Source organism: Atractosteus spatula, chromosome 9 (genome assembly GCF_055471065.1).
Source record: "Atractosteus spatula isolate fAtrSpa1 chromosome 9, fAtrSpa1.hap1, whole genome shotgun sequence".
Taxonomy (NCBI): domain Eukaryota; kingdom Metazoa; phylum Chordata; class Actinopteri; order Semionotiformes; family Lepisosteidae; genus Atractosteus; species Atractosteus spatula.
Window position 1 is genome coordinate 1,421,029 of NC_142714.1, and position 144,179 is coordinate 1,565,207.

A 144,179-nucleotide genomic window follows, 5' to 3' on the forward strand; every position below is an offset into this window, starting at 1 on the left:
TGGCCTGTGCTGGGACCTTCACCTCAAGCTATCTGCTGTATATACTCTATCAAACACTGCTGGATGTTTATGGTCTTGTCTATAGGCCTTGAAAGAAAGAACTAATTTTTAAAATGACTTGCTCAGTGACAGGTTTGAAAAATAATACAAAAATATGTGTGTTAGAAAGACCCATTTGTATTCTTTGCTTATAACATTGAAGCAAAAACAGACCTCTTACGCACAAGTAAATGCACACTCAAAAACCTCCTTTGATGTCTAAATACTGTTGCATAATGTATCAAAATTGACTGCATAAAAGCATGCTTTGTGAGAAAATATTGTGTGGAGTTTTTAAAGGAATTCATTACCTCACATAAAGGAATTCCATTGGATAAATGATTTCTGAAATGACATATCACACTCAGTATTTCACAGAGTTACTTCCATCAATGTGGTATGAATTAAAAGTCAGATACAAGAAGGATTCCAGGTTACCACAACCACAGTTACCCAGGTTTTATACAAGTATAGCTGTGAAATAGAAAGATTCTGTAGTGCAGTTCTAAGTAATACTTTAACAAACTGCAGCATAAGGCAATAATCTAAAGGTGTACTGTAAGTTACAAATACAAGAAAAGAACAATGCAAGCTTCAGTAACATTAAATAATGTATAGAAAATAACGTTAATGATGGTTGTGTTGATGATGATGACCTTGGTGATATTGATGCATGCATGCAGCACAACAAATTGCTGAATAAAAAAAAGGTAATTTTGAACTGATCCAAGTAGTACAGTGCAGGTAATAGCAGTTTATAGGTTGTAAGGCACACAGTGTAGGTGAGATGCCATACAGTATATGTTAAAGCCTGCAATTCCAAATCACCTTTTCAGCAGCACCGAACACTTTAGCAATTCAAAATTGTGAATCTGAATGGTCTATTCAGATCCTTAGGGCTCCTAAACAATCCTTCTCAATGCTGTAGAAGACAAGACATCAGAAAGAGCACAACACTGCACATCATAGTTCCTCACCCCTTCCTCAGCTTTTTTTTCCTGTTTTAACAGCTGTGATTTACAATTACGGCTCCAACCACAAGCTGTTAAAAACATTTTGCTTGACTCTCAAAAGCAGTCACAGGTTTGTTTTCAGTCTCACTGCTAAACATTTCTATTTCATATTTTATTTATAGTGCCACAGCTATCACAGGCATTTCCTATTAGTATGAGGGCACAAACCCTGAAACACTCACTTTCAAAGACATGCTCCCTCTCTACCAGGACTGTGCCAACATCTGTAAATAATGTTTGGTCAGACCAGGGGCACATGATGATAAGAAATAAAAATACAGACATTCAATATGAGTCCCATATTGTATTTGTTTTTCCAATGTATTACAACAGAATAATTTACTATTATTTTTCAGTTTATATCCATTAAATTCTCATCTTGTTTTTGGCAGGGAAGAAGATGCTTCAAATATGCAACTATTCTAATCAGCATCATGCAACAGAGATAAATGTTCCAAATTAAGTTCATTTCAGGGGTCTTCCTGCTTTTTCATGGCAGCATTATTTAATTAATGGCTGCATATTACTTGACACTATCATGAGGGGATAGTCAGGAGAGCCACTAAATTAGGTTATAATGATCTCTCAGTGAGAATATGATTTTATTGTTGACGAATACTGAAAATAGTTTCTTATCACAAAATGACTTTTAGATTCTGTGTAGGATTCCTCCTGTAACAAAATGATGATTTATCAAATATAAAATTGGTGACTATTTTCAAGGCTTGGCTTGAGTGGCTATGGTAATAATATTTGCTAACTCCATTCTGTGAAATTCACAATAGCCCCAGTATTTGACCACAGTACTGGGAGCTTTGCTGTGTATCACAGATGGTGTCAGCTGCAATCTGTCAATGCTGCCTGTATTTACAGTACTGCCATCAGTAGTGGTCCAGCATTTCTTCACCAGCTCAGACCTGTGATGGATCGTTTATGTTACACCTGCCAGGTGTTTTCATTTAATGCATACGAAAAACACTGTAAAAAGAGCAGCTTTACTAATCCGCATCAGATGTCACCCTCAAACTTTTAACTTTTTTGAACTTCTAAATCGATTGAATAAATCATCTGTATGTACGTCTTATATGTAATACAAGACATTAGATTTATCTTTAAGAGTACCATTTCTAATTATGCTGTTGTGGTAAATCAAATATAACAGTAATGGAGTACAGCATATACAGTAAAGCGTGCAAAAAGGTCATAACAGCACTAGTCGTTACATTACCCATGAGCAGGCAGACATATAACATGTAACACTATGGGCACACTGACTATTCTATATTGTCTATCCTGATCAGATGGACAATTTGTCCAGTTGGCCCAGTTGGAAAATAAGTTATTACAATTGTTGTACAACACATTTGCTTTAAATGAATATAAAAACATTAAACTACAAAGATTGCAATTGAGAAGAGGACATTTAGCGCACTTTTCCAGTACAGATGCAAGTAACTTACTGACATAAGAGCCTCTTAATGCTGTTAGCTGGTGGATTGTGGAGAATCCACCACATGGGCTGGCACAGTGTTCACTCTCTACCAGTGTTAGAGAAATACAAGCCTCCCACTCTTATTCTTCAAACTCTTGGCATTTAGGTGTGTCCTTGGGTCCAGGTTGCTCTTTTAAGATGAAGGCACATTTATACTTTATTCTGGTTTTCAATTCATCTTCATTCTGGACTTGAAATTCTATTTTTTTTTACTATTTCTCGTTTTGATACGCTGTATCTTTAAATTCAGGGATTGAACTCCAATTTTTAGATCCATTCTCGATGCATTTGGTTTTCCCTTGCTCTTACAAGGTATTTTATTTGTTGAAAATTGAGATATATTGATTGCAAATAGAAGCTGTTCATCTTGATCCAAACCGCTTCTGAGAATAACAGGCCATACTGATATGTCAACATACTGAGATTCAGGTTTATAGATCTTTTATCAGGACTGTGACAGTAAGAAATTAATTGTGCTGGAACAACACTGACATCTAGTGGCATTTGGATGTTGTTCTCAGGACTTAACTGAGAGATTTCGGAGATCATGCCGGAAATCAAATCACAATATTTATTTAGAGTACAGATCATTGTAGTTTTCTACAATTCAGTTACCCTTTTTTTTAAATGTAGTTACACAGAATTTTTGTTACTTCCTTATTGTAATAATAACTTTTTATGATGTTGTTAAATGCTCTTAATGAGTATTTAAATATGTGCTTCCATTATGGTCACATTTCTTAAGTTATGTTCTCTGCGCACCATAGGGGGACGCTGCTGTACACACAGGAGAGATGCTGTATGATACGTGAAACTACAAAACGCCGTAATTACAAACATATATTTATTTTCATATTGTCTTTTCTTATTCTTATTCCGCATCTTAAAAAATGATGTTTCCATAAAAAAACAACTATTCAGTTTCGGCGAGACGATAGTGAGTGGAGAGAATAATTTCAAGTATAGTCTTTCTCGGTTTACTTAGTCCGTTTTAGATTGAAAGCAAGGCCGAGGTTTGATATTCCCTTTTCTTATTTTCACTCGTTATTACGCAGAGACATCTGTGCAGTTTCTTGCTCATTATCTTTAATATAAGTTTGCTATGGGCCAAATTACAAGTCACCGGATGAAAAGCTTTCACTGAAAGAAACATGCCTTCGTAACAATCCATCTATTTATACTCATTATTCCTTTTGTGATTCAGCTAAATCACTGAGGAGATGCAGCAATTTTAACATATACAGTATTGAATTTTTGTCTATTATAACCAAAAGAGCTTTACAAGTTCTAAAAGCTTCTGAGGCTTCGTACTGGCACTGTTTCAATAAGCTAACCTTCCCTTTGAAGGAAGGTCTTATCGGGGCTCAAAGCGTGGTAGGTAATGCTGTAAGCAAACAGGAATGCTATGAGACTGGGAATTATTAAAAGCAAAACCTTTAAAATGATTTTTAGTTTGTGATCTTGGCATTTAAAAAAATGTTTTTCATTTCCTTTATTTTTTCATCAATACAATTCCCCCTTGAACATTCTGTAAATTTTATAGTGCTGGTGATTTTGTTCTTTAGGTCCACTAGTTGTCACATTGACATGTTTGAATGTGAGAATTTTTCACATTGCTTAAAAAAAATCAAATTATAGCTTCTGTTCTTTTTGAGTTGATTCCTCGTGGTTAATATAGAATGCTCTTTCTTCACAGGTTTACTCATGTAGACTATTTGATTTGCTGGTGTACAAAAGATAAGTTTACTGTGCCTTTCTGTAAAGGATGGGCTGAAAGCCAGAGAGAAGAAACCTGTCCTGGTGTGTGAGTTGGCTGACCAGGCACATTTCCTTATTCACATCATCTTCTTACCTCCATGTGTGACACCTGAGCAGCATCAAAGTCTCTCTGTAGCTGAGGCACGTTCTTTAATATTTAATCAATGCAGTCCCTTTCTCCCTTTTATGTTTTTGTCAACTACTAAAATTAATTAATTATGGCACCTAATACATAAAACAGAATAATCAAGGGGATAACTGGAGAAACCGCAAACAGCCATAAGCTCCATGAGTGACATGTGCCACAAATAAGACAAACACGAATCCTTGTCAATAAAGCAGCTGACACGTGGGACAGGTCTGGCTGAATCATGTTTCCAGCAGACACCTCTCAGTACAGTGTCTCCGTCTTTCCCTGTGCTCATGTTTTTTTTTCAACACTCCCAGCGATGACGCAGTGCCTTCTTCTCTGGGTTCTGACTCAGTTTAAGCTCCGTAGATAAATTCATTGAACCTTCAGCTTTATGAGTTGCATGTTTTCCACTGCTTTCTGTACTCTGTATGAGAAATAATCTCTTTCATGTGTAACGCTCCAAAGAAGTTTCAGATCTGTTTCAACTTGGTTAAAAAGTTGTTCTAACAGTAACCATCCCCCAATTTATCAATGATGTACAGTAACAACTGGGAATTGTCAAACACTCTGTGCTTTAGACGCACTCTAATGATGTACAGAATCAGCGATTAAATTCTACCTTCTCATTAAAATAATAACCCTAAATGTGAGGAGCTCTGAAACCCAGCATCAGCATAGCGTTTATGCTCATTTCTAACCCTGTCCTGCCATCTAAGTGTTGAAACTATTGGGGGAAAAATAGGTCAATTAAAGTTCAACAACATTAATCAAGAAGGAGTTCATCTTGAATGAAAACCAGATGCCCAGGGTGAAGGTCTGCTGCAGGCCAAGGAATGGGACACACTGCAGCAATAAAAACACACTGTTAGGAAGCTGACACGACTGTCTAGGCAGTCCTTCAGCCTGATGCACCTAACAGGTCTACAGAACAGAGGCCAGCTGTATAAAACGCCTTCATTTTATTTCTTCTAGGTGTTGTTTGAATTTAAGGCTGTTACACGGGGAAGCTAAGGGCACTGATGTCAAGGAAAAAAAGAATATTGTAATACTTTAAAGTTAGCACTCTGCGCTTGAGCTATTTTATGCAACCGACCAAAGCCGACTACTACCCACATGAAAGTAACATTTGGCTGTACTGTAACTTTACAGCTCAGAGGCGCTGCTCTGCCGCTGGCCGGTGACGTCACACTCCCTTCCGGGTTGAAACCTCTCCTCATCACATGATCAGGGGTGCGGGTCATATGACTTCGGTGCTCGGGGACTGCTGGCCAGGGAGCTGGGGAGCTCGCCGTTGTTGTCGTCGTCGTCGCCGCTGCAGGATGATCGTTAAGCTCCTATCGATTTTGGCTGTATGGGCTTGTTCGTGCCGGTGCCGGTGCCGGTGCGGGGCCGAGAGCTATATTGTGGATGATGAGATCGGTCTGGGGCGGACGTTTGATGGCATTGGCGGTCTGAGTGGCGGAGGGGTGAGAAGTGTGTTATACCGCTCGGCTTGTGATCAGAACTATAAAAACTAAAGGCCTGAGTGCAGCAATTTTCCCTTGGTCATTCAGGCAATCGTTTCGCTTTCTAGCCTACGAATATGTGGTTAAGTGTGTGTGTGTGTGTCTCTGTGTGTGTGTCTGTGTGTGGAGGCAGTGGTTTGTTTCAATCAGTTCGTGTTGCTGTTTCACGACCTTCCTCCAAGCTTGCGAAACTCTTGATATTAAATGAATATATAATACATTACAGAGAATAGCAAAAGGGTTTTTGTCTTCACATTTTAGGCATATATTATTTTAAAAAGAGCAACATGCCCCTAGCACACCTCGTCAAACCTGTTCCCTTGTTTGCTTCTTTTCTCGGAAGGTGACGTTTTAAATTATTATTACTTTAGTTTTTCGTGAATCCATTTTTTTATCTCGTTTTCTGTTTGTTTTTAGGCAACATCGCGTCTTCTTGTCAACTATCCCGAGCCTTATCGTGGACAGATATTGGACTACTTATTTAAGGTATTCGCTTGCCTACAAATACCATAATAATATTATATATGTTATTTTTCTAATGCTAAATACAGTACACAAAATAAATAGAGAAGTGGGTAAAAACCTGTAACCTGCATTTTTTCTTTGTCTTGTATGTAGTGTTATTGAAGATCCTCAACATCGATTATGGGGAATCAATGTGCTGGTATTCAAATTGATTCAAGTGTTAAGTGATAGCTTGACACTGGAGTTCACGGCTGATCATTATGGTCTCCAATTTACAAGTTCTCTTTTTGACGCTTGTCGGTTAGGAAAGTGTCCAAGAGGGAAGCATAATTTCCATCTGACATACACAACTGTTACTATGTGGTTATCATATGAGGTGACCTGTGGTGTGGTTGATGTTATTTGAAAACAGTTGCTGTTTGTTTAAACTGAATCGGTTAGGACCAAGGTTTCAAATGTTTTTAGCTTATAACTCTCTTTGAAAATGTCACACACTTCACAATTCTTGTATTTGTAGTGGGAGTCAAAACATCTGAAATTGCCTACCACACAGTTTCCTTATCTTTTTTCTGTGGTTATCTAGTTCTGAATGTCAGGCTTCTTGGAATTTCTAGAGTTTAACAGCTTCTGTGTAGTGAGCATATCGGAAAGGCATGTTTCTCTGCTGTTCAGAGCTTGGCTCCTCACCCTAGTAAAGTGCTCAAACACTGACAGAGATGTGTGAAAAGATTGTGTTTTTCTGATTTCTGAATTTTATAACAATGTAAAGTTATGGATACTTTCTTTTTTTTACTTTGTTATATTCAGGAACAAGGTCTGCTGCGATCTGATTACTTTTCTCCTTGTAGCTCGTTTTGCCAGTAGCCTGGTTGGTTATATAGGAGGGATTTCATAATCATAAGTAATTTTCATAATCAAGTTTGCACATTTTTATCATTTAACATTGACAGAGCATGATGTGAAGTTTTTTTTTTATTTTGTCTTGCATAGTCGAGTATTCATACTTTCCCGAAGTCTAATAAAACACCCTTTTTTCTAGCCAAACTTCGGAGCCTCCTTACACATTTTGAAAGTTGAAATTGGAGGTGATGCACAAACTACAGGTACTATTTTGTACATTAATATGAGTTGTTAGGAAAAAGTATAAAAATCAAGCTAATTAGACATTATTGCAACTTTGATTAGTTTCTTTCACTTCTATGCGCCTGTTTGCAAATGTGTAAGGAAATTGATAGTTCTTGAAGTGCGCCATGTTTAAGGAATGCCCCCCTGTGGGCCTGTCTGTTTGCGTTTCTAAATCTCATCCAGCCGTTTCTTGAAAGAAGCCAGAGATCCGGCTTTAACAACATGGCTGGGCAGCTTGTGCCAATCCTCTGTGTAAACAAAGTGTTCTCCGTTTTAACTGCACTCTCCTCTCGTTGGCGTTTCACGTTGGGTTCTGCAGATATGCATGGGGATGGTTTTGTCAGTACTTCGGTCAGTACTCTGACTGCATGAATCCGGTCCCGTTATAGAGTGCATTGAGATTGCAATGCTGCTGCGGAATGCCAGTTTTTATTCTTAATAGCATATTTTTAGGCACAAATATCTATAACCATCTGTAAATGAAAGCTTGAAGCTGGACTGTGACCTACTGGATGCACATGTGGGTGTTTGTGGCAGATGGCACGGAGCCCTCTCACATGCACTACGAGGATGATGAGAACTACTTCCGTGGATACGAGTGGTGGCTAATGAGGGAGGCGAAAAAAAGGAACCCAAATATTACACTTATCGGTGAGAAATCTACTGTTTGCACTTTACGTGGGCATTGGACATCTCTTTTAACCCTGTATAAAATCAGCACTAATGTATCTCATCCAGGATTTGCTTTTGTTTATAGTGCATGATATTAATCTGTTTCCTGAGGCAGGTAAGGCTCTAAAGTTCCCTTTTCATGTAATTCCTGTAGGTCCAGGTGGCGTTTTGTCTGTGGAGATGATAGAAACCGGTATATGTTCAGTGAAGCGTACTGGGAGGTTTGTGAGGGGTAAAGTGAAGGGAGCTGATCGCAGGCCAGGGCAGGGCTCACTTGTGTGCTGGGCTGCAGGATGCAGTGATGCTGCTTCTCTCTGAAGGGCTGCCTTGGGCTTTCCCTGGATGGGTGGGCAGAGGAAAGAACTGGCCCTATGACTTCCCTGATGTCACTGCCTATTATGTCGTGTCCTGGATTATTGGAGCCAAACAGTACCATGACCTGGACATCGATTATATTGGGGTGTGTACACTTTTGTTTTGCATGTTATCTACTATATTTAGTTTTAGTCTTTACATTAGCATATACAATGCAGTATTGTAGGGATTTTCTTGATGTGACATATGAGTCATTTCAGTCTTTCCAGCCTGATGGCTTGCGGAAGTGAATCCATCCCAAAATCCTGTCTATTCCCTAAGGCGTGAGTAATACATTGTCAAAAGTTGGGGAAAATATTGTATCTCTTCCTTAAAGGGAAAAAATGAAAACTTTTCAAAGTTTGCTTTAAAGAAAAGTCATTATCGTTTTTTGTTTCATACAGATATGGAATGAAAAGAGCTTTGACAGCAAGTATATTAAGGTATGTAAAAAGAATGGACAATGTTTTTTATTATTTTTAATTTTAAAAATATTTTTTTTAAATATCTCAAGCATTCCTTTAAGGATTTTGTTATGGTTTTAAATTGCAAACCCCTTTGGACTATTACAAAAAGTAAATCAGCCACCAACATTTGATTCCATTGTAAGATAATATAAATGGTTTGGAAAGTGCAGTTAATTTGTGAGGCAGGTTTCTGTTTTATCAGCACTGCATTGAATGACCCACATGCAGTTGTTTAAGTACACTTGCCATGTTACAAGAAGGCTGAGTGCTCCAATGTAGTAGACATGGAATCTTGTTTTTTATCTTGGCATGTTTGCTTGAACCTGGTGAGGAAATGGAGTTTCATGTTCCAATAATGAAAACATTAGAGTTGTCTTGACTCACTGAGTCGTGACTCTGAAACTTTACCTTTCCAGTGTTTCAAGTGTACAGTAATAATCGGTAGTTTGTCTGAAATTCCTGTTTTGTGTCTGTATATTTAATTGCTGTGTTAATTACAGACCACAGCAGCAAATGAGAACTTGATACAGTTTTTATTGACTTAAGACCTTGCCACTCCCCCTGCCTCTGTGAAAGTGCTAGCAGCGTAAATGTGGTCAGTATGCGTCTTTCAACAAAAACAATGATTCCATCAAAGTTTGATGTTTGCTTTTCACATGTCATGAAATCGACAGGCTTATGAGCATTTCCAGTGCTAGAATTGTAGTAAAACACTCAGTTGCTTTACTGTGACTTTTCTAGGATGCTCTGTGTCCTTTTTATGAGCTGTAATTTGCTTGTATGGTGTCTATTGCTAAGGTTCTTCGTGAGTCTCTGGATAGAGTTGGCTTAACCAATGTGGGCATCATCGCAGCAGATGGAGACTGGGAAATTTCCAGTAAAATGGTAGTAGACCCATACCTCAATGATGCCATTGAGATTATAGGGTAAGTAAAGAGAATGTAGGGTTCTCTAAGAAAACATTTGAAAGATCTTGCTTCTGCTTAGCTTCTTTCCACTGTTTCCTGTTTGTAGTTGTCTCTCTTTGATGACTGATGAGGACTTCCTGGTGTAGACCATCATAGGGAGTGCATGGTGGAGTCATCATACCTAGTAATCAACACACACGGGAGACAGCTGCTGTGGGTTTTTAGTAAAACATTTGTAATTACTAAAAAGGAGTTTTTAAGTTGAAGTATCATGAAAAATTTTAGAATGCCTTGGGCTAGTGGAAATCCTGAGTTGTGAAGTAATTTTTGGAAAGTTAGGAAGAGGACTTTTTTCTTGGGTTGTCGAGTTGCTATTTTGTGTCATTCAGGCTGATCTTTCTGAAAATCTGGTAAACTGAGGTCTTTTAAGTGCGTCTCTTCAGTTTGCCTGTATCTGAATGTTGGTGGCTGATTTATACTCCCCTGTTTAATTCTTTATTTAAGTTGCTGAAGATCTGCAGTACTGCCCCGAAAGGGCTTTTGACTTACAGTCCTTAAGCACAGGACACAGTGTTCTGTTCACATACTTTCTACCAAAGACTTTTTTGTGTTTATTTCTGTGAAGAAATGTGAAGTAGCTGTTTTACCTGTGTAACTGGTTAGCGTTATGGCATGTGGAAAGCTGAGATAGTTGTCAGTTCAGTTGAATTCAGTTGACTCTTTTGGATCCTGAGTCACTTTCTTGCATTTTTCTCTTTCCCTCCCTCTCCCGGTACAAGCTCCTGCGCTATACGCTGGATAAGAGTGGTTTGGAACGGGTTAAAATAATTGCCAGTGATAACCTGTGGGAACCCATCTCACTTTACATGCTTCTTGATGCAGAGCTCCTGAATGTGGTTGATGTCATAGGGTATGATCTCTAGATTGTTTTCCCATGATTTCCTGCTCTTCTGGAAGACGTGTTGTTTAAAACTTGTATTTAAAAATTGTTTAAGTCCGTCAGTAGAGTACGGGACAGAGGACAGTTGTGCAGAATACTCACAAAACACTTATAAACATTTTACAAGTCCTGTTCTAGGGTTGAATTAGTACTGAAACATGTCAAGATGTGTATTGGAGAATTCTAAGTGCAAACATTCGTAACAGTGCATAAATACAAATGTAAAATCCTGTAAAATTCACAACAGAAGCTTTCCGTTTTCTTTCTAGGGCCCATTATCCAGGAACTACAACAGTGATGGAAGCACTTTTAACACAGAAGAAGCTGTGGTCCTCTGAAGATTACAGCACTTTTAATGATGATGTTGGAGGAGGGTGTTGGGCTCGGATCTTAAATCAGAACTATGTTAATGGACGAATGACTGCGTAAGTTTTTGTTTACAACTACAGACTGTTGAAGTGAATCAGTAGTGTGAAAATATATAAACACTGAGGAGAACTACAACTTTACTTAATGGCAGTAATTGTTAACTTATTTAGTCCGGGTGAATATGGTTAGGCACTTTAAAAAGAGTTCGGGTGGGTCTTTTTCAACTTTAAAAAGAGGATACATTAACTTGATAACTTTGCACACTGCATGTAGCTGAAGTTTTGTATGTTTTAAGTTGTGATCTATTGCGTGTGCTATAGATACAGGGTCCTGTAAAGAAATCTTTGATTTTTTTAGCACTATATCCTGGAACCTGGTTGCTAGTTATTATGAGGACCTGCCTTTTGGCCGTGATGGGCTGATGACCGCTCAGGAGCCGTGGAGTGGACACTACGTGGTGGAATCTCCCATATGGATAACAGGTTTCCGTTTGTCTTTCAGCTGATAAGCCAGGCTTGAAGACCATTTTTTTTTTCTCCAGGGGCTCAAAAATTTAATTATAAAAAAGTAGATTTTGTTTTAACAGTAGTAGCTAAGGCTCTGGACCTGTAACTGGAAGGTTAAGGGTTCATGGCCTTAATGGAGCCCTGCTATTGTGCCCTGCAAAACGCTTCCCTTGGATTGCTCCAGTAAGATGGCCGCCTGTATAAACACAAATTTTTACCCGTGTCTTACACAAAAAATATTGTGGGACATTTATGTGATTATTTATGTGGTTGCTGTACAGTAGCCGAATCACCACAGATTGGAGGATGTGTTCCAAACTTTGTGGGGGGCTTTGCTGAAGGCTTCTTGTGTTTCAGCCCACACCACGCAGTTCGCCCAGCCAGGATGGACGTATCTCCAGACCATTGGGCACCTGGCCAGCGGCGGCAGCTATGTGGCACTAACAGATGGGTTAGGAAATTTTACAATGGTCATTGAAACCATGGTACGTTAGAAGATCTCTCTGTATCTTGCGTTTCCTAGAGGCTTTTTTTCTTAGGGAAACATAATTTAAAAGCTGATTTTTTAGCAATGTTATTGTTAATACTTTTTCAGTTTTCTTAGTTTTATAAATCAATTTGTCTCTATCATCAGCATCCAACCTCCAAAGATGTATTATTGAAATGAACCTAATTTACAAGACTATAAAAATCTACCACTTCTCTTTCATTGGCAGTGAGGCTGTTTTTTTATTTTGCAGACACATCATCACTCAGTTTGTATCAGACCTCCACTCCCCGTCTTCAATGTTTCTGCCCAAACTGCAATTTTCAACCTGAAGGGATCTTTTGTAAGTATCGGAAGACTTTTTTGTTTTACATATGCCAATGCGCAAATCTGCTTGCAAGCTAAAAACTGCATATCGGTTTTATTTTAGGCTGGACTAACAATGCTTCACGTATGGTACTCCAGGTTTGATTTCAAAACGAATAAATCTACTTTCTTCAAACAGCTCGACCCACTTAAGGTAAAGACTTATTAAAAGCAATTGCTTGTTCTGTCATTTTCTAAGAAGAACTTGAGGGTCACGCCTGGCGTTTCACAAGCGTGGCCTGTAATGGTCGTGGAAATGAAACAAGCAGTCAGATGTTCGGAATCTTCTGCCCTGTTGTCATCAGGTCACAATGCAAGGAAACACGAGTTGCCGCATTCATTAGACTTTCTGTGTTCTCTCCAGCCTGCGTTTGGAGATTTTTCTCTTTTACTCTGCTGCATAATTTGTTGGTACTTTTTATGATCTTAATAGTAACGGCAATCATAAATTGCAGGATTGTTTTTTAGGTTTCCAACGGGTCCTTTGCTTTGAAGCTGGATGTGGACGAGGTTTACACTTTAACTACACTAAACACGGGCAAGAAGGGCAGCTACCCTGAGCCCCCTGGCTCGACTCCTTTCCCAAAACACTACAAGGATGATTTCAAAGTCCGTGAGTATTAAGGGAGAGAACAAGTTGGGAGAAACTTTTTCCTTTAAATTGTACTTCAAAAGTATTTGCAGTGAAACTCTGCCACATACTTAAATCTTTAAAAAAAGGTTTTCCTGCATTACCAGCCTGTGCCAGCTGACGAGTGCATTACTAGCCTGGCTCTTTGCTCTTTGCTCCTGCTCTGGTTGGTGCTCTGCCTCACATGACTGCTGTTATGTATTAACTGTGTTAACTGCATGTTGTTTTGCTTTAAGTCCTTTACCTCATCAAAATCCCTTGTTTAACAGTAGGGGTGGAAAATGTTTGCTGCTGAAATGGGCAATTCCATTTTTTGCACAGCACGAAGAAAAATGTTTAAAAAGACAATGGTTTTAAATGCAGATGAAAAGGGCTGAGATGAATTAAAAACAATGTTTTAATTAAAAAGGCAATTTTTGTTTGACAGGCTCGGTACTTTGGTTGGCTGGTTAATACAAACACAAAGGGTTTAGTGCACAGTGGTTTACTAAAATCTAAATGTGCTTTGATGAGAAATTTCTGAACATCTGTTGGAACTGGTTCTTAAGTGCTAATACACCTACATATAAACTTTCAAAGAACTGTAAGTAGAACAGAAAGTGGAACAAGAAGCTGTTATCTGCAAAAGTGAAAACAGATATTCTTCTAAGCACGTCTTCCTCTTTCTGACTAAAGTCATTAATGTGGTTACATTTTTTTTAATCTGTCAATTTACAGTTCACTGTACAGGACTTTTGATTAAGGTCTGTAATTAAAGAATGCACAACATATCAGAGTGTGACTATGTCTCAGTCTGTTATTTTTAATTGTCACTTTTCATTTTTGTTATTGTTTTGGGTCTAATCTCTAAGTCTAATTTCTCTAGGTCTAGGATTTCTGAAAAGGGATATGTTGAAATATTGCACAGTAGTTTACCTGCTTTAAAACAATGAGTGAAATGATTAGCCTTTGTATTGCACATTGATTTAGGCAATCCTTATTGCATGAGACATATGTAGGACTTTTAATTTTGTAACTGGTTTGTCCCCCGTCTACTGTCCTTGCGGCTGAAATGCTTCATGAAGTTGAAGTCTGCCTGTCCATGTAGGTAACCCCTCCTTCACTGAGGCTCCAAACTTTGCTGACCAGACAGGGGTGTTTGAATATTTCATCAACATGAGTGATCCCGGAGACCATGTGTTCACCCTGCGACAGGTGGTTACTCAGCGCCCTGTCACCTGGGCAGCAGATGCTGACCAGACCATCAGTGTAATTGGAGATCACACATGGCAAGTACTGTGATATTAAACCTGAAACAGCTCTAGAAATTAGTGCATATGGTTTGTATTTTCGTCTGTTTTTGTTTTGGAGGGTGTCGGGGGCTGTTGAAGTTAAATATGTTCTTTATTTAAAAACTTGTGCCTCCCTCCCCCAAGTTTCTTAAAGCCATGTTTTTATCAAAAAGGGCACCAAAGGTGCATTTGTGCACATTGCTTAGGTTCTGCCCATCACTGTGGAGTACATGCAGTGTTTTTTAGTCGTATGGTAACTTGGTTTGTCTCCTGTCTTCTAGGCAGAACATGTCTGTGACTTGTGACATCTACATTGAAAAGCCTAACACAGGAGGCGTGTTCATTGCTGGCAGGGTGGATAAAGGAGGACAATCTGTTAGAAATGCAGAAGGCATTTTCTTCTGGGCCTTCGCAAATGGCACTTACAGAGTCACTAATGATCTCCGTAAGTTGTTCTGTCATTTCAAGTCGTCCCTTTCTGAAAATCCAGGAGAGAAAAAAAGAATATCCTGCAGAAGCTCTGTCATCACTGGCAGTCTCATGGCCATGTTAATGGCCAAATTAATAAGCAGATATCACTGTTGCAAAAGACATTGCTTTGAAGGATGTGTTATTGAAGTATTAAGCAATTTCTTGTTCTAAATAACAAATTCCCATCAGGAGATGTGTTGCATTTAAGTTTCCCAAGTGATTAAAAAATCATTCTGAATCATTTCTCAGGTGCTTGTGAAGACGAGTAACTGACCCAAAGCGTTTCTGTGTCTCCCAGGTGGACAGGTGGTACTTGCGTCGGGGATGTCTGGAACAAGAGCAGGGGTTTGGCACACCCTAACGCTTAATATCGAGGTTCGTTCTGCGAAGCCTTCGTGCTTCATGTTTGGATAAGCAAACCGCAGCCTGTAATTGTTTCTCCATACTGTCGGGCAGTAGAATTCCTGGACCTGAAAGAGGGAGAGGAAGCCGCAGACGGGCGAGATGGATGCTCACGCTTGTGACCCCCCGTGTTCACTTGTGTTTCTGTGCGCAGGGGGAGCACGCCTGGGGAATGCTGAACGGATACCCGCTGTGGAAGAACGTGACCATCCTGGGACCTGAGGAGGGCTGGGCGGCTATAGGCACGCTCGGGTTCGAGCTCGCACAGTTTGACAACTTCAGCGTAGACGCCAGCTGATTTCATCTACCTCTCCTTTTAATGAGGCCGATGACATGCATAATGAAGCTCATTGTAATTAGATCTACTAATGAAAAAGACAGTTTCTAATGAAATGGTTGGATATTTTTGCATTGAACTTTGAATCATGATCTTTGAAATGTGATTTTGATCATTTTTTTTCTTCAGAACAATTTATATAAAAGTACTACTGGTTTAAATGGTTTTTCTGATACTTTTTCTGTAGGAAATTTGCACTTAACAGTTTTCTTGCTCTGTCTGCCTTAAAAGCACATTTTATTTTTAGAACAAAACTTTTAAATGTGAAGAAAATGAATGTGGAAAAAAATAGCCTATGGCCTTATTTCACAATGTCTTCAAGCTAAGTTCCTTTTTCTTAAAGGGAATGTACATCTTTTAGAATAGTTTCAAATATACTTTTATATGTCCCCATCTTGTAGTTTATGTAGCAAACGGTTTATCTGATGTATATTGTCTGAGACCTTGACTGTAAAGACGGCACTCTCAGAATTCCAGAATAATTTTGACATAGAGAAACATACGGGAATGTCAAAGCAATATACATTAGAAACCTGTACAGCACAGTTTAGTTTTGTTTGCATTAGTTTTATAGACAATTCCTTAAATGACTTGAACAGGTTCAGGAAACCATCGTAAGTAAAAAAAATATGAGGATTGAATGATCTATTTCCTAAGAAAAACACTGCTCGTAATGTTGAAATTGCACACGTACTGGAGTTGGGGAATGCATTGAATGTTATACGTGAGGCTTCAGTTTGAACTGACCCAGCTGCCACTCATTCCAAACCAGCTCTGCTGGGGCTGCTTCTCTCCAGGCAGATGGGATGGAAGTCTTTGTTAAATTATTCAGCCTCCAGGTGTTGGGTTCCACGTGTGGGATTGGAGCACAGGCAAAGTTTTGATTTTATGAAGTTATAGCAGAGAAGAGATGTACAGTACTGTGTGTAGTTTGCTAGCAATCCATTGACTCAAACTCTAATGTTTAATATATGGTACTGTATGTGTATATAAAGGGATATTTTTTACTGTAACTAAATTATAATCCTGTATATATATTGCCTTTTGTCCTTTTCTGCAATTAATAAAATTGTGGTGTTTTGGGGTCACTCAATTCTGTGTTGTCTCACCTTAACTTTAAAAGTGTTTAGTTTGGGTTTTGTGTTTTATTTCAATATAAGAATATAAGAGAGTAGTGTCCTACTCTCAGGCACCAGTAACGCCTGTGCTCACTTCAACATAACCAGGAAGCGCAAGATTAGATCTGTCAGTTGAATTAAAATTAATTTTTAATTTAAAATAAAACGGTTCTGGGTGCAATGAGAGAGTTTTTTTTTTGCAGGCGATCTGCTCAGAAGCATCCAAAAATTTAACAAAACGGGAACAAAGCGATTCTAGACAATCCCCAGCCTCTGGCACGGAGTAGGTCATACGGTAGGAGCACAGTTCTGCTCCTAGTTGCTCTTTCTAGTGCCACCTCCTGGCGTTCAAGCGCATTGCAGGTGACCGGGTGGCAACCAGCCGGTCCCCGCGGGCTCTCGCACCCCTAGCAACAGGAAGTCCGCGTCTGTTTACTTGGTAACGGGGGTCCTCGCTCAGAGCAGCATGGCGAACGAGGAGAAGGAAAACATTGTTCGCAGTAAACGAGTGTTTATCAACCACATCGACACCTACACCTCTAAGCATATTGGAAAGGTAGGAGATAAGAGTTTGCTCCGGAGACACGGGTTTGCGGACGAGGAAAAAAAAAACCTTGCGAAATAAGTTAATGCATCCTTTCTTTTTATAATCGTGTGAGATCAGCTAAACTAAGAATTAGCTTCTTTAGCTCGTAACCGTATTTCTTAGGTGATGTCTGTGTCCAAAAACGTGTTACGACAGTAACATTCCGCAGACAAAGCTGTTTGGCATGGAGTTGCACCAGAGGAGGGATATTACAGGCGGTGGGAGCAGTTCAAAGAGCACCTGTTCTCTCTTCCTTGACCTGCAGTATCTTTCCAACTGTGCTGTCGGAGCGTCCTTGGAGGAAATCGAGGGAGAGGAGGAGGAGGAGGAGGAAAAAGCAGCTCAGAATGAGCTGCCCAAACCTAAAGAGGGAACTTTTCAGATTGTTGGAACCGTCTCTAAACCAGAAGAGAAAAAACTAGGTTTTGCACAAGAAGAATATTCAGTAAGTCAAAACACATCTATAAATCTAAAAAAAAATAAGGCATTCATCATGGTGCATCTCCTTGTGTGTTAGGAGCATACATGTGCACTGTGCTTCTCTGTATGACAAGTGACAAATTACCACTGTAATGATTACAGCAATACCTCAGGTGGAAACAATGTTTAATAGATATAGTGTCATCTCCATTTTCACTTTCCATTCCACAACAAGTCTGAAGTATGTACTGCCATGATGATGCTAGTGGCTGGAGAAACACTTGCAGAGTGCAGGGTATTACATGCAGGTAGTAAAACTATACGGTACATACAAAATGGGAAACGCTGAGCGAGGCAAGGCTGCTTATGAGTTAGACATGCTGATGTTGAGTCATTATTTATAGTACATCTTTGTGGGGAAACAAAAAGACCAACAGAATGTTAGCATATGTACTTAAAAGAGTAGAATTTCAATCAAGGAGTCACTATTTTACAAAGGGTTTTGGGAGTATGGAACAAGCTATCTAGCCATGTCATTGGAGCCTATTCTCTTTTTACAATAAATAGTTGGATGAGATCCTTTGATCAGTGAGCTACTAACTAATTAGCTCCAGTGGCTTGACAGGCAGAATGGTCTCCTCTTGTTTGTGTTTCATCTTCTGTTCTTGTTTCAAGATTTCAACAAATCATGATTAAGTTGATGCTTTTTGGTATCATTACAGATATCAACTCGAGAAGAGCTGCTGGACCGTCTCATGGAATGTGATGTTGTAATTTACAACATCAGTGAAAATGCTGACCAGGTGGATGAAGCATCCTGGGCAATTTCAGGTGTGAACTAACATAGATTTGGAAGCGGTGAAGTTATTGCCTTTTTCTATCACAGACGTATTCTCTGCCCTTTTGATCTTCTGCTCTATATGCGTTGTTAGAGCAGAAATGGTGAATTGCGAGATTATTTATGCATAATTGTCATGGTAGGGAATTGAAGCTATAACCTGTAAGATGAATAAAACAGATATACATCTCTATTATTGCAGAAAATTAAAGTTAAAGATAAGTAATAAGAGTACAAGTATTATTGAAAAATCCATAATAAATCTTTATTTTTCACCTTGCTTGGTCCTATTTCATTTTCTGTATACATCAGATATCTGTTCACACGGTGTAACCTGCAGCTATGCTGGTGATGCACAATAGTACATCTCTCTAAATCTGAAGATATTTTTTACTTATTTAACATTATGGCTTTTGACGTCAAACTTAAATGTCTCAAAATCCTTTGCGATTAACAACCTTGTTGAGACAGTTGTTTTATCACTATGTGGTGTTGAGAAAGAAGATTATACTTTTATTTAATACAGATTTGGCTGTAATGCTCTGTTTACTTGTGTCACCAATCAAGCAATATCAAAGTTACAGCTGGAACAGAACGCAGATGTTAGTGATCTCACCAAAACATAAAGCAACATATTAGTTCACTACTGCACACTCTGAACCGGCTTTCAGTGAAACATTGAATTTAATTTAGAATCACTTTCCTTGCATACAAATTACTCAGAGTTTTGGCTTACTTTGCAATCATGTTGTCTCCCTATGAGCCTAAGGAGGCGCTGAGGTCAGTTAATTGGCGAATTCCTAATGCAAGAAATTGTATATGGCTAATAAAGTGATCTTATCTTCTCTTAATTGTGACCTTCTCTGCTAATGCAAGTGTCCAGAGTAGATTAAAGAGAACAGTAGAAGTTGCTGTCTAATTTGGGCCTCCAATAGTCTTAAAAAGCTTGCCTCCTGTGACTAGAAAAGTATGCTTAAATCATACTTTTAAAAATTAGTTTTTGATCTTAAGCTGATTCATAATAGTGTGCTTTTAATTCCATTATAATATTTTTAACTTTGACTTTTTTCATTTTTAATTAGACCCATTTTATTTCTTCTGTTACTGTGTTTTTACTTTCTGTGCTTTGAACCTTGTGCATAAAAGTAAATGTCATACCACACTGTGCACCGTTACACTGTTTGAAATTCACAGAAACATTGCTTTTGCATGATTAAATTCTGTTTCAGCTCTGCATTCAGAACTGGAGAATTTCAGCAGCCCAAAGATGTTCATCTTAATATCTACTGTGATGACATGGGCACTTAGCAAACCTGTTGATCCTGTAAGTAAACTACAGCTCTGATTTTATTCTTTTAATTGCTTAGTCTTTTTCATATCTTAAAAAATATCTGATCTTTTAGACAAATGCACTAAAATGTGCAATTGCTGCAACAGGTTCAAACCTGAGGAAAAGCAAGAAATTAGTTTAGGACATGAGACCACTTACAAACATGATACAGTATGTTATGATACATGATATGTGTCAGCACTCTGTGGTGGTTGCTGTTGTTTTCTAGGATGATCCAGAAATCCCTTTTACTGAGGATGACTACAGAAGGAGGAGACCTCATCCCAATTTTAAAGATCACATCAGCACTGAGAAGTTGGTCATTAAACTGGGCAAAACAGTAAGCAGCTTCCGTTACAGCACATGGAATCAGAATAGATCCACTCCCAGGTCATCTCGGGAAACTCTGTTCACAACTCTCCTTTTGTATATATTGTTTTTTTTTCTGAAATCTGTTTGTGTGCCCTTTGACAATAAATAATTGTTTTGTATTACAGAAAAAGTCCAGGTTGTCTACCTATGTTGTTGCTTCTGGCCTTCGGTATGGAATGGGGGAGCAGATCTTTCACTTCTTTTTCAAGGTCAACATTATAAACAGCTTCATAATAGCAGTACTAATAATATGATGAAGCTTGATAACTAACATTCACATTCATGTGGTCTCTTTTTTAGGCCTCATGGCTGGGAGAGCTTCCATCGATTCCAGTCTTTGGACAGGGCACCAACATCATCCCCACCATTCATATCAACGACCTAGCAGGGTATGTTGCTTGAACTCCTCTTTTCCACTTTGCATTCCAAACTTTTGCACATAGTACACAAATGTGTATTTACACATCTGGATGCAGAATACCTGTGAGCTTTCAGTTCGTTGATGACTGAGGCTGTGCCTTTTCTGTTTTTTTTCAGAGTGATCCAGAATGTTATAGATCACAAGCCAAAGACTCACTACTTATTAGCTGTGGATGATTCTAAAAATTCGTTAGAAGACATTGTGAAGGTGTGGATTCACGTGCATTCATATATTAATTTATCTACCAAATATACTAATAATTAGTATTTTAAGATAAAAGAGACACTTTGTTTCTCTGATATTTTACTGTTTTTATGTTGTATTGTAAAAAATGTTTAGCACTGAATTAAGCACAGTTTGTCTGTGTCCCGGGAAATGCATTCTGGGTCTTTACTTTGTTCTTTCCACAGACTGTAAGCTCTGTGCTTGGACCTGGTAAAACACAGCGGGTGCCTAAAGAAGACGCTTTCCTCAACAGGGAGTTAATGGTGTGTGTGTTACTCCTCTTAATACTACTGAAGACTCATCTCATATGTATGGCGACAATTAGAGTCACGTGGCAGTGCTCTTCATGTTGTTTTGAATTTGAACTAGTTACTTAAGTTGAAAGATAAAATGTATATTTTTATTTTTTCTGTTTTATTGTATGTTAACAGCTGATTCTGACAGATTTGCATTTTGTAGTACGTAAATTGCCTTTCAGTTTAATAGATGTGTAGAGTGGAACAAATGATGTTAATGATGACATTAGATGTTAAATCTGTTAAATGTATAGTTTGTGTGTGGTTTTGAAGATTAGGATCAGTGTGAGTTAAAGATTAATTAATGGCAAGCTTGATTTCTTCTCACCCAGATTTAATCACCCAGACTAAACCATATTAATAACAGTCAAGGTTGTTATAACAATATAATAATACCATTGCTTTTACTTTATTTATGAACTAAAAAGGGCTTAAAAATAGTAGTGGGAGCTGTAAGTCGATTTCTGATGTTTATTGACAGTATATAGTAACTCCTGGTTGTGTCTAAGATTTCTAAGACTTTTGCACAACAGTGTAGACAAATATAACAAAATGTTAAGACTAAACTGAAGTGCTCTGCTCTACAGTACATAACACACTTCTCGTTCTTTCTCTCCCCATCTCAGCAAGCAGACATTGACTCCCTTGCAGTGAGCCTACGTATGGAGACTGTCTTCCTGAAAGAAAATTTTAATATCCGCTGGGTGACAGAGACTGGGCTGATTGAAAACATAGAACACATAGTTAAGGAATATAAACAAACAAGAGGGCTTTTGGTAAGTGACTTGCTTCACGGGGTAGTTAAGATAGAGTCCCCGTCATTAAGAATGGAATAAATGTGTACCAGCTGGCCTTCAAAACATTTATTCTTACAGGCACAAGTGTGTCAAAAAACAAAAAAGTCATGAACAAAAAAAATCTCATTTTCTCTATACAGATCTGTTTGTTATGTGTGGTGCATTTCTATCCGTTTGGGTATTTTTGGCTTGAGAGAATTGTGCATTGGATTCAGCCTCAGGCTTTAACTGAACATTTGTACCTCAGCCCACAAGTAAAAATGATGTTTAATTTTGTATGACATTTGTTGTATTTCTTGCAGCCAATAAAAATCTGTATCCTTGGCCCTCCTGCTGTTGGTAAAAGCACAGTGGCAGAAAAGATCTGTGAATTTTACAAGCTGCATCACGTTAAAATTAAAGGCGTTATCACGGAGGCAATTGCAAAGCTTGTAAGTTCTGACAGTGCAATATCTCGTCTTTCTAATATTGTTAGTCTTACTGCTTTACAAAAACACACACATTACACACATAGCAGCATTTTATAAACTGCAATTTATCATAGTGAAACCAAGAGTCAAACTAAATTATACAATCAAAGTTATAATGAAAAGATAGGTCATTATGAGAGTTCTAAAAATGTTGACAGTCACAGAATCTTTAATAGATTTGGTAGATTGCACAGAGCGGTGCACAAGAGGCTCTGCTGTCCATTGTTTTGAGCCTGGTCTTCAGCAGAGCTAGAAACCCTGAAAGAGTAGATCTCAGTTTCAGAACGTGATTACACTCCTGCAATAGGCCCTTAAAATTACCTTTAGACAGGCGCAGGAGAACTTCAAAGTCCAATCTAAAGTTCACAGCGAGTCTGTGCAATTTATAGAGAATGGGAGTTAATGCAGGGTACTTTTAGTTAGTGCATGAGCAGCAGAATTCTGGAATTTGGAGGCCTATTTAGGAAATAAGTAAGAAATCAAAGTAGTCTAATCTTAATGAAATAAAGGCATGTAGCAGAGCATTTCTTGACTCTTGTGACATTCATAACTTGTGCTTCATCTGACAACACAGAATCAAAATTAACACCAGGGTTTCTAACTTCCATGAAAGATCCAATTTCAGCATCTTGAACCAAACACTGAAGTCATCACTTTTTGAACCTGATTTTGGAAGCCTATGAACATAACCTTAGTTGTCACAGTGAAGCTTAAAAAAGCATTTTGATATTGAAGCCATGAAAAAATAAGTCATGATTACATTCTGAAAATGAAAAAAGCAAAGGATGCTTCAGCTGTATTCACAAGAAAATATTTATTTTCAATGCAAAAAGTGTTTATTGAACTTGTTATGTCGATGTAATAAAGATGCGTTTCACTGGTGTGGTTTTATCTCAGGAGGTGCAGTCCCGAATGGAGGAGGGAGAGAATGAGGGTGAAGAATCTGGGGGAGGAGCACAGGAGCTCCTGGAGGCTCTGAAGGAAAACATGGAGCAGAACTCAGGTAACCTGGGCAGCTCTTCATCAATCAGTCACCCATGTGTCTGAGATTATCATAGGCCTGCAACATTGGTTATGTACACCTGGAACTGTGAAGATCTAGGGAATAAACAAGGAAAAATGGATCTTATTAAAGTTCACAGCACAAATGTTTCAGAATAAAAGTAGACATTATTCTTTAGCCATTTTTGCTAAAGAAGATTTAGTACAGTTACATTTAGAAATCGAAATGTTCCTGAATTGAAACTAAATGACAAGTCTGAGATGTGTTTTTTTTTCATTCTTTTCAGTCGGTGTTTTTCCTTCCTTATGCAGAGACTCAATTCAATTAATTCAGATTTACTACTGCTTTGTAACCTGATCTTGTTAGATCTCAGAGCCTCATGAGGTTGGGCCTAGTCAGCACAGGTGGCACTTCTACTGGCAAGCATCTATGATCCAGCAGGATTTTAATTAGCTGGATATCTGCTGCTCATGAGTGGGTCCAAGCTTGTTTACAGCTACCAGTCCTGGCTCCATGTTTTCCATGCTGTTATTTAGCTCTAATGTAACCCCACATATATCTTGCAAGTAGTGAAATTGTAGGTACGGTTGCTCAGTGTTAGTATCATTATCAGTCCTGCAACCCTGCAATCATTTTCAATTGGCTACGTGGAAGCTTAAGCAGGTATATCGGTACGCTCATATATAATAATTAAGGAGCATTTAATCTGCAAAATTAAAATTAAAAAAGAATCTCCTTCTGCCCTCCTTTAAATTGCCCTCCTTTAACTTGGTTTGGCACTGGTCAGATCCTGAGAGTGCTGGTCTGGAAACATTAGATGAGATACCTCTGAGGAAACACAGGTTGCTGTTGCAAGTGGTTTTGGTGGCACTGTTCTCACTAGAAAAGAATAGCCAACAAGCAAATGCCCTAGGAAGGCCGACCATAGGATAGTCCATGTTAAAATGAGGTCCTATTACCTCATCATGAAAGATCCCACAGCTTTGTTAAAAAGAATTGTGGTGTACTGAGTAAATTACACTCTGGAACTGTGCAATCTGCTTACTTTAATATCCCCCTTAATTCAGTGGATGAAACAATTTGGTATACAATATATTTTTTGTATAGAATAACTCTTGATTGTGTTAAGTCTTTTGCATATCCAGTCCAGCCTTTTTTTGTTGTTATTTGTACAACTATATATGTTTTAAGTCAGGACTGTGTTGTAGTCTGATAAAAACTTGTCATGTAGTCACAGTCATGTTTTTTCTTTTGCTGTTCCATTTCTCAGGTCGATTAGATGATCAGTATGTCATCCGGCTGATGAAGGACAAGCTGAAGTCAAAACCATGTCAGAACCAGGGATTTGTTTTAGATGGTTTCCCAAAGACGTATGAGCAAGCTAAAGAGCTATTCTATGGTAATCCCTGCTTTTTTTAATTCATACCCACCAAACATTTATAATAGTGCATTTCCTTCAAGTAATATGCATTTATTGCCTCTTTAGGAGATGAAGATGAACCAGAGGATGCCAAATCCAAAATACCTCCATTTGACAAGAAAATCATACCAGGTTAGTCTGTGACTTACAAACATGCACTTGAACAGTTCTAGCTCAGCCTTGTTGCTCATTACGATTTTCCCCTTGTTGCTTTCAGAGTATGTCTTCTCCCTGGATGCCACTGATGAGTTCTTAAAGAATCGTGTGCTGAACCTGCCAGAGAGTGTGGTTGCTGGGACTCATTACACCCAGGATCAGTTTTTGCGCCGCCTGGCAGCCTTCAGAGAAGCTAACGTTGAAGATGAAACTGTGCTCAACTACTTTGATGAGCTGGAAATTCACCCTGAGCACATCAGTAAGACTAGGAGCACACATGGAGCACATATTTAGTTTCAGAGATGCCTAAATGACCAGTGTAGTGAATACCCCAGTGTGGGGAATTGTGGTTGAAGGTGAATTAGTCGTTAACCTTAAATTGTATCTATCTTGGCTATATTTAGATATTTCCAGCAGAGATGATGCTGAATACACAGCTGTGATTGAACAGATTGAAAAAGTTGTTGGGAAACCCAGAAACTACGGGCCCACCGTGGAGGAACTGGAAGAGGTGGAGCGCAGGAATGCTGACGAGAGGCTGAGGCAGGAGGCAGCCGAGCAGGCAGAGAGGGAGAGGAGGGAGGCGGAGGAGGCCGCAGACAGAATGGCACGCTGGGAAGAGTGGGTATGTTCCAGTTCCCAGAAAGGAAAGAGTGTCTTGAGTGTCCCTGCCACTGTGAGTGCTCTTCTTGTCACGGTGAAAAAGCCCCCCTTCACTATTTCCAGATTGATCCTTGCAATATTTTGTCTTTGAGCTGTTCTACTTTGAGAAAAATAAAATTAGCAAACATTTCCTTACAAAAATGTACTTACTGCTGATCTCAATTTGCTTCTGCCTTTTTTCAGATTCTAAAAGTGATTAGATTCCCCGGTGTACACAGGTGCCCTTACTCCGGTTTGTTTCTCCAGTTCACGAGGTGTTTTCTCTCAGCCAATGGCTGTTGTGCTCGGAAGTCACCGGTTGTGCTTGATAAAAAAGGGGAAAGTATTTCCAGTGCCGTGTGCTGCGTGTCTCCAGAACAGGCGTCTTGAGGAGGTGAAGCGGCAGGAGCAGGAGCTGCTGGAGGCGCAGGCAGTGCCCCTGAGGAATTACCTGATGAGGAACGTCATGCCCACTCTCACGCAGGGGCTGCTCCAGTGCTGCCGGGTGAAGCCCGACGACCCCGTGGACTTCCTGGTACCGTTCCCCCCTCGGCACTGCATCTCTCTGCCACTCTCTGGACAGTGAACGTCACACTGTGCTCATTACTGCTCTGCGCAGAAAATGACTCTTCCCCCTGCCCACGCACCAGCTTCTGCTTTTAGAAAAACGAAAAAAAGAACATGTAGATGGTGTGTTTTCCTGGGGTTCCCCTTGACACCAGAATAAAAGTCTTACTGTAATTCAACAGAAAAGGCCCCCCACCCTCTATAGGGTGATATTGTTTTACTGGCCAGTATATTTGAAACCAAGCAGGAATAAATACAAAAGAAACAAGCAAGGGTTGATTTCCTGCTGAAAAGAGAAAAAAAGAAAAATAACTTTTCGGCTGAAGAGCCTTCTTCTTCACAACCGAAGACGGCTCCACAGCCAAAACGTTGTGTTCCTTTTCTTCTCTTTTCAGCAGGGAATAAACCTTCACTTGTTCCTTTCAAGCCTACGCACGCAGCTCCCTATTTGAACATATGAATACCAAAGAACTGTCTTTGTGGAGCATGGGGTTTGAATGGGAGGATGCTAAATATTAATAAATGTGGCTTTATGTTGTATCACATTACATTCAAACTTTGGGTACTTTAATAAAAAAGGAAATGTGGATAGTGAAATTGTTACAGAGCATTATTTTTCAAGAATATATTTTTAATTTTAACTTGTACTTTATCGTTTTATTTCAGGCAGAATATCTGTTCAAGAACAACCCTCAAATTGATTGAACAACTGAGCTGTTTTTAAGCCGAAGAAGCACCTCTTTAAGACAACTGAATTTTGTCTTACTGGATCAAACATCAGAGACACATGGTGCCTTAAAATGTGTTCTGTTCTATTTGTGAGAATTTCATTCACTGCAATATAATTGTATTAATTATGTTTTGTGTGGTGATTATCCCTTTCTTATGTAACAACATGTAAAGATTAAGACAGGCTCCTGAAAAACTGAAACACTGTAGATCCTAAAGACTGAATACGTTTAGTTTTGTTGCTAGATTTAAAATAAAAAAGTAATAAAACACGATATTTTTAGTTTCATTTTAAAAAGATATTAGTTTTTTTTAAAAAAAAGACATACTACGTATTCACAAGAGAAAACACTAACATTAAGTTGAAAATATTGAACTACAATACCCATAAGGCAGTGGGGGGTACGTGTGACCCCTGCAATACGTCATTCTCGAAGGTTGCTGTGGCAGCAGTGGCGCCATGTTGAGACGAATAAGAAGAAACGATAACAGTGGGGTAAAGCAGACGATAAAAACCAACGTACTGTAAAGGACTAATAAAATATAATGCGAAGGGCATTCTGGAGTGTTTGAGACTACACGTTGGAGTTACGATGCCTTTGTAAGTACATTCTGTCTTTAACCATTGTGTTTGTTTGAATCGGGGACCGAGCGGGCCTATTCCGGTCCTGCAAAGGAACAGAAACTGAACAGGAACATCGGTAGTTTTGGTTGTATGTGCTTATAGTTTACGCACATTTACTGCAAAAGAGACTACCTTGGCGTGCCTAAAGGGCGTCCTTGTACTCTTTGTAATGAAGTGTGGCCGTTTGTGTGTCGGCCGGTGCGGCGGAGCTCCGAGCCCTGCTGACATGAGGGAGCTTTGTTTACTGGACGCGGTCAGACTCCAGCCCTGCGCGGGTATAGGCACCGCTGGGGCTCGTTTGCTCAGGCTACACCGGGATCTTACGAAACATATTGCACGCAAATGGCGTTTGTGCTCTATGAGGCTTTACATCTTTGAAAACCTGACGCTGTGTAACATGAAGTGAGGTGAAGGACCTCATTACATATACGTAAAGACAAGACACCTAGCACAGGTATGTATTATTGCACTTCAGTGTAACATCGTGTAGCAGAGAGCTCTGGACTGTCCTTTATCTGTACTTCCTAGAAGCTGCTGCGTCGTCAGTTCAGTCCACCGGTGTACCGTGAACACAAAACTACTCTTATCCCCGCTCTCCGCTGGAAATAAGATTTACTTCTGTTCCTGCGCCAGCTTCTGCTTTAAGAAAAAGAAAGGAGTAAACGTTTTTCCCCGGGGTCTCTGCCATCTCTTTACTCTGGGCTGTTAGACTTGTTCGACGAATTGTTGCTCATTAAATAAAAATCCCAGTCCAGGACTGTGACCGTCGAGTAAACTGTCTTTCAGCTGAGGTGGTAGACAGCTGTAGTTCGTGTTTTATGTTGTATGCACTCAATATATTCCAATACCCGAATGCATAAAACAGTTCAGTCTTTTTTTAAAAATGCAAAGTTATACCAACAGTTAAAATGTAATGAACGGAATTATAGCAGTGCACTCGTCTGAACAAAACGTAGTGCATCAGTGAGGTAGTGGAATACATCTCTGGTAGGGGGTGGGTTAACTACTTGTGATCAGTTTAAATGCGACTCTAAAGTTCCCAGTTAAAAGTTCACGGTTGGAGGTCAGCTTTGGAATACATGCTCAAGAACGTCTGCATCACTTTGGAGAGCTAGAAAAATAAGGAATGTGAAAGGTCAACTTAAACTCTTTGGAATCTCTTTAGAGATTGGGTCTCTTAACGTCCTTTTGTGGTTATTATCCCATTGAAGAGCATTTTAGAAGTTGTTAGGCTATCATCAATCCGAGTTGACCAGCCTCACTATTTAAATTTTACCCCTTCTTTAGAAAGAAAGTGTTTGATAATGCCACATACTTACTGACTGTATTGTATTGTTGTATTATTGTACCATTTTGTTACACTGTGCTGTGTTGACTGTGCTAAGCTGTTGTTGCACTGCAATTTCCCTCATGGTATCAATAAAGTATCTCTCTATACTGCTGTGGACATTTTTCATTAGGAACTTTTGTTTTGCAGAACTGATTTTAAATCAGTTTAAATCAATCAGAAACCTGAGAACAGAAACACAATAAAGTAAAACCCCATGGCTGAGAAATTAAAGGCAACTATGAGACAAAGAGAATACCCCAGCATTCACACATGTGAATATTCTCTCTGTGTTAACATGGCTTTCTTTCCACCTCCCAAAGACATGCAGATTCAGTCTCTTTGACCTTTAAATTGTCCCAATCAGAAGTGTGTGGAGGGGTTTTCATACAAGGGGGAGGGGTTCCCAGTTCAACAAGTAGGAGAAATTGAAGCGGATGACAGTGATGTGCCGAATGGCCGCCTTTCGGATGGTCTGGTCATTGGAATGCTGTTACATTGGAATGGAAAGTAAACTCGGTACCAGATTACCTAGATTTTTGGTCATTTGACAAACAAGACCTAATGTGTGTTCTGTGCAGAAGTGGAATATGAAATGAAGCTTTTTTTATTGTGGCAATTTTGATGGCAACAATTTCAGCAAAAACTATCGTATAAAAGAGTCGTGTTAGCCGCACTACAAACACAAACCTGAAAGGATAATTTAAAATGACTTTTTTTCGATTATTTTGTGTTTTGCAGTCCTGTCGCCAATCAGGCTGTGCAAGCATTGCAGCAGCCCACCAAGCACTATGGCATCACTTCTCCGATCAGCCTTGCCCTCCCAAAGGAGGCCGACCTTGTTCTCACTCAAAAGCTGACCGAGGCTCTCAAGCCCTACGGTGTGTTTGAAGAAGAGCTGGAGCTGCAGCGCAGGTGAGATAATGCATGGAGTAGCTATGGAGCATGATTAGTCCCGGGGTTATGTTAAAATCTCCTCATTAGTAACTGTCAGTTAGGTTGTTGAGTGTGAAACTGAATATATATGGCCTACAGTGTGCAGCGATGTAGACCTACATCCAGCCAGCAGCCATATCACCCTGCAACTCACAACTGGCAACCCACTGAAGCTAAGCAGGTGTGAACCTCGTCAGTACCTTGATGGGAGACCTCCTGGGAAAAACTACGGTTGCTGCTGGAAGAGGTGTTAATAGGGCCAGCAGGGGGCGCTCTCTCTATGCTCTATGTGGGTCCTAATGCACCAGTATGGTGACGGGGACATACACTGTAAAAAGGCGCTGTCCTTCAGATGAGACATAAAACCGAGGTCCTGTGGTCATTAAAAACTCCAGGGCATTCTTGCCAAAATTCCCTTATGAGTCATGACCTCCTAATAATCCCCCATCTATGAATTGGCTTCATTACTCTGCTCTCCTCCCCACTGATAGCTGATGTGTGGGGAGCGTTCTGGTGCACTATTGCTGCCGTCGCATCATCAAGGTGGGGCTGCACATTGGTGGTGGTGGAGGATATCCCCATTACCTGTATAGTGCTTTGAGTGGGGTGTCCAGAAAAGCGCTATATAAGTGTAAGCAGTTATTATTATTACATCCTGTAGACTGAAGGAGCTCTCTGGTGCTTTGCAAGATTCTGTCTTTAATATTGTAATGAGTCAAACTAAGTTTGTTTTAATGTGAGAAGAGAAGGAGAATTATTGAATTAATAATAATAATAATAACTGCTTATACTTATATAGAGCTTTTCTGGACACTCCACTCAAAGCGCTTTACAGGTAATGGGGACTCCCCCCCACCACCACCAGTGTGCAGCCCCACCTGGATGATGTGACGGCAGCCATAGTGCACTAGAATTCCCATTGATTGCAGAGTTCTGCAAGTTATTTTTCTCAGAGGTTAAAGTGTAACAATGGATGTTAATTGTTATTCAATACTGATTTTTTTTTTCCTGTTCAGAATTTTAGTCTTGGGTAAATTAAATACCCTGGTTAAAGAATGGATCAGAGACATCAGTGAAACAAAGGTATGTTTATTTTTTTCACTGCTCATGTGGATATCAAGAATCAGTTTTAGTGTTTTGATCAGTGTTAATATACTTGTTGCTGTCAGTTGATATTGTAAAAAAAAAAGTACATACTCTTAGAATATGTATTTAATTATGCAGTGAAATATGCTTTCTTTTTATTTTATCCAGAATTTGCCAGCCTCTATAATCGACAATGTTGGAGGAAAAATTTTCACTTTTGGTTCCTATAGATTAGGTGTTCACACAAAAGGTAACATTCATTTTAAATGAAATTGTTTTTGTTTAACTGGACTTGTGAAAGTGGTTTCTAATGAGCTATATTTAGGAAAATATTTCAGAGTTTAATATGCAAGATGTGCCGGTGTTACTCCTCATGGGCTTCTTATAGAATCAGTATGATAAATAATGCAGGACGTGGCGTGAGATATGAAAGGGTACACTTTGAACACTTTTGAATTTTAATTTTTGGCAGCAGTAGTCTTATTTTTAATGTTTGTAAGATTTTGAGGGGTTATCATTTTAATGTTCCCTGACATTAGTCATACAGTCAAGTTTGATATTTGACTTTCTATTTGACAAATAGATATACTCTATTTGATATTTGACTTTCTAATGTTTGCACTTTGCTGTTTGGGTACAGGTGCTGACATTGATGCACTCTGTGTTGCCCCACGACATGTGGAGAGGTCTGACTTTTTTACTTCGTTTTATGAAAAGCTTAAAGAACAAGAAGAAGTCAAAGACCTGAGGGTAAGTGGAAGTCCTAACTGGCAAGAAAGATGACAGCAGGAATACCATCCTTGACGTTTAGTGCTGTTCAAAAACAACTAACAGCTTTTAAATTGAGTGTTAGTGTTCGTCAGTAATACCTCAGATCTATAAAATGTCAGGTGTACTCAATTTAAGTGCCAGTAGTTAATGCATTTATTTATTTTTACTTGAGCAATTCATTATGTAATTTAAAAAGAGCGTTTTGCAAATTATGTTGATTATGTTTCCAGCAGTATATAAATGTAGGAAATTTATTTTCTTAATAACATTGTAATCTCTTGTTGTAATCTGTTGTAATTGCTTTAGTTTCTTCATCCCAGCTTCTAATTAGTAATTGCAGTTGCATGTGAAGTACCGGTAGTGGACAAAAAAGATGGTCTTGATACACCATGGCACAGAGTCTACCACTGTGTGGAATTCTGTAGACATCTGGAGCGATTCAACATCATTCGTCCACAAAGCAATCAGTCAGGTCATGCCTGGTTGATTGAGGTGGAAAACACTCTTGGGTGTTGCTTCAGAATATACCATAATGGCTAAATTGGGTTCAGATCTGGTAACCGAACATCAAGGTTGTGTTCAATCAACCATTAGGTGACATCATCTTGGGAGACACTATACATATACTTGTTTGCTGTGAACATGGTGAAGGATGATTCATCTGGACATAACAGTGTTTGTTCACTTATCTGTAGTCAGTTGCCTGCACTCTTTGCATCACTAGATTTGTAAATGACTGTTTTTGATTAAACTGGCTGGTTGCTTTTTCAGGTCAGTTTTGTAATCAGTTGATCTGCAGTTCCTTGCCAGTTAGGCCTTGCAAGTTGAGCTGCTGTGCTGTCAAGGTGTCTTGGTCACAGAAGCTCCTGCCATATGCCCCTGACAATCATGCATCTTTCAGAGTCACTGAGGGCTCCTCTTACCGGCCTGCTGGCCGTAATTTAAACAACCAAGCTTGTCTGGTATTTTTTTTTTAAACGACTCTAAGTATTTTCATTGTATAAGCTTAGATATTTGTTTAATGCATGAGCCATACCTTTCTGGTTGCCCCTTCAGTATAGTCGGTGGCCTTCATTTACCAAGGTTTCCTTTTTTTTGTCCACTTCCTACAGGAGTATGGTTTGTAATTCAGCTTTTTTTTGTGCTTTTTTTATAGGCTGTTGAGGAAGCATTTGTCCCAGTTATTAAATTATCGTTTGATGGCATAGAGGTAGGATTGATGCGTTTCTGTTCTTGTTTTATTTTAACTCTTTTGATTCCATTTTTTCCAAGAACATATGCAAAGTCAAAAATGAGGAGACCATCAACCCATAGAGCTTGTTTGCGTGCTAGCAGTTCATTTATCCAAGGGTTTTATACAGCTGTTTTGTGAAAGAATGAATAGTCTTGGATTCTCCAACATATCTAGCAATTTGTTTCAGATTCCCATAATCTTTTGTGTGGAGAAGTGTCTGTTCACCTGTTTTGGAAGTGCTTCCCCTTAGTTTTCATGTGTCCCTCTGTTTTGTTTCATTGTTGACACTGTTAACATAGATTATCTTTCACATTGTCTTTAAGGATTTTGAACTTGATAAATAAGCCCCTTATTGTTTGAATACCAGTTTTTTCCTTGGGTAAATGTAAAGTAACCTTAATTTCCATTATTTAAACATTTGATGACCAGTCAACTAATAGTTCAGTGTAGCTACTTGTCTTACAAGTGTGGTGTAGCTAGTGATTGACTATTCTGTTGTGATTGAATTAAGTAATTAGAAAAGATTTTCCGCTTGAAACACTACTTGTTTCTCTCTTGTTTTTAGATTGACATTTTATTTGCTCGATTAGCTTTGCAAACAATTCCTGAAGACCTGGATCTTCGAGATGATGGTTTACTCAAGAATTTAGATATTAGGTGCATACGAAGTCTTAATGGTAAGTTTTCCAATAGTAACAGACATACATTGTCATACAGTCAAAGCAAAAGGCTAGTCTCATTAAGTGTAAATATGACCTGAAGTAAATCAAAAATCAGACCTGCATGCCAATTTCAGATAACAAACCCTAAGTTTGACAGCTGTTTTAGTGGCATATTTTTACCCAGACTGGCCAAGAGGGTGAAGAAAGATATAAGATGTGAAAAAGGGGTTAACTGTTTTCTTTCTGCACAAAGACTTTTTGTAACACATTCCATGCTTAGGCACCTTTGATTTATGGCAGGGATGGGAGTTAATTTATATGAAATTCCAAGTGTAAGATAGACCCCCCTAACTAAGGAAAAATAAAACTAACCATTAAAGGTGTTCAAGGTCTAGGGAATGTCCAAACACAGGTGGCCCCCCATTACTATGGTAACAAATTGCATCAGAAGCGGCTGAAATTTGCTATATAAACTAGAACTTTTGTACCTATATTTCGTACAATACTTTGGTCTTACTGTTCCTTGCATGCAATAAACTCTGTTGTTTAAACTTCATCTTGGGTTCTAGAAATTATTTATCTGTTACTACAAGGAGTTAGATTTGTAATTTGTAATGGATAGTTGGGTTAAGCATTATTTAGTCCTGGCCTGCTTGTCCGATCTCTACAAAACTGTATATGTTTCTTCTAACAGGGAGTAGTTCCTTTTAGATATGGACTACTATGTTAAAACCAGTAAAGTCAATTGTAGACCTCAGGGCTTTTTTTGTCCAGAACTGTAATGCACTCTTTTGTCATGTTGGCATTTTTGTTTTTGTTGCATTTACAGGCTGTAGAGTCACTGATGAAATTTTGCATCTGGTACCAAGCATTGAGAACTTCAGACTTACCCTTAGGGCGATCAAGCTGTGGGCAAAACGTGAGTTTTTTAATTGCATTTCTTCTTTAACCAGTTCATATGTCATCAGTCAGGTAGTGGAAGACATTTCTACATGCTGTATTTGATTAAATCTGTGATCTCTGTAATCAGGTTATAGTGTTCTATAATTTATCAACTTCGAACTTGAAGTTTCAAGCTGTCTAACAAAGTGGATCATTTGCATCTTTCTTGCGAAGAGCATGCAAGCTGAGCTCTTAGCTTTTCCCATGTTTAACATTTTGTTCGTGCTGTGAAGCACAATTTTGAATGTAATGATGTCTCACATTGTGAACATAGCTAATTGAGAAGGAAGTCTGAGTTATCAGCTTCTACCTGACAGTTTTTTCAATAAAGATTGTGTACAGTAACGCACGATAACTCCCTGTGTTGCAAAGCACGTTTTCGAGGACTTTTGAAATATTTTTAAGGCATGAAGAAAATTGCTGCAAACAGGCATTAAAAATGAGAATTACATGATTTTTGTATTGGATATGGTAGCAATAAGACCTTTAAGGAAATGATTATAGTTATTGAACTTAATTTAACTTGGACAGAAAAGCTGTAACTTGAGTGTATTCCAGGTCACAACATCTATTCTAACATACTTGGCTTCCTCGGTGGTGTGTCGTGGGCTATGCTCGTTGCTAGAACATGCCAGTTATATCCAAATGCTGTAGCATCTACACTTGTTCACAAGTTCTTCCTGGTGTTCTCAAAGTGGTGAGAAATTAAGCATTCTTATTTTTGTGCATTTTTCATTTTATTTAATGAAATAGATGTTTTTTGTAAGTAATGTAAGTGATGTGTTAATCATATTTTGCTGTTTTGGTAAATCTGTAGGTTATATTATGATTAAATTAATAATTAAGCTGTCTTTGACATTTGTGAGTGTTTCTATTTAAATTAATATATTTAGCTCTTGACCTTGAAGATAAATCACAGTTAAGTCATTCAGTCCTCTTGTGATAGCTTTGCTTCTAAATTAAAAAAAAAAACATAAGTTCTACCCATAGTCCAAGAAAACACACAGATATAGGGTGTATGTATGCAGAAACACAAACAGGTTTTGGTTACAGTAACTTACATTAATGTGATCTGAATTTTGTTTCTTTATCTTAGGGAATGGCCAAATCCAGTCCTTCTGAAACAGCCAGAGGACTGCAATCTCAACCTTCCAGTTTGGGATCCCAGGGTAATTTAAACATTCCTGTTACATTTCTTGAGCATGTCTATGTTCATTGATTGAGCTGTCAGTGAGGATGAAGAATCTTTTTGTCCTTTTTTTAATAGTTTTTCCTGTGAGCATTAAAAAATGGGTTGTTGTAACTTATTGAATAATACAACACTGCTTGCCTCCGCTTTATAAGGTTTCAGATTTGACACGATTTTTTTCTGGCTTCTGGGCACAGCAGGAATATGTCAGCGCTTTGTATTTTTTGTCCTTGACAAGTTCACTGATAGTCAAAATTCTTAGGATGTTCAAACAGCCAGAGAAACGCATTAAGGTTGAAATAAAGTCAGTAAAGACTAATGTATTCTAGTTTACAGTGTATTTTCTTTTCTTTTTCCCTACCTGAACAGGTGACTCCAAGTGACAGATACCACTTGATGCCCATTATTACACCAGCCTATCCACAACAGAACTCTACCTATAATGTGTCAATATCAACTCGAGCTGTCATGATTGAGGAGTTTAAACAGGGTCAGTAAAATATGTCCATAATACAAGTACACAACAGCATAGACCTTGTATTCCAGTGATTTGGAGTGCATGGTTAAGCTTTTGATGTTTGTAGAATCAATCTGTTTGTCTTTTTAACTCCATAACATTTACATGGCTATACATTGTCATTAGATTGACAAGTATTTAATTTGAAAAGTTGCTGCTCTATTGAATTGTCTGTTTTAGGTTTTCTTGCAGACTTTAAGGTGATAGCATTTTTGTACTAAGGTGGTTATTAAATCAAGCAGTATCATTTTAATTAAAAAATGATATTTTAGAGGTAATATCTCAAAATGATGAAAGTGTCCCATACTCGCATGTAGTGCAACTATGTTTTACACATACACATTCTAAGAAGGTATTCTGTCATGTCAGAATGAGTCTTGATTGTAAGTGAGATATTTTTTTTTTTTTGCTATAGGTCTTGCCATCACAGATGAAATTTTGCAGAATAAAGCAGAGTGGTCCAAACTTTTTGAAGCACCAAACTTCTTTCAGAAATACAAGTATGTATTAAACTGCCTATCTTGCTGGACACACATGGTGAGAGTTTACTATTTCAATAAAGATTTTTTTTTCAAAATATATCCACCCTTCTTAGAAAATGTGATGTGATTTTTGTGTGATTTGTCATTTAGATTTGGAATTATTTCCAGTGTGAGTTTGAAATAAAGGCATATGTAGACCAGACTGTTAGTACATTTTTTTAGTTAATTAACATCAGTTTCTTTCAGCAAATAAACATTTCTCTGAGGTATAATGTACTGAATGAGTTTATTTACATACAGTAGTTTAGAATTTCTTAGTTCTGATCCCGCTTCTTTTAATATTCAGCATGAAGTGATACACAAGTGTCAATAATACTTGTAAATGTTGAGCTTAAAAGTGAAAAGGTAGGTACAATAGTTGTACAGTATTTTATTAAAATATTTGTCTCCTGGTTTTTCTTGTGCTTTATTAAACTGTATGCTTTTCCAAATAAAATACTTTAGTTCACAATTTGCACTATGTATTTCTTGTTAGTGTGGTTTCAGCAGCTTTTTTGTTTTTACATATTCAGTTAACTAAACAGCTTTTGACCCTCTTTAAAATACAGTAAGGTACTGGGTGATTAAGACATTAACACCTGTAATGTACCACAAAATGCGAGCTGTCATATTCTAAATTTGAATTGCCAATGTTAAGCTTGTTGTTCCTTAAATGCACACATAATTTTTTCTTACTAAATAGAAGAGTTAAACAGATAATTCAACTGCAGAGTTGACATTTTAAGAAACTTGAAAAACCATTTGAATATATCAGTTAGTAGAAAAGTTATTTTTCGCGCAAAAATAATGTTATACAACATTTGAGCTGGGAGCAGGCCAATTCTTAACCGTATTGTATAAGTTTCGGTTGAGTTAAAAGTGTGAATATCTTTCATACAAAAGCTTCTGTAGTTGTGAAGACCAGGTTCTGGATTCTGTACCTCCAGCATTTTGTCAATATAGTGTTGAGTATTTTTTTGTATAAAACTCCTCTTGTTCAGTGCACAGAGAAGTAACTCACCTTAATTCTGCATGAGAGACTAATAATTTTCATATAGGCTCATGTATAACTCCACTTTTCAACTGGTTTTGATAGAGCGAAGTAAAATAGGAATAATGTGTTTGAAGCCTGCAAGACAGAACGAGGGTTTCAGTGTGGAAAGTGGTGTCTTTGGAAGTTTTTTCTTGTTCTGTGAAATGGGGTCATTCAAAATAAGCACACAACTGTGGCCTGAGACTGCCTCTGTCAAGACCTGATAACTTAGTTGTTTCCAAAACTCCATAATAATGAGTGCATTAGTTAGTGCAGCAATGGAGGACAATATAGGTATTAAGCCTGGCCATACAGTTACTGTAGAAATTATGTTGCTTTCCTCCTTAACTTTCATGATTTTGTTTTTGTCTACGCTGACAAGATAGTGTTAATCTAATGGACAACAGAAGATCACATGGATTTAAAGTAGTATCACTGACTCTTAAATGACCAGATTTATGGCAGAACATGTCAGACATTGTATATTCTGTGAAAATTACTCCTCTTGGTAATATATTTGTGATCAGAAAGCGTGTTGTCTGATAATATTGATGCTGTGCAAGCTGAAGACGTAACTTAAGCTTTTTTAAAGCAGCAAGTTTTTATATCCTTTTCAAAACAATAAAATGAGAAGTGGTTTGCATTATTTTTCTAAATATATTTTTAAAAGACTAATTACAATTAGAAATTACTTAGTTACTAGTGAAAGATCTTTTTCGAACAATGCCAATGAGTCAAAGAATCTATACCAAGTACCCAGTATGCCACTGCTTTTGAAGCAGCCATTGTATAGTGTGTAGCATGTAGTTGACTTGCCTGAGCAGTAAACGTGATAGCATGTGTACAAGCAGTCTGGATCCAGGCACAAATCTCCCCAATTGATATCCATTCTTCTTAATTTCTTAGTGTCTACTAATAAGCAGAATGATGATCTGATCAGATAATGAATCATTTACTAAACCTGAGTTCTGTTACTCTTAAAATGGATTTCTGCCCGATTGCATATGAACCCAGAGTACAGTGTTCTTACTGTGTATTTTTAATGGAGTTGAGTTGAGGTCATGAGCTCCTTATCTTCCCTTTGTGATTTTGCTCAGGATTACTGTATCTCAAACAGTTGTGAAAATGTTGCACTATTAGAAGCAGAAAGTATAGTAAATATTCTACATTTGGTAGAGCATGGACTTTTTTATATGTAGTTAATGGAAATGTAACAGAAAATATATCATTTGGATGAAGAATTTAAACAATTTCCTTGCCAAACCTTAGAAATCCAATCCTACTGGCACAGAAGCTGAAGTAATTATTTAAACTGACAGAGATTTTTGTTTCTCACTTAACCTAATTCATAAAAAGAAATCTGCTTTCACGTCTAAAGCATGAATATGCTACTAATCACTGCCTCTGAATCCAGGCTAGCGACCATTACGAATTGTCACTACAGCTGTTTGCCACCAGAGGGATTGCTACTTTACAATTTCCCTATTGAGGAACAGCAATCTGAGGTTTTCATACTTGTGCGAATTAGACTATAACATTTTATGACACATTGAGAGTTTGCTTGTTTTGTTAGAGTTTCAGAACTAGAATAGAGCTCAGTGCTATTAGGAGTGAGACTCCTCAAATATGTCTGACAAACAGGATCCATTTTTTCCCAGAAAAATTTCAGACTACTTTGCCAAGTTGAAATTTCTCTAAAAATGTTTTGTTTTGGACAAGTAAGACTTCATAAATGTAGCAGGCACCAAGTTTTTTTAAATAGCTTGTAATTTACTGCTCTTTTCCTCTCATATATGGACCGAGTCTGAATCTAAAGCTATATCTTTTGATCCAGAACAAAGTCAGTACCTTCAGTGTTGAGTGTACTTTTTTTTACTATAACCTTAGCAAGACTCACTGTAAAAGGCATACAGATAAGGTTTATTTTTTTGGTCTTAATGTGCTTAGCTTCATACAATAAACAATTTATACTGTGTGCTATTATTTACGATGCAGTATTTATCCTGTGTTTCATAAGCTTCAGGTTTGCCAATATCCCCACTGCTTTGTGAATTTTATGTACCATATATTTCTAAATAAATGAATGATTTCTTCCTGTGTCAGACCTTTTATTTTACACGTAAGGCCTGATGAGCAGAATTTTTCCCTGTGACTTCTGTGGAATAAGTGTCATGCCCCACCAATGGAAAGGAACTTTCGAGCCTCATACCTGTGCTGTTTTCCAACAGAAGTGAGGCAGAGGAGTAAAGTGCCTCTTGGTTTAATGCAGTTCAGTTGTGTCCCAGCTCCTTGTAATGGACGAAAGGATTCAAGTTTTTGAGAGGAATATGAAGCCATTAACTTTAAGATTATATTCTCCGCTATTTTGAACTGTCATTTTACATAATTTTTTATTTCAATTAGAACATGTCTTACACATTTTTTTTCCATGAAAAATGTGCATATATTCTCATATTTAAGTTAATTTGATATAATGAGCTGTATACTTCCATGCTGTTTTTTTTTACTTCCATTTAAAATTCTGTTTTGTTTTTGTTGTCCATGAGGGTAAACAATTCACAAATGAAGTAAAATAGTGTGAACAGGAAGATTAGTCTTAATTTGTAGCATTTATAAAATATTTACATTTAAAGTATCTTTTAAGTTCTTCATATTTGAGTTTCTAGGTTGTTTGCTTTGGCATGCATAATTTCATGTTTTTGCAGCTAACTTCCATCAGTTCTCATAACTGTCCCAGTTGCACATTGTACCCCATGTGCTTTCATGTCCTTTTGAGGGCATAGAATGTGATGTTAGGGGTGTGAACTGCTCTTGATATACAAAGGAAGCTAAATTTCCTTTGAAATTTAGCTGAGAGCAAATAAATCAAACCCATCCTAATGAAACCTGAAGTGATGTCATTAACCTGCAAAGGATGAATAAGTTAGCACACAGAATGTGCTTTAATATGTCTTGAGGATTCCCCCCCCTCCCCCCCCAAAAAAAGTCAAATGAGTAACAGGTCAGTGCCGCTTCTGTGTTGATGTTAAGAAACCTCACGTTAAGAAGAAAGTGACATTTTAGCTTTAAGATTTTATTCTTCAAATTGGAAAGTAAGTTCCTCTTCCAGATCCACACTGACATGTACAAGTAACAACTATAGGTGAAAATGAAGATATTATGTGCTTCATTTACCTTTTTTGTAATTGTAAATTTTACATTCCTCAAGTGGAAATAAGTTGGCCAGTGAATTTGCAAACAAAAAATATATTTTAAATATAATGATATTTTTAAAATAATACCATTTAGTATATGCAGATTCTGTGTCTTATTGTGTATATAAAGCACTTGTCAGTACCTCTTAGATGTTTAAATATAATAGTTTGGGGGGAAAAAGTAAAATTAGAAATGTAAATCATGTGTCATTTTTCTTATTTGAAATAGCACATAGGTTAACAGTGGTGACAGAGGTACCCTGTTAAAATGTTCAGTGGATCTTTAAAGTTTATTCCAAGCAGTGACAGAGACCTGAATTTTTTCCCTTCCCTGAAATACATTTTGGACATGCTTTTAGTGCACACAAAAACACCAAACTGAGAAACAGGATTATTCCTTAGCTGAGGAAATATAAAAAAAGCTCAATTTTAAAGCAACAAAGTACCTCTAGGTGCCAGGTGCTACCTGTGATACGTACCTTCTGTGTGGCCATGTAGTTACATCTAAACCCTGCCGTCTCTGCTCATGAAATGTTGTCCACCTTGGTGCTTTTCATATCATGTCTGAAGGTAAACAGTACGTTTGCTTTGTTAAAGGATGTAATGGAATTGTTCTGTTTTTATATTCCAAGGCATTATATTGTGTTGCTAGCAAGTGCACCGACAGAAAAACAGCACCTTGAATGGTAAGTACAAGCAATTATTGTAATGACATATTGTAGTGACATTTATTTTTTAGCTAACTTATGTTGTATAACTCACAAAATCAGTTCTTCAGTATGTCAGCATTATAGATCAGGTATTTTTATTTACTGTTCAAATATAATATTTAAAAAAATAATGCAATGAAAATATAGTACATCAAAAGGCATTTCTTCAGTTTGTCAGTTCAGGGTTTTCATTTAAGGTACTGTGCCTTTTATATGAAGCAATCCTGCAGTGGTCAACAGTAAATTTTATTTATATCTAACTGCCTCTTACAGGGTTGGTCTGGTTGAGTCAAAAATCCGCATCTTGGTTGGGAATCTGGAGAAGAACGAATTTATCACGCTCGCTCACGTGAATCCCCAGTCTTTTCCAGGCCCCAAGGAAGGCAGTGAGAAGTACGTTTCATGATCATGTAATAACTCCTCAACGCACTGAAATTCTGTTCTTAGATATCAGAATGGTTTTGAATACAATGCCAAGCAACAGCATAGAAAGGTTCTCATCTGCATTGTAGATATTTCCTTCCTTTTTGAAAAGCAGCCGTGTATTGTGAGACTGGAAATGTCTGGTATGTTTGGCATGTGTTGAGCATCTGATGGGCTTTGACCACTGTGTGTTCTTGTTTGCATTAGGGAAGAGTTCAGCACAATGTGGGTCATAGGGATTGCGTTCAAGAAAATGGAAGGTGCTGAAAACCTCAATGTTGACCTGACATATGACATTCAATCATTCACTGACACAGGTAAGAGGAGTTGTTAATATAATTCTTAATATAGTTTTATTTGAAGCCAGACTATTGAAAGTGCTGCTTACAATCACTAACAGCATCATGAAAACAGTGCCAGAGCCTGTATGTGTGCAGTTGTAGCCTGCACATCAGTGTCTTACCAGGGTACCCACACAGCCAGTAAGACGCAGTAATTGTACCCGATTCTTTAGTCCGTGTGCATGCGGATGTCACTGTTCATATACATGTAAGTGTTCTGACTGGCAACAAGTAGTTGTTTTCATTTTCTTTCCAATTCTAGTTTACAGGCAAGCAATAAGTAGTAAAATGTTTGAGCCCGATATGAAAATCACAGCAATGCATGTAAAGAGGAAACAGCTGCACCAGCTTTTGCCGAACTTAGTAATACAAAAAAGAAGAAAGGTAAGAGATTTAATTAACTTTAAATTAATTCATAACCTAACAAACATCATGCATTTTTTATATTTTTGAAAGCAGTCACTAAATATGTAGTATTGGATTGCGTGAGCTAATTGGCCCGAAGCAAATTTATGTTTAAAACATCAAGAGTTTATGTACAGTATAGTTGCTCTACATAAAAATGATTATTGACTTTGTGTAGGGAGGGGGTCCTCCACCTATTCATTTGAACGTGTAAAACAGAAATCAATTATGTCGGTTACTAAGATGAATGTTCAAAATGATGCATTTATTGTTTTGGGTGAGTTAGTATTGCACTGAATATGAACTTCATAGCATTATTTAAAGAACATTTGTAAACCTTCTTGGACAGTGTTTTCTGATTCATAGGTAACACTGACATTAGGGTATTGTAGCACTACTAAAACACATGAAGACAGCCAGTTGGCTAATTTGGCCTTATTGTTGAATTAGAACTTGCTGATGTGGTTTGTACGGAGGAGGAGAATAAAAGTGCTAATCAGACGAAGAGTGATTTGATTCATTTTTGTTCCTGCCAGGAAGTGCAACAGAATCACTGTACATTTTCTTTGTAATTGTCCCTCCTGGACGCCCTGTCTTGCAGCACTCCATTGAGGGTGTAAAGCCAGTAAACGAGAGCAGCCTGGACCTGTCTCTGGACAGCGACAACAGCATGTCTGTGCCTTCGCCCACCACTGCGGTCAGGGGCTCCCAGCCCCGCTCTGCCAGCCCCCAGGGGTAACGCCCTCCTTCAGCTGCACCCGGGGTTGCTTGTTCAAACACTTCAGCATTTTGGGGGATCACACGTTCACAGATTCATTCCCCCTGAAGCAATTCTGAGTTCATCTAAATAAAACTAGACCCAGGAAATGGCTATGTACTGTATTGCAAATAAGAACAGAAGAAAACTGCACACGGGGAGAGTTTTTACAAAAGTATTTTACAAAGTGTGAACGTTGCGTCATGCTAAAAGTATTTTAGCTTTGTGTGATACTAAACTGACAACATTTTCACCATGTTATCATGATATTTTACTAATATATGTTCACACTTGCTTCTCACTGGTACATTTTTAACATTTTTGACCAATAGCAGGTCTGTCTCTGTTGTTTTCTGATGAGTTTTCTGCAATTTTCCTCCTCCTTGCGAAGGCTCAGTCCTGCAGCCCCCGTGGCCAACAGCCAGGCTTCAGAAGGCCCATGCAGAGGCGAGGGGGCAGGGAGCTCGGTCAGCCCAGGTCTGTACCGCCCGTGCGTCTGCTCGGTCGTTGGGAGAGCCGGGAAGGCTTCGCTAGGCTGACGAGTGCCATGTCCCCCTCAGGAGCCCCAAGCGACGGCACGCCGCCGAAGCCTGTGGTTGTGGCCCCACCGCCGAAGCCAGCCGCAGCTCGCGGGGCGTCCTCCACGCCCGTGATCAAGCGCCCCCTTCTGGCTGCAGCAAAGCCTGCCGCTAAGAGAACAGGGTCCCCCATCCAGGAGGAGACCCCGAAAAAACTGAGAGCAGAGGAGGTAGGACCCAGCAGGGCAGATATAAGATTCAGCACTCTACTGCTGCACCTTCAGGCAAAAACTGAATCAAAATGTGTTCTTTCAAAAAAATAATCTCAAGGGAATATGTGATCAATTAAAGCTGTTTGTAAAAATATTTTTTTGTAAATAATTTTTATATTTGTAACATGAAAGGTGAAATTTTACCAAAGCTGTTCAGAAAAATGTTATCAGTCCTTTATTTTTTTTAAATCTTGCATTTAATTGTAATTATAATTTTTTTAAACAGGACCCATCAGAAAGTCGCGTGTCAGGAGATAGCAATACAGCTCAGCCTGATGTCAAGCCATCTGTAGAGATGGAGGTAAATAATACCTGCTGATGTCTATTCAGAAGCACTAACCTCAGGTTAACTTAGTTAACTTAATTCAAGTCTGTGAATATCCTTATTTTAAAGAGCATGACAGGTTTTTCATTTGACAGTCATTTGCCAAAACACAACCAGTATCACATTTTTTTGCGATTTGATGGAATTACTGTTGTAATTTTCCATGCCAATACTCTGTACCCACAGGTTGGTGAAGAGGTGAGCTCTGTCAACGCATCTCCAGGAGAAGCCAAGAGCGAGGAGGCCGTGAAGGTCTGAGCTTACCTTCCTCCATCCCTGATCTCAGCAGTTGACCATATTTTATACTGCAGTGGGAAAGCTAAGCTCATTAAGGCTGTGTTTGAGTATTACAAGGAAAATACTTTAGGATCCTTTGGAATGAAATGCACTACATAATTATGAAGAAAGTGTAGTGTTCTATATAATATTTATAGGGATATGAAAGGTTTTCTGAAGCAGTTTTGGCACTGGGCCCTTTGACATTGCCACTGCGGTGTGCAGAGGGAGGAGTGGAAGCCAGGTGTTCTGGCCAGGTGTATAAGATGCTGAAAGCTCCAGCTCCAGGTTGTGTTAGGAACTTGCTACACGAGTGCAATCTGGGCTCGTGATGTTACAGGCATCCCTGCCCTGCCTAGGCTCTACCAGGCCACAGTAGGGCCTTCTCGAGTACAGCGCCATGTCCGCATGAGAACATAAGGCTACAGACGAGGGGGCACCCTTCCTGCCTTCTAGCTTGTTTGGTTGTAGTTAAGCGACCCAAGGATCATACAGCTGCAGCTCATTCCACACTCCCCTCAGAGAAGTGCCTACTGTTGTCACAGGATAGTTTCCACAGATACCCTCTGGTGTATCTTTCACTGCTTATTCTGAATTCCACTGGGTGGACAGCGACAATAGATTTGGACGGTCTGTAAAGCAAACATAAGGGGGTCAGCTTAGCAAATAATAATAATATGCTTTTTCTTTTTTTTTGTTAAATAAGAAATGAAGAAGTTCTGATGAGAGAGCTCCCATTATAAAGTTGCGGCCTCAGCTAGAAGCCTGAATGTGCAGTGTGTTTTCTGTTACAGCGAGAATGATGTGATATCTTAAGTTGACAACTGTTCTATAATACGTAAAACCTCTTTTAATGTATATGTTTCAAATAATGTACAATTTCTCGTTCATGTTTTCTCTCATTGTTTAGGAGCTGGATTCAGAACAGACGTTCACTCCACCTGTTCCTGTCACACAGGTATGCATTTTATCAAAAAGATGTCAAAGAAGTAAAATAGGAAAGTGTATCATTTAATTTCGAACACCTGTAAAGTTTTCCTTTCTAAAATTTTGTCCTGATGTCCTTTCTAACCATTTGTCCTGATGGTCATACATCACTTTGTGCTAGAAGAAAAATAAGATTTGTAGATTAATTTTGTTTATGTGTACATAAACATACAAGCAAAATCAAACTACATTTAAGATATGTAGTTGTATGTATAGTTGTTATTCATTTTTTTACCCATTTCAAGTATGTTAGTAATAAGCAGATCATTTGTTTAAATATGCATGATATTAAAATATATGTGCAAATATGTTTCCCATGAAACGTTTATAGAGTTTCTCTACATTTGCAGAAAACACTCCAATTCCATCTTTTATAAATTCTGATGGCATCAATCATTTTGCTTGACCTTTATCTTGAATATTAACCTTAAAACTGCCTTTAATTGGAAATTCGGAACTGACAGTTTATATTGCTCAGCTCGACTGTGGCATCCCTCTGACTCGCATGGGGAAAGCGGAGATGGGAGTCCTGTGTTCGGAACATGCACCTGGCCAGAGATTTACTGACGTAAACAGAGCTCAAGGGCGAGAGGTCGCTGTTGTGTGACAAGCCGAGGCTGCCCTGGCTGACTCTAGCCACCCAACCACAGCAGCACCCCGTCTTGTGAATCCCACTCCGAACGCCAGTGACAGCCCAGGCTCAGAGAAGTGATGTCTGGGCTGCAGAGCTCACCCTGCACTTTGGACAAGTGCCTTACTCACTGAGGCCTTTTAGAGCCCCTGTTTCTGGTGACATGTTTGACTCTGGAAGGGATTTATAAACATAGATTTATTTAGAATCTTAACTATAGTATAACCCTTCACAGCCAGAATGGATAATAGTAGCTGCCCATTGACTGTGGTGTTGGTCACAATTGTCTGAAAAGAACAGGTGTTACCAAAATACAACAAGCACTAAATGCATATACAGCTAAGAGAACATTTCTGGAGATGGTCCTTGCTACAGGGGACCCATTTCGTTTGTACTTGTATTTTATTTTTTCAGAGAATTCCCAGTACAGACCTGTCCGATGTTCCGCTTCTTCCTGCCAATCCCATTCCAGTTGTGAAGAACTCGATAAAATTGAGGCTAAGTAGGTAGGAGAAGCCCTGAATTCCTGGAGAGCCGTGGAGCTAAGACTCACACAGAAGGACTGAAAGGTTGCAAAACGTATCAGAGGCCAGAGCAGTAGCTGCACCTGTAAGGGACCCCTGGTGCTGATTCTGGCCTGTCTCCCTGGGGGAGTCAGCTATTGTTTTCTGGGAGCACGTCATGGCATTATTCCCCAGAGTAGTAAATGACAGGAATTAATGGTGAGCAAATGAAATGTCATATCTTCACACTGTTCACGTGACTGCTAAGATGTATGTGTGCGTGTGTGCATTTTTCGTTTTGTTTTCCATTGTTTATATAAAAACAGGAAAAGTCCATCAGAGGCACAGAGTTAGGTATTTTTTTAAGTACTGAGCTTTATTTTAACTAAGAACAAGGCTGGGCCTGTTTTATGCTGTCAGCAGTCACCACCAGAATCCAACACTGCCCAGTGACTTCACTTAGTAGTAAAGACCACTAAATAAAAAAATAAAATTTACAAGGTACCCTCTTGTCAATGATTCTGTGCCTTTATGTAGATTTTGGATGGATTTGATAAAAAATACAAATATACCAAGTTACAATAATGAATACAGTCTTCAAAATTAAGTATGGCTAATTGAAGTAGCTCAGGTTGGAGAAAATAACTACCAAAAACTCATTCTCAATGATATGTTGCATTTTATTAATATATTGTGTTTTCTTAGCTTAAACTTTGCCATTTTTTTTTCCTGATGGTGGCTAGAGAAGAATTATTCAGGCACATTTCAGTCATTTTTGAGGAATTCCCGGCAGTTTTCTTTTTTCGTATTTGTTCAGTGACTGACATGAACAAGGATTTTGAACAAATACGTGCAGGTAATCTGTGCAAGACTGTTCATTTGCATTGTACCTCGTGTGTCTGTATTGTACAAAAAAATAAAATTTCTTTTGGAGAGTTATTGCTTTGTATTTTGAATTTGATACAAAATGCCATTTGGATGTAAAACCATATTAACCATATTTTAGTGCACAGCTGTAACAGTAATAATCTCCGTTGACAGTTTTCTGTTGTAACATCCATTTTCATTTATTAAATTTGAGTTGAGATTTGTTAATTTAACAAAAAGCATTGCTCTCCTTGTCATATTTGTTAGTGTTAAAATTTTGAAAAGCTAGACAGTACTAGCGCTGTAATTAGGACCACTGTCACATGCAGAAAGATGGTTTTCACTATCTTACCTCGATCTACATCATTTCCCGTCACGTTTCTCAAGCTTATTTGTAAGAATTGTACTTTCAACTTAAATAAAGTTCTTGCAAAGCCTACAAAGACCCACTCTTATTCTTAGTGACACTACTTAAGCCAGCATATAAATACTGCACATGGGAATACTTCATCCATGCAGTTTTGGAAAAAAAACATTTATTCTGCTATATATTACTTAAAATGTAACATTGAAATATGATTCTCACCTTTATTAGATTGCCTATTGCTTATTTTTCCTATTTCCTCTTCCAACATAAGCTAAAAAAATATTTGATTAACATGTTTGCTGTTTTGTACCAAGAAGTATTAAGCACTGTTTTTTTGTTATATTTACAGACAATAAATAAAGCATTTAATGCTGAATACATCCACCCAGTGGTGAATATCAAGTACACACTCTGCGAAATTCATGACATCCCTTTACGTCGTAAGTGATGACTGAAAATTTTAAAACATTTGTATGCATCGGAAATTGTATTCTAGGAGACAAAAGTAGCATTATCTGTACTCGCAAATGACAAACAGTAATAACAATAATAATACATGAACTGAGCACAATAACTGAACATGAGTTACTATGAACTTTTATTTCTTGTGATGTTTTTTACGGATTCTAACAGTTCTTTCTTTGACGTACAATAATAAGTGTGTACAAGAGTCCCTTCCATCAGGATGAAACGGCGAGACCTTCAAGAATAGATTCTGATCCAGATGTTAAACTAGAATGGGGCTGGCACCCTGCAACACACCTGCCATTGTCGACACTCGGGTTTAAAGCGGCGTTCAATGAAAGCAGCAAATAAGCCAGGAAGAAATGAAATTTAAAAAAACTATTAAAAACTATGCTTGACTGTTCTGTAATTCTCTACAGGGTCAGCAGTCTTTCAGAAGGGGTTTGCCAAGACTAGGCTCATGCAAAACATGCAGTTTTTTTATTGACCTGATTTAGAATTATACCTTAAGGTAATATATCTTCTAATCATAATAGACATGCTAATGAATGAATCATATTCTAATGATTCAATCAACAAATTAAGGAATGCACAGAGGAGCTTGTATATACCATTATTTTTATGGTGAAATGATTTCTAGGTCCTAAAATGTATACCTGCTGCTTTTATTTGTATTTCTGATGGCACAAAGACAAAGGATGACTTTATATACACCCATTTAGATTGGAATCTTCTGCTCAAATAATGTCACCTGCTGTTCTATTGCATTTGAATAAATTTGAAGGAAATTTAAAGAATGGAAGGTAATGTATTAAATCACACTGAACCTCATCTTGGATAGATCAACGATCTGTGATACAAAATAGTCCTAAACATGCTTATTGACCATTAAGGGAAGCCAGTCGGTTGTTTTTTCTTCATGAATCGCTTAAGGTTGTCTCCATCCTAGGTGCCACTAGGTGGCAGACTTGTATCATCTTTGACTGCAGGATTTATGATGAGATTAGAAACGTTCAATAGGATTAGGTTTTACCTACTAGCAGATTCTAATCACACTTTCAAAAGATATTACATCTGTACTACGATAATCTTAAATTCTGAACTAATTCTAAAACATGTAAGGGCTATCCTTACCAAAGAGTAACAGTCATGAATAATACAGCACCTTCAATCCAATGTACAGAATGTGGTCTGGTCTGGTTAAAACCAGTTAAACCACAGTTATACCTGATACATATTCCTCATCCGCATCATAATCTAGGTGCTTATAATGACGGGGATTTTGACAAGCTCACTCATATTAAAGAAAGAAAATGTGTTTTGTTGCTTAGGAACAGTTTGCCTTCCTTCTCTGCAGGGAGTATCCAAGTGAGTGTCATTATGCCCCATCATTCAGGGAAGGCACAACATATTTCTGCCTTTCCTGACAATATTTATTGCTTGTTGAATTTATCCATTGGAGCTATATAAAGAAAATGTTTTCCATGATTAAAGAACATTCAAGTCTGAACCTTAGAATAGTCAGGAAGAAAAGATTAAACAATTTTTGGAGACCATCAAGGGTAGGTGTAAGGATACAAGGCAAAAATGCTTTACAAACTGTTTTTTTTTATTTTTTTAAAAGGAGGCTGTTAAAATCTTTAAACCAATGCTGAATTTATATTCTGTTTAAACGCAAAGGTCATATTTTGTCAAATCAAGTTTCATATCTGTGAACTTAAAATTTTTAACGTAATACAGTGCAAGTCTCTGTGTATTGAGGTACAGCGATGGATTATATGCATATTTATATCTTATATGAGTTTTTTTTCCTAAGTAGTTTCATTTTGCTGTTATGAGGAATCATTCGAAAACCCAAAGCGAGATCTTAGTATGGAAGGGCCCCAGATCATGAATCATGTTAAGTGTGTTGTTCCAAAGGAGAAAGCAGACTGAGCACTGTGACTAACAGAATGGTCCCCACAGAGTCGGCACCTCAGGACTGATCATCTATCGGATCATTCTGACAAGGGGAAAGAGAGACACCAGCCATACGTACAGCAGGGATTTTGGACAGCTGCAGGAAAATCACAAAAAGCGGGAGAATCTTCATGATTGTCCTTCGGGGTAGTAGTGCCCCTGCAGTCTTATTTATCCTCTCGCTGAGAGAAAGATGAGAGTCCTTGGACACTCCGTGTTCTTTGTAGTGTGTTTTCAGTGCAAATTTATAATAGACAAATTAAGGGTGTTTTTTTAACATCTCAAGAACGTTCTCATCATACAAAACTTTCACTTGTATGTATATTCAAGTATATTCAACTAAATGTATACGTTGCACATACAGTAAAACATATGCTATTCTGCTATTATAACCAAAGAGCCTACTTACTGTACAGATTTTTTTTCCCAGAAATGTATCAACATAAATTGTATTTATTCCATGTTCCCTTTTCCCTTGAGACTCCTGCTTTACTGAGCACATGGCTTTTACAAGCGAAAGCAGTGATAATGCTGGAGATGGAGCCCTTTGCTGAAACATCAGGTACAGGACAAGTTAGCACAGTGACTGGTGCCCCATGCTGCTTTCTCAATCTGCCTCAGCTCTGCTGCTGATGATGAGAGAAGATGCTGCCTCTGTAGGATTTTCCTGTTTAAACCAAATTCAAATTGCAGCGTTGAAGGACTGTCCTTGTTAAATATGGACAGGTTCTCTTATGTGTATCCTGACACACAGTGCTGATACTTTTACCAATATTTAAGAGGCCATCAGAAAATGTGATAAGATTGTTTTACAGGCACTGGTTGATAAAAAAAAAAAATCTTACCGCCTTGTAGCCTAGATTTGCAGTAAAAATGAAAGCTCAGTTGAATTAAAGAATACTTAGGCAGGGGATTCCTAGTGTCTTCTCTGGTGCTAATTGTGATGGGGTTGTTCTAAGACTGTGGCCACACTGGCAGTGTCCAGGGAATCACACCATCCTGCAGGAACAGTGACTCACTGGGCCTCCTCACCGCCTCCTTCAAGGACCACACAAGTAGTGAATATTAAAACACACTTTCATGAAACAACAAGAAAAACTTTTTGCAGTTACTATTTTTAGTAACTGTTAAACTATTTATTTATTTAGCTGCTATTAAGATGAGAAGAAGTTAATATCTTCCTGAACCACAAATGTATTGCACACCCTTAACAAAGTTTGCTTAAACAGTATATTAAGGCCTTCTCGCATATTAAAATATTCTGCTAGTGGAGAATTGTCCTGATGTTTCAGGATTTACCATCTAGAATCAGTCGTTCGAAATGAGTTATTTATAGAAATGATGTCCCTGAATACCAATACAGCATAGAAGAAGATTAAGAGCCCTGAATATCCTGAGAACCTCTGGAGCCAAGTGTTAATTTACTGCATTCCCCTTTCAGCTCTGCACACACTCCTAACGCAGCCTAACAGAGTAAGTGATAATCACTGTGGGGTCTCTGTTGTGGCTAATTAATACAATAACGGTAACACTTAAAGGCCAGTGCATGGCTAGGAAACTCAAGAGTGTTCACTACGTTGTGAATTTAATCAACGGTTGAGGCTGCCTGTTTAGAACAACGGAAACCTACTAGCTATGCTTTTCCCATGTTTTAATCACAGTATACATTTACAGCCATGCAAATGCACTGCATCTCAGTTCACTACTCAGATGGTATTTTTATACTGTGCTGCTGCTTTTGTTAACCTAAAGTTTAACCCACTAACAATTACGAATAAGAATCTTTCAAATGAATTCAGGTCCAATGCCAGTGCAATGCACCAGCCTTGCACAAAGTACAAGCAAAGTTTATCAAGGGGTAACAGACCCCCTTGAACAGTGCAGAAAACACATCTCACAAAACTCTTTCTGGCTTTCTCCTCAAGGGCACCAATGAGAATCAAACTTCCAATTGGTAATATATTGTCTTTAGATCAGAGCAGTGTGCTGGACTGTCGTGTCTTGTGAAAAAAAAGAAAGATATGTAAGCATAAAAGTAACCACTTTAGAACTAATGAAAAAAAAACAGGCTACACCGTAGACTCAGTCATCAATAGAGATGTGGTAAGCATTGCCTTTCCAGACAGCACTGAGTGAAATAGGGAACAATGCTCTTCACTGTAATTCATGTTTCTAAAGGCTTCAATATTGCTTTACAGAAATGCTAAAAGTCTAGTTGAAAATACTGACTATTTTCTGACTAGGATATATTGCAGAAAACAGGCGGATACATTCAATTATTTTGTTCTTTTTACAGGGAAAATAATGTGACATTCTTATTTAGGAGAGGAGCTGATACAAGTTTTCAAAATCTTCAAACACATTGAGAAAGTCAACCAAGTTTGACTTCTTCGGAACGAGCAGTGAAACACAAACCAGAGGCCGCAAGTGGAAACTAAGTGCATTTAAAACAGAGAACAGGAGGCATTTCTTTAGATAAAGTGTTGAGGAGTGTTGAAGGAGCTACTGATCCACGTTGTTGAAGCTGATACCCTGGCTTCTTTCAACAGCTGGATGAGATCCTGGTTCAATTAGCTACCAACGACCAAATCAGCTGTTGGGCTGAATGACTTTTAACCTTTCTCATGTTCTCAAAGTTTTGGGTTCAGAATGAGTATTTCCGTTAGTCTGATTATGCTTCGTGACAGTGCTACTGTACATCTGGGTAAAGACATGGGCTCACAGCGTGTCTTCAGGTTGTGGAGCAGCATTGAACACAGTCTTCTTGGCTGCAGCTGCATTGCTCAGGCACTGGTTACAGATCTCTTGTAACAGATTCTTCTGGGTTTCAACCAGAAACTCTTCCTATGAAAAGTGAAGAATACAGACGTGTATACTCAACATTGCAAGCAAAATTGCAAATAATGCTTAGGTACAGTATCTCACAGTTTAATGGACTTTGGATTTAACTGACAAAATCTACAAAATTGCAATTTTGTCTGTAAAATCTGAAATGCCACAATGACAGGGAAATGCACAAACAATAAAGGAGAGTTAAATAAATATTAGATAATATGGTTGTAATATTAGATAATATGGATAATGGGGCAGGATGTATGATTAGGATGGGTGTAGCTTTAGCAGTATACAGAAATATAAAGCTTGTATATTTATGATAAAAAAGAAACAGTAATTACATTGACCACACTGACTGGAATTTCTAAAAAAACAAGTCAGAGATCCAAGAACCATACGTTTAGTATATATATACTGTATTTCTCATGCAACAGTGTGTTTTGGGCTGAAAGCATCTTGCATGATTTAATGGACATTTGGAATTAAACAGACACCCTTCCCCCCCATCAGTCCATTAACCTACAAGTTTGCTGACAAAACTTATATATCTTATAGACAATGTGGAGAGAGCAAATAAGAAAGCAGAGAAATTGCCAGGATGTAGAATTTAAAAGTGCAGAATTGGAATGAAGGGATGTTGTGTTAAAATAGTTTTTTGAAAGCACCCTCTCCCTGGGTTACACAAGACTCGCAAATGTGACTTGACTATGGAAAAACCACCAGGAGCCCCATAATAAAGCTCTGTAGGTCTCCACCAGGGCTCTGTGTTACTCTCCAGTCTCACTTTCCTTTCTCGAATGCAAAGCAACCTCTGCACATCATCTGGACCGCAATCCTGTCAGCTGTCAGGGACACACCCAGGAGATTTTATTATTTGTTATTATTTGCTGTGTATTCTATTTTGTGTAAAATTATATTATGCTTATATTCATAAGCCAAAACCCTGGCTTCTTTTAAGAAACAGTTATAGAAAGATCCTTAGATCAATTAGCTACAAACTAGCAAACTGGCTTACTCTTCCTTGTATTATTATTATTATTATTATTATTATTATTATTATTATTATTAACAGTAGTGGTAATATCATAAGTCTTGCCAAGGAAGAAAGGCTACTTAAATATTACTCTACATTCTAAGGTCGTAATGGGTTTAAGAGTTATGCAGTACCTGGATATTTTTTGGATCGCATTTCTTTTTATTAGAAGTTGAGAAGTAAGGAGAAGAAAATAATCTACTGTCACTTTCTTGCTGGTAAGGATTTCTTAAGAAGCCTCACAGATCCACCAGCAGAAACTGGCTTATAAATTGCATTAGCTGTGCATTTCCTCCTCATAAATTATCGCGCACGACGCAGCCCAGTGCCGAGACGCGAGGTGCTGGTGGAGAAGAAGGACCCTGCTTGGAAGCAGTGCTCTCCTGCAGCGTCAACCTCCGACCCAAACTGAGTGAAACCTGCGTGTCTTACAGAAACATGGCACACAAGCTGCCCACTTCCCTACCCCGGCGCTGTCTGCAGCAGAGCAGTTAATAAAGAGATTGATTATGAGACTGTCAGGAAGTGACAGTTGGACAGGGCCGCTCCCCGTGAGTGACAGAGGGCATGCTCCACTTTCACAGCCAAGAACTACACCACCAGTGCAGCGCCGACAGCACCCACACGCCGTGCCAAGACTGCTGGAGGGGGTCTGCAAAGACGCGGCTCTGCCTTCTGTACTGCAAGTGCTGCTGGGGATTTGTTAGTAGCGCCAGAGTTCAGAGACACAGGGTAACCTTTTCCAGTGTGTCACACCAGCCTTGCACAGCTGCCTGCTGTAGCTGGGTCACCTCACGAACAGGCTCGTTTAATTAGCGGAGGGAAAAGAGCCATTTCTAATGGAGAAGAACAGTCTACAATTCAGCTGGGGTACGGACAGCACATTATGATTGACATCACAGATGATGAAAAAGTTCATCAAACATCTGTTAATATGAGGACGAACAGAAGAAGGCTGTAGCGAGAGGTGGACATTCAGCCCATCTAGCGCATGAGGTTTGAGGGGATCAGAAAGAGACCAGGGGAGCACTGTGCAGCTGTGGCTCTTCCCAAGACTGAAATGCTGTGGATTTACTTACTAATGTAAGACAGTGATTTAATAGACTGATTTTTTATTTTTGAATGTTGCAAAGGATCACCAAAAAACAGACAAAATTCAGAGAAATACCAAAAAAACAACAAAGGACTTTTGAGTGAAATATGCAATTTGACAAACCAAAGAGGGGTGGCACAGTGCCGCAGTGGTCAGCATTGCTGTCTCACAGCACTGGGGTCCTGGGTTCAGATCCTGGGGTGCTGTCTGTGTGGAGTTTGCATGTTCTCCCCATGTTCACGTGGGCTTCCTCCAGGTGCTCTGGTTTCCTCCCACAGTCCAAAGACATCCTGGCTGGTTAACTGGCTTCTGGGAAACCTGGCCCTGTGTGTGTGTGTCTGCGATGGACAGCAGTCCTGTCCAGTCTGTAACCTGCTTGGCGTCTGCTGCTTGTGGGGTTTGGCTCCGGCTCACCAGAAACCCTCAGTTAGAAGAAGCGGTAAAGAAATGGATGGACAACATGAGGACCCACAGCAATTCAACTGGGAAATCAGAGGTCTAAAACTTTGAGGGCAAGGACTACATTGCAATTTTCTGATTAGAGATCATAGTAGCGGAAAATCAGTAACTTCTTAATCATAACCCCATCACTTTATATCATGGGCTACAAAGCAGTTGGAATTATTATGATGCCATTCAGATATATTCTGAAATACTATACAAATACTGTATATCTTGAATCCCATAACTCATTCCATGCCATATACTGTAGTTCAAAATAACTTACAATATACTTATTATAATATCCATCTACAGAATGGAAACTCAGGGGTTTTTATCTGTTATTCTAAACATTTACAGAAATGTCGGTAATACCAAAAGGAACCTGATGTTTTGACATCTGTCTTCACCAATGTGCTTATCAATTTCAACACCTTTTTTTCTGGCCATGCTGACATACGCAATTAAGAACATTTGCATCTAGGCACATGAACTAATAATAGAGGACACCCCTTGAAAGGGGATTGCTAGCAAGTCTACAGTATACACTGTAATTAAACATTTAACACTTCACACGTATGTGTAAACAAGCTCTAGCTCTCCCCAGCACTGCGCTGCTGTGCCTTGTGCTGTTGAAGCCAGTTCCAGCACGATGCGGATCTGCAGGCTCGCTCGTAGACGCGATGCCTGTCTACCTCGTGTACCTGCCTTTCCCCAAGCTCTTTTAATGAAACACAACTGCTTGGGATGCCACAGAAGCAGGTGGTGGAAGTGTATGGATCCAAGGATTCCTTCTCCTGCTTGTGATCCCTGGGCTGCTCACACAGCGCTCCGACACTGCACAGCTCAAAGGGAACGTGTGAAAAGAACCTCAGAATAACAGAAAACAACAGGGCTTGTTGTCTTCAAAAGCATCAAAACAGCTACAGTAAAATATTCAATGACCACTCACATGACCACCATTAAAGACCAGGGCGGTCTGGAGCAGGCAAGAATGAAAAGGCTCAGAAGCCTTATTGTGTCTTGTTTTGAACACACAGAGTGTGAAGAGCTTGATACCATAGTATCTTTCGTAAGTTAGGGTTTATCGCTTATTTTCGCTTCTATAACCTTTTACATTTCACACCCGATTAAGTTTGGGAAGGATCAATAGCCTTGTGTGAAGAGAAAGCCTATTAAGAGACGGAGACATTTTAAATGGCACAGATGAGGGGAGTATTTCACACCAAAGAGGAAGTTGCACATCTACTGCAAAGGCAACACAGATGGACAGCTGCCTTTATGGCTGTGGCTTACACTGGCACAATGCCATGGGCACAGACTCCCTTTGTTTGCCAGGCTACTAAACTAATAGAGATGAAACCAGGTTCCCGCTGGCTTCATATTATAAAGTCATTAATGAATACAAATAACATGTTTTGCATACTGGCATAAAAGGGCTGGTCTAAAACCAGCTGAGTCTGTAGTGTGAAAAGTTTAAGGCCTTAAAATTATATCGAGACATTGTGGCACGCTACGTTCTTTACAGAACAGTCCTTTTTTAATTGTTGTTTTTTTATAATGCATTCTGAACCTGACAGGCTGGGAAATAATAATATACTCTTAGGACTGGTATGTATGTTCTAATATATATTTCTAACATGCATTATCTTTGCTTACTTGAGAAATTGATGTATTTTCTACAGTACTTCTATAATGCCTACAGTAAGATGCCAATATTTGGTTTTAAAGCCTGATGTTATTCAAAAATTACTTAAATTTGTCAGAATTGCCATACTGCATGACTGTTGTGTGTTTCTATAATAGTCTTCACATGCCTTTCTGTATGATCTTTGTGTTATTTACAATTTCTGATGCACAATGCCTATGAAAGCACGAGTCATTTATGCCCTTCTCTCATAGCAGTGGGTTTGGCAGCTAAACTAGCTCATTTGTTACTACTGCATTGTTACTACCCATATAAATCCTTATAAATGAAGATACTGTGCAATTATTACAGGAGATAAAACTACCGCTCAGGAAAAGCAAACTAGAACCTATTACATCTGTGTCCAGAAATAACTGTGTCTTACAATTCTAGTACCATAAGATGAAATCAGTAAAAATATATTTTTATAGAGCTTAACAAGAACTGCAATGCCTATAATGTTAATATTACAATAACTAGTACACATTGAAGGTTATCAGAAATAATCACTTAAGGTTTGACTAATGGCATTTAGGCACACTGTGTTTTTCACTTAACCTTCATATGCATTATAGCAATTGCACCTTCTGTCTATAAAATCTTTCTGTTCCATAGATGTGCTCTCGCATTTATCCTGTTGCTGTGTTTTTGTTTCCTTTTGAATTAGCACAGCTTTGCTTGTGATGAAAAACATCTGCATTCCAGATTCATTTAAACATGCCTGACAAAGGGTGACACTTGGAAGCGTATCAGTGCTGCTCACTGTCTTCAGAGGCATGGATTCAAAACACCTGAACAGGTCCGTTCCGAATCCAGCAGACTCTGCGCCGTGCCTCCGTGAATCTGCTTCTCGATGGGGAGGTGTGTCTATGTTTTCTTCATTGCTTCATTACGTAATGAATGAAATAAAAAGCTATTAATGCTTCTAAGCATTAAGTTGGTTTAGATTTTTTTTTAAATGTGTACATAGGTCAAGAGGAGGAAAAAGACATCTGCACATATTTGCACACAACACAAATATAAGGTCATGTTGAAATATGTATGTGTAAATGGCTGGGCTGTCCCTCTCACTATATACATGGACATACAGGATACGTGTGGACTTGTGTGTGTGCATGAGTGTCTATGGAGAACAACAGAGATGAAAAAGGCTACTTTGGAAATTCTCTGATAATTGGCTTCTTAAAAGGGGCTCATTTTTAACTATGTCACTGCGCCCGGTGGATGACAATTAATCTGTTTTTCAATGTTTTCTTGGCATCTGTGCCAATTACTTTATATGCTAATATATGTAAATTACTAAACATTTTATATGCCAGTTACAAGTATAGGCAAGCAACATTTTTTAAATTAAATTTTATTCTTTAAGCACATCAATTCAGGGATTAGTTTACATTTTCAAGACTATATATTTTTTGCTTTTGGATATTATTTCTGTGACATGATAAGGTGTCTCCTCTTAAAACAAGAAATTTCTGTGGACTTTTGTTATTCCTGAAGTTCAGTTGTGGCTTATTAACTATTTCTACTCGTAGGCATAATTCTCCAAATTGCTCTCAGAGCATCCTTTCAACTTTTTGCTTTTTTTTTGTTAAAACCAGCTCAAGATTTGTGAGATTTTTATTTTATTGAGATTAATTCATGTAAGTAGATAAAACAAATGCCAACTGTATTAAAGCATCTATTAATATCCATAAAAATAATTGATCAGTCTTTGCTAGATAACACTTAAGGCTTGTTTTGCCTCTAAGAATACAATGAAAATATTTATGGATATTTCTAACAGCATCTTATTTTAGTTTACACAATGCCATTCATAATATTACAGACATTGGCTCTGTCATTTGCTGAATATTTTTCTAGTTAAACCATTTTTCCAAATATATTCAACATAAATCTTTAAGCAATTTGAATTTATTGCCTTATTCAGTAATTTCTGCTCGTTTTGTATGTGTATATTATACTTCGAAACCTTTTTACTGGAAAGGGGGACGACTTCACTCTTAAGTAAATGTTAATGAATGCACTTATCCATATGACTATGCTTTTTTCTTACATAAATAGCTATAATTAATGTTACATTACGTTTTTTCTTTCTCCCTAGGGAACCTGCATCAAGATACAAAGATGCTGTAAGCACATTCTCCTCCATTGTCTTGTGATTGTTTGAGTATTTTCATTACAGAAAGGAATTTGCTTTACTCAACCCTAGATGTCACTGTTGTATTCAAAATGACATTAAGGAAGCACAATAAGAATGCCTTTCTGTCTTTAATACTGTACAATGTTTCTCTTTGTGTGTGCTAGAGCTGCTATGTGAAACTTTGAAAGAACTGTATCAATTGTGGTAAACTATCATTCAGAGTTTTCATTTGGAAATGTTCATGAACAGCTTCTCACAGAGGCTTAATTTTAAGACAGAAAAAAAACAATGTTGGCTCCTATTTAGGTGCTGTAATAAACCATGTTGAAATCATTGTATTTACAAGGAAAGCAATGATGCTTGCTGCCTTAAACAGTAATTGTAAATGCTTTTCTGATCAAAATATTAATTTATTTTCCTGTTTTGTTAGAAATTAATCACTGATTCAAGCTTTGAGTTTACTGTCTTTTGGAAATGAAACACATCAAGGTCAAAGAAAACCATATAGAACAGGAATATAAAAATAAAACTACCTTGTTCTTCATGTCACCCTGTTTTGCATATCATCCTCTTTGACTTTGCTGATTTAAAAGAAACATACTGAAAAGGTTCCTTTCACACTTGACTTTTACAGATAAAACCTGTTAGGTAATTGCTTTCATCATAAGTAGACAGACAAAATCTATACCTGTTGGGGAAAGAAGTGTTCAGCCCAAGGGACTTAGTCTAAGACATTAGACTAAGATAACATAAGATTCAGGGGTTTCCAATCTGAGACCCAAACTAAAACCAGGTACAGAAAAAATGAATTAGCACAAAGCCACTTATTTCTTGATAATTCAGCTAAAAAGCAGTGTTCATGAGAACAGAGGGGAAGATGCAGTGCTGTCAGATAAAAATGATTTTAGATAGTGTGACCTGCTGGATTTCTAAACAAACGCTTCCTGCCCTGTAATTCGAGACAGGCCTCCGGAGCCCCAGCACAGACACCGCAGGCTGCAGCCGCCAGCGCACACTGCCCCCCTCGGCTAGCCTTTCTAATGGCACACTTCACACAGGGAGAAAGATGGCCCTGCCAGCCAGTCGCTTCACTCATCAGGCTGATATTATATGCTGCAGACCGAATCTGTAGGTGCTATCCCCTTCGGATAAGGGCTCTGCACTGTAATGTTTCTGCCCACTTCGCTCCTGTATGCTTTGTAGCATTTCTTAACAGTTTAACAGCTGTGTGAAATCTCACACTCTCACCTCTGTAATTAAGGTAGGCTTTTGTGCTGAGGAGAGTCCTAATTCACTGTGATTATCAGAGCTCAACACAGCCCACCACTGCGGCCTCAGCAGGGTTTGAAACACGTGTGGATAGCGGCGGCCACGGCCAATTTAATTGATCTGCTCAATTGGAAATTTAGGGATTGTTACACTTGAAATTAGTATTTTGGCCTCTTGCTTACTAAGGACAAAAAAAAATTAAAAATTACAAACAAACCCGATGCTGACTGCTCCTGGTCACCAACATTCAGAGAAACACCTGTAGCAGGGCTCGAAGGAACATCACGAGCACTGGCTGTCTGAATGGTCTTATGCTGTAACTGGAATTTAAAACAAATACAACGTCTGTAAACTTACAGCGTCCAGGCTGGACCTTTTCAAAGCACTCACTGGATTGTACAGGACTTTTTTACAAAGACACTCACGTCAAAAATAGGTCATCCATACTGATTTAAAAAATATAGAGCAAAATATGAAAATCACATATTCATTTCAATTAAAACTGTTCTTTAAAGTTTTATTATTTTATTTTACCAGATAAGATTATGGAGAACACATTTATCTGTGAAGGGTCACTTGGGTTTTCACTGGAGCACTCCAAGTGAAGAACCTTGCTCAAGAGTATGACAGCAGCATCCCAGCTGGAATATAAACCCACAGCAAAAACACTGCCAGGACACAAGAATCCCAGACACATGAACATGCCTACAAGTTAACCAATCAAAAGGTAGTAATAACGGGGAAGTAATCCTTTCTCATTATCTACAGTATATCATCATATGATCTCATGGAGATTCTGTAGCCAGCCAACCAATTACTTTCACAAATGAGTAACACTCTGACAGCAGTTCAAGTCATACAGTCACACAAAGGAAAACGTTATGTAACAGTGGCATGAAGCAGGACAAAGTAAAACAATTGCTTTTTGAGAAGGTTTTTCAAAATGGACTTGGACAAAAAGTCAAGGCTTTACAGAATGATTCAGCACAAAATAAAAACACCACTCCATGCGACAACATTGAGGTATCTGGACAAACCAGACATCAGTGAGAGGATGCAGGCTGTTCAATCCACTTCTCAAGTAAGCAAACACATCACACATCAATAACTGTAGAAAACCTGATAAAGACTTTGACAAGTATTCTGTTACCTAATGAATCAAAAGCTCAACTGTTTCCAAAGCAGTGACCTGACGTTACAGGGAGATAAAACAACAACGCCTTCGACAACAGCTCTTTGTTTGGGCACAGTGGAGGTCACACTATGGTGAGATCCTGCCTTAGCTCTTCAGGAGACAAAAGCCTCAAAGATGGAAGGAAAATCGAATGCAGCAAAGTACCCCGACTGCTAACTGTAAAATGACAGTAGGCTCATCAGCTGCACCCTAGCACCTTAGAAAGAAAAAGTTCTGAATCGGATGCTATCTCATGAGCTAAACTAATCCTTTGGGATTTTTACAAGTGCGTGAGAGAGAAGCAGAGGCTACTGGGAAAACCCACAAATTTGAAAGCACTCAGTGGAAGAAACGGACGGATGCAGACCACTCCTCCAAAGCTACAAATGTTTGTGCGCTGCAAGAGAAAGTACTTCTCTTAAGTGGTGATATACGTCATGTTTTAGAAGAAAATACTTTTATCTTGGACTGCAGAATTAGTCTATTCTGTACTGCATTTTAATGCAACAGATGTTCAAAAGGAAGAGTGCGAAAACAAGACCTACAGTAAGGTCAAGCTCAGATGTGTGTCACTCCAGCTTCCTCTAGGCTTTAATGAATCATTCCCATGCACAGTAGGAAGATTACTTGGTGATGACGCCAGAGCACCATCTGTAAGTAAGTGGAATGAGTGCAGTAATCCTCTCACTGCAGGTTACACTACCGGAACAGTGCTGTCTCAGGGAGGGATAGCAAGCATGGGTCACTGCAGGAGATGTGGCTCTCTCCGTAGGAGTCACCTGTATGAAATGCAAAGACCTTCCAAAGGGACAGGAAGACTGCAAACAATTATTTTTCTTCCTGCTGAATTTAAGTAAAATGGAGATCAATTTATTGCATCATAAGAACATAAGAAAGGCTGCAAATGAGAGGAGGCTGTTTGACCCACCTTATTTGTCTGGTAGTTTAATAATTCCAAAGTTCTATTAAGCCACTTCTTAAAGGAGTCTGTGGAGTCACTGTTGTGAAAATCCACAGCTCTCTGTGTAAACGTTTACTATTTTCCATTTCAGATTAATTACTTTTTAGTCATCAGGTGTCACATGATGTCCTTGTTTTTTTACTGAGCCTGCCATGGTTCTCCAAGTGTACCCTATGTACACTCCTCAGGAGATGATATATCCTCTCAGTCTTTGTTCCAGTCCCTTTAGCCTGTCTGTCTGTTTATGACAATCCCCTGACCCCGAGGAACATTCTTGTTACTCCTCTTTCAACTTTAAGGCTATAATATCCTTTATGTAGTATGATGATGAAATCTGAACACAATGATGAGATTTTAAATCACTGTAAAGATAAAGCAAATCTTCCTTTGACTTTAATTTCACACTTTTCGCTATATATCCAAGTATTCTGTTTTTTATTGTTCCTGCACATTGTTTTGATAAGGACAAAGAGGAATCTTCATAAATACCCAGAACCCTTTCACACAAGTCATCCTGCAGCTCAGAATCACCCATGTGACTTGCATTGTATAAGATCCTAATTCCAGCATAGAGCCCTTTGCTCTTGTCAACAGTAGCTTGCCAATACCCAGCCTGTGATTGTGCTCATGTCCATTTGTAAGTCTCTGATGCCACTTCTGGGTTTGCTTGTCCCCTCTATTTTGCATAATCTACATTTAACTAGCTACGCTACTGTATGGTTAGGGACTCTGAATCTGAGGGTCCTGGGTCCAAGTTGTAGGTGGGACACTGCTTTTATACCTGTGAGCAGGATACTTGGCACAAATTACTCCAGTAAATGTCCTGCTGTATAAATGGATCTCCAGGTCATCATTATAAATGAGAATTTGTTCTCAACTGACTTGTAAACTTGAATTAAGGACTGAATAAAGATGACTTAAGATGACTCACTTTTTCCCATTTGCTAACTAGTTTTCAGATCAGGTGTGATCAGATCACCTTAGATTCCTACAGATTTCAAAGTTAAGAATTAAAATTTTATGAGAGGCTACATCACATTGTATTGTTTTCATTCTGAATACCAAATCAATGTGTTTTACACACATTACGAGTAAATCAGAAAGTTGCTATTGACTTTAACAAAATGGCCTAGGTTGATTCACTTTACTGGTTATTATCCTGTATTAGATACAATATCAAAACCTCTTGTGATTGTAAGAAAAAGAGGCAAATACAGAATAAGTTATTTTTGTATTATGTCCAACATGGGGCAAATGCTTTAAACATACAAAGATATAAAGAAAGGCCTTGACAATAGTCACCGTGCTTTTTGCTTCAGGTGTCAGTGTAGTCTGCCCTCACCCTGTCCTGCCCCTCTGTCTGAAGGCTAGCAAAACAGGACTGTCACTCAGATGACCTTTCCCAGCCTCCCTGGGCAGAGCTCATCTGTCTGGCAGGTTTCTCCCTGGACTCACACAGATCCATCACAGTGCAAAAAATGCTGCTCCTTTCAGGATGCACAGACCACACCACACAGAGGAGTGGGTTTGCTGAGGGGCACTGAAAGATCACACATACGAAATGGTACCTAATGGAAATCACAATAAAAATAAAAGAAATCAAAGCTACTTAACTCAAGAGAAGCCTAGAAATGCAGTTGGTGGATATTTTAAACGGGATGAGTACTACGGGCCAATTCACTCATCCATGACCATCAATTTTTTGTTTGGCCACAGTGGCTCCTAAGAAGTGAAAGTCAGGTTGAAGTACTGTCTCATACTGTACATTACTGACTTCCAAACATCCCTGGGAGAAGGGCACAGGTGAACAACAGAACCCATCTTTGTCTGGCTAATGACTTCATCAAGGTCATTAAAGGAGGCACTTTTATGGCGTTTTATATTAAGAACCTGGAAAAGACAATTATATTTAGCCTTTAGAAAAACTTTTAAAGTGTATATTTTAACTGTGTATGAGAACAGCAGGTCTCTTTTTGTATCTTTGTACAGATTCTGAACCTCGCTTTAGTTTATCATCTGCTTGAGGGACAGAAGGAAAATGATGTTTAAGCTATAATTTCAATCCTTTCTCAGGCTTTGAGAGCTTCTTTGAGAAAAACCTTTTTTATGAAATATCATTGAGCATGTAATTAATTGATTAATTGACTATTTGAATGACTGATTGGTTGGCATTCTAATGACCCTCATGTATACATGTAAGTTATTGTGAACATCAATCACATACACACTCTTATGATGATATAAAATGTCAAGAGTTTTTATTTCTCTTTATTTGCGTCGTTGGACGGGACTTACTCCCATCTGCTTCTCAGTCTGCCTGGCCTACCTGGTGGACTGAAGGCAAGTAATCCACCAAGCATGGAACAGACAATACAGCTAAACAACAAACCTTGCATGTTCTACAAGGAAACACAGTCCAACCTGCCCAAAGCTACCTGCATTTTATAAATGTTGGTCAGCGTTTGCAAATATACAATAGTTTACCTGTTTCCTTAAATGGGTGAAATAAAAATGGGAAAAAAGGACAAAACAATTAAAAAAAGCCTTTTTGCTGTCAGCTTAAATGCATACAAATTGCCGTTGATGAGCTCTTTATTGGACTAACATTTATCTAGTAATATCCCAAGCTTTTAAAACCACTGAGACCCCACTCTTCAGGTGTTCATTTGAATAGAAAGAGCTGAATGAGTGTTTCTGTAATTGATCCCCTGAGTATAGAATGTCTAGTCCTGCAGAACCAACATTTTCCCAATTACTGATATTTTTTCCCTTCCTCTTCAAATCACTGTGCTGCAGAATTAGACTAATTTTTTGAATAATTTCACTTAAACTTATTTTTATAACAGAAATAGCATACATTACAAACAACATACACATATATGTTTTAACGTGTCTCTTCATTCTTGTAAGACTGAAGTGCTGTGGGGTGTAACGTGGGCAATATTCAGTCCTAATGCCACCCTGCTCCAGGTCAGACTGGCAGCAGACCTTCACTTTCACACCTGAGACATCCATCTTTCTCGGGCACTTTAAAGCAGCAGCACCTGGAGTACAGAGAAGCTGGTAAAATGGTCCAATTAAGCTAATAATGATTTAATGTAGCTCATCAAGAGCGAAGTTGGAATAAAAACCTGCAGACACACTACCCCTGCTGGAACATGACTGGACAGGCCAGTCTTACACTTTTCTATGTACTGTTTTCACCAGGAATGCCCAGTCCTTACATTCCAACTCATCTCTCTTCACAAGCTGGTTGTTGCCTTAGCTGGACCAATCTACAGGTGCTGCTGCTTTAAGGAGACCTTGAAGAGCTGCAGATACCACCCCTCCAGGACCAGGATTCCACACGGTCCTGCTGGCTGTCAGCGCAGTGCTGTTACTCAAAGAACATGAGCAAAACAGAATACGTTGCATGTCCAGGGGGACATAAGGGAGGAAATGTAATCTACACAATACCACTTCTGGAATATTCTTAAAAGGACTTTGAACATTTAAGTATAATATTAAATACTGAGACACATCTCATGTGCTCACTAGAGTATTTTATATTAGTGTTACAATATTGTTATGACCTTGAAGAGCTTAATTATAATCACGCAAGATCAGTTCCTAAGGCAATAGAAGTTTTTTGAAAACAGAAATCAAAAGAAAACAGTACAAAACTAGTGGAAAATAATTGCTTGACAGAAAGAGAATAAAAAATAATTCTCTTTGGTTAAAATGACTCTCTGTTAGATGTGTATTTGTTTCTGTCTCCTTTCCAAAATGACATCTTGATTTTAAATGTTTTTGAAAGGTGGGTTTGCACAACAACCAAGTCTTCTGCTAAAGACTGTGCATGTCACAGGCAGAGGGAAACAGTCATGGTGCTCAGGTGACCAACTTCACAAAACATCAAAAGAACTGCCACAAAAATAGTCAATTTCATATACATCTAGCACAAGATATAAATATGAAGTAATAATACAGACAATTAAACGTGTTATACCCCTGATGGAGACAGATTAAAAGAGATGTAGCCACTTCTTTGGGTTTCAGAGACACTGTCTTCCTATTATCTCTCAAATGGGGTTTCTGGATACATTCTAGTAGGGGATTCTCCTGAAACAGCAGTAGGTTGCATCTTGGCTGAATAACTATCACCTTGGCTATAGATGATATATTTGACTATTTCCTGAATGATCATCTCAAATCATCACATATCTACTGTACCATTATTTTGAGGCAAAGAGTGTTTGGCTTAAAAAATAAAATGAGCTAAACTGAGACAAATCTGATGCTATGCCCACAGGCTCCCAACATCAAAGTTCCTAACTTCAGTGTTGTTATTGATGGTTGTGAAATAAAGCCCTTGATCAAAGTTAGAAATCTTGGTGTTACTTTTTATTCTGTTTGTCAGTTGAAGCACATGTTAGGAACTTCACAAGTGTATCTTTCTTCCATCTGCAAAACACTGCTTGATTATATCTTTGCTGTCTTTGCCTATGTGATGCTAAAAAAAGCTCTACATGCTTTTATTTCATAGACATTAGACTTTTGTAACAGCTTTCTTATTGGGGGATTTAAGGTACTGAAAAGGCTTCAGAATGTCAAGAAACCCGTGACCTTTGGGTCAACTAAAACAACTCTGCAGCTGCACATACTGTAACTCCATTCCCATGTCACTGTCAATAGCACAGGTACCCAGCAAGATTCAGAGTGGACTTATTGTATGAGTAGAGTCCAACTCTTAATCTGAGATCTGCTGATTTAGTGCTGCGTGCTGAAGACCAGCCCTCACAGTGGACAACAGATCCTCTTGTGGGCAGCTTCACATCTGTTTTTTTCATTAAGCTATTGATGCAAATTTTAATTTTACCCCCGGGTTTTACTTTACAGGGTTAATTTATTGTGCTTTTTTCTTTGTCTTTTTACTTCTGTTTACCATGTGCAATCTCAAGAGAAACACACTCTTACTGCCTCACCTGTACATCTGTAACAAAACAATAATGTAAAAATTGATATTTTGAACTAGGAAAAACATTTATTCACTCTGTTTAGTTATACAAATGAATGTGTTGGGAACAACTGTCAAGAACTACAAATTATTAAATTAAGAACTATGTAGTTTAATTATTTTGTAAACTGTTTCATATTTCCAAGCCAACATGCTGAAGTCAGAGCACCCTGTACAGTAAGAAACCTAAGCAGCTGGAGCAAAGCATCTTGAATAACTACACAAACTACACTTCTGCAAGGTTTCTGATTCTATTCTTTAAAATATTATTTCATATTATTCTACCACAGCAAGGTAAAGTGAATATGATATCTATTGCACTGAATATTAAAAACAAACTCTGAGGGACAGAGCTTACAGAAATGACAGTTAAGTCACTTTGTCACTATTTTTCCAGCCAGAAACACACACTGCCTCAGTATAATGAAAAATAGAGACCTGATGACACGGCTCATTCTGCTACACTCTACTGCTCCCACTGCTCTGTCACTCCACTATGCTTTGCAGCATGTTAAAAAAAATTATAAGCATATTTCTATAAAGGACACATTTATCACACATTCACAAAACATCAGGACAAAGGATACAGGGTATCCTTAAACTGCTTCTAAGAATGCTAATAAACAGGAGAACAAGGAGTCCGAGAAGATAAGAGTGAATAGAAAGCAAACTTTTTTTAAGGATGGGTAGAAAATACCGAAACAAGCAACCTAGAAGCACAGTCAAAAACACAGTGAAAGAATTAAAAGAACTCTGACTCCAACACAAACAGCAGCTATAACATGCACCTGACATTGCCCAATGCAAGGCTGAGCATTCTTTTGTCTTTCTTTCTAAATCCAGCTCTAATCAAAGATGTTAAACTTCCAACATGTGGCACTGCCTGAGACAGCACATCGCACCACATGTTCAGACAGTGTCAGTGTGAAAGCCACGCTCGCTGTGTCAGCCTGCAGAGGCAGCAGCAACAGCAACATGAACAAAGCCCTTGTAGTTGAGGAGGTGCTGTCCTCTAACTGCTGTTGAGTGACACATTGTTTTGAGAATGCTGTGGGCATTTCGGCTCTCTGCGACGTGGGCTGGGGTGCCATGTCCCCTCTTCCTTAAGCCTGCCCCTGAAACGCAGTGAACAGCTGGCTTGAGTCTGTCCACTTGGACATTACAACCATGACTTTATTAGAGGTACCCAGGATAACAGCTGATCCTTTTCCGGGGTCCTGTCATGGTGATGTCTTCATCTCTAACCGGAGCAGACGCCAGCTCCTGGCAGCTACTGAAGGTGACAACAAATCCAATTAGCTCCTCTCCATGGCGCCCGTGCAGGCAGGGACAGCGTGACAAGGCCCGAGACTGCTACACTCCACACAGCGGGGAACATCCTCTACAGCGCAGTCGCTCCAGCTGGAGTTACTGAGAATCGGACCCCGCTTTGCAGTGCCTGACTGTTGACAAAAAAAAAACCATGCTCGAAGCAGACGGACTCCAGCGAAACACGTAGCGGCACGAAGTAACACTAATAACCTTCTGTTGAAAGGTGATAGTGCTAATTCATGGCACTGTGTTATCAAATGCAATTTATAACTGTGAACTGTAAGTTCTGTTAGCACAGCATGACCTTGTGGAATTGAAAAAAAATGCAAAGAACTGAAAGGAAAGTACTTAGAAATGAAAGCTCAGACTTCTAAGCATCTCTCTTTAGTTGATGGAAACTGTTCAAGTTAAAAAACTGCCTGCTGCTTATTTGCAGCCAGCATTGTTTTGTTTACAAAGTATAAGCTTGATGCAAACTTCAGGTAAGCAGTTTTGAACTTCATGATACTTTCTTAAATTATACTGCAGACTGTATATTGTTCTGAAGTATTCTGATGCATTTTTACTGAACTAAGGCACAGTGACAGAAATTAATGTTGTACAAGAGTTTATGCTACAGCTTGTTTTTATTTGGCTTTATTATTTAATAAATTCAATAGCAACAGAACAGCAAAAAATGAAGTAAAGCATATCAGAGACCAAGATCTCTGATAAGAGATCTTACAGGTGATAAAAAGGAATAACTGATGTATTAAAGTTCTTTATTTAACAGTATCATCATAGAAGAAAAAGTGAAACACTAGAAACACTAAAGATAATCAAATCTCTAGGGCCTGATGGTATTCTCCCAACTGTACTTAAGGAAACAAGAGATGTCAATCACTGTCCATTAACAAAACTCTGAGTGGATTTTCAACCCACTGAGTGGAGAACAGCTAATGTAGCCCCCATCCATAAAGAGGGTGACAAAAATGAGCCGTGTTATTGTAGATCAATATGTTTTACTTCTCTTACTTGTGAACTGAACTAGAGGAGCATTTGTACAGTAAGTCAAAGTGTTTCTAGGAGAGTGTCAGCAATAATTTAGAAAAGGCATGCTTAACTACAGTATCTTGCTACACTGAATTTGAGTCTTTTGAGGAAACAACAACAGTCATAGAATCAAAAAGACCATAGCATTAATTTGCAAGAACAAATTATTATGAAGACTAATTCATAATATCCAGGAAGTAGGAGTTCAAGGTAATGTACAGTAGGTATTGGATTAGGAATTTGTTCATGGACAGTGAACAGGCTACAGATAAGTGGAGTACCTCAGAAATCCATCTTAAGGACCATTGCACTTCCTAATTTATAGCAGATGAATCAAGATCTCAGATGGCACCAAACTAGGAGGATTAGCAAACACTGTAGCAGCTGCAAAATAAATTCAAAAAGAATCAGACCAAATTCAGGAGTTCACAAATACCTGGACGCCCACAGCTAATGGAGACAAGCGTAGGAAGTTGCATGCAGGTATAAAGAGATAAACTATAAATATAATATGTGAAACACCAAACATGAAGATGCCACTGAATGAATTTGGCACAGGTGCTTACGTAAAACCATCATTTAATCTTCCAAGCAATGTGGGGAAGCAATAAAAAACAAAACAAGATGTTACTTGAACTTGAACTTTGTTGCCATATGTAACCGGTACATGTACTGGTACAATGGAATTCTTACTGACAGTAAGTCTCTCAATTGTTAAAAAAATGCAACAAAACAAAGTGCAGACAGTGCATCAAGACAATATACAAACAGTATACAATGTACAAGTAAACAAGTAAACTGTTTGAATGTAAACAATGCAGACATGTACACAGTTACTGCAGTTGTGCAACAAATAAGAAATTATAATGAAGAAGATGGTATAGGTGTGGTCAGAGGGGCATGGCCAAATGTGTTCGTCAATCGCACTGCTTGTGGGTAGAAAAACTATTGAAAAATCTAGTGGTAAGTGTCCGTATGCTCTTGTATCTCTTGCCTGAGGGCAGTGGGGTGAAGAGCTCATGCCCGTGGTGGTGACTGTCCTCTACGATGACAAGAATTCTACCATGGCAGCGGTCCTCATAGAGCTGTTTAATCTCTGTGAGACCACAGCCGATGGTCTTCTGGGCCACATTCACCATTCTCTGCAGTGCCTTTCTCTCTCGAGAGAAGTGCTGTTAGACTACATAGTTAAAAGTATAGAATTAAAATCAATGGATTGTATTTTAAAACTGTACAATGCACAAGATAGCATGCACTATGTACAACTTGTTACAAAAAATGTTACTGCTCTGGGATCTGCTCAGAGAAGAGCAACCAAAATCATTCCTGGGCACCAAGAAATAACCCACGTGACAGGTAAAAAAATCTGAATCAGTCTTGAATAAAGAATACATTCAGGAGACTTGATGGGACCTCATTGACAAAGCCAACCCAATGAACTTCTTCAGAAGCAACAGAGGATACAAATGTAAACTATTGGGAAGGATATTTAAAGCACATCATTTGTGAGAGTACATGACATGTCAACAAATCATGTTGTTCAGGTGAATACCCTGGTATCTTATAAGAAACCAATCAATTCATTAGTTAATAGGAACTAAATGGACTAAATGAGCTGAATGACCTCTTCTCGCCTTTTTCTTATGTTTTTACGTTCGCAGCCTTTGACTTGCTAAGTCATTAAGCTTGGTTTGCCTCCAGCATCTTGAGTAAAGAGCAGGCTTAAGAATCAGAACTAAAAAGAAAAGGATATCTTCATGAAGAGTTTCATAAGAAAACACCTCTGTCATGGTAAGCAATCTTAACTGTACACTGTCAAAGAAACTGAATGTTTTATATCACATGTATAGTTTTTTAATTCTAAGTTGATTTATTGATTTATTTTTGTTCTAATATACTTTTAGTATTCATTGAGAGAACAATAAAATACAAGCTAGTAATATTATCTTGGTTTAGGGAATTCACCAAACCTAGCACTCAATGGAAGGTTTCCATTAGGTAGAGAAAGGCTTTGGCAAGCAAATGAAAAGGCATCAATGAGCACTCTGAATTCAAGCCTAGTCCGATGTAATAATATCAGCAAATGCTAATATTTAAGTTTATATCAGAAGACTCAACATGACATAACTTGTGCTCAGTGATGGATATCTAAGGTAACTGTAAAGTTACTTTATCTGTTTCACATGACTTCCACAATGCACTGTGGCTTAATGGAATTGTACATGGTAAATGTATTCAGAGTATGCAGAATTTGGCATTTATTTATTCATTGCCAACTTGATGGATTCTATGCAATTTGAGAAAGAAACATGGCTCTCATGTTTCCCTGCAGACACACTGACACATCTGACAGGTCTGCAAGCTTGCATACACAGAAGAAAAATAGTCTGAGGTGATGTAACTTTGTCTAAGTGGTACTCCCTGGTGGCAGAGTCTGCTGAACCTTTGCTAAGGATTTTGAAAAAAAATGCTGATTCGATTAAACTGATAGTCATCACTAAGTAATTCTTTTCACCTTTAAGCAAACAATGTACGTGCTTTCTTGATGTCAGCACACACGTTTGGCCTGCAAATATCTAATTCAATTCTGAAATTAGACTTGACTAGATTGTTGAGGGGTTGATAATTTATGGATTTCAGCTCATGTTACAGTCTTAGTACTGCACTTACTGTATAGCTGCGTACACTTAGACAAGGCTCCGAATATCTCGAACGGTGGTCACATGTGTGGAATGCAGGAATAAAGACAAGGAGTGACAGACAAAAAGGAGGAAGTGAACACGTTTTGGAAAGAGGAAGTGATCGCCATCTGGGGGAGCGAGAGGTCTAATCTTCGCTGGTCTCCACCACCGAGGCAGTCTGTCCCAAGAAGGTTACTTTGCACCAGATCTTTTCACCAAGCTTTCTCTTGTCCTTGCTACCCGGGGTTTATAAATTAAGAATTTAAATATTTGATATAACAGGTTTATTTAGAAGATGCTTTAAATACTGAAACTCTCTAAAGGTCAGTGGTAAGGGCCAGGGGCGAGTCTCCCCTTGTCAATAAAATCCTGATTCTGTCAGCTGTTCCAGTGTGACCCCCGCCTATATCACACACCCACACTCAGCGAGTCACCAGTGCACACCAGCTCTCATTAGGATAGGTTTCTCCTTCTGTCCTTCTGTCTAGAGACTCTAGGTTATACAGGGGTGGGAGGAGAGCTGGTAACACTCATAAAGCATCTTTCATTAAAAAAAGAATAACAAGAACAAATGACATAGACTCATAGAATTTTAAAAACCTCCTGCCTATGAACAACAATCTGCTTTTATTATTAAACTTCTCAGGGGCATACATTCACACAGATCTACCCAATGCTCTGCACTGGTTGTGCTGCAGTACCCATGGTTTCAACCACCCCAGCTTGTACAATACTTCCAGACTCAAAACAGGTGCTGCCACCTGTGCGGCAGCAGTTTAAAGCACCAGACTTTATAGTTATTTTATTCTGCCTTCTCCCCTGTTTAATGTGAAACTGCAGGTCACACCTCTGACTACAGCACCAGGAAGAGTGGAGCTATTAAACTGACAGGGAGACAGATCAAATGTGACACTTCAAAGAGCCTGGAAAAGCTAAAAACTGAGCAACGCACTACTACATCCCCTCTGAGCTGGGAAACAAAGCCGACAAACACGCTCCACATGGTCAACACCACCACCCAGAGACCCAGGCAGAGCTGCTCTGCCTCCCCCAGGACGGCACCAGGGAGCCATCCCAAGCGACTACATGTCCAATGATTACACTATCCGTGCACAGGCGCTCAGAGGGGCTAATTAATGCTTTAATATGCAAATGAGAGCTGCAGTAAATTACACAGCTGGCAAATATGCCTTTTTTTTAAATCCATCAAGAGAGCAGCCAGGCTGGGTTTCATCACAGACTACACCAACGACACACTCCGGGTCCCATTCACTGGGTCTGTGCGATGGGTTAAGAACCGGAGGCTTGGATCCTGCAGAAGCACAGTGCGGCATTGTCTGGTTCACAATTAGGACCTGTTGATCACCCCCTTTTCTTGACATGCATTTGCCAATGTAATCCAGACAAACGATCAGGTCATCATAATTACTGACCTGTCAAAGTCAGAAGCTTCCCTTTTACCCAGCCTGCTTTGCCGGGGAGCAGAGGTGTCATGAGCTGTTCTGGCTCTCGATATCTGTCAACAGTCCCAAGCTGGACCTGTTCCTGCTGCATGCTTGGTCAGCTACCAGTTTCAGATAGTTAGGCAACATGACAAAGTGGTTAAACATTCATGATAAAAAGCATTTCCTGCTTCTCTTTATCCTATTCCCAACAGGCTGCTTATCTTATTCCAATCAGAGCTTCTCACTTTTAATTATACTCTGTGCGAATGAAATTAAAATTAATCTTACTGAAAGAACGGAAAAAAATTAAGCACTTTTTTTTACAGAAAGTATGGTACCCTTTTCTGTTAAATGACTAGGATAATTTCATTAGTGTTCTGAGGTCTGCGCTTGAAGAGTAGGGAAACTAAAATAAAAGGCGTAACCTTCTGCTCTCTGGCTAAGACAGACTCTATGGAATCTATGTGTCTGTTAGGCTGGCAAAACCCTCTGGAGATAGTCAAGACAAATAAACAGATAACACCTTACAAGAGCTACAGACGTGCCCTCTGAATGTTGCATTTCTGAAGACTACTCCTTATGAATATTTTACATGAATAAATAATTAATAATTAATGACAAAAAAGGCTGAGGATCAAATAGAAGAGGGACTTTTTCATCAAAGAAGAGAGGGACTAAATATTTCCTCCATGACACCTATTTTTATACACAGAACCAAGGGCTGCCACTACATGTAAAATTCCCTTTTCTTTTTACCCTCTTTTTTCTAATTATATTAGCGGGAGAAAGTATCCACTGAGGTTCTGAATTCTCAAACATGCTTAGGGGTGTATTTGATCAACCTAGAGCCCTATGGGATAAACTGCTGCAGCAATTTATTAACATATTTTACAAGCCTGGGGAATTCCACTGGATTGCATCAGCTACCTATATCTGATTACCTGCTGCATTCTGCTGAAAGCATGTGTGTAATACAATCATGGGTCATCCCCCAGCAGTGTGAAATGTTCTAACAAAACACAGCTATGTCACTACTCCCTAACAGGCTAGACTGCGTTCTTACTGCAGCTGGAATGGATATTTAATTTTAATAGCAAAATCCCAAAATCTCTGATAAAGCTCCAAAGAGAAAGAGCTCCGATAACTTACATTATGAGATACCCTTATTTCATTTGTCAAACAGTTGAATGATGTAAGCCTGTTTTTCCTGACACAGCTACAGAATCTTATTTTCTTAGAACAGTATGTAAAACGAAAACCACTGCCTCCATTATTAGGTATGTTGTGTGAACATCTTACTCAACCTGCATGATTCTCTTTTTTTAATTAACCAATGTTATATACACTCAGGCAGCTGCAATGGACATCCAATAAATCATTCGTTAGCAACATAAATTAACATAAAACACTTCCTGTTGCACCCACATGTTTATCAAATGTACCCATTGAAATAGTAATGAAATAATAAAAACAAGTAATATCGAGAAAGGACAGATATTGCTTAGCTTGTGGATGAAAATAAATATGAAGGTGGTACAAAAGATGAAGGAAAGAAGTTTTAAGGCATTCACACAAACAGGCTTTAGAGTTAATTTTAAAGTAAGCACACTTTCCTTAGAGAATTTAATTAATGCTTTAATATGCAAATAAGTTAGTGAAGATAAAATCATGACAAACAGATGGCAAGTAAGCTTAATTATTTTTTTTTAATCCAGCAGGGGCATTGCATTAAAGTTGTGGCATCATATTCCTTAGGCCTTAACAGAATCATAAAAAATGCACGCCAGAAGAACTGGTGTATTGTTTTAAAAGCAGACTGAATAAAAGTTTTGCTTTTGTGTCTTAATGACACTCACAAGACTTGTTTGTGGTTGAGGATAGATGCACATTACTGTTGTACTAATCATTTCCATGGATTTGTTAGGAGATTGCTTTAAAACCAATTCATAAATGGGCGGCCTACCTCATATAGAAAAATCATGAAAAACCACAAAATGACAGTGGAGTTACTACAGTAAATGTAAATACAGGAAATATATAAACATATAGTTTCTGCAAATACTAATAAAATGCTCCCTTTTGAATATATTTAAAAATGCAATTTCCCACAAACCAAATAACTATTTTATTTCATATCTGATTTACACCATCTGCCTTTTTACTGTCTCATTTCTCACTTGTTTTTTTCATCTTCCTAGTTAAGTGTGTCATCACAAACAAAGCTCAAGGGCTGAGTGTGAGGAACAAGGAAAGAGTATCACTGCACAGACTGCAGTGCAAAATATGTTTCAGAAAAAAGAGCAGCACATATTTACTTCCTAATAATACTTCCCCAAAATATTCTGCAAAGTTGTTTTGCTTTGCTCAGATTGTATGTTAACCTGGCAAATTACATCCAAGGCCTGGAAATGCAAAACACAGAATCTACTCCTGTGTCAGTGTCAAAATGTTATTACAACCCCTTCATTTTAATCTTGGGCTTCAGTGCTCAACCGATAGATGCGGCTGCACTTGGTTTAACAACACAAGCAAAATCTCCATCCTTTCCCCCCAGATAGTAGTGGTGAATACCAATAATATTTTGTAATTTCTGCTGGGTTTTTTACACAGACGCGGCTAATTCGTGGGTTTCAGAGGTCTAATTACAGGTACTGAAACTGAAAACAATTTGATTGATGCACGGAGTAAACGTAGTTTAAATTAGTTTTTGTTATTCTGCTGTTAAAATTGATATGATTCAACGATTCTTTGTAATTTATAGAAACAAACGAGCAACTGTCAGTCACGCTCCAGACACCTAGGCGAGTTTTACGCACGGGAAGCCCACCTGGGCAGCGCATGTGTACTGCATGTTGCCGACATGGGACAGTAGGCTGGCTTACCTTCTCTTTCTTCGGTTTTTTATCCAAGTCCACCCTGATCAGTGAGTGGTTTATTCTGAGTGCCAAGGACAGAGCCATCAGGCCCGCTGCTCGGATCAAATTCTTTCGCACGTCGAGCCTCTGGATGCGAAGACTCTCGACGATGAATTCTGCTGTAGCTACAGCACCTAGGAGGAGTGATTTCTGAATTTAACTTCTTACGGCTAAAGTGCTAAAAAAAAACTTTACAAAACCGTTCGTTTGTTTCGCTTATTTCAAAAGTGATTTGTTGATTTCACAGCTTTTTAATAAAAGTTAAAAATGCTAAACCGAAACAGAACAATCGCCTGACCTTATCCTAATGCTGATGACTTAGTATAAAAACGAGGCCACTAACTTTAATTTAATAACACCGTTAAAAAAAATCAGAAGAATTATGTATTGATTCTTTGCAGCTGGTAATTAATGAAATAATGGCAGTTCAAATCCCTTACGAAAAAACGTTTTTTTTCCATCCTTGTGCATTTCCTGAATTGTTTTTTGCGTGTTTAATGTGGCCATGTGCACTAATCATGTGTGTTCTCAAGGTCATATTTCCTATATTTGAAACCTAAGTACATAAAAAAACAGCTGAATTAATTTTAGGGCTATAGAGGAAGTCCAGGGGAAATTGAAGGCTGTTTCTTCACTAAAGTCTCCACAGCAGAAAGCCACACTGCTGCTACTATTTTACTTTTATCAGTGCTTTTAACACTTGTATTTGTTCATGTCTCTTTAATTTGTTCATCTCAGGATTTCACAGAGAGCTCTATATAAAGTTAATCAGGTTCCAAGGAACAGCTCTTTTTAAGGCATCTCTCCAAAAGCTGTCTCCAAGAGCATGGGTGATGAGTCCAGTAAATATAAATGTGAAAATAACTGCTGACTGCCACACAGGACATATACAATATCAGACACAACATGTATGGAAAAAAAAAACTTTAAAATACTGATAATATAAGCCAGCTGCCCAGATGAAAACTAAAGAGAGAATCTTTACCTTCACAAGTGATTCCAGTGTAGGCCAGTCCAAGCTGCAGAAGAGATCGGTTTGCTATCAGACCTTCCTTAAGCTCTTGGATGCCTTTGTCCTGGATATTGTTGTGGCCAAGATTCAGTGTTTCAAGGGTTGTGACACAGGGCTGAAATAAATTATATTACCAGGTCATAGAATAAGGGTTTCATGCATTACAATGCATTAAAGTTACTGTACTGTAAGAATGAAACATTTTCATTCAGACACAACAATCCACTGTTTCACTTGTCTACCAAATATACAATACACACATCACTAGTCTACATAAATACTGCATCACCTGTCCATCTGTCCACTCAGAAACTCATTTTATTAAGAGCAAGTCTCTATGAAGCATGAAAATCCTGAATCTTAATTAGCCCTTTCTGTTTCGCAATAGCGAGAGTCACAATCATCTAAACAGACTTCTAGTTCTAGAATTAAAAGGCACATAGAAATCCTTTTGTCACTGGTTAATGTTAGCTATATCATGCTGGTGGGTCCTAAGTGCAAAACAGCTATCTTTGACTGCAAATTTCAATCTTCTTCGTGCAAAATAGCATTAGAAGGATTTTTTTCAACAGCTCTGCCACTCAGAATTGTGAAACAGAAATATTTAACAATCATTGCTATAATATAACTTCTCATAAATACTACATGGATATTATATGTACAGTATTTGACAAATGTTCTCTGCTAAAAAAATACTACATATAACTGGAAATAGTACCGAGCTTTTTAAACAGCACAGTATGTTGTCAACTGAAAAACAAGCAACTGATTAATGAAAAAAGAGTTGCCTAGATTATTTGGAAACAATTGTGACAAATTGAACCTCAGTCTGCATGTGCCAAAAGCCCGGAACTGTCCCACCAGAGTAAATTAGGAGCTACAGATTTTGAAGCCTGATTAGCAGCTATATAAACCAGAAGCATCAATGTGGCAAGGGAGACCATCAGAGCTCCATGACGTTACATAACGGAGTGAGGGCTAGGAGATCTGTCTTACTGTCACACTGCTTGAGCACCAGATAACATCCCCCAAAACACAGCTAAATGAGTCTAAAGATTTGTTTTGAGACTGAATTTAAAGACGGGTGACTACAAAATCACTAGTGCTTCACACAGTAGCTGGGGTGGCAATTTACCTCAGAAATGTGCAGCATGGGACAGGAAAGGCAGCAGAGTTTTGGACAGTATAATACACCCAAGAAAAAAGTCGAGCCTTCCAGATCAAGACAGTGTTTTATGCAAGCTTACTGATGTCTTCAGGATTTAAGTGTTATAAACTGCAGTACTTGGGTTTCCTCTACAATATTCAGTTAGAATGTAAACAGTAGAGCCAGAATTCTTAAATGTAAAGATCTTTGGTCACCATTTAGTGTAAATTGAAACTGAGAATTATTACACATGCAAAACACAAACTCCTTGAAAAGAAATGCTAAATTCTGTAGGAGCCATTTTCATTTTTCCCCTTTCTAATGTCACCTGTTCTTTTTTGTAAAGTAATAAGAGTAGACAAATTATTGCCAAATTATTATGCATAGTTCTCTACAGAAATTACCCGCATGACATTCTGGGAGAGTGCCAAGCTGTAAACTCATTCTCATAATTACAGGGAAAGACTAATTAGTGAATATATTGGAATTTTTTAGGATTCATTTTTTGTAATTTAAGGTGGTGTTTATGTAAAATTACATTCATAGCATTTTATTCCACAGTAAGATGTCTTAAACGTGAAATAAAGTGGACTATATATGAGCTTAACACTTATTTGGAAACTCTAATCCACCTGCAATCATACCTAGGGCTCAATTAATTATAATTAATCAAACAGTCCCATATTCTCTGATCCTGTTTCACTAGTATGTACAGTATTTGTTTATTTATATTAGTGCTTGTAAAACAAGATCTCAATAAATTACACTGTGATGTTTAAAATTAAGAGACATACTTATGTTTTTATAAATGACAAGTTAAGTTTAACGTTTTGTATGCTGTAGGTTTCAGTTCAAGGTCTTTTTCAGAATTTAATTTAATTACGAACGTTTGCCACTATTTAGTCTAGTTTTTTTCAATATTTAAATTGATGAGATTACATTTTGAGCTGGACAAGTGCAAGAGTGGATGCTTTCAGATATAATATTATCCCAAAATTAATTTTCCTGTAGTATCTTGAACACAAAGTGAAAACCTGTTTAGAAATAATTATTTCACTGCTGACTAAAGACATTTGCTATGTGGGAAAATGTATTGGAATTATTCAAATGCTATAGGATTAAGAAACTGAATTGAAATTAAATCTTTCTTCTGTTCCCTTTGTCATTCTGAGTAATTATTTCATTAGATCTTACCATGACCTACATAGACAATGAAAAATCTGTTTTTGTGTTGTTAGTACATCTGCAGTCTTAAAAGTTTGAAATTGCAACAGCACTATAGTAATGTTTGACCTGTAAAAAGCCATGTGGCATCACTCTAGAATGACAGTGATAATACATCTGAAATGAGCCATTTAGAACCAATAAAAATAAAGGCTTTGCATTCTGAAAGGCTCCAAGGACTTCAGATGGCAGGTAAATGGGTGATTTAATGAAGTTCTTTGACATTGGAGCAGGATTCACTTCTGGCCAAATGCTTTGCTTTTATTTTTTTAGAGGCATCCAGAAAAAAAGAAGTAAAAAAAAACAGCGAAAGGTTAATAACAGCCTTTCCAGTGTCATATTCGACACTACCAGCCACTGCTCTAATTATGATCATTATGGTCGCAAGAATGTCTAGTTATCCTTCTTAATCACAGACTACATGAGAAAACCTCCTAAACACATATCTATTATTTAATCAAACTGTTCCTATTCAGTGGCACTGAAATGGAACAAGTCCGCTTTATTTTCGGCCTGGATGGATCAGCCTTGAATGTGTATATCCGAGATGAAAGAGAACGGGCCCTTAATTTGTATCCTTTTGATTTTCAATCGCCATTCAAATGACGGAAGGTGTAGTTTATTCTGACAATCAGTGCGGGCGAAGAAGAATGGATATTATTAGGGATTTTACATAAGATATCCTGTGAGGAAAAGTCATTCTATTTCTGGTGTGCCCACTTTCTTTCTTCCTCTTTATATTACTATTCTCTTGTCTCGCTGGGCCCCGAGAGTGTGGTATGAAGTCAAGTTTGGAAAAAAAAGGGAGTAGGGCACTCAAGTGATGTAGCCATTTCTGAAAAAAATGCACATCAAAAATCGCAGTCGGTCCAGAACGTGAACAGTGTCAACTACAGTATGCACCTGATGCAACTGGACCCTGGATTCGACATTCCACCATAGTTGCACCTGTGGCTGATTCAATCTGCCAAAAGAGCACCAAACCTCTAGTCCACTGGCAAGGCGATTCTCCAGAAACCTGGGGGAGTAACGCCACTATAACTAATGGAATAAAGTGCTAAGTGATGGGATTAAATGGTATTGTACTGACAGGTAAAACCTAACCTTATTTAACTGAGGTTGTTAATAACCACAGGAATTTTCTGCATTTCAACTCACAAGTGCAATATATGAAAATCCTAGAGACTCTGTACCATCCAGCACTGTGAGTCTTGACATCACACCCTGCTTCAAAGGTACCTTTGATCACTGTCCGTTCTTGCAGACAGCTGCACTGAACCGCAAGCATTGCGGCATCTGATGTCTTCAGAGGGCTGCTCCCAAGTCATTCACCAGGTTCACCTTGCCTTGCATCTCAGTGAGCGCACTTTTCAGGCTTCCAGGTAATAATTACTTACTATCTCCACTCTCCAAGGTTCATACTTCCAATATACTTGGCACATGCAGTGCAGCAAACGCGTGCAGTTTTCCTGTATTTCTCACCAGTGTGCTAGCCAGATGGAGCATGCCTCTGTGAGTTATTTGGTTGTTCCATAGCACAAGACTTCTAATCCCATTTCTCTGCACTCTTAAACCATCGCAGATTTCTTCCAAACCTAGAAGATAGTTGGAAAATGAATATAGTGATAGGTGCACTATCACATAAACTATGGTATACATCATGAATTGAAATGTTAAAGGTATGTAATTGCCTTTGTGATTACCTTTATTGGCATTTGATAACCCAGATTGTTTACCTGCATCTGAAATAAGGTTGTTACTCAAGTCCAGCAGTTTGAGGCAGTGGTTATATTTGAGAAGTTCTCCCAGCTGCATGGCATCCTGGTAGCTGTTAAGCTTATTGTTTCCAAGGTACAGCTCTTGTAAGGCACAGTTCACCTTCAGAGCACAAACTGTGAAATATAGAGTCAAAACACAAAATAAATGTGTGATTTATATTCCATTTACATTGAAAAAAATAAAGGCTCCATCAAGGTGATTTGCTTTAATGGCACTTGTATTGTTAAATGGTATGGTTTTGACTGAATTCTTTTTCTCAGTTTATTTTATCAGCAGTAAATCCAATACATATTTATTCTTAAAACAGATGTAAAATAGAATATGGATCTTAAACGGAGTAAGGCTAAAACGTGCAGTTTTAATGAGCTTAACTGAGTATGCGTGGATGAACACAGACAGGACCAGCATTCCAAAAGGAACTTAAAAGCAAATGATCAAATTTAGATTATGAAACAGTGACAATAGAAAGAAATATTCTCTATTTGATTGATGTTTTATCTTAATTTTTTCCTAATTACATATTTAATAAAAACAACTTCCATTTTTCATCTCTTAAAAGGATATTTTTTTTTTTTCATTTCAATGAAAGGCTCCTGAAAACTGCTGTCTTTAGGGTTCTTTTTGTGGTGGTCACACACTGTTGTTTTCCCCGATCGATTCAGCAGATTTGATCAAGCCTTTTGGTTGCATGCGGAATGCCAACATTGTCATCACACACAGTGGGAACCAAACGGCCTGATCGTTGAAATTGATTCAGGTGACTCCACTGTGAAGGCAGCCAAGTCGCGCAATCAAACCCAACAAATCGATTTCAATGATCAGCCCCCGTGTCTCCCACTGAGAGAGAAGACACTGTGCATAGCCAAAATACCAAATGAATCAAGACATGTTTAAAGGGACAGATTCCGTTTTGCTGAACTTACACAGAGCACTGTGGGGCTCAGCAAGAAAGGAACACAGGTGGAACTCACTTCACTTTCTTTTCACTACCAACTTAGTGAACTGCATCTGTCCCTTCATAAAATGACAAGTGTAGCAGTACCAAAACCATAAGACACAAAGAATTCAGCCTGCTTCTTTCGAGTCATTGGAATCTGTTAATATTTCTAAAAAGTGGAGAATAAATCTCTTCTGTTTCCCACAGGCATTCATCTTTTGGAAGAGACAGGCAAAGCGTGGGATACGAGGCTCTGAAAGTCTCCCGCAAACTGTCTCTGTCTGCTGCCTTCATTTTGAACTTTCACAGCTTTACGGGCTCAGTCTGAATCTGCCCTTTTTTGTGTGCAGTAAAGACATTTAAAAGCTTTTGTGCTTTCATAATTTCGTGCTTTGTAAGAGGAGCTGTTCTTTACATCATATTTATATTTTTTGGAGTGCCCTCCAAACGTATTTGGACAGCAAAGTCAAAACTGCTATTTTTGCTTTACAGTGGAGCAATTTGTAATTGTCATGCTTAGACTAATATGAATGACAAGCATAATATGTTTTATTTTTCAGCACTTCCAGGCATAAATTTGATCTTATTAGGACAGAAACATACAGTGATTCTAAGTGCTTGTAAGTATTCATTCACTGAAGTCAATTTCAGAGTATAAAAGTCAGTGATATTGCCCAAAGGCAATAACTATAAAAACTCTGCATTCATTGCACTTGCAAAGCTCTTTGTGTGATCATCTGAGATGCTTTGCCAATCCTTTGCTGTAGCCAGTTTAAGTTCTGGTCTGTACTTGGAGTGTTCTGACTTCAGTTTTTTCTTCAATATGCAAGATGCATTTTAACTTAGATTCAAAGGGGAACTGCAGTCCCAATTTTTCAGACTGGTTATTCAATCTCAATTACAAAATAAATTCATTGATGGTACAGAACAATATTGTGTACTTTGTGAAAGCACTGTAAGTCGCCTTGTCACAAACACTTGGTCTAGCCTGGTCAGGGCAAGAGTGAGAGTTTGTGAGAATTGTGATGTAAATTTTGCCCTTCCTGCTCACTAGTCACTGTAATAACTAACGTAATGTGATGTAAGAGCAAATAATTACAGGTTGTGCAGCAGACATTTCACTGCAGAAATGTTCCAATGTGATCTGCATGCAGAGTTAACAAGTCAGCAGTATTTGTTTGAAAAACATCTCAGAATCAAGAGCAATATTTCTATTGGATTTAAAGAGATGTATTCACAATCCTGCTTGTTTACAATGCAATAAGGCCACACACGTCACCAGACGTTTTGTTGTCAAGTTCTGAATTGCAGAACATGGCGCTGTGCATACCTAGAAATTTCATCTATTTTGTGATGTAAATTGGAGGTTTTACAAGTTACTGTGTATATTTTACTTCAATTATGGTTTGACATGCACTTATCAATGCTGATTCCTTTTAACCCCTAAATTTAAAAATAGCATTGCAGTTTCCCATTAAATCAGAAGATTGACTTGGCAAGTTCTAGATTTTCATTATTTATTTTTCCTGATGAATGTCTTGGTGCACTGGCTGTATGTTTTGGGTCAGTATCATGCTGCAAGGTGAAGCACTGCCCAATGATTCTGAAAGCATTTCCGTTCACATAAATAGACATAAAGCTTCTGCAATTTTTAGAATTCATTCAGCTGATGATTAGTTACATCATCAATAATAATGAGTGATCTAGTTCCAAAGGCAGTCACGCACGCCCAAGCCATGACACCACTTCCATCAGGCTTGAGAATTTATCAGTGTCAAAACATTTCACAGCTACAGGGCACTTTCACCCTGACTGGGGCTGATTAGTACATTGTAGCCATGTTTTGACTGTGTCCTTGTTGCTATTTTGTCATTTGTTTGACATCGCAGTTACAGCCTTAGTATTTACGGAAAAGACATACAAGTAATTGCACAAGGGTACTGAGCAAGTACATTTGTGCAAATAAAAGTTCTTACTATATTTATTTTATCATGATTAGGTAGTTTGCATGACAGCACTGCACTAATAGCAAAGAAGTAGAGAGTTTGAACATTGAGTCAGGGCTTATTGATTCATTAAGAACCTTTTTATCTTCCAGAAGGACAGAGTATTGTTAGTTGTGTATTTAAAATCTCTGCAGAAGAAATCTTTGCTGATTTTCAAAGTTTCTGGCCACAGCAGGATGCGCCTCTCAGGATACTGGTGTTTAAAGTGGCACCAGAAGATTAGGACCTGTAATCCCCAGCTCAGGCTGGGAAATTCACAGAGGTCAGAGGCAGTTTTCTCTTTCAATGTGTCCTGTTCCTGCTGACCTACCCTCAAGCAAACATGCATCACCTGCATACTGGCTTGAGATTTAAATGAACAGCAAGAACCCAGTGTCAAAGTAAGAAAGTATTTCTCCATATAGATTAGAAGAGTGTAACGTTCCTTGCAGTGCTTCTACACTACAAACTAGAGTGTGTTTTGTCTTGTCTTGAGCAACTCAGGTCGCCAGTGCTGCCACTGTTGTGACCACGGGAGGGGGCAGCGTACCGAGCGTGAAGAGGGGTCGGCCGTTCAGGGAGGCGTTGTCCAGGTGCAGCACAGCCAGCCTGCTGCAGCGCAGGGCCCTGGACAGGCTCTGGGCAGGATACTCCTGCAGGGGCAGGTTACAGGCATCGAGCCTCCGCAGGCACCGGCTCTGAAACACACAAGACACCAGCCGCTGCTTGGACAGCACAAAGCCTGGACCTTGACTGCCTCTTCATCAAGCACAGCATATGTTCAAAGGAGAATTAAGTCCAAATGTATTTCTAGATGAGCAAAATGGATTAACACATAAAAACATTTCAATGGATGAATAGTGTCAATATTTTTTAGAAATGTTTTATGCTTATAATGTAAAGAACTGGAAAGACAGGAAGAAATTTTGTCCTGGAGGGAGAATGTTTGATTTTTCTATTACTCTCACAGAATATCTTTTAAATGCTTTTTATTCTGGTGTGTAAGGCCAAATCAAACTTTATTTTAATTTTAAAAAGAATTTAAGTCACCCAAAGTTCTGGATTTTATTACCAGATTATTAACAACCCAACACCCTCTACTAATTATACCAAGACCTCTTATAGGACATTCCAAATGTTAGAGGTTCTGTTAAATTTACTCTGACCATATTACCAAACACCCCCCCTGAATAAATCCACTGCAATATTCACTGCAGTAAGAGAAAAACAAGCCCTTTGGTAAAAATCTAGTCTGAATTTGGTCCTGGCTGACTGGGATGCAGTTCCTCCGGGTCTTTACCTTCTGGAGCAGGTGAGACAGAGCCTGCCAGCCGCCCACCCCAATGTACGTGTTTGACGACATGTCAAGATGTGCTGTGGATTCATAGTACAGAATCATGTCCAGTAAGGCAGACGCCCCCTGCAAACAATACGAATACTGAAGGCCACTGCAGAAGGAAAACTGCAGCTGTTCCTCAGAGAAAAGAAGTGTATTCTGAGCAATCCACCTGACCCATTCACATTCTTAGTAAAGTGTGTGACTTTAATGTGCCCAGTGCATTATATCTACAATATAAGATATATACAATATACATCTCCATATACTGTACGTATATATACATACTACGTGCCTATAGAGTCTAAACATCCTTTCCAAAGTAACACATTTTGAGGTCTAACAGTCTGAAATGAAGGTACATTTAAGGGGAACTGCAATGCTATTTTTAAATTTAAGGGGTTAGAAGGGGTAAACCTCCAATTCACATCACAAAATTGATTCAATTTCCAGGTATGCGCAGCACCATGTTTGTGATTCAGAATAAGGCAACAAAACGTCCGGCGACGCATGCCACCCTATTGTAAACAAGCAGGCTTGTGAAAACATCTCTTTTAATCCAATAGAAATATTGCTTTTGATTTTGAGATGGTTTGACGACAAATACTACTTACTTGTTAACTCTGTCTGCATGCAGATCAAGTTGGAACATTCCTCCAGCAAGGTGTCTGCTGCTCAACTTGTACTTATTCGCTCGTACACACAGTAGATTAGTCATTTCAGAGACTTGTGAGCAGGAAGGGCCAAATCATGTTGCAATTGTGGGAACTCGAATGTGAGTTTGCGATAACATGATGACTTACAGTACTTTAACAAAGTTCACAATTTTGTGCTTTATTGAAAATTTGTAATTTTTTTGTATAACATCAATGAATTTATTTTGTTACTGTTAATAACCAGTCTGAGAAATTGGCACTGCAGTTTCTCTTTATATCAGAATTTATTTTACCTTCATTTATGCATTGTAATACACAACCTCCAAGTGAAATATGAACACTCAAACATTCTGATAATAGTTACACATGAAAACCTAGAAAAAGGGGTTAGATAATTGTACACACCACTGAGTTAGTACTTGGTAGAAGCACGTTTTGCTTGAATTACAGTCATAATTCTGTTTGGACAGGTTTGTGCCAACACAGCTCACCTGGGTTCGGCAGTGTCTGCCCATTCCTCCTTAGAACTGTTCAGGCTCAGTCAGATGGTAAGGGCACTGTTGATGGACAGCAACCATCAAAGTAATTCCACAGATTTCCAATTGGATTGAGATCAGAACTGTGACTGGGCCACTTGAGGACATTTATGTTTTTGTTCTTTAGGAACCACTGTTGCTTTGGCTGTGTGCTTAAGGTCACTGTCATGTTGAAAGGTAAGCTTTCTTGTCAGTTTCAGCAGGGCAGCAGGGTTTTCTCAAGAATCTACCTGTATTTTGCTTAATCCAATTTCCCCTCAGTCCTGACCAGTGTCCCAATCCCTGCTGCAGAGAAAGTCCCTGCTGATCCAGGTAAGATCTTGGTGGTTCCATATACCACTTATTAGTAAGTATTTAAGGCCTTTGAAATCTCCTGCTCTGTGCTTTACCACATCTCGTCACATCTTATCCCAGAGGTGTTTTGATAGCTTCTTGTTGCCAATTTTGACTCTTTACTTTAGGAAGCACTACCCAGCAGAGAAGACCTACAAAAACAGCAGACTTTATTCTGAAATCATCACAGTCGCTACACTCAAACACAGGTGGAGGCTAATTAGCTTGTGTGATTTGGAAGTCAATTGGTTACACAAGAGCTAATTTACAATTGCTATAACTTAGGGTGTATACAACCCATTTGTGTAGGTTTTCATTTTTAATTTTTGGAAATCTAAATTTACATTTTCAAATGTTTGTTTTTCACCTGTAGGTTGTGTGTTATAATGTGTAAATAAAGGTAAAATAAATTCTGTTTTAATTTATCTTGATTTCGGGCTGTTCAGCCACAAAATGTGTCACTTTGAAATCGGTAAGTAGACATTCTATAGGCTCTGTGTACTGTATATTTGTTTGCTATTGGGTATAATTTATGTAATATTTATTTTACTGCATTATCAAAATAGGCAGAAGCTCTATTTAAGTGAAACCAAACAAAGAGGGCATCAATCTGCGTAATCTATAAAACACAGACTCTCCTACAGTTCCTTTTGCGTGCTTACATTCTCCTCCAGTTCAGTCTCCTGTAGGTTGATGATTTCAAACTGGAGTAGTTTCAATATTTCTTCAAGAGACTCACATGATTGGTAATCTAATCGTTCACCTGAAAAGCAATCAGACTTTAGACAATTACAATTGTTTGCTGCGCAGCCAAATTGCTGATCTCAGACAGAGATCAAAGTTATACGAAATTGCAAAGCCAGAATAATAGCAGTCCAGAATATCTCCAAACGCTAACAGCCTGACTTTTCAATACTTTTCACAAAGTCCCCCTGTGGAGTGAATATATATATATAAAGTATATGTACATACGAGTCTTAGCTAGAATTAGTTACATGCAAGTCATGCCTATGAACAAGATCTTTCCCACTCTCCTAGTAAAATCAAAGAAGCTGTTGATTATTCAGAAACAGATGACTTTTAAACAAAGCCTGGAGAAACACTTTGATGGACACAGTAGTCCATCTTTATTATGAACATATTCAAAAGGACCCTTTCTCCCCATAAACTCTTATCTTCTTCGCTGGTAAGTGTGCCAGATTGCTCTGAGCTGCATGTTGGTAGATAATAATTTATTCATCATTAGCATATCATTTATAAAATGATTTTACAATAATCACTTAACTGTACCATACGAGGGGATCTGAAATCCCATTTTCTAATCCCTTCTGCCTTTTACAGATAATGTGCAGAGGCTTAAAGTCAGATGTCATCTCTGTGTGACAACGAAATGAGAAGAACATGCTGACCAAACTGAACAAAAAAGAAATACAAAAATGCTGAAGGGATTCCTCCACAAGACGCAAGTTAATTAATTTAATCATACAAAAAAATCTAAAATGTTAAGATCTCCATACCATACACAGCATGTGGAGACCTAAACAAGTTTTTACAACACCACAGTAAACCAAAAGCTGCTGTGTTTTATAGTTTTGATGATAACTTTTGTGATTGTGAGAGAAAAACTTGATCATCATTTTTGAAGGAGAAAATTAAATATTATATATTATTGTCAATTTATTGTCTCGCACAACAGGTGTATGTAAATGTTTTGCAATGCTGTTGGTTACATAGTAATATATTTCTGTTGAAAAGAAATCTAAGCAGTCATACCAATGCATTCTCCTCTACAAAGTGGATAAAAATCAGACTCTTCAGAGGTCATTTAAATTCCAGAGCTGTACCTTTCAGATCGAGGCATCTGGCCCTGTTACTCACATCTGTGATGCCCTGTGTGTCATGTAAAACAAGACAGAAAATGTCATATAAAACAAACACTTTTTCAGTCAACTTTAGGTATATACAGTATATATTTCCATCACATATATCTGAGGAAATGTAACTATAGACTAGAGTCAGCATTTACTGTTTCAAACAAATTATCATAAAATGTATTCCAATATGCATCCATATGAAATGGATTCCAAACATACTGGAGACTAATGTTGTCCTTAGGAAAGGATGGGATAAAAAATAAAAGTTCTCCTGTGGCTCATGGCCTTGTAACAGTCTTTTTGTTTTATGCTTTAATTCATGGGTACTGTTTAAATTAGGTCTTTTCAGCAATATCTGTTTTCCTCTGTTCTGTTTATTGAAAAGCTGATGAGCTTTTGTCAAAACAAATCACAGTGCCCTCTAAAGGCTAACAAACAGGTAACTTTCCTTGTGATATCATTTTACAAGCAGAAGACACATACAGAACTATTCTTCTATATTCTAATCTCTTATCCAATCATTTATGGGCACTATTGCTTTGCTCGCTTTATTGCCTTACTGATTTCAAGTGCTCTGTGCTGTAGCAAGCCAAAAGTTTTAAACATTTCTACAGAACAAAAATAAATGAATGCACTACAAATGTTCCGCCAATGTCTTCTAAAGAATCATAAGGCTCCTGTGCCAGAAGAGTTACAGTAAGTGTTGAATAATGCCAGTACCAGAGGGACAACACATGCATTGTAAATTCATAAGCCAGAGATGTTGATGGCTTTTGCAACATCTTGCCATTTACATTTAACTCTCCACCTTCAAATGTTACAGACACAAAATTGTGTAGTTCTGCTTGTTTTTGTTTTCAAAGATTCCTCAAAGTTATAAATCAGACAAGCTGCATTAATATTAAAGTGCACATAATTTATGTAGTATATAATTACAAATACCCTGCATTTATGTAAATTGAAAACATAGTACCACACAGGCACAGAAAGAGCTGCTAATACTGTGGATGTACAGTACATGCAGCACACTGTATTAGATCATAGGGTTATAGTTTCACGTTATCTCAGGATAGCTGTGGCTTCAAACACCTTAGAAATGAAATACAACTGTGAAAAGATTTAAATGGTACAAAAGGTTTACTTAACAAGTGGATTTAACAAGTGGACTGGCTAGAATAATTTTCTTAGAAACACCTCATTGCAATATGGAAAACATTGCACAAAAAATATTGTTATTGAAGGAGGAAAGTAATAATTTATATAATTAAAACTATAACAATATGAAGAAAATATAATTGGACTTTTTATAGTCAATTCGTATTTACTGTATATTCTCGCAATCAAATAATAAATTATTTATCCCGTTTGGTTAATTGTTTATGGTAAAACCCAGCCCAATTATCTACTGTATACTAATTAAAAACAGCTGCCCATCAATTGATGCATTTGTCTGGCTGTCTGCTGTTCCATCCATATCATTTAACTCCATCACAGATTCTCTCAGGTGACATATGTGTCTGGGTGGCTGATATGGACAACATTTCTCCTGGCAATTATACAATCTTAATAAGAACAGCCCTTTCATCCCATCTAGCTCATAGCATCGAAGAAAAATAGTTCTGAGATGATAAAAGTGACTCTATAAACCTCCCCTCTTGAAAAAACCATTACATGATTTCAGTAGTAACTTAGTATAATTTTAAGACACGTCAGCAGCCTTTTGTTGAACCTTATTATGTAAAGTAAAGATGTCTGACAGACATATTTTGCATGTTTTATGCTTATACCGTACATGTTTGTTAAGATATTTTGCCATTGTAAAGGGGCAGTATTATACTTTAATCTTCATCTGCATAATATTTTTGTTTGCAATTCCAGTATAGTTTAATAATTATTTTTTAGCAAGTGTAGATTACACCATGTAGTATATTCAGAGGGATATCCATTCCTCAGTACTGCAATACTGTGTAAATGTTATAAGGGGAAAAGTTCAACTAAAAGTGAACATGCTAAAAACTCTTCACCTGTTATAGGTCTTAGGCTCTGCTAAGCCATTTGTTTACAAGCAGGAGGAAATAGCTTCATTTAATTTTAGATTTGACAGGAGAAAGGAAGATCACTAAAACCGTCTCGCTCTGACCTTGCCTAGACAGGAGAGGTAACAGCTGGAAAAGTCATGGTTACAGGAATATGCAAGGTGTTGTTCAAGACAAAAAACAAGTATTAGAAATAAAGCCAACAAATCGACACATATAAACCAGTAAAAATTGCAATGTCCCTGGACCCAGTTCTGTAGCATGAAGGGGAGTTGCAGCACTTTAAGACTCACAGTCAGGGGATGGCAGCTTTCCATGGCTCATTAACGTCTGCGCTAATACGTAACATATTGGACAATTAAGCAAAAACGCTTCTAATCTCTCTCACATTTTAGACGCATGTCAGTAAATATGGTTCTTTAACCATTACATGGGTCCCAGTTCTTCCCATCTGAGCAGAAATACAAGCCTTACACCTTCCATGAAGCACGGCTGACAGTGAAAAACAAATGACAGAGTGCAGAGGCCAGACATTGGCAAAGAATAAACTGTAAATCTATGAACGAGCAAAATGAAAAAATACAATATTAATAATCACATTTACTGAACTAAAGATTTTTTCTGAAAGCATGCAGTCCAAACTCTAGTAATACATTTAAAATGTTCTTGAGCATACTTCCAGCTAATTTTTAAAATGTATTAATGCATAGTGATTAATGTTAAGAGCTCTAGCAAAGCTGAGCAAATGGAAACAGAAACATGAAATATACCTTCATCTGGATCGTGACAGAATGGACAAAGAAATATATTTTTTAAAGGAAGTGTACTGAAGGAAATGAGATGGACAATAAAAATTGGACAAAAATTACCAAAGGATTGAATTGCATCTGGAACCATATATTCAGGAACAATACTGTGTGCCTCACAGGAAGCTGGTCTACAATACTGTAGGTATGTTTCACAGGCATACAGTTTTCCCACAAAGAAAATGGAAATTCTAAAACATTTTAATTTTGAACAACTGAATGTACTTTACCGCTTAACTTTCTGAAAAATTTACACAACAAAGTGCAATGAAGGGAAATAGCAAAACAGTGGAAAAAGTTATAAAAAGATATACTGTAAGTTCCTGGAAATGCAGCTTACTGTATGTACTTGACTTGAACAAAGCCATCTCCAGTGCATTCTATACTTCATTGTACAAATCCTGGAGACTCACTGAAGCACTTTTCAGTTCTGGGTGGCTTTGTGTTAAGAACTGTTTCACTTCATTTTTTTTCATTTAATTAGATTTTTAAAATAATTTTCAGAGTGCTTTATACAGTAAAAGCTCTCAGGGGTTAAAATCAGCTGCACATTTCCTTTCAGCATCTTTTCAGCAATAAAGCATAAATTATTTAAAATAACACGACCTTTTATCTCACACCCTTTGAAGGCAGCAAATTAAAAATGTAAATTGGGAGCTAATTAATATGCAAATGTATTCATTCCCAGTTAACAATTAGCAATTAAACCTGCAGTGTCTAGAAAGAGCATAGACAAAATTAGTAACTTAATTTATCATTAAAAAAATGAAAACGTACACAAAATTTTAATTGACTTTCAAAATATTTCCACTGTTTTTCTTTGTTCATTGGTTCCGATTTCAAATACAAGACACTGCATTCTTAGGCAAAAGGTATAATTGGACTACATGCCAAATATGTTGTAACCCTAAGTGGCTGAAGTAACATATATGCATCATGATGATAGATTCTGTAAGAGTACATAGATAAATAATCTTATACTTCTTCCTCCTTCCTTGATACCTTTAATCTGTGCATACTGTAGCAATGTCAGAGTGGATGCCCAATAAAAAAAAGCACATTTAGGTTTTAAAGGCCAGAAGTACCTTGCTTTCAGATAATGGGGGTTAACATATTGGGCAGCTCTGTATTGCAGTTACATTTCATTGAGTGTCTCTGGTGGATTTATTTATTTATTTTCCTTTTTCATAGAATCATTATACTTAGAAAAGAAAACCGGAAACTAAAAAAGTGAATAAGACTCCTAAGCTGGAGCGCTTTATCAGCTCAGAAGAATGCAGTGTCTTGTCTGCTGAAGTTTATTCAGTTTGAAGCAGCTGTTTTGCCTTCATGAGCATGAGATGAGTGTCCTCTGCACTGTGCCTACTCGCTTTAGAGAAAGTAAATAGATCTGGTTTCACAAAATCGTCACAGCATCAATGTTACAAGCTTTTTCTGCACACAAAATTCACAGAATTTCACAACATGACCATAAGGAATTCAATGTGTCCCTTTCTCCCACACTGGACTCGTATTTTTAAACACAAAAGGAATGAAAGAGACCTAAGCAGTGACTGTCTGCCAATAGAAAACAAAATGTAAATCTTTAACAGCAAGATAACCATACTGAGCTTAACTGAAAAACTCTTCAGTTTTTAAAAACTAAGACTGGTAATTTTAATTTTTAAATTGAAGAAAATAATAATTCACTGTTCTTGGCATACAATTTGTTTTTTTTACCTTAAATACTTTATTCAAGCATCAGCTTTCAAGTCACAGCTGTTGGTGTTATTATTTTAAACGTATTTTAGCACTCAAATGAAAGCCTTAAAACTCTTCAGAATCTGAATTACTGGTATACAGAGAGGGGACCCACATCCCACATAACTAAATAAAAATATTCAAGCAACACTGCCATTCACTTCTATAAACGACACAGGTAAGCATTAAATTGATGGGGCAATGCCCTGAAATACAGTACATGTTCAATGCCTATTCTAAAGCAAGTCTAACTCAGGGAGTCATTTTAGCATTTGTAAAAAGCACAAACTTTATATAAAATTGATTGATGACTTTTACAAAAAATCAATTTAAAGGACCAATTATGAATACATGTTAAAATTAAATTAATAATGTTAAATAGATATTGTAAAGGTTTACTTTCTATTAAATACAACAGCCACAGAAATACTGTAAAATACTTTTATTAGTGATATTGACTTCTGTCAGACTATTCATTAGGATGGAGCAAAAATAATCAGCATTTATACTGTAGATAACCAGTATTTGTGAAAAAAAAATCTCAGCATTAGAAAACACTTGTGTTAGTTTTCACAGACCTAGATTTTGCATTAATCTTAGGAAACCTAACATTACCTAGGCATGGTATTCCGATATTAGCCTTAATCAGAGCCTACAAACCAGTGGTGCATTGGCAAAGGTTTTGCATATAAAACAGCTGCCATTTTTAGGTCTTTCAATTGCTGAAGCAGTTTCTCACATGGGTAATACCCAGCCAAAACAGCACTCGCATGAAATGAGTCTGACCTTAAGAATTTAAGCTGTAAATGTCATGTTCTCAGTCTTGCACTGGGGTTTTTTTCAAACAAAGAATGAAGTTATGTAGAGGTAATTGATTTCTCTTCAGACCACTCAACTGAATAATCGGCAAGAGTAATAACTGATGTCTATTCATTAAATGATTCACCAACATGCCACTAATTCCAGGTTTTCTCTGTTACAGACATTCTTGTGAGGAAGCATAAAGAACGCAGACATTTCCATCAACATCATGTCAATCATACTACTCCGGTGCAAAAACTCAGGTATTGTAGCTGTGGGCTACACAAAAGTTCACTTTCTTAAAAACAGTAACAAACATGCTCTTTCACACCGTATGAAGAAGAATGAGATGACTGGCCGTGCAATTTGAAATCTTTATTTAAAGTTAATTGCATTTTTCTCATGGCAGCCCTTTTATACCAGCATCAATCGTGTTAATAATACATATAAAACAAGAAATCATGCAATCATCATTATGACTGGATTTGGCTGGTGTGCATATCCAGATCGACTTCAGATTGTGCAGCATGGCATGCTACCGGAGCGATCCACGTGAGTGGACAGCAGCGGAGCCTGCCCCAGGCTTCACCCTACACCCTTCCAACTTGAGAGCCCTGACCTCTCCTCCACACGGCTGCCTGCACACTCCACATCTTTCCAAAAGGTCAGGCAATTCATTTAGGCAAAATTACAAAACATCAGTGTATTGTGATACGGGTATCAAAAATTCAGAATACTCAATCTCTTCTTAAGAGTCCGAAAAAAAATATTTAGTTCTTGCTCAGCATCTCAAGGTTACTGTGTTTCTTATATAGCAGAACTTTACAAACACAATAAGAAAAAGTAGTTCCTCCATTTAAATGCTTCCAAGATTTTGTCGGCTTACTAAATCTAGACTGGTGTAGACATAATACTGGCGTATTAATGATAGTGCCCTAGTTTATCAAGCAAAGCATGTGATTTCCGTCAGCTATTTTTATTTTATGCCTAATATCAGATGAAGAAAAAAGTGTAAGAAAATGTGAACCATTGTTTTTTAATGCTGTGCCTCACTATTATTGACTTTTTACAGTAAGTCACGTCAGGGCCAAATTAAACCAACGTTCACATGTTTTTACATGAAAAAAATCACAATCTGGGAAACATGATTTATGATATTTGGTCAGTAGATTAAACAGGAATTAATGATCATGCATTGAGAAAATTCCAATTTATTTCCTCACTGAAACAAAATGTGTAACGAAGTATTTGAAAGTTCTTGTACTCATCTGCAAAGACATCTGCAAATTCTGTAATATTACAAGAAGCATCTTAGAAGTCCGTACTTCCAATCTGCTTTTTTTAAATATTATACTTAGATTATTAGAAAGGAATGTACAGTACATAATTTCCAAATTATTTTGTTTCTAAAGACATTTATGGAAGGTATTTGTCAGGTTGTGGCATCTCAAATAGTATTCAAAAACATGTTCACAATGTACAGTACAAAGATCCTGACTGTCAAGGATCTGCAACAGCAGTACCTGACACGTGGTCTTTAACACTGTAGTGTATAATGTGAAAACCTCACAGCTCCACACACAAATAGCATCTCTATTGTCATCAATCTGCGGCTGGATGTTTTTGTTTAGTAACATCATTGTATACTGTAACACCATCCAGCCTCTCCTGCCAGCTTAAGGACCTCCTCCTTGCATCTGACAGGGGATCAGCTTCTTTCTTATTGTTCTTTGGATATTGTGCACTGCATCTCCATCATGATTCATTCTTCTTGAAAATGTTCATCACAGCAAACATACTTTGTCCCATTTATTTCTTTCCTTTCCCCGGTTGTTTACATACCATTACTTGCTTTTCATTGGGTTGGCTGGACGTTTTGCATCATTTCTGTGTTCAAGATCCATGCATGTTACTGACAGCACACTTTAGACCAGAGACACAAAGCAGGCTTCTCCTTGGGAATGATACATATATGACAGTTAAGCCTTATCGGAATCAAGCTTTTATTTGAGAATATATAGGATTAGTAAAATGTAAGAGTATAAAACAAAACCCTTTCCTTAAGAATTGTGATCGTCACTCTTGTTCCCAGAGTGAAACAGGAGTAACCTGGTTTCCAGTCTGTGTGAGCACTTAATGACTTAATCAATTATTGACTTAAATGGTCTAAAGTGCAAGGGTTTTCTCAATTCTTCAGCCACTGGGGATTTGAAATCACCTATAAAATCTATAATTCCCTGGCACTATTTTCTGGATTAAATTTTGACCCATCCACCAGTTTCATGTTATAAACCAACACTTGATAGAGAGTTTCCACCATGCAGGAGCAAGAAACCACTATTAAACCAAGCTTCTATCACGTATTATGTTTGTAATTTGAGATTCTTGGCTGACTTGGGGTTTCGATGAAATCCAGGTCAAGTAGTGAGTATTGCTGCCTTATAAATCCCAGCTCTTATATAACATGGCTTGTTTCCACCCACTCACCACAGTATGTGAAGTCAATCAACACAAAAAATATATAATTTTCAGCACTAAGAGAAGCAGTCCTGCCCTTTAAAATGTAGCTGAGGTTTTCTCATGGTATTCTGTGGATCTGGGGCACTAAAATCGTAGTGATACATGGTCATGGAACCAATACCATTACATTATTGTGATTATGAAGGAATAGTTAGGTGGCAAACTTAATGTGAAAGCTTTGCTAGAAATTGTAAAAACATTAATTCAATCATAGTTAACACTGCTGCTGAGAGGTTTGGTACAGTGAAGAAGAAGACCTCCAGTGCTCCCTCTGCAATTAACAGGAGAGCTGCCAAAATTCTGCAGCTAAGGCATGAGCTGGGAATTTTGAAAGGCAAGTGAGGAAGAGAGAACACCACTGGCTGAGTTAAGCAATATCCTCAGAAGAAGCTTATATCCCTGCGTTGGGCGGAATGGCATAGGAGATGGGCGAGAGACAGGGCCAGGTAAAGCAAGCTTCCTTCTTTGCAAACCTGTTTGGATTTATCAAACAGTTGCTTGAGAGGACGCACAGCGGCCAGCTCTCCTGTTCTAAAGAGGACATTGGCTGTTATCTGTGGAATACCCACAGTGATGAAAGACGAGAAGAAGATCTCGGGGACTGCTTAGTAAATCCAGCAAAATCTGGCATCAACTTTGATGAAACGGAAGCCAGCTGGAAGGAGATTCAGGAGGCTGACAAAGCTGCTAGAGTGAGCTCAGCACCTGGCCTGAGTGGAGTACTCTAGAAAGAGTACAGGTGATGCCCAAAGCTTCTCTTTCGGTCTTCGGAAGATTTTGAAGGTTGTCCGGTGGAGAGGCACAACAGTGGAGGATGGGAGAAGGTGTCTGTATTTCTAAAGATGAGAGCTCAAAAAGCATTGATTGATTTTAAAATGAAAAGGATCATTTCACTGCTCAACACTGAGGAGAAGATATTTTTTAGCATTGTAGCCCAGCACTTGACATATCCTTAAGAACAATTACATTGAAATGTCAGTGCAGAAGGGTGGGATCTCTAAGATGCCAGGTTGCTTGAACTTAGCGGACACTATTAGCTGGGGTATCAAAAGCAGTAAACATCAGCACCTAGAAAATTGGGCCACTGCATTTGTCAGAGCTGGTCAGCAGCCACAGCCCAAAGTATCAGTGGGGATATACCACACTCAGGCAGATATTCTATTGTTGTCTTCAGCATCCAAGCAGGTGGTCATGTCAGAGCTAACAGTTCCCTGGGAAGACCCAGTGGAGGAGGCTAATGAAAGGATTAAGATCTGTTTGACCAGTGTCATGTGAGTGGGTGGAGAGCGCGGCGTGAGGCCATTGAGGTGGGCTGCAGAGGATTTGTCTTCTACAGTCTTCTGGGCTTAACAGGGGTGATCAAGAGGAAGGCCATCAAAACCACATACACGCTACAGAAAGAGCCTCAATATGACTGTGGATCCAGAGCAGTGACTCGTGGGCAACAAAGTCACCTGGACGCATCCTGGGGCTTGACCAACCCAGACTAGTCACCGGGCGAGGGTGTCTGACTTTGAAGGACCTGAAACTCCCAGTGACCTCAAGTAACATCACTGATGATGTGTGCAGGTGCATCAGAGGGAGTATTTTTCAAAACCAAAAGCACAAGGATGCATATCTGATGCTATACTACTATAGTACATGTGTAAAAAGTACAATACATAATGTCATCATACATATTCAGTCTGTGTGACGCAAGCTTGTCCTTCCAGCTGGTTGTGTGGAGTTCCTGGCTGGTGCACACAAGGACAAGCTAGCAGATGGGCAATGGACTTTCTCCTCCACAAGCTGTGGACTGTCACATTCCACTGGAAACTCAAACCCTAGTTAGTGCTGAGAAATAATAGGCTTTTAATGTTGCTACAAAGAAAATTACTGTTAAATAGAACTGGAGTTTTCTATTTCACATGTGGTGAAATAGTACAAAATCAACTTTCATATCAAAATGCATCCCATATTTTTTTGGTGAAGGACACCAGTTTAGGAAGTGAAAAATAACAAGGAACAAGTTTCTAGTAAGTTGATGAATGGAACCAATACTGTACTGTATGTCCTTAGTAATTTAACGAAGACTGTGGAAATTAAAACTCCAAAATATACAGCAGCTTTTGCAGTAGTCATCTACACAAACATCTGTTAGGCCAAATACAGTTGTAGATGTTGTAAATTTGCAAATTAATTTCAATGAATGCATCACTTACTTTAATAAGTAATCCATTCCCTCATCCCAAACCCTTCTCTGATATAATTTGGTGCCTTCTAGTGGTAAATCCATTACTGTAATTCTTTTCATGCCACAGAAGCTAAAGCACAACACTCCAGACTTTATCTGTCCCTGCAGAGAACTTTTGAGGGTGTTAGGCCTTTAGTTAAGTCTAGGGCCCAGAGCCCTGTGTTCAAACCCATTATTGTTTACCGCTCTTATGAAGATGTAACCAACAGCAATACTGCTTTATCTACTTGAAACATTTCAAAGGAAACTGAAAGCCCACGGGTACAATAAATGCTTTAAATAGTCTTTCAAGGCCATTCTCACGGGACTACCCTGCCTTCAAATACCTAATTTAATAAATATGCTATTTAAGCTGCAATTCCTGTTTTGCATACTCTTATTATGACTTCACTTGCAGCCTAAATCTAAATATTTCTCCATTCAGCTGCAGCATACAGTAGCCATACATATTATACTGCTGTATGAAGACCACTTACAAAACTTTTCCCTTCATTCAGGATCGTTTACGTCTACAAGATAATACAGTATATCATACCTAATGTAAGCTGTGTTGACAATCTTTTGACAAATAATTCTCCTTGATCTAATCATTATTTTTACAGATGGTATCTGAATACAAATGGATGCTAAAAAGCATGGGTAGCCAAATTAAAAGGACGGATATTAAATTAATTATATATACTTGTACTTAATACTGTACGTGATAACTCAGTAAAATAAGATGAAAATGGAACCCTTCACCTTCTCCCTTTAACCCACCTTTTAATGGGTTTAACTTTTAACCCATACTCATTTCCTTTTAAAATTGCTCATACCAGCTTTAATTAATGTAATTAAGCTAATTCATTAAACGTTTTAATTAACTGATTATAATATATTTCTAAGTGTACTCTGTAGTTTTGATGTTTAAGATGTGTAAGATTCACCTCTGACTTGTCATTATTTTGTTGAACGTTTGTGCTTTTCCAAGTTATAGAAATATTAGATATGCAATATAGACATACCACATACTATAATTCACCAGTGTGGTACATTAAATCAACTTCAAATCTGACAGCAGCCTGAATTGACCCTCATTGTCTTGAACGGGGGATGGGTGCAGAGATTCATGCTCTATATACTAACCTGGAGCTGTTCCAGAATCATTGACTTGGGTTCCACTTGGTGCTTTTGACAGCCCTGCTTATAGTTTGCTATTATCTCTTTCAAGGTGATGCTGTCTACTGAAACAAAAATATTCCATCATTACTCACTAAACATATGTTACATGCACTTAACAGGGACTGAGTTTTCACTAAAAACTTAATCTAGGTTAAAGCTGTCCCCGTTTTGTATCATCATTTAAAAAGGATAAACCAAAGTTATAGGAAGTCTCAAGGGTTGTGTGAATCAGCTTTAGAGACATGTTAACAAAAAAAAATCACTCAACTAACAAATAAATGACCATTAGTGCTTCCTGTCTCAAAGAAATATCTCATGAGGTACACACTGTCCAGTGGAGAAGCATACTGATAGTACAGAACACAGGAGCTGTCTCTTAATGCTCTTTTTAAACCAAGTTCCCTCAGGATTCATAACCTTTAGGCCCTGTCCCAGAGCATTGAGGTCAGGTTAAACTTACCCAGAGTCTTGAATCCTTTTCTTTTGAAATACAGTTTTAAGAAAAGAAAATATGTTTTTGAGCTTATTTACCTGCCCCATAAAATAGCTGTAAGTATGCTGGAGAGATTTTTTGTTTCTTGGTGTGACTGCAGAAATTATTGCATATAGGTAAATACTACAAAGGTAAATGCAGACATTTACTGTGAGGCTTGGGAAAATGGCAGTGTTCACTTAATCTTTATAAAATTAGTTTTAGGATACAGTATGTATTGATCACAGCAAATGTGTTTTAGTCTTTTTCATAATTTGATGGAATTATCAAAAGTATTTTAAATCGGAAAAGAGAGTAAACATGAACACATAAATGGAACAGATAGAGCAAAATGGGATACAATTATACCTAGAGAACAAATCGTGGTCAGAAAATCTGAAAGAGATGCTATTTGGTTTAGGCTCAGAACTCTGAAGTAAACATTCAATAGAAGTACAATAGCAGTAAAAAACAGAAGAAGGTAAATTAATTCTTAAGAATCATGATTGTCCATCAATTCATAGTGATCTGGACCATCTTTAAAAAGTATTTCTATTTATATATTTTATAAGGGTATATTAATTCTACCAGGAACAGCAAAGACATTAAAAGACACAAAAGAAAAATTAACTGTGGTTTCCTTACAGTAAAAAAATTAAAAGGGACAGAAAGCAGTGTTTTAAAAATAAAATGTGGTAGTGCAGTCAAGCTATCTTAAGGATAAAATTCCATTGAAATACATAGCTTTGTCCTTAAAAGCAGTGGAAAAAAAGTGGTTTGACATTAGGAAAGGGGTGCGAGTGGAAATATAATGAGTACCATAGTGTTCTAGCTATGTCATCAGCAGCAGCATTTTACTGTGAAAAACAAGAGATATCAGGGTACTTAAAAAGACAAGCTGCAAGCATCCCACATGACCAGTTAATTAAAGTCTGTGGGACACTGGTCGTAACCCTCGTAGAATTCAGATTTATGGGGCTCAAACCTAAAAATACAGAATGAGTGGCCAGAAAATGTCCAATAGATGTTACATTCCAACTCACCCCACTTCACCACACACCCTCTCTACTGTATATCTACAGTCTAGGGAATGCAGAGACGAAAGGGTACAAAAAGGACATCAGCTCACCGTCCCTCCACACGTCCTTGTGCTCAGCGAAGCCTGACACCATTTCTTCATCCGATGGGAAAGACACATGCTTCTCGCCTTTGCTTTTCTTTGTAAACTGGAGAGAGGGAGTCAGCGCTGCCTTGCTGTGGTCCTCAGAGCGAGCCATCTCGAGCTGTGGGCTCAGCACCCTGGCAGTACGGGACTGGAGCTAAAGCAGCTAAATGTTGTCTGATCACAATTTCCTTGACTTCTGCATTTCAGTAAAAACAAACTGTTTTTTTTTCTCCACACGGTAATACCTAAGATAGAGTGCACTGCTGTGTGTGGATTTTAGTCAAATTTTCAGATTCTGTTCCTTTTGCGTCCTATTACGCTGGAAAAACTGTCGTATTAAGTCACTGTTCCAGGTTATATACTTTTTGTATGCATTATGAAGTCAATCAGTGTTATTACTACCAATAATAACAAAGCTAACCTATGAAGAACTGTCATAATATAGAGTTATTAGCATAGCTAAGATATGCAGAATCTTAAATATGCATCTTTCCTATTCAGTAGTGCAAAATGCTTCAACAGATAGTAACTCTCTGAGGACACAGGTCGGTGCTGAAGTCTGAAGTCCTTTTCTCTGTTCTACACTTTTGTAAAGCTGATATAGGATACCATGCCATTAATTATTTATAAGGCAGTCTTCTAACATGCATGTGAAATTCAATATTTCCATATCAAATAGCCAGATAAAAGAAACTAAAGCTAAGAAGGCATAAACTACATTTGCACAACACATCTTATTTTAAAGGACCTCTTTGCTAAATGCTCTAAGTGTGCCCTGGGTATGCACTATGGAGATTTCTGGGAATGAGTTCATAGGCACCAAATACTAATTATTAATATGAAGACACAAACGAACTCTTCAAAGTATTGTTAATTACCCCTACGGGTGCCGTGTCAGTAATGAATACATTATGTGCAATATGCTGATCACACATCAACAGGGTGAGGGAAAAAAAGTTTCGCTTCCATTCTTCTTTTGACTGTGAATATGAAAGTATTAAATAATCTGGCGGTGTGTCCAGAAGGCCTCTGCTTTCTTTTTGAGCGCAGCGAACAATCCGGCAGTTAAGGATGTTACAGTTTTGTCCGAGCGGCTTCAGAGCCCTGCCTCTCCGGCGCAACGTGTTCGCTCCCGGGCTCTGCTCGTTTCGGTAAATGTCCGGGTAGATGGTCAAAATGAATGTGAATGAAAGACGGTTGCGGCTTCTTTCAGTGCCGAGAATCCCTTGGCACATGACCCAATTTCCTCCTCTCCCCTCATCCCCTACTGCTGGGGTCTGCAGCTCTAGCCGCCTGCAGAGCACGACAGCAGCGCTGCAGCTGGACTCGTTAAACCTGGTACCTATCCTCGCTGAAAGGAAACCATGGACAATTGTTAAAATTACTATAAAATGCAAATTACAGGCTTCATGTACACCCATATATACCTTGTATATATACCAGAAATACAATAGTAGGAGAAAAATTATTTTCATCCCCACGTATAAGAGGAAACCTTACCAACCCCCAAACAAGTGCTGTCTTGCAATAAATACAAAGAATGCAACTCTTTCGTGTAAAGGCTGTTACCATCTCAGTTTCTGAAATATTGACACACTGGCATCTGTAACTTTTTGATTAAGCTTACAGTTTGTGTTAGTGTGTTGTCGGTACTGCTGATAGGAATTCCAAAAATAACAAGTCTCTTCATAAATGTTATTATTTTTTCTCAAAGATATCTTGAAACTTGCATGGCGTCCTTGCTTTAAGAGGTTCATGGTATACAGAGAAGCAAAAACTGAAATAAAATGTTGTTTTGGCATAGTCTAGGCTATCAAATTTTAGAATGGTCTAATTAGAAAACTGGAATTTAATTTACTATTGGCTGTTCTTGTATATTTAATTTGTAAGGAAGAGCATCTTACAGTATTTCCTGGTGTTTCGCGCGCGACTTCTTACTCATTATGTGAGAACTACAAATACCATGAGCCACCGACGAAACCCCGGATGTGAAGCGCGCACTCCTCCCGTTTCTGACCAATGAGATGCTCCGTTGTTGCTGTGTTTGTGGAAGGTGTTCCTTCTGCTTCTCAGTGCGGGAATTTCGGAGTGTTGGGGTCGTCAGGAAGGAAAATAGGAAGAGCTCAGAGTCTCGGTTTCTTCCGGATACATTAGGTTTTGGTGCCTTGAGAGGTTAGCTATCTTCACTGTCCAATTTTTTTGCACGATCACTGAGGTTTTATTTGGAAACAAAACAGGAGCACGGAAATTGACGAAGCAGTAAATACCGGTAGGCCGTATAAATCGGTGAAGTTAGACTTCCCCGTAACGTTTTAAAAACAAGTTCTAACATTGTGCTGTGTTACAAAGCGTGTGAAGTTCCAGCAAACTCGTAATTACATTTTACTGCAATTCATGTACTGTGGAGTTATCACGTACGTTTTTGCTTTTCTCGTCGTGCTGTGTTTTTAATTGATGCAGCTGACCCGAAGGGAAGGTTCAGTCGCCGCATGTAAACACTCCCAGGGTAACAGCTGACAGTCCGGGTTAAAGAGCTAAGCGCGGCCCCTGGGGGTCGTCCTTAGCGGGTGTTGAGAGTTGTCTTGGATTCGTGGTTCTCATCATGTGTTTTTACTGTGCCTGTAACGCCAGATGCCCCCGAAAGGCAAGGTGGCGGGGAAGGGCAAAGCCCCGGCTAAGAGAAGACTGGCCGAGCGGTTTCCCCCGGGGGAGGTGCTGGCCGACACGGCGAAGAAGCAGTGGAAGCTGGGCGGGCCCGTGGGCGAGGGGGGGTTCGGGGTGCTGTACCTGGGTGAGTCTACCCGAACTCTGGCTTTAGCGGGTTCTGCTGATGAGCTCCCTTTATCCACTCCGCAAATGGGTCAGTCCCGGCTGAAGGTCTTGGCCTCGGTCCGGGTATTCTCGGGTCATCTTTCCAATAGAAGCTCATGTTTACAGTGTTCTGAAGATCCCCTTTTTCCCGTTTTCATTCAATTGCAATTAAATTTCAATAAATCCTTCGCAGCTCTCCTTATCTCTTGCAGGAAAGCTAATGCGTGATTTTATCTCTTTTAGGCTTGATTATTACAGTGCAGTTTTGGGTTCTTCACTTGCAGCTGGTTAGAACTCTGCTGCTTGGATCTTAAATAAACCTGCATTTCTAAAGTATATGTAACCCGCACCGCCTTCTTTCGGGTGTCTGGTTTGAATAGTAAGGGCCCTGTTTTGTTGCTCCAAGACGAGTGATCTTCTAACCTATATCAGATCTTACAAATCACTCAGCACTTTCAAATCTGGTCTTAAAACTCACTTTATAAACTGGTTTTATTGTCAGTTTACTGTATTTATGTATTATTACCTCTGTTGTTCTATAGTAAAGTACTGTGAGATTCATCCTGTGATTTAAATCTAATTTCCATTATGTGCGATCTTAAATTAATATTTTTAACTGTGCATGTGTAAGGGGATATGTAAAAGTCTGTCACTGTTAATTGTAATTGAATTTTTTTATGACTGTGAAACAAACATGGTTAACGTATCTGATTTTCTTTTTAGCTGATGAGAGTTCTAAAGCAGTTGGGAGTGATGCACCTTATGTCATTAAAGTGGTAAGATTTTTTTTTTTGAGAGACTTGATTTGTTGATTTTGAATAGCACAGTCCCTACTGAAAAATCCAAATTATATAGACTACATTATTTTAGTGCGTGAGTAATTCTTGTGCGGTTCACGTAAATACCTGAAAAAGGGTGCCAATTATTTTTATAATACTATAGATTATAACTTTAAAGCATGTCTTCAAATGTGAAAACTACAGTTTTATACTGTGCTTATACAGGAGCCAAGTGACAACGGACCTCTTTTTTCCGAGCTGAAGTTCTACATGAGAGCTGCTAAACCAGAACTAAGTAAGCTTTCTATAAGTGTGAGGATTGTAACACTCTTGTCATGTAAATATATAAGCACGTAAAACTTTTTTATTAAAAAGTTATTCTTAAACAACTTAAGGGACAAATACACACACTGCAAAATGCTTTTGGTGTTCTCCGTGGCCCAGGGGTTTGGATTATATAAATTAAAATTCTCATGTGCATCTCCCCAGACAATTAATCTTTATATTACTAAGTAAGATTCATATTTTATTCATTAAACTTTCATGTTGTTGGTAAATATTCGGCCCACTAGCAAGTTTGCTTGCAGTCACTCATAACTTTGCCTCAGTGGAATTGCATTATTATTACATAGCATACAAGAAAGTTGGATTTTTTCATTAAACACGTTTAATTGATTTCCCCATTCTTGATTTAATTTTCACTTCAGTCGGCAGAATCTGACTATACTGTATAGTTTTTCAATAAAGTATGATCAGTTTTCTCCAATGCATTTCTAATCTGCTTTGGATGCTGTATGTGGTTTCTGTACAGTGAAAGGTTACATTCACGGGTTGTCTGAGTGTGGCCGACTGATTGGGCGTGAAGGTTTTAGACTGTTTTTTCCTTTTTAGTTCAGAGCTGGGTGAGGTCTCACAAACTGAAATATTTAGGAGTCCCGGCGTACTGGGGAACAGGACTGCACACAAAGGGAGGGAAGAGGTGAATCTGCTTTAATGTTTCACTGCGTGATTCAGCATTTCTTTGTCTTCAGCGGTGCATCTGGGAAAGCCTAGTAATTTAAACTGTATCATAGCTTAGTGACTAATATGCCAAATGTTTAAAATAGTTTCCCTTTTCAAAGCATTATATTTCATTATTTTCTATTATATGTGGAATAAAGCCCTTTTGTTCTAGAGGGCTGTTTAAAGTTTTGTAGAAATAATTGAATGCTTCTTTTTCAAAGATAATTTTCTCAACGGCTACATATACCTAGTGCTGTCACTAGGAAGTGAAAATATTAAAAAATCAGAAATAACAAAAAGCATTACTGTACTATTTGTTAGCTTTATAAGGACATTTTGTTTGATAAGCTCGACTGATTAGAATGAAATGTTCTCATTATTTCATCATTGTCCTGACAAGTTAATTCATCATCACAGCTTGTACTGTTAACCTTTACTAAAATTCAAAGCGATGTATATATATTTTTATACATGTCTTCACTGTTTTAGGTATAGGTTCATGGTTATGGACCGATTTGGTACAGACCTGCAAAAAATCTTTGAAGAAAATGGAAAGCAGTTTTCTCGAAAAACAGTCCTGCAGCTTGGACTGAGGCTTGTAAGTAGTTTGTTTCAGCCTCATACTTCTGTGACTGTAGAGTAAACAAGATAATGTCATTTAATTGACATTTTTCATTTAACATGTAGTTCTGCGAATGGCTGCTGCAGCACAATGCTGTGATTTTTAAATGAACAGAATATCACCAACATTGTGATTTCAGCTAACAATGGTGCTGTCATTCTAATTGTGCTAACGTTTCCCAGGTGAGAACATAACCTCCTTTCACTTTAAATCTTAATTCAGAGCATAATCACTAATGTTGGGTTCATTTTTCTCGCCAGTTGAAGCTGCTGATTATTATAATGTTGCTCTCATTAAATTATCAAAGCAGAAGCTCCAGTTCAGACAGGTTCCATTTTAACTAGACGTTGTCCTCTATGGACCTGAAAGCTCCCTCTGTGAGCTGGAGCAGCGAGGGAGGTCAGATAGGGTCTGTGTTGATGTCCAAAAGTCCCACTTGATGTAATGCAGGGATGCCCTGGCAAAAGCTTAGGCTAATTATTTATCTGCTTCAATTCTAGAAGAGAAAAATTAACCATTTTTACTCATTGCAGTGATTTGCAATTTCTCTGAAAACAAATCTTCAACCATAGCTATCTTTTGTAATTTTTAACATTCCTCTCCCTCTTGACTTAATTTGCCATTGCTGTTTATCCTACAAATAGTTCAGCTCTGTCTACCAGTAGCTTGTCTTGCTGTGATGTTGAGAAAGTAGTCTTGGAGCTGCACCCTGCTGCTGTTAACTTAGATCCCTGACCTACCTGGGTTTTCAAAGACTGAAAACTCCTCTTTGCTCATTGATTAGATATGTCTTCTAAAATCCATGTTTTCTTCTAAGGGTTTAGCTAATTATTTATCAATACTATCTTTATATAAAATACTGGAGAAAGGACTGCTAATAGTAACAATTATCTAGAGAAGTTTCAGTCTGGATTTGTTCAGATATGAGCATAGAAACTGCCTTCTTGAAGATTTTCATTGACCTTTAAATGAATTCTGGAAAAGGGTGGCCTATTATTTTGTTAGAAATTTTCTACAAATTGATACATTAGCTCAGTTGATACAGTTGATACATTAGCTCATATAAGCCTTTGAAATCATCTGCGATCTTATGTTGATCTTTCTGGTAAGGCTGGACTGGTATCTTTCTGGTCTTCAAGATCTGGGTGCTCTGAGGTTTGCTGTTCCTCAGAGGACCATCTCTGGGCTCCTTTGGTTTGGCTACATGCTGCGTTTGAGGACAAATAGAAAATCTAAACTTGACATTTGTTAATTGAGAGTCTGAAGGAGGCTTGGCATAATGTGACTCCATTAATGTCATTTCGGAAGGAAATGTTGATCTATTATTGTTTATACAGGACTGAGCCTTCCTTCCATTTAAATTCTGTTTAAACTGCTAGATAGAAACCTGCTTAACTTGAATGATGTAGACACGTACATTTATACATTCATGGCTTGATTTTTGAATGTCTTGGCTTGTTCAAAATGCACCAGCAAGGCTACTCGTGCGCACAAAGCATTCTCAGTCTCTTAAAGCAGTTATAAAATCATAACATTGGCTATTTCTGAGTCATGAATCGTGGAATTGACTTTAAAAATGCCTATATTAACATGCACAGGTCTTCGTGGTTAAAGTCCTTAATATCTTCAAGAGCTCTGAATTTCATGTTACTCTCAGATCTGAGCAATTTGACTCTCTGGTTGTACTGGAGAAGACCAGAAAACAATGAGCTTATTGCTGTTGTGCTCTCCATCTACTAAATTCTGTTCCACTTGATGTTGGCTGAAATATACTGAAACTCTTGAGTTCTTTGAAGTCCAAGTCAAAAACCTTTTTTTAATTGGTTTTCTTTAGTAGTTAAGCAGCAGTGTTGTTTTTTTGTATGTATAGTATGTGCATTTTGTATTTGTTTAACTCTGTGCAGTCCTCTTTTTCAGAGCGTTGTATAAAAATAGGTTTGACACCTGACCTCCCATGGTGCCGTGGTGTTTGAAGCACTTGTCTTCTCTCGCTAGCTCGACATCCTGGAGTACATCCATGAGCACGAGTATGTGCATGCAGACATCAAGGCCTCAAACCTTCTTCTTAGCTACAAACACCCCAGTCAGGTCAGTGTCCTCGCGTTATGTTTTTATTTTAGGATTTCTGACAGAAAGAAAATGATGGTACAGTATTTAAAATTGTTTTTTTCAACTTGTTAATACCAATATTACGATGTATATGAAATAAATGATGTAGTTTGCTTAAATTAAATTTTAATACCTTTTCACATTAATTTATTTCATCTGTGTGCTTGTGAAAAGTGAAGATTGGTAATAAGGATGCATAACAGAATGCTGTATTATTGCTTTTTATACATTATTTCTGTTTAAGTTGTAAGAAATAGAGGTCTACCTGTGTTTGTATGCTGTGCATGTGATACCTTGAAAAAATAGATGAAATAACTACAAAGCCTGTTCAAAGCACATTAGATGAGCAAATATTTAATTTGGAGATTAATAATGCAACAGTGGTATATTATTAAACTGCTATTTTTATAATTAAAATTTAGACAGAGACCTCTTGGGATTGTTGGGTTTAGTTGTTCGCCTTTTCCTTAGCTATTGAAATGTGAGTGACTTTCGAGCTGTTCTTTCCTTGCTTAAATGTTCAGGGCTATAGATGCAACATGTTTGGCTAATTTAGTTTATATAAGCTATGTACTGTTGGTTTGGCTTCAAATTTATTCAAACCCTTGGTACAAACTGAACTTGATGTAACTGAAAATAGGTTTAACTAACAACAATTCAGTTGTGTTCAGAATTATTCACAGCAGTCATTATGTTATTTTACTCCCTTGTGTTTGAGAAGAATGCATAAAAGGTGCTGGACAGTGGGGCTAATGTTTTTATTCTCCCCTATGCGTTTGGCAGTAGATGTGGAAGAATGTTTCCGGTCATTATACTGTATACTGTACTGTTTGTGATCAACCTTGAGCTTCTTAACAGAAAGAACCAGGTTTTTGGATAAAATACTGTGATGTACCTCGTGATCCATCCTTTGCTCAACTTGTTGTAGCTAGCAGCTTCCTTGCCAGTAAAGGGTTTAGTGCACTGCTGTTAAATTCCTTTCTGACCAGCTGAAGTAGGATATTTTCCAGAAATGTCCTGAAACAATTTTTTTTAATCATTGAAAGCTTATCTACAACATAAAACCTTTTCATTTATGTTTTGTGCACTACAGTTCAATCTGCTCTTAAACGTGTATAGATTAATATAGGTTTATTACATAATATTTCTCATTGTATATGACTATGGATATGGATTCAAATATTTATCTAATTTATATATTTATATATTTGCAAACTCAGGTTTACTTAGTAGATTATGGACTGGCCTATAGGTACTGTCCAGAGGGGAACATAAAAGACTATAAAGAAGATCCAAAGAGGTGTCATGATGGGACCATTGAGTTCACCAGCATTGATGCACACAGAGGAGCAGGTACGTAAGTATTCGAAATGAGATGAAAATTTACTTGTTATTCCCTGTATATGAAGATAGCGTTACTTACATACATAATGTTCTACCTATTGAAATAATTAGATTTTTTTACATTTGTCTTCAGTTTAATGCGGAAAGAAGGTAGTTGGTTGACTCATCTGAAAATGTCAAATGCTGGTCAGGATGCTGAACTTATTGAATATGTTGTTTTTCAGTGTTTCAACTTTCCAAATACTTTTATGGAAATGAAAACCTCACAACCACAAGATTGTAATAGTCAAAGTACAGCAGTTTTTTTTAAATCAAACTTTATTAATGTTCCCAATTACTGTTGTTGGAAACATTGTAAGAGCCTGTGCATATTATCAAGATTTTGTTGTTGGCTCTTTTGAAACATTATTGCATTTCTTCTGTCTTTCCAATTCCTTTCCAGCTCCCTCTAGGAGAGGAGACATTGAGATCCTGGCATACTGTATGATACAGTGGTTGTGTGGCCGCTTGCCTTGGGAGGATAATCTGCAAGACCCCAACTACGTCCGAGACGCAAAACTCAGGTAATGGTTACATTTCACTGCAGTCTGAATTTATTATGCAAAAGCTGCAAAAAGCTGACATGCTGAATGTTTGATTTCCAGATGTTTGTTTTTTAAGAAAATTAATTCAATCAACTCATTCCAGGTGCAGAGAGAACATTTCAGATTTTATTTCAAACTGTTTTTCAACCAAGGAAAAGCCAGGTAAGTGCAGATATTTGTGTGCATATGTGGTGCAAAGTAAATTGTGAAATACTCTGTAATATCTTTCATTTTCCTGAAATGTGTTAAATGGGGAAAAAAAACACTTGAAACCTATTGAAACAGAAACTGAATCACAGCTGCAGAGCTCCACAGTGAGAGTTTAACCACTGCCCAGTGTAACAATTAAAACAATATCTCAAATGATGTTTATGGTTTCCTGAAAAAAATGTATTGGAAGAAAGCTGAAACCCAAAGCTGAAGCACACAGATTATTTTATTAGAAAAATTAACTGTCCTAGTTTAGCTGTCTTTTTAAATATGTATTTAGAAATCTGCTCCATAAGTTCCCTTCTTAATTCCTTTTTTAATTTATTTAAGTACTCTCACATTTAACTCGAGATACATAACTGTGTTAGTTTAGTAACATGTAAGCCAGTGATTACTATAACTAGCATTTATAATTAGTTTTGTATATGAAACTTTTGCTGTAATTTTTAATTTAAAAACTACTAATGGTTGCAATTAATATTTCAATGTCAAGGTATTTACATTCAGATATGAAAAACCAAAGTGACTAATCCTAATCCTTAAAATGTCCTTAACTGCCCAGTGATGCGGCTGTGATGCTTTCTGCCGCTAACTAAAGCCCTCTCATGCTCTTCATTCGATAATACTAACCAGAGCATGTTTGTCTATTTACCGTCAGAGTGGTAATTGAATTGAAACACTTCCTAATATGAAACATAAGTGACGTGAAGAGCTCTTTCTTCACGCTGTGAGCAGCAACCTGTTGATTCTCCGATGATGAGAGCTCATTTACAGCATGCTAATTTTCACTAAACTTCACAGAATCTAAAAAACTGTTTTGAGCAGGCTTGGCCATACGTAAGAGAATCATAATTGACATGGTCAGAAGTTTTAAAAAGTAGAATGTGCTCTTTGTCATTCCAGTTTAATAGAGTAATTTAGTATATCCTTCCGCAGAGGGGCAGTCAAAAATTAAATTTCATATAATGGTTTAACATCAACATGAGGAGAAAGAATGTCCAAAATATAATGTATTTAAAGGATATTGAGCTAGAAAGGCACTACAGGTTTAATGTATGAATACAAATAGCAAACAGCTAAATCCATCAAACTTCCATTTACAGTTTTTTGTACTTGGGATTAAGGTAAAGGGGCATCACTGTAGTTTTTAAGCTGTCGCAGCACGGGAAAGTAATGGATTGTTTTTCTTTAGGCTATTGTCATGTGTATACACTGGACATCCGGCATTGTTATTACTGCTTTCAGTAATAATTTTGTTTGGTGAGTCTATTTTAGTACTGTAATGGTAAACAAAAATATAAAATTAGTGAAGCATAAGGAAGAATTTAGATAGAGCTGTGATAAGGACTGTTTCTATTCCTGTTTAACCTTACTTTTATGTTTGTCAGTTTCTTTGAAATGCCTTAGGAACAGATGAAAACTTGATTGCATTTTCTTTTACTCCTTAAAAGCTTGGACTGTGTGGCGAAGACAGCTTTAATCAGCTTGATTTGTTCGTGCGTGAATGTAGGATTTTGTTTTCAGCATTTTGGTTGAGTAGGAATGTTTTTTGACACTTTTCCCTTTCTAATTAAAATGTCAGATGAAATGATAAAGTTCATGGAAGAAGTGAAGTCCTTGGGATACACTGACAGACCACCCTACCAGAAATTGCGTGTCATACTTCAGGCGGGGCTGAAATCCATAGGCTCCAGCGATGATGACAAACTGGACTTCTCCGTATCTGCCAATGGTCCGGCTTCATCCCTGGGCAAGGTCAGAAATGTCTTTTCGGAAAAGGCGAACAGCCTCTTCTTTGTTAAATTATGTTGGAATATTCTTTTAGTCACTTTTATGCACAGAATATCAGCAGAGCTTCGAACAGATACTGCAATTTCTGCCTCTATAACATCGTGGTATCTTTCAAATATGTTTGGAGTTGCAATAGAATTATTGTGTAGCACAGCAGTCTGCTTTAATTTGTTCTATAGCCTATTTTTGTCTTAAGAATGTTTAATTTCTAATTTTTATCAGTTTTCTTATTGCTGGGGCACATTTTAGGACAGTGGCCATGAGTTAATTTCAGTCTCTTTAATGTGTGGCCAATTTAAAGGGTCATGAAAAGTGTCATCTTCAGGTGCTCAAGTCAGTTCGAGACCGGGATTAAATCCAGTCTTTGATGTACTCGTCAATTCCAAAAGTCAAAGTAGAACTTGATGGGGGGTTGTCTGGGGCAGAAGAAAGCAGCTTCTGGTAACCAGAAGGCCTCTATCAGGTTCTGGAACTGACATTTGCAGCTGGTGGGTCGAGCTAGTCTTGGCCTGGGAAAGAATTGTCCAGTTCTAAATTCAATAGTTAAAATAACTCTTGGGGCAGATGTGCAGTGACCACCGCACCCTCCTAACATACACCAACATACATGGCGTGAGGTGGAGGATCTCGAGCTATTAAATGTGATCCCACGCAGCAGTGTTTGTCACATTGTTCTTGTGCATGCTTTTTGTGTGTATTGCATAATTAATCCTCAGACCAAGCGTATGGTTTACAAAGTGGAGGTGTTTCATTTGAATTTACCCCAAGGACATTTTAGGTCTATGTGGAAAGAGCTTCTCCATTCTCTTGTGAGATTACACTCCACATCCTTCAGGGGTCATTTTAATAGGATTTGCAGAACAGTTTTCTATTTTTAGAAAACTATACATTAAAGAAATAAGATAATCTGATGAAATTCATTAGGATGAATACTGTAAGTATTTTTTATCCATGTTGTGTTGTTCAGAATATTATAAATATTTGGTTTTAAAGTTATTTTATTTTTTTATTAGTTCCATTTATTTTGGTTCTATTATAACTATTGTATATTTATTTATTACATTTTTTTAAATTAACATTTTAATTTAATTTATTTTATTTATTTTGAATGGAAAATCAAACACGTATTTAACAGCTATGTCATGTTTAGAAATACAAGCTGTAGGGTGGTTCCAGTCTAGTTCCAGATGCAGTAGTTCTGTAGTTTTCATCTGTAAATTTTGTTAGGCACGTAGCTTCAGCATCCAGTCACTGAATGAAAGTCTCTAGAAATTCCTTTATTAAAGCCAATGAAGGATCAGTGAGCAGTTCGGTATACTATGGGTGTTATTTCACAGGAGTGTTTGCACAGTACATCCATTGCGTTACGAAGTGCATGGCAATGTGTTAAGTTCTGGAAATTAGTTTGAAGAGGAATTAATTATGAAGTGCATTAAGTGACCATGGCTTCATAAGCACTGTATGTTCTTTTCGTGTTGCTGATAAAACACTAGAGACACTCAGGAACCTGTCTGAATTGAAATTCGTTACATTATGTACTACAGCAGAGGGTGAGAATTTCAGTGCCAGGATGAAAATCTGAGACTTTGCCACAGATTCTGAGATTTTGTCTCTGAGCCACTCATTGTTTGAATTTGAATTGTGGTGTGCTAGCCTGCAAAGCATATACATTAGGTGACAGTTCTTTTCTTTTCTATCACTGTCTGTTGTACTCTTCAAACATGCCGAGTAATCTGTCATCCAGAAAAAATGAGATATTTATAACAATTGACATTTTACAAGGGTGGCCAACAATGTTCCTGGAGGGCCACAAATCAGTAGACTTTGCAGGTCATTTTGTAAAGGCATGGAATAGTTTTGTCATGACAATTGAAGTGGGTGATTTGTTCAGCTAGGTACCTGAGCGATCATCTGAAATTAAAACACCAGCACCCGTTAGCCCTCCAGGATCACAGCTGGCCTTTCTTGTCGTTACCGGAGTTATTAAAACCCGTATGTTTCTAAGCCTTTGCATGTTGATTTGAGTTTGAGCAGCAGGGACCAGAGGGCTCTCTCTTGTTTAACCCACTCCAAATCCTGTGAAGCAGCCTGTCAGATATGTGCGTTTTCCTCCTGTACCTCCTTATCCTCCATTTGTATGTGCTATATAGTGATCAAATACATTCGATTCCTATCATGTTATTACATGGAGAAGGTACACATTGAGAGAGAACAATAGTTTTTCAGTGCATTACATGGCTTATGCGAGTGTATGGGAAAATTTCAGGTTTTGAGATGAAGGATATGGTCCCTCTTTTTATTAATAGCTAGCCGTGGTAACTTTTTGAAATATGTGTTCATCATGAATGTTCCCACTAAAGATAAAAAAGGATGAAACTTTTAATTCTATTAATGTAGCATTATCAAGTAAATGCAGCAAACATATGTCTTGATAAGTGAGCTGTAATTCTACGTAACTCTTATTTAAATTCCTTTTAAGAAAAAAGGCATTTCCTATCAATCTTTGCAGAAGTTAGTGTCAAGAAAAACAGAAGAGTAATGGCTTCCTTTAATAAACCACTGATAACGAAGGCTTTGTGTAGGTTCTTCCACCTTAATTTTCAGACGGGGTCTGAAGTGTCTGTGTTTATTCCGTGTTAATGTATCACAAATTTGCTGACATGGTAACCTTGGAGTCTGAGCTGGCTGATAATCACTCTGCTGTGCTGCGGCAGGCAGGATGGACATAATGCACTTCTTCAGTGCAGTTTGCATATGGAAGTTTCCACCAGGGAGCTGGCCTGTGCCAGCTGAGGGTTACCTGCCCACTGCAGTTATTGTATGTAATTATCGAGCCAATCTGTTCAGCTCAGCAGGGTCTAGATGGTAATCATGAGGCAGCAATTGGCAAAATGGAAAAAAAGTACTGTGATAGTTCAAGTCAGGAAAAAAGTGTTCATTATTGCAATCTCTTAGCGAGAGACAGGATTTGATTGCTGTCTTTAAGTGCATCTTCGTTGTCACCTGAGTTAAGATATTTTCAAGCCCAAAATAAATTTCCGTTTTGCTGTGGTTCTCTAGTATCTTCAGAAGCAAAAAGGCGTTTGGAGTGCATTGCTTTTCTATCAGTATACAGTAATCACTAAATCATTAGCCTGATTTGTTTCTCTTATTTTACAGCATGTTTGTTGTGCTTAGAAAAAAAATGGATTAGGCTATTTAGGATTATAGTGCTCTACTAAAAAGCCTGAATGAAGCTACTGTATGTGATAGTTTATAGTAGAACAGATGTGTTGGATTACCTTTCTCTCAAGGTTAGTTTTTTCCCTAGTTATTTTTATTATTTAATTTGCAAGATTTATCTTGTAAAATGGATACTAACCATTTTAAAATGGATGTCAAAATGATGGTACTCATTTGATGTAAATTTGGTCAGTGATCTTTTGTTACCTTTCATAGCAGTGGTGAATAGTCCTAGATAATTCTGCCAGCATTTTAGGAGTAGATTTGTAAGGGCTGGCAGGATACTATGCATTGTACATGAATGACATAGTTAGAAATTGTTTACTTGCTCCCTAACGTTTACACTTGGTTTTCCTCATTTTAAAAGAACATGATATGTGTAGTAAGTGTCAGTATAATCTGTCTCAGCAGGCAGGTTAAATGTCTTCTCTGAGACATTAGGGCTTTATTTCATTTTTCGAAACACCATGATTAACTCTGCATGGTGAAAACAGGCTTTATGAATGTGGGCCTGGACGAGTTAATGAACAGGAAAAGAGAACTGAATTAAAATGGTCAATTATACTTTACTGTGATTGAACAGGAAGGATGTGCAGCAATTGTGTGATTTTTCCTCTTTGGAGCAGAAAATTAAATCAAAGGTGACAGTGCAAATGTAAAACAAATATCGCCTATAAGAAGAACAAGCTTTTAAAATGTATTGATCTGCCGTTTTCTGAGGGTTACAGGAAAGGTAAAAGCCCTTAAAGAAATGGGCTTTAAAAGGGCTTCTCTCCTTTGAAAGTTAATTTCAGATTAGAATTTCAGTCGCACAGAGTACATCAGAGTATCCTGCAGAATTATTTCTGTCATAGTTTCTTGTTCCTGGTAAGGATCTTCCTTATGGTGATGTTCAGGAGAAACTGTTTAATACATTTTCCCACTGAATTCTGACTGTGCTGACTTTTGAACTCCGAAAGTCTGCTGCTGCTGCTGCTGCTTCTCTGTTGCCTCTCGCGGAGGCAGCAGCCGCTTGCTGCTGTTCTGAATGCGATGTTCCTGTGCCTGTAGAAGCCCACCAAGAGAAAGAGTGCGGAGGAGCGAGGGGCATCTGTGGAAGAGGCCGCAAGTGTTCCAGCAAGGAAGAAAGCAAAATCCCCCACGAAAAAAGGTGGTGTTTTCTTATAAATCTGTATTTTTACTGGAAAATAAAGCTCAGTTCATTACAAAATAAAAACATAATTGCGTTTCAAAGTGGGAGTGTGGGGAATTCGTTTTCATTTTTTCCCCAATGTTTTTTTTTCTTCATTTTTTCAGATGGAAGTATGTTGAAACGAAAGCCATCTCCCAGAAAGAAGCTTGTGGAGATGGGCACTCAGACCTCCCCAAGTATTGAAAGAGGAAGAGGGAGAGGGCGGCCGAAAAAAAATGCCTGAGACCAGCTTTTCTGTAGTTTTGACATATGTTTTAGAGTAATGCACTTGTCTCAAATGTCTTTGTTTTAAACTTTGCTCTGTCCCTTGGAAAATAGTTTTCAAATTTGGGGATACTTTATACGTTGGTTTTTTGATTTTTTTTTAATGTGCAGCATTCTAAATTTCTTAATAAATAACTTCAGAAAAGGCTTCAGAATCTTTTTGCAGTCTAGTGCCGCAAAATTCAAAATAAAATAGTAAACCTAGCCCGAGAGGGAGTGCTGGGCTTGTGGGTGTAAGATCCTAAACTGTTAGCAAGCAGCCCCTTTTCACTTTGGTGCTTCACCATATTCCTACCTTTTTGTTTTGCATGAAAGCAGTCATGAATTCATATTTCTCATTTCTCAGAGATGCAAGACAGCCCTTTGATACCAGTGCTGAAGCAGGCAATTGTGGCAGGCTGTAGAGAACACATACTGCACAGGGTCTGTTTGTGGTTTGTTGCAACTTTCCACTATTTGATCAAAAGTATAGAATGGAGTGTTTGCTGTTTACTTTTATTGTTATTTACATGATTTCCACCTGGATCTTCACCCAGATACTGTGGGTTTCTTCTTGCTTCCTTTTCAAACGAGTATCAGAACATCATTAAAATACAAAGGAAATGCAGAGATACTCACAAAGGAATACAGTCTACATTCTAGAGCTGTAATTTTATGTATTGGCCTTTCTAATTTTAATACAGTGGACCTGATAACTTAGTATCTGAGCATTTTAGATTCCACCCTTTATTTTCTGTTGTCAGGAACACAGTAAATCTCAACAGTTTACAGAAATCTGAGTGATCCAAATTCAGCTCGGCAAATTCCAGTTTGTCACTTTTGTGTGTTTGACACAGCAGTGAACTGCCCTGAAAGCTTGTGCCAACAATTCTGTTTCTATATTACATCTAGAGGAAAGAAAAAATTAAAACTGACATTCAGAGCTGAAATTAACTGACATAATTTGTGAAAGCATTACAGATTATAGCGGTTTGTCAGATTTCCACAGATAAATGTGATGCTGGTATATCAAGGTTCATAACCACAAAAATAGTTATGAATCTAATGAGACTGGTGAACTGCAGCTCTTTTTAGTGTTAATTATATATGTAATAGATGTACAGATGTAGGTTGCTAAGGGTTATGTATTATAATAGATCCTAGGTTAAACTGTTTCATTTGTTTTCCTGCACTACTTTTAAATTAATGCATTTTAATATTTGTTATTTTGAAGCTATCGGTAGGTACTTTTTTATGCTTTTGTATTCTGTGCACTTACGGAAGTGAAGGACTATCTTAGTATTTTGTCTTTGTTCTCAGCAGTTCAAGGTAGTGTCCTTTGTGGAAAGACATGCCTTTTAGTATTTAACAGTTACAGCTCAAGAGAAGTTTGTACTTTCGTTTTGTATTTAAACTAAGATCTAGACCTGCAGGAGCCCACAAGGGATAGTGAAAAAGAAGATGGCACATTTACTCCACCACTTGTGCCCAGCAGGTGGCAGTAGTGCCTAATGATTGCTGTAGGGGTATGACACACGGGTGCCACCTGTTTCTTCTCCCGTTTTCACATGTGAAAAGTGTCTGTCGCTCGAGCAGTATTTTTCACATACCTTTTATTTAAATTAAGAGCCGTTAGGAAATTTAATTCATTTGACACACAACAAAGTACTTCTGACGCCCAAAGTTCTGTTTGTAGGAGTTTCCTTATGATGCAGAATTCTTCAATTCTCTAACTTCACTTCATCCAAAAAAGGTTAGTATTTTGAAATTTGTTAATCTAATTGAAATCACACAAAACTGGTGACAGTCAGGTCTAGGTTTTATCTAGATGCACTGCCCTGGAACTTTCTGCAGTCTTTCTTTGTTGTTTCTTTAAAAGCAGGGAGTTGCAGGCGTTTGCTCTGTAAGGTGAACATACACTCTGGGAAATGGGACATTTTTTTTAATACAAAAGGTATTGAACAGTGCTTACTAAGTAGGAGTAAGGAGTGTTATTTAATATAAAAAATCAGTTTTATGTACAACATTTTAAAAAATGTCTCTTGGGTTCAATTATAGCATAAATAGCAAAAATAGCATGTTTTTTGCAATGCGTTGAAAAATATTTTTATATAAAATATACTAATACTAATAAGGATATTGCAGTCTTGCAGGAGTATTATAAATACAATTTTATCTGGAGAAAATATAAAGGGTAATGAGTAGTATAATTGAACATCTATTAAACCTATAACCCGAAGATCTCTTTTGCTGGCGGTAGACTTTTAAAAGGACAGGAATACATTTGAAGTTTAATTTGGGATTTTTAGTTCTTGCAGTTTGTTCTTGTAACAAGTTCAAAACCTGTGAATGAGTACTTCAGATAGAAATAGGGCATTCTGTAAGTAACAGAATGTTGTGACTGTTACTGCAATGGTTTTCTAGCTCCTGACGCTTGACTAATAGCTTGCGAATTTCAGTAAAGCAGGTATAAATATCTCAATTAATCAAGCCTTATTTAATGGAACAAGCAGTGCCGCTTACTTTTTTAATGCTATATTACCATGTAGTACTTTGGAGCAGATTAAGCAAATTCTTAGTTGGGGAGGGGTCAAATCCTTCTTGGAAGGGTGGGAGAAAAAATTGCTATCTTCACATTATATTGGCTAATCTTGTGATGTGTTATCGCTTGGGACAAAACAGTGTGGGATTGATTTTATGTACAATTGTTGCCATAGGCTGGGGTGCCTGTAGTTTTGTGTATATTTTTATTCAAGGAGTAAAAAGTAAGCACCCCCTCCTTTTCGGATTTTTTGCACGTACAGTATAGGCTGCAGAAATGTCACAGCATGCATCCCAGTGAATATTCAAAAACAAGACAAGTGTCTTGATTCAAAAGTGAACTCTGCCATTCAGAGCCCAAAGATTTAAATCTCATCTTCTTTGTTTTACCCTGCATACCCGACAGTGGGAGTCAGGGATGAATGTTACAAATGCTCTAGTAGTGGGAGTTTCTATATATTAATTTTTTTTATTTTGTCTTTTGCAATTGAAGAAAGTTTTAGTACCTGCTATTTTCAATAGTCTTTCTCTGAGAATTTGAAGGGAATAGAGGTAACATAAATTTCTCTCTTATTGCATTTCCCCAAACCGGTTTTAGAAAAGAAAAAAGGCATTTTTTCTGTTCAGTTATGGTGCATTTGTGATTCTAGTTGTGTGTAAATATTAGAAAACAGCGGGTTCTCACATTCCAAGAATTGCTTGAGCAGTGGGGCTAAGACAAGCGTTCTTATCGGTATTGTATTCACACTACAGAGTTCTCCTGCTGTTTCTAATCTGTGTATGCTGCTGCGAACAAAACTGGACAGGCATTTATTGTCACAGCAGGGAGATGCTTGACAAGGGAATGTTAAACACTCCACTACCTGCAATTTCAAAGAAGATACTAGACATGATAAAATGTAGATACACATTTAATTTTTGTTCTAGGTGAAAGACTAAAAATGCAGTGAAATAAACTCGTTTTTAGTTTTCTCTGGGCATGGGGTTTTGGTAGTGTACCATGCTCTGCCCCTTACAAAGCAACAGACTCATGTTCCACACGTCCTCCAGGCATAGACCAGTTTGGGCTGGAGCTGCCACACCAAGTCTGGAGGCCGAAATGAAAGAATTTAATTCGATTTACCCTTGGCAGCATCGAATGGATTTAGTGGTCATCAAAAAGACATGTTTATCATTCTTAAGCTGAGGATGTGCTCAGACTCCTTTACTTTGAGCTGTCCAGGCTAACATTTTAAATTCATTCATGCCGCTCATTTCAAATGAAGGATTTCTCTGTCCGGACAAGTAAAGACCAAAAAACATTGGTGAAACAACCATCAGTGACACTGTGGAGGCATCCGAAGTGCTCGTCCTAATTAATTTGACATCATCAGGCACATCCGATGTGCAAACTGCGATGTTTAAGGAAGTGTTGGTAGTTCTAATGAACATTACAGACCACAATGTGAAAGGCTAAGATTATATTTTACAGTGTAAAGAATTGTTTTTGAATAAATGCTTATTTCACTCACAACCAGAGGACACAAGTAGCAACTAAAGGGAGTTGCATCTGGAACTTGGGAACAGGAGGGATGTCTTTACACAAAGGGTTGTGGGAGCCTGTAGCAAACTCCGCAGCCATGCTGAAGCGGATACTGCAGCTTCTTTCAAGAAACAACTTTGTGAGATACTCAAGATTAGATCAATTAGCTGCAAACAAACACAAGCTTGTTGGGCTAAATGACCTTCTCAAGTTTGTAAACTCCTATAGTCTTACAATTTTAAAACAGACTTGTGCATATGAATATAGAAACAACTATATATCGTCTACTAATGGGTCACAGTTCTTTAGTTATTATTTTCTGTAAAATGTTTGTTTTTGAAGTATATAACTGTTTATTTAGTTTCAAACTGTAACCCATACAAATTAGTATGACAGTGTTCAATTTGGAATCTTTAAACATTGACTGTACAATTAGTTTTTAATTAAATTGGGCAGCTTTCTAGATTTGAGGTAGAACAATTGAGAAGATGGCAAAAATTGTATTTTGAGCAAAAGCACATACCTTGGCTCATTTTAGGCTATGTGATGTGCTGTATGTACTGTATGTAAAAGGAGTTTCAATATATAGCTGTGTTTATGAGTAAGATGGGCCAAATAACTTTTATAACCTATAAACTGGCATATATATATATCCTGTGTTACATGTTTCTAAGCTTCAGTAAGGTATTTCTGAACTGTCAACACTGTCCGTTGTTCTGGACTGGTGTCAACAGACAAGGCTCTGCTGTAGCTCAAGGCAGAATGCCATTTGAGAGTTCTAGTCCTATAGTGAACATTGTCTGAAGAGCTGAGGGCACTGTCCTGTGTACAAGCTACAAACAAGACTGCAGTGTAGTGGTTTGGGTTAGTGTGCAAGCAGAATGCCTGCAGTGCTCACGTGTGGGTCCAGTGAGATTTTCTCGCACTGGGGTCTGCTTGCAGTTCTCTGCAGTGCTGGGAGATGCTCTGTGTAATTCCTAGGTGTATATTGCTCTTTCCACCTGAAAGGATTTCAAGTGCCTTCCACGCCTTCACGTATATCCACTGTTGAAGGGCAGCACCCACCTGGGTGACGCGCAACAGCTCCAGAGCACAGTAGATCAGGTGGAGAACAGCAGAAACTCCTTCGCCAGCAGAATTCAGCAGGAGCTTGAGGGTGAAAAATTTCTACTACAGTGGAATAAAGCCTGGAAACCAGAACTCACGCCTTGACGTTCAAAAAGTCATGTGATCTTTAATGACCAAGTAGTCAGGTTTACATCTTCTACAGCCTGGTCACCCTACAGGGGGCATCGCTTTAGAATCTGTGCTGCAGAGGGATGAGCACCACTTACACCAGCAACCGGGCTCTGCTTAGAGGCCTCCTATCCCACTGCTAACTACTGGGTAGGATGAATGGCCTGTCTGTCTCATTTGTAGCTGTACAGCATGTATAGTTTGTTCTGTACCGGTAATATCACCCCTTTCCTTACACACCATAATACAGACATTTCAACTTACTTTGATTTTCTGAATTTCGCTTTGATTGTTTCTATGCTACCAGCATATTGCACATCTGTATTTGCATATAAAAAGAGCTTGGCTGGTACCATTCATATCAAATAGCTTTTGAGGATATGCAGCATGTGTGCCAGCCAGCTTCTTTGGGCTTGATGGGTGCCTAACTGAAGTTTATGACATTGGGTTCTTCATCTCATATAGTCAAAAGTGAGTGCCAATATCTAGAGAAGTCTGTTTTTAAACCTGTTATTAAGTTCTTCTTTAGGCAGGCTGTAGCAATTAAGTGTCTGATAATGCAATAAACCAATGTTATGACAGAATCTTTAAAAATGCATGACTGACACCATTAGTTTTATATATTTAATTCAAGCCTTACATTACAAGTACTTGATTCGTCCCACTTTCTTTTGAAACCAAGCTACACATTTGATGTGTCTGATACAAACTGTAATTAAATAAGCATTTGCTGATTCTTGCTCTGTAAAGTTAATCTCAAGGGTCCGATACTACATGAAAATTCAGTTCTGTGACTTTAGTTTCGACAGCCTGTTTGGAAAACATGTGCTTGAGTTCCCCGCAGTGCGCATGTGATTTGAGATTTAATGCTATGATACACAAATACCACAATTTGCTTTTGTTGTTGCACCCATTGAGTTAATAAATCAGTGTGCCACAAAATATCTTATCATGGCTCAAACAAATACACTTTTCTTTGAACAATTCAGTTGACTTTTTTTTGGCTGTAAGCTTAATAATTGACATGAACTTAACCTTTTACTCTCCCTGCTCTTATCAGAGCATCTTTTGCTTTAATTGATTTAGACAATGATTTCTCAAGCTCCTATAGTCAATTTTTTCCAAAAAGAGATACATCATCATTCATGAGTGTAATTAGATATTTTAACACAACATTACAGTACTTGCGATATCGTAATGTATACATGTATTTTATTGTTACACAAGCCTTTGCGAGCCGTTTGGCCCGTTAGGCCTGTTTACATACAGCACTGCCCTGGTTCATGTTCTGCAGGTGATTCTGAAGTTTACTGCATTGCTTTTGTCAGTGTCTTTGAGAATTTTGAATGCTTGAATAAGGTCCCCCTGTAGTCTTCTGTGTTTCAAGGCTTAAAAGGTAGTACATTCCTTTAAGGATAGGAATCCATTTTCTCTGCACTCATTTCAGTGTGACCAAAAGTGTTCACAGTATTGTGTCACTATTACCTAAATCATGTAATTCTTGCACATTTTACAATCTGAAAACAGAAACCCCTTGATTTAAAGTCTACACTATTAAACATTTAAAATTTACACATACACATAATTGTAATTTTTTTTTTCATGGGTAGCATCTTCAAGCTTGGTGTTTCTTATCTTATCTTGTCTACATTAAATGTTTTCTGGGCAAACTGCCATTCTGAGTGTCATCTGCAAATCTCATTGGTTCACTGACTATTATTGCTAATGAAATACGAAACCTTGCTTGTGTTTGATATCTATACATTTTAAAGGCTTGATTTCTAAGTGTTGTATTTTACAATAATTTACTCATGAGAAGTTTGTGTTAGGAGAATTACAGAAACAGTCTTTGAAGACTGGCCAAAACTTAGAGTGGCTGAAAACAGGTTTAAAATAACAGCATTTAAAGCTTTATTAAAACATTAATAATTGGAGTGTAGAAAATATGCTGAAGAATCAACTCTTTAATAGAATTATGGGACTTTGTGACCTAGGATGGGATTTCATCTTGTTGATGTTATTGATCAATATCATTGCTTATTCTTTTAATGATAGAATTTCTCCTCATTAAAATTATCAGCGTTATTATTGTATTATCTTTAAAATAATGAATACCGTGTCTTAGAAAGATTCAGTCCCTTGGAGCTCCTTTTCCTTATTCTGTGGCATCAGGTATTTTACTTTCACTGTAGCTCTCCTTCAGCTGGGACTGTAATTAGCTTCAGTTCTAGCTCGAATTTCACTGTACTATTTCATTAACACAAGACCAAACAAAGCAGAAGAAGCCCCTCATGGTCTCTCACCATGGTCTAAAAGGCCTAACTCTTCTGACCAGATTGGGTAGTTGAGGAATGGGAGTGGAAAGTGCAGTCTTCCATCTGTCAAAGAGGGACCAAATAATAGGATTTTCTGTCTTGGAATTGAAGATAATTATGGTCTCTATTCCGCTTCTAACCGTATGATATTAACCCTGTGCTCTGAAGCCACAGCAGGGCAGGGCAAGGACAGATGGTGCTCTGTTTTGATATCCAATCATGGATAAGGTCAAGTTGAAGTTCAAGTCTAAAGGACTGTTCCTTCTAGACTGAAATAATATGGAAATGCTTCAAGGTAAAATATTTTTTAACTGGTTTGAAAAATCCCCAAAGTAATGTAGACAATATGTGTATGTGTACTGCTGTGGATTGTATATATATATATGAGAACAAACTGAGTTTTTAGATTGTGGGCAATATTCAGGGGTTCTGCAGCAGAGAGTATGATCCACTATTTTATTCAATACGGAGCAGAGTAGAAGACCATTTGACTTTGTGTTTGGGAGTTTAACTGTTCTCCAATCAATGGAAATGCTATCAGCAGTCTGCATTGAATTATTCAGTATTCTTCAAAATAATTAAAATAGTCTGGGATGCATAGATGAAATTAGTATGAGAGTGATCACTTTGAAAGGGAAGTAAGGTATCTTCCACAGAATCCTGTAAGGTGTTTTCTGCTGAGTGTGAGCAGAAACAGTGAGGCAGGATATTACAGCAACTTAATTACTGTTACTGCTCTTCTTCTGCTTTTACTGGAGCTTTGCGCTATTCCCCAGCTGCAGATTTTGGAGGTGACACCTCTACTGTACAGCTCCTGTATGAAGTGATGCTCACCTGCCCTCCCCGCCTCAGTGACGCACCCTTGGTTACTGTGCCCTTGGAAACAGGGAGCTTCTGATTTGGAGAGTGGTCTCCTAAGCCAAGAACACCTCCTGTATCCATTGTAGTTCAGACCTGCAGGAAACAGTGCCTTGAAACATGACAAAGAAATCTGGGTGTGCAATGGTATTAGAATCACAACACTGGTTTTATGACCCTTGTCACTTCTTTGATGCAACCATAATTTCAAACACAGGAAGAAGTGGTGCAGAGTAATTTTACTTTGATCAGTTTATATTTTTAAAATAATGTTTCCTATTTAATAGGAATTCCTAATTGGTAAATACAATCAGTCTGACAAATTAATTGTGCAGGAAAAAAGTTACAGATTCTGACTGTGCTGCAAAGGTTCCATATAATAATAAAAGCTGAAAGTTAGCTACACTTTAAAATAAGATTAAAAATGAGAACTGAAATGTAAATTGGCAAAGCTAATATCATTGTGAGGTGAGTGTAACTGGGCATCTGAAATCCAGTTGCAGATTTAAGAAGAGAGTGTAAGATTTTATGCTACTGTCCTTTACCTTAATTCTTAAGTTAAAACAGTTTCCTCATTCACAAAGCTTTAGAGAATTATTTTTCGATATGTGGGGGTACATAGTTTAACAATTTTCTGTTTTACACATGTGGTTGTGTTCAACAAGGTAAATAAGCTCATAAGTGCTTTCATAAATGAAACCAGTAATCTGTATTATTTAGATAGAGCAATTTTTCAAACAACGCTATAGATATGAGCAGTGAAGGGGGACATTCAACAGAATTTGAATGGTTTCTGTTACCAGAAGACTGCAATTAGCAAAAGATACTGGATTGCTCCAACCAGAATAACCATCAAATCCCTACATTTGCCTGTAGCAGTTCCTAAAAGAAGAACCATGCCTGTTCCCCAGTGGTTTATCTGTATAGTAGCAAGGCTGACACAGAGTACGCCACCAGACAATTTTTTTTATTATTATTAAGAACATAAGAATGATCTAAAATAAGAGAAGGCCATCTAGCTTGCTTAGTGGCTAGGAGCTAATTAATGTGAAGAGGTCATAAGCTCTCTCAGAGAACTCTGAAGAGATGAAAAGGAAGGCCCACACAGAAAGGCTGTGCACTCTCACTGACGCTGCTGCACTGAGAAAGTTTGGCTCATCACTGTAGACCAACCTTTTCCCTTCATTGCTGTCAAGAAGCGGAAGGAATTGTTCATAAAGTGACATGATCACCGTATTCCTCAAAAAGAAGATACAAAAATTGTTGTAAATTGTCCAGCTTTGACAATTTGGTAAAAATAAAGTCTCAATTCTCATTTAAAAAACATCCTTAATTTTATCATTAAAAATTGAATCCCTACAGTAAGTTGTTTGTGTGGAATGTGAATCCCAGGTCCAGGACTTCCATGTAAGCCCTCGTGATCACTAGTATTGCTGCTAGTATTGCACCGTGGGCTCCAGTGGGGCACCTGGTGGGGAGCAGCAGCTCGGATGAGGTGGACCTCAATGCAGCTGATGCCCATCAACAGAGGAGTGCAGCTCTGATCCAGCCACTCTGGCTGTTTCCTGAGCGAGTGGGCAAGTCTGATCTACCTGCAGGATCACGGAGACTCTTTTGCACAGTTCTGTTTTTTGCTGTTTCCCATAAATTTCAAATACGGCAGTTACGCTTTTAGTTCAGTCATAGCGCCCAAGAATGAGAAGTGCTCAAGGGTATTTACTGAGTATGTAGGTAAAGTTAGATTTGACTTGACCTGCTTGTCCGAGGGGCAGCCCCCTGGCTGTAGGATGAGTCAGAGTGAGGAGTGACCAAGGCGAAGATGGGGTGGAGGAGGGACACATGTAACAAAAAAGTGAGGTTTGTGCTCGAAATATAAACATCTTTCGATTAATCATGTTGGGAAAGGTTCTGATTAAGAATAGCTGGGATGAACAGTGACTTGGTTGTCATCATCCCTCCTGAACCTCAGTTTGGAAGTCCAATTTGTTTGGCCTGCTGTCTCTTGCAGCATACTTTGTCTGTCTGCCTGTATTCATGCAGGATGTGGGGAATTCTGAGTTACTGTGAGGGTGCCGTCCATGTCTCTCCTTCCCTCTCTGTGACCAAGGACCAGCCCTTCCCTGGAATACTGCCCGTTCTTCCTTGTAGAACACCCACTCAGCTGTGGAAAACTTATACTTCACAGAGAAACAAAAGCTACAGCGTCTCTCCCCACTCCAGTGATCGTTGCTTCTGATCCCCCTGCCTCTCTTCTTGCCAGGAGTCATTGCAATTTAGTGACAATTTGTCACTGCCACTATCGACATGCCACTCTGGTCCAGAGAGGCTTTCTCTGACTTCAGACCAGTACACTGGTAGATAACAGATGCATTTAAACTGAGTCTTCGGTATATGGGTTAAATCTGACTAATTGTAATCCGATTAATAATTGACATAATGATCTAATGGCTGTGTTTAATTAGGTTTTAGTACATTGTTTAGGACTGCTCCATTCTCATTGTTAACTAATTGCTCTAATTCTGTCAGTGCACACAAGTTGCAGTATTTTAACAAAATGTGCTTTTGCAGAGATAGAACATTGGTTAAGTAATTTTTGCTGCCAGTGAAAATCTTGAGGATGCTTCTGTGTAGTCTCACTGATCTTTAGTGAAGAAACCCTACTGTAAAGATGGCCAATGTGCATTTAATACAGTACATTTTACCTGGACCTATCAAAAGCTGAGTAATTTTTAATTTGGAGATAGAAGTTATATTATTTAAATAAAGCCTGCTTTTGTGCTATGCAACCAAACATCCTGGCTTTACTTGGAAAAGCCCATCTCATTCAGTAGCAATATAATCTGCAAAGATACATTTTATTAAGATTATATCACATTCCTTAAGCAAACAAACAAACACTGAAAATATATCCAGTTTGTGTATTTATGTTTGGGGGATAAAAGATGGATGACCTCACTTTTTATTTAGCTTTAATGAAGTTGGGATTCAGGGACTTTCTCCCTGTGGTATTAATGTGATTTCTCCTCTCAGAGAAGCTGTTGCTTTTTCAGATGTTTGTTTGTGACCTAGATGTCGGTCCATAAAGGACATCAGGTTGTTGTTGTTTTAAGGGTTTTTAGGGTTTGCAATATCCTGATTCTGGTTTGTAAACAACAGACTAGATGTTTACCAGTGAATTTGGCAAGTCGCAGGCAGAGGGTGCTCGGTGGCTGGGGCCTCTGATTAATATCCCTCGGCCAGCAGTCTAAATGATGGACCCTCTGAGACAGTCTCTAAAGGGTCCCTTTGCCCAGCAGACCTCTAAACAACATCAGCTTCACCATCTTGTGCTACCCACATGAGGTCCTGCTACCTCCAGCATTAATTGGATACTCAGCCCCCAATTAAGAATGTTGCCCAAAAGGCCACCGTGAAAAACAAGGCCGTTTTGCACTTGTTTCAGTGGGACTTCATTAGACGGCTGGTGCTGAGGTCCTTGGGGAGGCAGGGACACACAAACACTCTGGCTGAGTCTGAGCAAGGAGAGCTACGCACAGGAAGCCAGGCTCAGATGCACTGTTTGCCCGGGTTCATTTCTTTTGTTTGCTACTGTGTTTTTAAGAACAGTGCTTGGAGGAAATTAATAAAATGAACCTTTATATATGTATTTATCTTATTTTCTTGGCAGGCGCTCTTATCCTGGGAGACTTACAATATGTGTATGAAATTTACACGATATATATGAAACCTGGAGTAATAATCATATACATACTGCAAAGCAAAAGCAAAATTAAATATCAATATCAATTAATCAATATAAGCTGAAGTGGAGAAAGAGAACATTTATATTTCATTGTATTCATGCACTGTTTATATATACTTTATAGATGCACTAACACTGTCTTTGCTCATTTGTCACAGAATTACTTTATTGCACTTAATAATTTGCGACATGTTAGTGTTGTTATTTAAGCTTGAGAGTTTACAGACACCACTTCAGAGAGCAGTATTGTTGATAGATGATGCTTAGATTAAATATTTCTGGGACTGGCTATGTAACAAGTTTATGTCCTGTAATCATGAACACTTTATAGCTACATTTCCCTGGCACACGCATAGTTTTGAACTTTAGTCTTTCTCTTTATTTGCTTTTAGATTATCAGTTTATTACTAAAACACTATAATCAGTTACTGTGCTCAAGCAGTAAAGGAGATGAGGCAATTCAATTGGCAATAAACGTGCTGTGTAGGGATTTTAAGTTTTGCTAGTTTTATAAATTTACAATTAGATGGGCTCTCACCACTGGAGACCCAAAGCCTCTTTCCTCTGCTTCTCCACAAAGCAGCGCAAGTGTGTTCCTGTTGTCCTGGAGCGTGCCTGCGGTCCGCCTGGAGGGAGCACGCTCTGCGGAGGCACTGGAGCAGCCTGCCTTTCTTGTCCACCATGTCGCTTCTGCTTTCCTGACTAGAAGGCCATCGTGTCACATTGTTCCCAAGCGATGAGAGATCCCTCCCCTGAGTCATGACAAGACCACCATATTCACTTAAGGCTGACCTTAAAACCACATCAGCACTGGGGAGCATGTTTATCCAACTTACCAGCCTGGTTGTAGTTCACCCCAAACTTGCAGTATTTCCAAGGACGTATTTATGTGCATATTAGGATTTGTGAAAAAGGCAGGTGATTATTTACACAGACTACTAATTATCCAGTCATGCATCATATACGTTGGCCCAAACGATCGTTAAGTTTATTTCCAAGCCAAGCAGATTCTGAGAACAGAAAGATGACTCCTTTCACAATGGCAACGATCAAAGGCTGTCATGAAAAGGTGCAAAATTCAGCTATAAAGTTACATGAATGAGCGAAAGGTTACGCAGGGGCAGCAGAAGCCTTTGACAAGCAGAGTCCTGCCCACAATGAGGAGAGCTGGCGAGAGACTTGCGAGAGCAGGGTGCTGTCTGGGAGCAGGGGGAAGGGTATTTGCTGGTGGCCTGGTCTCTGTTCGGAAGCTCACTGCTTCTGCCTGGGCCGCAGGGCACATAGGGAGCAGCGTGGCTTCGCACTGCTGGCACATGTGGTCATCCATCCTCATCCTCATCCTCCACACGCCTTCCAGCCACATTGCTGTTAAGAACCTGTATCATTACACAAAACTTTTAACTTATCGTTAGGCGCATCAAATGCAACATACGTGTTTCCCCTGAATTAGTTGCCGTATCGCACATGAAATATGTAATGCTAGTGGACTTGAGCGTGCATGTTTTCTATTTCAGCCTTGTGGTAGACCTCCCTTTGGATCATAATCAGATCTGTGTAACCACTTTTAAAACTGTGGAAGCCAAAATAAAAATGGGATACCACTGTGTCCACATCTGGACAGGGCCATAAATTATCCCTTTTAACTATCAGAGGGGCCTACTCCTGGTACACAAAAGGCCGTAAATCCCATTTATAACTCATTGAGAATCTAATACATAACCTGAACATGTGTTACAAAAACCTGGCCTAGTTGTGGCTGTGCAGGCCCCAATTAAAACAACATTACCCAGACCCTGTAGTCCCAGAGCCTTGGTCAAACATATAAGTTGCCAAAGCACTTTACTGCCAGGCTGCCTCAAGGCATATCTTCAGGGCCCTTCATTAAGCTTTGTTTTGTGTCTGCCGAGACAAGATGAGGACGACAGTGCAGGCCAGCCTTTTAGATGGAAATAGTCGGTTTGGCAAGCATCAGTCCCAAACTCACTTTGACTTCTGAGACTTGGCTTGTTTAAAGATGTAACGCATTAACATGATTGAACAGTGTTTGTTGCTATTTGGAGTTCTCCAGGCTCAGCAACTGTAATACTTCCAAATGCTGAAAAATCAAAAATCCCCTTTTTATTTTTTTCAGGTTGTATTAAAATGTTTTCAAATTCAAATTCAAGTTGACAGAAGTTAAACATTCCAATACAATATATATATAAAATGTTTCAAAAGTAAAGAATACAATTTCTTTAATACACATATCCCAATTCTGTAACTACCTGCAGGTTTATATGTGTAAACATATAGTTTTTTTCACCAGGATCATATTTTGTATTAGAGTAACCTCTGTTTAGGAAACATCATTTTACTCTGATGTTTCTGATTAATTTTACTGAGACAGTATTCCGAATGATTTTTAGTTGTATCCCTTCTCCAACTATTATTGAGAAGATTTTCTTTGATCATCTTTCTTTGCAATTTCTCTTGCACTCTGGTCAGGACAGTCGAAGCTTCTCTGAGCCACACTCATTATTCTCCTCTTCTTGTAAAATTTGAAAATGAGGATCTTGCAATTCCTCGATTAAAAGTTCACTGTGCATTTACCATTTATATATATATTTTTTTGCTTGTGGTTTTCTGATTTCCTACAAGGGGGTAAAATAAGAACATCATCCTTCTGAGCCTTTACTACGATTTATTGTAACTTACACTTTGGCTGAAAAATCATGTGATCTTTCAGCCCCGGAAGTGGAAATTTATTTTGATCACATTTTTTCACTTACAGAAGACACAGAGAGAAGCACACTTCTGTAACTGCACGTATAAAGATGTACAGTGTATCTGTGTGTGTTTGTAGGTACAGTACACAGCATGGCCTACATTATTCCATAACCCTCATTTACATCACTCCATCCTGGTCTGCCATCTGGTGTAAAAATGAAAGGGATTGTGGATTTAGGTGCAATTCTGAATTGTATATGATTGCTGTTATGCTCTTTCTTAAAACAAAAAACACTTAAATTTTAACTTTTAATTTTCTCTCCTCGTTGTTGTGGAAATTGTAGTGGGGGGAAGGTCTGTGTTTATGTTTGTGTGTCCAAGGTATCCTCTGAGACCAATCCACCACATCTCATGGTTAATGAATCCCCACAGAGAAAAAGATAAAGGCCTGTTTTCCTCTGGGTCACCCCTTCTTAATTGGGTCTTAGTAGCCTATTAATGTTGGAGGCACTGTGACCTCTTGTGGCTACTTCACAGTCACTAAACTGACATTTCACATTGGGCTGCTCAAAACATGAGGGACCTTGTTTATTCTCCTAAAGGCCTTTCATTAGGCTTTGTTGATTCGATGGCCATTATTTTTCATCATGGCACAGACCTGTACTAAAGATGAGCATTGTTTATGCTGAGTCCCTGAGCATTGGAAACAGCCTCTTCCTAAGCTGGAAACCCAATGGAGATTTTTAGGCCTGTCAGGCATTACATCAAAAAACAAAACTCTTGAAAATTCAATGACATCCTTTCTTCTTGTCCATAACAAAATGATACAGTTTCTTTTCATTTAATTTTCACACTTTCTCCTTTAAAACGTACTTTTTGACATCCAAAGGGGTTTGTTATCATATATTCAATCACAATATGCAGCACTGCATTCTCCTTAAAGATATATTTTTCTTTTCATGTTGATCATGCCCTCTTCAGACATCATTGAATGCAAAAAAGAACAGTTTTCAGAAGGAAATGCTTCCTGAAAGCAACTGATCACAGCATCAAAGGAACCTGACAGTTTAAAGGTGGAATTTGCAAGAAAGAAGGTTTGCTGTTTAAAATTGTGGACCACTATTGTTCCAGAAAAGAATTATACTGTCTAATTAATATAAAAGCACACAGTATTGACCTATAAAGCTATCTATATATTTTCATTACTGGAAGGCAAGCCTTAATCTGGTTTCAAAGGATAATTTATTTATTCAATCCTGTGTTTCCTTACGAGACAGGAAAACACAGCTTGCTGTCTAAACTTCCATCGATGTGTTAACAGTCTTTAGCTTTCACTGCCTAAAACCCAGATATTTAATGCAAAGCCAGCTATTTCTGGGTTCTCGGTTATGACTATTCTGTTCACAACACCTCATTTTCTGCTAAAACACTGGAAAATCATGAGTGAGTGGGCCCTCAATCAATTAGGAATCAGGCCAATAATTCCTTTAAGTGTGGGTGAATCTTGTCTTCTAACAGTTACAGGCAGGCCTTGGTTTTTCCTCTACATTTAATTGGGTCTACAGTATTTGCTATTTTTACACTTAGAGATTTTTGTGTATAATATTCAGCACTTCTCCTTGACAGTGCAGTATTTTAATGGTGATAGCAAATTAGGAAGGTTATTGTTTTTACAGTAGAACACATCTGAGTTCTCTTTCATTTGGAGACAGTTTTTGCCTCCCTTTCTAATCTAATAAACATTTCTGTGGTATTTATTTGCTTCATCAGACTTCATAATGTTAAATCATTTTCCAGATAGGAATCCACTGCCTGAAGATAATATCGCATAGTATAGAAATGTTTATTTAATTGGCAATAGTAGATTTGACCAGCAATCAGTTAAACTCATCATCGGTTTAGCTCATCATTTGAGACTGGACAACCAGTTTCTTAAAGGCCCAAAGGAATTTTGCCCTTGGCTTTGACTTTCCCAGTGCTGTGACACCTTCGTTTTTCAGTCTTTCAGTCTTGTGTTTTAAAGGTTGGAAGATGAGTGATTTCCCAGAGGTATAAACATCACCTGCCGGGTCTATTAAAGCCATCTGCATAGTGAATCTGTATTGCAGCACATTCCACGGGGTGTTTTCCAGTAACACTGCCGGACCTTGCTTGCCACACAACCTAAGGCCCAGGCCCCTTAAGCTCCATCCTGCTGGTCTTCGCCACAGTTTGCCAATTCCCATCTATTACCAGCCACTCAGGGTCCATTACATGCGCTATCAGTGGGGACCAAGCATGAGACTCTACAAAATGGCATTTCCAGAGCACATCAACAGATCATTTCTCAACTGCTTCAGGCCTCGTAAATTGGACTTATGGCTCAGTTGCCAGCATAAATAAGTCCCTTTGATAGTTAGCGGAAGAAGTTATGACACTCTTGGGTATGCGTGAGGGACAGTGGCACTGTCATTTTATTTCTGCTACCCTGGCACCCTGGTGCCTCTGATCTTTCTGCAGATTCAGGGCACGCTCTCTTCATTACTGCTGGGCACAGGGGACTTGTTTTTTCTGGAAGATTAATGAGAGCCACGGAAATTCTCCAGCGCATCTCGATAATTAAGTCTTTGTTTATCAAAAAACAAGTTATATTAGGAGCAGGAAATTCGCAGTAATTATTCATAATCCTAACAATTCAAGTGTAGCTACCTCATTTGCCTGTGTAATTCTGCTTTTTAATTTCTTGCATACATTTGCATATTAATTTTGCCCGTTGGCTGCTGCATGGCTCTGACAGTTTTTTCCGCGTGATGTTTTTCACAGGGGTGAGGCTCAGTTGGGTGGCATTTCGGCTGGGTGTAATGATAAATTATGAATTTTTCTAATTTGCTGCATAATGAAGTAACCCCTTCGAATCCATTTCAGTCAGTACTGCAGTTTAGCCAAATCAGGCTGCTTCCTGAGCGGTCTTTTTTTCAGCAATGGCCATGTGGTCATTCTGAGAAGTGGGCTTCACATGCCATAGCGTATGTGTGTCAGAGGCAGCCTCACAACCCAGGTGAGAGATCGGCGGCTCATCGCCATTGCAGCGATCGGTGGGTCTTTCACTGAGTATAACCTAATTTCCACTGTGCAAAAGCTGTCAAAGTTTATGGATGTGATGTTTTCTAATTGCATTTGGAATCTGATTATTTGCTTTACATACCAAGAACAAGAATATACTGCAAAACATATGTTTTGTATTAAATACAATATTTATTGAAATATGTTAAATCACACTGTAGACTGGTGTTTGTACGTTCTCCCTGTGTTTGTGTGGATTTCCTCCAGGTGCTTTGGTTTCTTCCCACAGTCCATAAACATATGTCTACTGTAGCTGGCTTCTGGGAAAGTTGGCCCCGGTGTGAGTGTGTGTGTGTTTGAGCCTGTGTGCCCTGCATTGGACTGGCGTCCTGTCCAAGGTGTACCCTGCCTTGTGCCCGTTGCTTGCTGGCACAGGCTCCAGCTCCTCCATGACCCTGATTGTTATGCCACGGGAAACCAGGGACTGAGGAGGACAGGTTTCGCAGACGTCTGCTCTTTATTGTGCATAGAACTCACAGAGAATGGCAAAAACCTGCCAAGGCACCTTAGTACTGTTACACAACAAGCAAAACATAAGCACAGCAGCGTCAAAAACAAAAACAGGCTCTGTGTGCCGACATAACACTGAATTGGAAGAAGGTATTAGAAATGGAAGGATGGATGTTAAATCACAGACATGCGTATGTACCATGCGTATATACCACGTCTTCATACTGCACCAATGCTGTCATGACCTAGGTGTGTTTCTCAGTGTAGACCCATCACACTGGTCTGCAGAATCTCTAAGATTATATCAACTGGTGGAAACACTGGTAGAACATTTGAAAAGTGCTATTTGTCCAAATAGGGTACAAATACATACTGCATTAGTACTCCAAGGAACCACAGCAGTCTGACCAAAGGGATCATGTATTTATCTGTTTAACTAACATTTTAATATTAATTTAAAGTAATTCTTGCACATATATTTTTACAACAGCCCCAGGATCGTATGAAGAATAGACGAAAACATCAGACACTGCTTTTCTGCGATCAAACAGTGTGACTGTAACTTCCTTACAACGCCCTCTGCTGGCATTTGGATATTACCACCTTATTATTCAGATTATTCTAAATTTTGCAATCATTACCTTGGTTTAAAATAAAATCTAAATAAATATATAAAATAAAGTTCACTCGTGCTGTAAAGTATGAAATGTTCACTCTGCAACATTAATTGACGGCTAAAGCATTGAAGCTCTTGTGAGCCTCTTTACGTTCCCCGCATTCGAATATCTGCCTCACAGCTCAGAAGCAGAATCTTGCAGCCGTGCATCTGCAGATGTAATTCCCTTGCCTGAGCATTTTACACCTCCAGTGTCATGTTAAATAATGCGTGCTGTTTGTGAGCTTAATAACACTGAAACAAGTAAATGATTCTTCCTTTTTCAGAATGTTTTATAGAGACATGTGGTCACTTTTTCATAAATGTTTTGTTATCATATGCATCAAATAGTTACTTATCTTGGGAGTGAGAAAATATGCAAAGCAAGATTTAAATGTCATGAGCTCTGAAGCTGGAGTAAGAGGTGAAAGGGAGATAAAGACTGATAGTGTCTAATAGTACACCATTGACACAACCCTTAATTAGTAGGTGTTGAACCACCCAGCTGCTCTCTCTGCCCAATTCCAAAAGGTGAAGTCACAGTGGATAGGGCATAATTGTAGGTTAAAAGTGACAGAGGGGACAAAAGATGTGTGTTTGCAATAATGAAGAGGTCTCAATTTAAAATGTATACAAATATAAAACATAAACATGCCTATGCAGTTAATCTGCTCACTTTTGTCATTATTTCTGATCAATTTTAATATTACAGATTATTCAGGCTACTGCAAAGTTAAAGAAATTTTCTAGCTGCAGAGGCATGAGCAGAAATGTGGGCATGCAGTAATATAATTTATAGCTAAGTGATATTTTCCTCTCTTTAGAAATCAAGCAATTCACCAATAAAATAACAAAATGTCCGTTTTTATTCTTGGTAATTATCCTAATTCATGTGCACACAGAAAAGCGTCAAACATTATGTGTGTGTTATATATAAAGCAAAACGAAAAACCACCAGAGTCAATTAGGGATGGTAATACTTTTTATACACAGTGTTGATTCTCACGATTCACACAAGCATCTCTTGTTTGAGAATTTAAATGTGTATTTCCGCTGTGGCACATCTGGAAGGTGTGACTTTCTGAATGGTCTCAATGAAGACGTTGTCAGGATAGCATGCTTATAATAATATTATTTTTTATTCATATATGTGTGTTTGTGAATTTGCAGTTATAGTACAACAGCCCTGAGACTGTATAAAACATCAGTATCTAGGGAATTTATTTGTCAGTATATGCATTTAAGGGTATGCTGATATTTTTGTTACAACAGGACACTAATGTTTTTTAACAGATGTATTATTTTGACATTTGGTTTCATAGGTTTGGATTTAGAGAAAAAATATGTTTATGTGTCTATACACAGGGGTCAGAATGACCTGCGTTTGATAGCTGTAATTCCTATTCAGACCAGACTGAGCCTAAAATCCCAGTTTACATAACCAGTACTCTGAACACTGCGGTAGGAGCAAAGCTGTTAAGGTGAAAAGGGTCTCTCAGCGGAGTGAAAGAGACTAAAGCAAGTTGAAGTTCTTTTGTGTGTCGGCTCTTGATCATTTACATCAAGTTGACATTCGGAGAGTTTACTCTGGGGTCTGTAATTGTATTCTTTCGCCAGTTCTGCATTGCCAACCATGAAAATGGAATCTTATCATCCCTGACCAATTTTTAATGTACAAAATGAATTGGCAGAGGTTCAAAAAGGGAGCTACAATTCAAATCAGGTGAATGATACATGTATTTTTTTTCAAATCCGCTGTGCTAGATCCCCCCCCCCCTTCACCATTACATTACAATATTTTTCTTTTAGGGGAAAGACATGCAGCGAGAGGGTGTTAGTGGGGAGATGGGGGTGGCTCTTGCAAGATTTATTATCATCTTAAAGGTGCAGATTCTAATTGAATTGGTGACCTAAAACAAGGACAAAACTCCTGTCTTACAAAAGCTGAACTCATGCCCGTATCTGAAAAGACACCTGTGATACAGTACGTAGCTTAATCTTTCATTTCATGTGCTTGAACACACAGCTTATTTGAAGCAAATCTTTTAGTCAAAAATGAACCTTGTTGGACTTTACACTTTTTGCCAACACATCAGTGTTAGATGGATGGTGAGGTTGGTATAATTGTTTAATTGAATGCCTGAATATATCACATGTTTATCTCTGTAGGTGATAAATCCCTCATGTAATTACTAACAGTAAGGCTACATATATTCAGACAACAACATCTTAGTTTCCTGTGGTGCTTTCTTAAAATGCTCACTTCCTTTTGTGGAGCAAGATTTGATAAGTTACCAAAGTCAGCATCCTCAGTCACATAATTGTAAAAACACTAATCAGAGGCTAATTCTGTAAGGTGAGGCCCTAGGAGCTCCATACAGCTCCTTAGGTCTTACTGTTAAAAACATTATGAATCCTTTCTATGTCTTGACCTGAATTCTATTGACAGGCATTGACTGACATGGCTTGTAAGATAAGATAAGATCACTTTATTGGCCATATACAATTTCTCATATCAGGAATTTGTCTTTTTGCATACCCCAGCTTGCTTTCCATGAGACGCACAGACAGGGAGAGAAGCTGGGTGTCAGAGCACAGGGTCAGCCATTTATACAGCACCCCTAGAGCAGTTGGGGTTAAGGGCCTTGCTCAGGGGCCCAATGCAGTAGGATTCCTCTGCCGGCCACGGGATACAAACCGGCAACCTTCCAGCCACAGGCACAGATCCTGAGCCACAGAGAAACCGCACTGCCCCAAAAAATTGTGCTCCTTGTGTTTTGTATTCAGCTCCCCAAAACACTAGAAGCACTTAATTTCACTTTCTCTAGTTTCAACATCATACCATTTTGGTTTTACATTTCTACTTGTGCAATTAAATACATTATAAATTAATTATAAGTCCAACTATGATTTACTGTACTCAGACTTTTCTGATTCATTTACTATATTGATTTAACTCAACACATATTGCTTTTATATACAGCAGTTTCTCTGCAAGTCCTTTGAATATCTCAAAACTGGAATTAGGTTGATTTGCTTGTGCTCACGGACAGCAAGAACGGGAGCTGCAAACAGACTCTTGTTGTGGGTGTGGATGAGTTCCTGGAATGACTTACAGGTACAGTGTGTTATCTTGGCTTTGTGGAACACCGATGGTTCCATAACTAACTTAGCAGAGCTCCCTCAAAATCATTCAAAAAGCTAAGAGGCCAGGCTAATCCCTAAGGTGATAAGGGGTGACACAGCCACCCTCCCTGCTGATTACATCCAGTGGCATCACCCTTTCCTTTCACCCTTAATATGCAATTTACTAGCCCGATATTCTTTCATAAAAAAAGAAACATTTGCTGTACATTCACTGATCAACTCAAATAAAAAAACATAAAAAACTACATTTGTATTTAGTAGCTAGAATTAAATATGTCTATCTCAGTTTTCTAATGTGTTGGTTCCTATTTTTAATCTATTAACGAAATGGTTAAGGAACCTACACCACCTAGCAGATGTAGATGGGATCTCGGACTAATGTTTATATCTCTGTGGTTTTGAGATTATTAAAATGAGTCAAAATCCATCTGACATTCCGTCTCCAGTTCACATTCCCACTTCTCTGTGACAGTGCGTCAGGTCTCCAGTAAATGGTTGTTTCTCCTGTATTTTAGTAGACACTGCTCTGGAAAAAATTGGAAGAAAACAATAGGAGCGAGACGAAAGCCATACATATGTTAAAATCACATCAGTAATAAAGATTAAGTAGAAGTTAATAGCATCCTCAGTCATGCTTGTGGAGGTAATCTCTCTTTTTTAAATCAAAATTAGATTTGGAGGAATGAAACAAACAGGGGGCGAGACTTTGGCGTAATATTTTAATCAAATTGTCATGAATGAGTGGATACAATTAGAAATTCTGTCAGTCACTGATCCACAGACCCTTTTGTTGCTCAGCTGTCTGAGAGAGATGCAGTGGGGCATTATAGGGGTGGGATTAAACCTGACCTTTCCCAGGGTCCACATATGTGACCCCTTTGGCTAGTCTCTGTATGTCATATGGCCACTATTTCATTTTTTTGGGGGGTGGGGGTGGGAAGAAGACTGAAATTAAAAAGATAGCCTTACAGGCAGCCTAAACAGTCAGCTAGTAGCAGATGTAAAGTCAAACTGCAGTGAGAGACGAATCAGCTAATCTCATCAAACGATACTGCACAGTGGAGCTGTGGGTTTGTTTGAACTGAAATACTGCAATAAAAATTACTTGAAAAAGATTACACAAATGCACTTATTAAATGGAAGTGGTGTATGCATTTTTTCTTTTTGTATTTTGCTTGAGCACTTTCAAAACTAAAAGACTGTGAAAATGACAAGTTATTAGACTCATTTAGGCCTGAAAGTTCTTGACAGTGTGAATAAATGGTCTGATTCTTTTAACGCCACAGTACTCTTTGAACATTGGGGTATCTACTCAGGGTGAGATAATCAATTTCTTGCAAACTTAAATTAGGTAAGTGTGTTTATTGTTGTATTTTAAAATGATCCTGGGGCATGAAATAAACTGAAAAAGTATATTCTTATTAGTGTTGTACTGTATGAGATGTATGTATGAGAGTCTTGCTCACCCTTTTCCCTGTCTTTGTACTGTATATAAACACACTGGAAGAAAAAAAATATTTGTGAAGGCTCCTTCAAATCCTCTTGAAATCCTGCTGAGAAAGGACAACTTTTCATACAAAGCTCACACAGTTTGAATTTGAAAACTGCTTTATTCTACACAGTCTTGTGATTAAATTGTGATTACTGCGATTCAATCATTGGTAAAGACGTTTCTGATGAGATAGATGTTGTACAGGTTCCTTGGGCAAGTGATAAGCATCTGGTGTGTCTGGAGTACAACATGCAAGAGATGTTACACAGGGAGCACAGAGACATTTCTTCAGCCTCTGAACTACAAGTTCAGTAAAGCTATTTGGCAGCTCATGACCGCCACCCCCATCTCCTCAACGTGCCTCACAGCAGCGCAGCACAGGTAAAAGTCTGGCACAACAGTGGGACAGTTGATGACACTGACCCCAGATGGAACCAGAAAGCCTTGAGTGACCTGTGCCATAAGGGGATGAGTGTTATCATGATGAAAGATGAATGGATTGCATTGATTTACTCACGGGAGTCTCCAGTGTTGCTTTAGAAATGAATGGAAGACTGATCGGGAGTGAGCCACAATAATGGGCTGTGAAAGCATTGTAGACTGACACAAAGCCAGTGCCCCCTCCTTCCCCCACCACAATAAAATTGCTACCACTCAAAAATCTGTGTAGCCTTTGAAAGGTTTTGATTTCACTCGTATAGATGTGTGGTACTACCACCAAAAGAACAGGGTTCAGGAGTAAGAATAAATTCTGAGAGTATTGAAGGAGTTGATGTGCAAACTGTAGCTGT

General features: G+C 38.2%; 5 protein-coding genes across 8 annotated transcripts; 4 read left to right on the forward strand and 1 right to left on the reverse strand.

Annotated features, from left to right (window-relative positions):
* Positions 1-5,668: 5,668 nt before the first annotated feature.
* Positions 5,669-16,804, forward strand: LOC148827918 (galactocerebrosidase-like). Of its 3 annotated transcripts, none has more exons than XM_088925389.1 (17): positions 5,669-5,901; positions 6,358-6,426; positions 7,445-7,508; positions 8,068-8,181; positions 8,523-8,662; positions 8,961-8,999; positions 10,711-10,841; positions 11,141-11,296; positions 11,598-11,722; positions 12,104-12,231; positions 12,487-12,576; positions 12,664-12,753; positions 13,068-13,212; positions 14,318-14,502; positions 14,787-14,946; positions 15,271-15,347; positions 15,529-16,804. In XM_088925389.1, the coding sequence occupies exons 1-17, from the start codon at positions 5,677-5,679 to the stop codon at positions 15,670-15,672; spliced, it is 2,082 nt and encodes a 693-aa protein (XP_088781515.1). In that variant the 5' UTR covers positions 5,669-5,676; the 3' UTR covers positions 15,673-16,804. The 3 variants fall into 3 exon arrangements, with proteins under 3 accessions (XP_088781515.1, XP_088781516.1, XP_088781517.1); XM_088925390.1 differs by lacking the exon at positions 10,711-10,841 and adding an exon at positions 9,822-9,949 and having other exon boundaries at positions 5,673-5,901; XM_088925391.1 differs by having other exon boundaries at positions 5,688-5,901; positions 7,984-8,181.
* Positions 16,805-17,295: 491 nt separating this feature from the next.
* On the forward strand, positions 17,296-27,371 carry ak7b (adenylate kinase 7b). The gene is made up of 18 exons (XM_088925120.1): positions 17,296-17,385; positions 17,681-17,860; positions 18,558-18,666; positions 19,903-19,997; positions 20,233-20,343; positions 20,501-20,584; positions 20,676-20,764; positions 20,913-21,003; positions 21,207-21,284; positions 21,944-22,093; positions 22,417-22,545; positions 23,482-23,587; positions 24,858-24,986; positions 25,074-25,139; positions 25,225-25,422; positions 25,568-25,788; positions 26,182-26,340; positions 27,039-27,371. Exons 1-18 carry the CDS (start codon positions 17,296-17,298, stop codon positions 27,075-27,077), a joined length of 2,124 nt encoding a protein of 707 aa, XP_088781246.1. The 3' UTR covers positions 27,078-27,371.
* A 147-nt stretch (positions 27,372-27,518) lies between these two features.
* Positions 27,519-48,222, forward strand: papola (poly(A) polymerase alpha). The gene is made up of 23 exons (XM_088925392.1): positions 27,519-27,702; positions 29,795-29,968; positions 31,006-31,072; positions 31,244-31,325; positions 31,716-31,825; positions 33,003-33,056; positions 33,646-33,757; positions 34,572-34,661; positions 35,243-35,381; positions 35,781-35,853; positions 36,243-36,363; positions 36,806-36,890; positions 41,771-41,824; positions 42,122-42,241; positions 42,479-42,588; positions 42,875-42,996; positions 43,619-43,752; positions 44,166-44,251; positions 44,335-44,522; positions 44,791-44,865; positions 45,076-45,141; positions 46,076-46,123; positions 47,198-48,222. Exons 1-23 carry the CDS (start codon positions 27,695-27,697, stop codon positions 47,291-47,293), a joined length of 2,214 nt encoding a protein of 737 aa, XP_088781518.1. The 5' UTR covers positions 27,519-27,694; the 3' UTR covers positions 47,294-48,222.
* A 5,440-nt stretch (positions 48,223-53,662) lies between these two features.
* On the reverse strand, positions 53,663-103,825 carry LOC148827921 (protein phosphatase 1 regulatory subunit 37). The gene is made up of 11 exons (XM_088926086.1): positions 103,678-103,825; positions 102,041-102,138; positions 90,750-90,795; positions 89,568-89,668; positions 87,345-87,464; positions 86,595-86,742; positions 83,080-83,235; positions 82,826-82,938; positions 78,946-79,087; positions 77,928-78,094; positions 53,663-53,788 (listed from the first exon to the last, which is right to left on the reverse strand). Exons 1-11 carry the CDS (start codon positions 103,823-103,825, stop codon positions 53,663-53,665), a joined length of 1,365 nt encoding a protein of 454 aa, XP_088782212.1.
* Positions 103,826-105,761: 1,936 nt separating this feature from the next.
* vrk1 (VRK serine/threonine kinase 1) lies at positions 105,762-119,788 on the forward strand. 2 transcript variants are annotated; one of them, XM_088925122.1, is made up of 13 exons: positions 105,762-105,885; positions 106,345-106,504; positions 107,248-107,300; positions 107,529-107,598; positions 108,195-108,282; positions 108,795-108,903; positions 110,923-111,015; positions 112,257-112,389; positions 112,823-112,943; positions 113,068-113,126; positions 114,757-114,929; positions 119,238-119,337; positions 119,484-119,788. In XM_088925122.1, the coding sequence occupies exons 2-13, from the start codon at positions 106,345-106,347 to the stop codon at positions 119,600-119,602; spliced, it is 1,278 nt and encodes a 425-aa protein (XP_088781248.1). In that variant the 5' UTR covers positions 105,762-105,885; the 3' UTR covers positions 119,603-119,788. The 2 variants fall into 2 exon arrangements, with proteins under 2 accessions (XP_088781248.1, XP_088781249.1); XM_088925123.1 differs by having other exon boundaries at positions 113,074-113,126.
* Positions 119,789-144,179: the final 24,391 nt, after the last annotated feature.

Excerpts from the sequence above, each read along its gene's own strand:
- LOC148827918 (XM_088925389.1), top strand. The coding sequence starts at position 5,677 with ATGACTTCGGTGCTCGGGGACTGCTGGCCAGGGAGCTGGGGAGCTCGC. Across the intron at positions 5,902-6,357 it reads GCGGTCTGAGTGGCGGAGGG|GCAACATCGCGTCTTCTTGT; the intron begins GTGAGAAGTGTG and ends GTTTGTTTTTAG. Across the intron at positions 15,348-15,528 it reads CCCTAACGCTTAATATCGAG|GGGGAGCACGCCTGGGGAAT; the intron begins GTTCGTTCTGCG and ends TTCTGTGCGCAG.
- ak7b (XM_088925120.1), top strand. The coding sequence starts at position 17,296 with ATGGCGAACGAGGAGAAGGAAAACATTGTTCGCAGTAAACGAGTGTTT. Across the intron at positions 17,386-17,680 it reads CCTCTAAGCATATTGGAAAG|TATCTTTCCAACTGTGCTGT; the intron begins GTAGGAGATAAG and ends CTTGACCTGCAG. Across the intron at positions 25,423-25,567 it reads AATTCACCCTGAGCACATCA|ATATTTCCAGCAGAGATGAT; the intron begins GTAAGACTAGGA and ends GGCTATATTTAG.
- papola (XM_088925392.1), top strand. Across the intron at positions 44,866-45,075 it reads AGCCATCTGTAGAGATGGAG|GTTGGTGAAGAGGTGAGCTC; the intron begins GTAAATAATACC and ends CTGTACCCACAG. Across the intron at positions 46,124-47,197 it reads CACCTGTTCCTGTCACACAG|AGAATTCCCAGTACAGACCT; the intron begins GTATGCATTTTA and ends TTATTTTTTCAG.
- LOC148827921 (XM_088926086.1), bottom strand. The coding sequence starts at position 103,825 with ATGGCTCGCTCTGAGGACCACAGCAAGGCAGCGCTGACTCCCTCTCTC. Across the intron at positions 102,139-103,677 it reads CAAGGACGTGTGGAGGGACG|TAGACAGCATCACCTTGAAA; the intron begins GTGAGCTGATGT and ends TTTTTGTTTCAG. Across the intron at positions 90,796-102,040 it reads TGATTCTGGAACAGCTCCAG|GGCATCACAGATGTGAGTAA; the intron begins GTTAGTATATAG and ends CATGACACACAG.
- vrk1 (XM_088925122.1), top strand. The coding sequence starts at position 106,345 with ATGCCCCCGAAAGGCAAGGTGGCGGGGAAGGGCAAAGCCCCGGCTAAG. Across the intron at positions 112,390-112,822 it reads TGATGCACACAGAGGAGCAG|CTCCCTCTAGGAGAGGAGAC; the intron begins GTACGTAAGTAT and ends ATTCCTTTCCAG. Across the intron at positions 112,944-113,067 it reads GTCCGAGACGCAAAACTCAG|GTGCAGAGAGAACATTTCAG; the intron begins GTAATGGTTACA and ends AACTCATTCCAG.